The sequence below is a fragment of the Rhipicephalus microplus genome, chromosome 6 (assembly GCF_043290135.1).
Source record: "Rhipicephalus microplus isolate Deutch F79 chromosome 6, USDA_Rmic, whole genome shotgun sequence".
Classification (NCBI taxonomy): Eukaryota; Metazoa; Arthropoda; class Arachnida; order Ixodida; family Ixodidae; genus Rhipicephalus; species Rhipicephalus microplus.
In genome coordinates, this window is record NC_134705.1 from 34,834,508 (window position 1) to 34,978,235 (window position 143,728).

Here is a 143,728-nt window from a genome sequence, read left to right on the forward strand (position 1 = left end):
TCTTTTGTGTGGTGTAGAAGAGTCTGGCGGTCCAGATTTTCCGCTTTTTGATGGCGTCATCAATGATAGCTGACAGGCATTCTTGACGAAGGAGTACTTCGTGCATATGTGTGCTGTTTTTGTGGAAGTCCTTGGTGCGGGAGCAGATTCGTCGGAACCTGTGCGCTTGGGAATAGGGAATGCTGGTCTTGCAGTGTCGCGGGTGGCAGCTTTTGAAGTGCAGGTATAGGTTTTCTGCATACGCTAGTTACTAACGCAGCATCGTTTATTCGAATAAGTACATCAAGAAAGCTTAATTCTCTGCTAGAGTAGGAGTGTGTAAAATAAATGATAGGGTGCACTTGGTTAAATGCCTTTATGAATTTGAGCAGCTCGTTTTCCGAATGTGTTCAAATCATGAATATATCGTCTAGGTACCTTTTAGAGAATAAAGGTTTGATATCACAAGATAAAAAAAAATTGGACGCTATATGGTGCATGAATATGTTAGTGTAGTTTGGGGCCATTCTTGCACCCATTGCCGTGCCGATGATTTGAAGGTAGTAGTCATTGTTAAGTTCAGAGCACTTCAATTCGAGTACAAGTCTCGTTAAAATTTCAATTACTTTTTTTGCTTGGATATGCGATGGGGTTGTGGGTGCCATACGATTCAACAAGTGCTCTTATGCCATCGTCATGTGGGATATTTGCGTAGAGTGAATTAACATCCGATGTTACGAGGAATGCACCTTCTGGAATTTTCACGTCCGACATTTCCCGAAGAAAATGATTTGTGGCATGCAAGAAAAACTCATGTTTGGGCAATATGTCTTCGAATAAAGAGTCAATATATCTGGAAATAAGTTCCGTTAACGTTCGCGTGCCGGATATAATAGATCTGCCAGGGTTTCCCTCCTAATGAATCTTCGGCAGCATGTAAAAACGACAAGGCACCGAATGTATGGTAGTAAGTGCCTTTTGAAGCTTTGAATCAATGGCGCCTTCACGTGTGAGATTCTCTAGGGTTGTTACAATGATCTTTTTGTGCTCGGTGGTAGCGTCCGAGTCGGGGTGTTTGTAGAATCGTTTGTCATTTAGGTGTCGCCTGCCTTCCTCTATGTATAGTCGGATCTATTCACAACAACAATCGCGCCTCCTTTATCTGCTGGTTTACTGACGAGATCTTCGTGTTTGCTCAACGCGAGTAGTGCCTCTGTTCCTTTCCTTGATATGTTATTCATACTTGGTCTGTGCACCTTGTATGCATGTATGACATCTTTCTGAACCGCGTCTATATATAGATCTAGATGTCGATCTCTGTTGGCGTCTGGGGTCCATTGCCGTCCGATTACCCCACAAAATAGCGGGTCGTTTTTTTTTTGGGGGGGGGGGGGGGTGGGAGGGGTTACCGAAGAAATATTCCTTGAATTGTAAGTTTCGTGCGAAACCGTCTAGGTCTTTCAGCAGCATGAATTCATCGTACTTTCCATTGCCAGGGCTGAATGTAAGTCCACGTGATAGTACACTCAGTTCTTCGTTGCTTGACCACAGCTCATGCTTACACTATTGGAAAGCAATTTTTGAACAGTCAGACAACGGAAACAACGGGAATCTTGCTTTATCTACAAATTCAACGCGATCAGAAATGGTACAAACGAACACCCAGGCACTCTTGTCAGCGTTACGATCACTGAAAGACGCAAACGCTCCTCTCTAATCAGTAAACTGCCTTTACCCTTCTATTACAACAATAATGTTGATTGATTGATTGATTGATTGATTGATATGCGGGGTTGAAAGTCCCAAAACCACCATATGATTATGAGAGACACCGCAGTGGAGGGCTCCGAAAATTTCGACCTCATGGGGTTCTTTAACGTGCACCCAAATCTGAGCACACGGGCCTACAACATTTTCACCTCCATCGGAAATGCAGCCGCCGAAGCCGGGATTCAAACCCGTGACCTGCGAGTAAGCAGCCGAGTACCTTTGCCACTTGATCATCGCGGCGTTAGCGCGTTACCGCCTAACAAAGCTTTTAGCGTATACATCTATACAGAAATCGTTTGCCGCTTCAAGCACAACCAGAACGCACAGATTAGTGGTCCCGGATGTTATACAGTTCCCTCCCCCTCTTTACTTCTCTTTTTCCTTTTCCTGTTTTTTCTCTTTTTTTTTCTTCTTCTTCTGTTCCTTCATTGACAGGAGCCAATGCATATAATGAATATTGATGGCGGTGCCAGAATGACCGGCTCTTTTATATCTTCTGACGTTACCAACATGCACTTCAAGTGCTTAAACTCTCCCCACCAATATGTCGTAAACTTCAAAGGAGGGCCAGCCGCCAGCTGATTGCACTGAAGGGTGAAATACAGAAACAGTGGGCACAATGTCCACTCTGGGGAAGGGTGGGTTCTTGGGAGGTATTGTTGACAACGATGCCACTGCTCGTTTACGGTCACTAGAGTCACTGGAAAAACTTTCGGAGTATCACAAAGGTAGGCTGCATGCGGGCAACATTGAGCGGCGGCGGCCATTTCTTTTCCGGGCCGTTCGACGCATTGATAGCAATCGTTCAGAAGACACGAGTTCTCCGCTTGAATATTGTGTTCCGTTCGACGCAACTCAAATTTTTTCGTGTGTTTCTGTTAGGGGATACCACAAGTGATTCAGGAGTATCGATTGTTATGGACGTAACGATTGTTATGAGCAGTAAGCTCCGTAGCTGTATATTACATCTGCGGCGATGGTTGCGATGCTGTCAAACGCTCTTCGTGGCATATTACAAGGCTTGTTTTGCGTCAACTGCTCTGTTCGCAAGGTCCCGGGCTGATCACAATCGTACACCCACTCGGTGCATTCATACTAAATGCTATGTATTTGCGCATTGGGTGAACTTTGAGGTTATGTTTGCGCGATAGTAACGTGTTTGCGGTTTGCGCGGTCGGTGTTCGCGTACTCGTTGGCGTACTGAGATTGATTGTCTAAGTGTACAAGAAAGCAGATATATGGAATGTTAGCTTGTTGGCAGGTTGATTTTGGTCATATTGAAGTATTATTACGACACGGCTTCTCGTATTTACGTATCGGGGATGTACGACAGCAACCGCGTATGTGGGCAGCTCGGAGTGTTGCGGTTACAGGCTCTATGGCTCTATGGGGCCGTAGTCGTGCGACTGTAGGTGCTAAACACTAGTGTCCTGCGAATTTGTCGTTCTCTTTAAAACGTGTCGCACGATCACATTCAATCCCGATCAATGTCGAAGTTATTTACTGCGATCAGCTCCCCTATGCGTCTCAGTGCGGATCAAGAAACCTGACTCCGATCGGAATCTAAAAGGCGCCGTGCAAGGCTCGTATTATTTGCAAACACGCAGTTGCCATTTTTTAAGTTCTGTCAAAAAAAAAGTTCATTCCTGAGAGATCTGAAATGTTTGTGGGCGGACATGCGTAAACTGTGTGTGCAGCTGAGTGCCTTTATGACCAATGTATGCTGCTGATAATATAAAAGTTGCAGTGTATTTGTAGCTATATAAATCTGTCCCTCATTATTGTTTTGTCTCCATTCCAGGTGCGTGAACAGGAGTGCAGTTATTTTCAAGTCGCATAGTATTTCTGTAGATGACTCACCTTTGCCGGAGGAGACAGGTTACCTGAATTACATAATTAACAATACAGCATTTCAGATATTAAGGTGATTTCAGGCTGTAAGGTAATTGGAATTAGAGATCTTAAAAGTGTAACCAAAGGAAGACGCCAATTGGGATCACGTTTTTTGGAGTTCACTCTCCACTTACTGTACCATTGGTAGAAAATGGCAGACGAGAAAAATTACAGACATAATGGCTAATGGGATCTTCAGGCTTTCTATACCTTGCTGGACCAGGCGTGGAAAAACAGCTACTTTCTTCTAGTACTTTTTACCGCTTTCTATTGCTGGGAGGGCACCTTAATATTCCTCTCTATTGCTTTTTGCAGCGGCCAAAATTAGCATCTTCAAAAGTATACAAACTGTGCGTGCAGTTGTGTGCCTTGGCTTCATTATCTGCTGGTTTTCTTTGAGGATGCAATCACAAAGACATACACAAACGTAAACAGTCAATATTTATTTATTGATACACCAAGTACTCACATGATTGCGAGAGCACCTGAGAAAAGCAGATATCTGTACTTTCTCTCATATCCGCAGGCAACAAGGGTGCAAGAGCGAAAGTAAGATTGTGGGCAATTCACATGCACAGCGCAGTGAAGCTACATTGACACAAATAACAACAGAATTTTAGCACAATGTCGAGACATTTGTTGACAGCTACAGCTGTAGTGGGGGATCGAAGCTGCAGAAATTATGGCCGAAGTTTCTACATGGTAGCAAGCAACTGACATGAACATTATCAGACGTGCTGGCAGCAGCGTTTAACTTCATAACATTACTACTGGAGAATTCTGGGCAAAAAAAGGAAAGTAATTTCCTGGAGTTAGCATCTCAACAGGAGGAATATCTTGTTGAAATTTGGGCTCAGTGCTCTGGCTGCTCATACTCGCCAGTTGTTATCCAAGTAAATCTTCTATGGAACTGTGCGTTTTCTAAAGTGCAGAATCATATTTAAGAACACTGGCACAGTACGAGGTTCTAACTTCTCATTGGCCACATATATCCTACCTATAGAGCTCACTGTTAAGACCGGTGCAATGAATAACTTCTCATGCTTCAGCGATCATGCACATGCGTAAGAAACTCTTAAGACTGAATATGTACCCTAATATATTTTGCCCAGTACTATGCAGTTGCGAGTGCTCAACAGTTCGCATTTGCACATGTTACTGATTTGTAAAGCACTGCCGGCTTGTGTGCTCTCTCGTTCCTTAGCTCAAGAGAGAGTTTTCAATCATTAGGCTTGACAAAAAATTAAATATCCAAAACATCTGCCCCAAGCTGTGCAAATGCTTTTAAAGGTGCAGTGTTACTGTAGACCTTCTATTCTCAGTCTAAGATTGTAACAAAGTAGAGAGCCCAGTTTGATTATGCACAAACAATTCTGGACTCTAAGCTTACATATTATGAAATTTCAAAACACTGCTGTAACTCTCTTCTCAAAAGCAGCACCTTCCATTTTAGCATGAAGCATCAAGAGTGTCTCCCCTAAATTGTGTTGGCAATTCACTCAAGCGCGTAGTTGAAGGCATAGCAAGTCACTAAGAAAATACATTAAAAAACAAAGACGCATCATAGACAAGCCATTTACAGCTCTTGCAATCGCTTCCTTTATGTACAGTGTGTAAAAGCATGGCCTTCAAGAAAGGCTTGTGGTACCTGAGTTGCTTCCAATGATTTTATTTATTTAGTTATTTTTATTTATTTATTCATACTGTCAGCCCAAGGGCCAAGACAAGAGTTGGGGTTACATATCTGGCACGTACAAAGAACATATGTGGAAACAAGTTTCACGTTGTACGCTCAAAACGCACACTATATGGAAATAACAAAAACAAAAACGCAAAACTATATCAGAATACATCCCGCATAGGTCACGGATAAAAGAAACATGTTCGAATACATCTCGTACACGTCACCAAAAAGAGAAAAGAGATTTGAAGTAATATAGTACATATTGAACATATTGATATAGTACATTGAACATATTCAATCGACAAGGAACAAGCAATTTGGTTACAAATATTCTGACAAAGCCTTTTCGAACCTTTGTAAATCGCAATGTTCGACTATGTATTGAGGTAATTGATTCCAGTCATCGATGCTCCGAACCAAAAACAAATACTTGAATAAATCTGTTCTGTAGCTAAGTGGTGTGATATGTTTCGAGTGTTTTGTTCTCGATGTGGTAAATGGTTGTAGTGCGATGTGTTCCTTTAGGTGAACTTTGTAGTCTCCATTGAGTATCTGAAAAAAGAATATCAGTCAATTATACTGCATTTTTCGTTTCACCGTCATTAAACCGGCTCTGTCTCTAAGCTCACTAATAGACTGAGTTCTGGAATAGGAGTTGAAGATGAACCGTAAGGCTTTGTTTTGTACACGCTCACATTTTAGTGCATTTGTTTTGGTGTATGGTTCCCATTGATGACTTGCGTAGGTCAGTACTGGAAGAATAGTCATTTTATACGCCATTGTTTTAGCTTCCGGGATGGCATCGTGAAGTTTTTGTCGTAACGACCAAAGTTTACGCATGGCTTTATTGCAAACACTGTCAACATGCATGGACCAGTTCAAGTCATGTGTAAGATGAACACCAAGATACTTAACATTCTTTACTTCAGTCAGAGATTTCCCAGAGTATTCGCTTCGTCACCACGCAGTGGTATCACCTCATTGTATGGTTAAATTGAAAAATCAAATAAAAATTTGCTGTCACGGCAAACTATGCTAATATTTTTTTGCTTGCTCTCAGATGTGTTGTTTAACGTGCATTGCCTGGATGGAGTTTGCGAATTTGATGCCATGACCTCGTTAAACTAGGTTATGAATCTGGTTTTAAAATAGCACATGAAGATGTAAGGTCACGCCATTAATACTATATGCAAATGACACAGTTCTAAATAATCCTGTTACGCAGAAGTAAATACTAACAAAATGTCGTGTATGACGTACAAATAAAGAAGTGAAAACTGAAACTGCAATAGTAATTGGCAGTTTACAATAAGTCAATTAAACGCGCAATAAATGTGAAGGCTTCAGCTTTCTTCTAAAAACTAAAGTGGCCACATTAGTTTGAGAAACCAGCTTATACACACAAGAATACACAGAACATTGTATACCAAGCAATTCGCACAGCTCTAAATAATGCTGTCAGCAGCAAGTAATACTGATAGCTCTCACATGACTACTGTGCCAATGGAACTAGACACACAGATAAAAAACACAGATAAAAACTTTACAAAACACTAGAAAAAATTATCTTAACATTACTAACAGCTACACGCATTCCCACACTTTTTGATGCACATTTTATTGTATTGCTTTCTTCTGCATTGGTTCGTTCCTTTTACGCAAACTAAACCTCAGTCAACACAAGAACTGCTGCACAACCTTATCAGCAATGTTATGGCATGCGGGTAGGGATGAAAATGCAGGTTCTATTGCCGGAATCACGTCAGCAACGTACTTGAGTGGAAGTTTTCCTGCTACTAGTGACTCTTCATTTTCTTTAAGTAATTCTCCGTGCATTCCATGAGGGACATGACTGATGCTGATGGTATGCATAACGATTGCTTGTCTGGTGCATAATTATTTAACTGCAAAAGCCAGCCAGCCCGAGTAGCGTCAGTTCAAGTCAACGTGCTTTTGCAAAAGTCACAAAGCCCATACTTCTTACCAACACTTCGAGTAATGTACTCTGCCAGGTACTCTAGCGATTCCTGCTCTTCTGTCTCAAGATTTTCAAGTATGGCAGGCATTTTCACATCATCTACCTCAGCCCTCAAGTCTCGTCTTGACCTCAAAAAATCTGTTATGTGAACAGAGTCATCTGTGTCATAGCTGCCATGCTTGCTTGACTTAAAAAACTGTGCAAGCACAATGAGTCTCAGCGTGTACTTGAATTCACTAGCTCTGGAGACAGGGGACTTGGCTCTTATGGCACTAAAAGGTTCTCTAGGGCGTCCTACGAGAAGCGACTCAGGAGAAGGAACTTCAAGCCTTTGGACTTGACATACCACTGGCGAAGAGTTAATGCTGTAGTAGTCGTTATTAACATGCCCATCTGCACTGGCTTCCACGATGCCTTAGGCCGGCTTTGTCAAAAATGTTAAGTTTCCTGAACATCTCAATAAAATTGTGAAGAAATATTTCCACCTCCTTGCCCTTTTGTGAGCACAAATCACTCAAAGCCAAGGTCGGTGTCTCTGGCGTCATTAGCGAAAACCACCTAAACACCTGATCCAAAAACTCCCAAGCATTTCGCCCCGCCGTGGTGGTCTAGTGGCTAAGGTACTCGGCTGCTGACCCGCAGGGCGCGGGTTCGAATCCCGGCTGCGGCGGCTGCATTTCCGATGGAGGCGGAAATGTTGTAGGCCCGTGTGCTCAGATTTGGGTGCACGTTAAAGAACCCCAGGTGGTCTAAATTTCCGGAGCCCTCCACTACGGCATCTCTCATAATCATATAGTGGTTTTGGGACGTTAAACCCCACATATCAATCCCAAGCATTTCCCCGAGGGTGAACATGGTTAAGTGCGAATGTATGGGGTGATGCTATGAGGGGTATTTATTAATTCGCACTATTATATTTATTAATCACACTATGGTGTCTTTATGGTGTAATGGTTCCTGGGAATCGCAATTCGATCACACGGGGGAGTTTACGTTAACTCACTGGCGAATGCCAACGAATTTTCACTTTACTCCCCCTCATAGCATCACCCCGTGCATTCGCACTTAACCATGTTCACCCTCGGGAAAATGCTTGGGAGTTTTATTACTGATGATGATGATTAAAGTGCAATTAATGAATTTAAGTATTGTTTGTCATGAAGCATTTGTACACAGATACATTATATACGAAGTATTATTTACACGATTTTCGTACGATGCATTAAATGCACAAATCGCGAGCGCGTCACACACACACAAACTACACTACAGATTAGCACCTATTCGTGTTATCGTTGTTGCTCACGGTTAGTACCAGCGGCGGAACCCGCCCGGCCAGCAGGGACTCTCGGCAAGACGCACACACCCGGAACGCACCGAAGGGAGCCAGCCGCGGTTCTTGCGCATCCATGTCGTCGCATCGGTGTTTGCCCGACCGTCTTTCGAACTTGTTCCAAAGAACCCGCAACGCGTTCAACCTGTTGGTCTCGTTCCTCACGCCGGAAATGCAGCTCAGGTTGTTATCGAACCACAGCCGGTCACACACGGCGCAGCTGTGACCGAAGCTGTGATCCACAAAGTCGCGTTTGAAACGCACGTCCGGACAAGCAAAGTCCAGGGCTCGCCCCCTCTCCCGCGCGGCGCGTTCACTGGCTCGAACGGCTTCGGGAACGTTCACTCGCCGTTGACGATTGTGAGCGGCGTCTTGACGCCGGCCTTCATCGCCCTTCTCCGCTGACGCTTGCGTTGTCGTTCCGCTTCTTAGGCCGCGTTCGCGGCTCGATGCTGACGCCTCATCTCGGCCTCGCGAGCGCGCAGTTCCCCATCCGCTGCACGCTTCGCCCGCTTGTCCTGGGCCTCGCGAGCGCGAAGTTCGGCATCCTCTGCACGCTTCGCCCGCTTGTCCTCGGCCTCGCGAGTGCGCAGTTCGGCATCCGCTGCACGCTTCGCCCGCTTGCACTCGGCCTCGCGAGCACGCAGTTCGGCATCCGCTGCACGCTTCGCCCGCTTACGTTCGGTCTCACGAGCCCTTCGCAGCGCCGCCTTGTCTTCCAACGTCGGCGAAACCACCGCGGTACCGTCACCTCTAACGACGGGTGCAATGCTGGCATTCGGTTGTACTGCATTCGTTGTTGATGGTAGCGTTGCCTCCGGGACATCTATCGCACGACCCGCTCTCGACGGGTAACTGACAGAAAAGGCGCCCCGCCGTGGTGGTCAAGTGGCTAAGGTACTCGGCTGCTGACCCGCAGGTCGCGGGTTCGAATCCCGGCTGCGGCGGCTGCATTTCCGGTGGAGGCGGAAATGTTGTAGGCCCGTGTGCTCAGATTTGGGTGCACGTTAAAGAACCCCAGGTGGTCAAAATTTCCGGAGCCCTCCACTACGGCGTCTCTCATAATCATATGGTGGTTTTGGGACGTTAAACCCCACATATCAATCAATCAATGACAGAAAAGGCGGGCGCGCGAGAGAGAGGGGTGCGCGCGCAGCTGCAGCGAGCGAGGAAAGCGGAGGAGCGAGCGAAGGGGGAGGAGGTATAAGGCGCGTTACTGACACCGATATCAGCGTCGCGTCCGTGGCTTATTCGGTAGAGCGTCGCGCTGCGGCCCGCCAAGTCCTCTTTCTTTTAAAAATAGAGAGAAGACTGCGGACGCCGCCGACGGCGGTGGATGGTTTGGGGTCGCTTATAAAGTGTATTCACACTTAAAACCAAGCCATTGTTACAGCTTTCTCATCAATTTTTTTCCTGCTCAACCAGAAGCCACAGAGCAGCAGAGATACTGTGGTCGAACAAGGTACAATCTGTGCCAACATTCATTTTGTCGAAGTGGCTTGGGTTTAGATGTTTCTGCTTTAAACCCGGGGCAAGCTTGAGGCTGTGCTGTTGGTCAATTTCGCACAGCTGTTCCACATACTTTAAGCTGACCTGAAAGGAAAACAGGTCATTATGGTCAAATTAGCTGTTTATGTAATCATAATCACACATGAATTTGTCGTATTATAAAAATTCAGGAAAACTGTACATAACAATCTGTAGCTCATTTGAAACATAGTAAAAAAATGCATATACGAAACCATTTTTCTGCCCATCTTTACGATGTGTTTTCAGGTTTTTGCCATTTCAAACTAACCAGCAAAGTTCACAAGTATGTTTGGAAATGCATGTGACATGTAAATCCTTATATTGTAGGCTCTTCCGAGTTGTGGCTGGCAGCTTACTAGTATCCCTTGGGACTGAAAGTGCTGTATTTACCCTACTTTTATTTACCTATCATGCAATTATTTTAAGCAAAGAAGCTCATGAAGAAGCTAAGGACTGCATGAAGGATAGAAAAAAAGTATATAAGGAACGTTTTTAAATGCGAAGAGTAGTGCGAGTAGTAACCACTAACTGAAGAGAGTAAATGCTTGTGAATCAGATAAAAGAGGCAGTTGAGCAAGTTATGCCTGCAGTAGATAACAGGTCATCGATCAGTATAACAGAAGGGGTGCAGTCAGCAGCAGAGGAATAGAGGCGATGAAAAGAGGAAATATGCCGGTATAAGAGCCTTATAATGCAACCTGGGCTATCAGAATGTGCTGATCCATTTGGTGTGTCTTGTTGACAGTTTGAAAGGCATAAACCATCAAATCTGCACAAATGTGGAAGTGTGTGCTTTGTTTGGCTTTCACATTTGTCTTTCATGTACTTTAAGTTGTATTTGAACGTGGTATAGCCTCTGGTGCAGGCATTCTGGCAGGGTTAATTTGCAATTGCAAGCAGGAGAATTCATACAGCAGTACACGTTGGAGACATCAGAGGGAAACAGCTTGAAAGATGGAAGACCAGGCAGAGAAGAAAACATACAACAACCTGGTCTCTGCCTGGTCTTCCGTCTTTCGCACTGTTTCTCTCCAATATGTCATACCAACACGCTCAAGACGCTCAAGCAACCAGTTTAGCCCATAGGAGGCTGTTTATTTGCATTTGTCTTGAAGTGTTATAACGCGTGGTCATTCAAAGAAAGCACTCAAAGAAATTAGTTTCTCTTGGCGACTACGTGACCACAAGATGCCATGCACTGACTGATTACATAGCAACATAGTACTTTACCTCGTTCGTTGGCAACTTGTTCTTAACCACAGTCTCATCATCCAGAACTATTGTATGCTGTCTCACCAGATGACCACGCAAGTTTTTCAGAAGTTGGGGTGCATCCGCAAGGAAGTGCAGTTATCGGCCTTCATCACAGGGTTGAACACACGCGGTCCAAGGGCGCCCGTACTTGGTGGCCACTATACTGCACAGTCTCCGAATGGCCTGGTTTGCACTCCCCATGTCAGAAGTTACAGTCTACAGACAAGCCACCTGCTTCACATTTCTTGATGGTGTCAAAGAGTATGGCCAATACCTGCTTTGCATCAAAGGAGTCAGCTGAAAAATAAATAAACATGTTATAATTTCTGGTGTTTAATTCGCCAAAACCACGATATGATTACGAGTCATGGCCCAGCAGAGGACTCTGAATAATTATGACCACCTGGGGTACTTTAGAGTGCACCGACATTGAACAATACATGGGCCTTTAGTATTGCACCTCCATCCAAACGCAACCGCCGCGGCTGGGATCAAACCTGCATCATTTGGGCCAGCAGTCGAGTACCATAATGATTGCTTCACTGCGGCGGCAAGGCCTAAAGCTTTATGATAAGCTTGCTTATTAACTCTTGAAGTCTACTGAGATTCACTTAAATGGAAAGTGTACAACGAGAGAGAACAATGTGTCACTGTTGGCTAGATAAACTGCTTTTGTCCTTTAGAAGTTACAGAGCAATGCATTATTTACCTGAAAAGTGGTATGCTACTGTCTTTTTCCACCTGGACGTAACTCCTCCAAGCATGAACACCAGGGCGTGTATTGCGAGACCGGCTGGCGCATTTGGGTCTGATGATGCTAAAGTAGAATGTTCTGAAAAGTAGCGGACATGCATATATTTGTAAACCGCATTATAATTTTCAGTAGTCACTTAATAGATTAAATAATAAATAGAGAATGCAGAAATGCTTTGTTGATGCAGGTGACGCCTAAATAGAACTAATAATTACTGATAAGGTGCTATTTAGCTGTCATTTAGTACCAAACAGTAGGCATTATCTGAAGGGTGCAGGTTCAGCCCCTACCAGTGGCAAGTTGTCTTTTGCACTTGAAAACAAAATAATCTACATGCGTTTTAGCGGAAATTTTCATATTCATATTACCATGTGGCATTATGAATAGAAAGTGAGCTATTGACTTCACAGCTTACAAAAGAAGCCAGCTTCAGAGCACATTGTATGCCGAGCCGAAAAAATGTTGTTCATTATCTTTAGCTTAAGTTTCACACATTGTAAGCATTGCGCCTTGACACCAAGGTCAGACTGCAAGAAACAGAACTCGTATGAACACTTACCTATGACAGAACTTGTAGTACAGTCATAATCGAGGCCTGGAGTGAGCTGTATTTCATCAAGCATTTTGACAGCGTACCGATCCTCTGCCTTCAATGTTGCAACTTTTGCCACAAGTGCAGAAAAGACATCCTCAAAGATTCCTAGAATTATGCAGACTGTTGTCAACTTGCCATACAGATTTATTGAGAGGCATGCATGAAGAGCTTTGGGACCAAATGAAACTGAACTGTGCTAAAAGCAAGTCCAATAATAATAATAGTAATAATAATAATATTAATAATAATAATAATAACTGCCAGGGTTTTACATGCCAAAACCATGATATGATGAGGCATGCCATAGTAGAGTGCTCTGGAAACTTTGACAACCTAGGGTTCTTTGACATGCTGAATCCAATCGAATGAACATGAACACTCAGACAGCGCTGCCTTGTAATCACTAGTACAAAACTAGTACAAAACTAGTTTTTCATCTTGGTATTTGCAACAACAAAAAGTTCACGATTGCACAGCACTAAAAACTTCCATTCTCCTTCACCAATTTTGATCATTATTTATGCGCTCATCTCAAGATTCAGCACGACCAACACTCCAGCGCTGCAAGATGCATATGAAAAGCATCTCAGGGCCCCTTTAGGGGAATGAAGAAGTCTTGTAAAAATGTGGCTTGATATAGCCACTTCTTACATTTGTCGTACTGAGCTACGTATCATGTTTCGCCCTAATTCCCAGTAGTGTATTATTCGCATCTGACGGTTACTTAAAGAAGGCGTACCGTAAATTGCTGTAATGATGCTTGACTATTTCTTTTATACTGTTCCTCGTACGAAAAATAAGGCACGTACCTGGCGAAAACTTGATGGGCAATGTTCTTCTGGAGCGTTCTTTTCGCGGGCAGTGGTCATCCATTGTCACAGAGGTATTAGTATCTTCTCGATCCACAAGCAAGTCGCACTTTTAATGATTCTTGCACTGCACTGTCACTCCGTGCAGATCCCCTCATAGTTCATTTACCTAGATAACGCAGTTGATCATCGGCAAAGATCTTCCTAAATGACTCTTTCAGACTTCTGCACTCTTTTTCGGCCTTTGCTCGTTTCTCCTACTCCAAATTGAGCTGCCGCTTTAAGACCAAAAGCTCATGAAATTGGTGGTCCCTCCCGTCATTTCGCCTTCTTGCACTGATGACGACTCGTTCATTCGGTCATCTTCTGCTGCAAAATACGATTCCATTCATGACATTATATAGTCATTCGTTCTAACACTAAAAACTTTCAGGAATCTAAAATTAGGAAACAGGCAGCATTAAGAAGAACACTTAAAGGATATTCGAGGCTACGTGCACCATGACTAATGCGATAGCTTTACAAATCTAAAAGAAAGTGTTTCAACAAGCATATTTAACTGAACCAATTGATTCGTTTGTGGACGTAACGAAAACCGTGCAAACGTTGGATAAAACAGTTACAACCAATTTCTATTTGTAACTTTACATTGACAATAGAGAGAACCAATACACAAAAAATAGAGCAGTTAGCACACACAAATGCTATAGGTGTTGTTCAATCCACTGGTTGAATGACTCTCTACATTGTTGTGCTAGCTGGAAAATTGTTGGCGCAAACCAAGAACGTGGATGAAGAAGTAACACGGATCGGGCTAACATTGCTGCTTTAGAAAAGAAAGCTAGCACAAATAACACCTTAGAGCGTGACAAAGGCTTCAGAACCTGGAAGCTGTGGGAACTCTTGCACAAGGAATGCCCCATAGCCGTTTGGCTGATTGCACAAAACAACCTGAAAACCAATTACTGAATGCACATTTTAAGCATGCAGTGAGCAGGGCAAACTAGAGTTTTTGAAAATGTGAGACTCAGACTTCATTCGATTTCTCCGTCTTAACAACTATAGCGCACAGCAGGGACAGGAACACAAATATACAACATGGACATAATGTGCATCTTTGTGTTCCTGTCCCTGCGGTGCGCTATTGTTGTTAAGATGGATTACCAACATGCCCAAGCTCACGTTTCTTCAATTTCTCCAGTTTCCTTGGTGTATTACCATGAAAATGAAAACAAAAATGTCAAGATTGAATATTGCCAACAAATGCAGAGGACGTGCATATTTTTCATCTGGCAAATCTTTAGAGTAGCCTGGTTTTGCAGCAGAGGACTTGCATCTTTATACGCACGTGCAGCCTTCACTGGTAACTCTAGTTCTATAAAATCAAAACCACAGATACCCCCTGAACAAGACTCAGATACTATTCAGAAGGATTTCACTTCGTTAATGTTTTCATGCATCGAATTAGACTCCAACTGCGTAATTACATAGGGTACCTGCTACAGAGCATTCCACTGGTGTGCCTCCATCCACAAAAGACTCGTCATTGCTTTCCGAGCTCGCAGGTGCTCCCTCGCAATGCGTGGTTTCCTCTGGGTTCTCAGGTGCACCTTGCTTGTCCGTAAATTGTGGTGCTTCAAGTGATTTGCCTGGGTTATCTGGCATTGGCTTCTGGCATCCTGGTGTGAGACCCGACGAGAAAATGGAGGCTTTGTGGGGTTTTACTGTGGTCTATGCTGGAAAATGCTTGGCACTGCGATCCACTTCAACTTCCTTTGCCATCCACTCTTGGTTTCTCAAAATCATCCGGAAGGAAGTGGTGCAGTTGATTGTCCATCAGGGAAAAAAATATTATTGACGTTACTTTGGCCTATTGTTTCAAAATGCTTTAGTAGTCATTAGAAATCATTGAATAGGGCACATAATTGCTGCCAACATCTTGAACATATCACTTTTTGTTGTTGGGGCCATAACCACGTTCCTAAATTATCAGAGGCGTTTTCATGAATGCTTGCCCACTGTTTCCTAGTTTCAAATGCAAAACAGGATAAAAGGGTGCTATCTCAGATGAAAAGGCAGGCATGGAAAAGGTGGGCCCCGAGTTGTGTAGTACACCAGTGAGAGAAACAAGAGCACAGTTGAAGCAACACTATAAAAATGTACTAGGCACCTTCATTCAAAATAAATTTATGCTAACGGCCGTCCACAATTATTTAGTCTTATAAGTTGTAATATAAGGGCGAAAACATGTTGACGAAAAAGGAGGAAACCACAAGCACCTTTCCGTTCAAACTTTATATGTACAACTAAACCAACTTTTCCGAAACGCATTCTGCAGACACACTAATATTAGTGGCACTTTTTCGCCATTCTCGGCCAGCTAACCATCCTCACAAAGTTATGGAATAAATACCTGCAATACGATCGTGTAAATCGCAAATCACTCATATTTCATGCTCACTCTGAGTTGCGTTTCTGTCCCGTTAATAAGAGGCTTGTCATGCCGTCAATGCCGACTGGTTAAATGCTCCGCACAATAAATCTCTGTTCGTATGAGCGTAGCACGCAATTGGTCGAACAAGCGCGCAAACAGAACGGGTAAATATTTAAACCGCACTAGAGCATGCCCAGCAAATTGCCGCATCTGTCATGGAACAGGGCTAAGACGCAATTGCACAAGCGAACACGCACGAGCTGTTGTACCATTTATATCACCTATCTGTTATTCTAATCTGGAGAGCAAAATTAATTATCACCAACTCGTCCAACTTGTAACGCTACTTTTATTGCACTTGGAGACTTCACCAACTTACCTCGCACAAGCGGGTGTTTTTCGAAGACGCGAAGTTCTTGTGGCCGAATCTGTGCAGCCATGCCGAACGTCATTGCTGATTGGTTTTTTCGATCGGAATGCAAAAAAAAAAAAAGCCCTCTCAGACTCCGTTCGGTTGCTACACCCGAAGGCGCAGCAGCCAAGCATGGTTCTGGCACGTACGCTTGCTGATAATTCCTCCAAAATACGTAGCTGGCACGTTGAAATCCGTCCGTAATGCTCGTTCAACAGCGAAAGAAACGTCTCTGTGCAGGGGCGCCCAACGTGCTTGGAAGGGATATGGCGAGGGAAGGTCACGTGACACAAATAACCCAATCACCAACGGCGGCGTCGGCGCGCGGAAAACAGATGCGATACTCTGAATTTTTTTCCAGTGACTATACCGGTCACCTTAATGTGTTGAGCTCCTTTTCCTTCCTAATACCGCCGTGTCGCTCTTGCTTCTTTCTAACGTTTCCTCCTCCTTTTCTTCTTTTTTTTGTTGTTCACATTTTTCTTCCTTATCTCCTGTCTCCAGAAGCTATAAGAAGACATAAAAATGTGTAAATATTATCATGCCTTGAAAAAGACGGGGCTCCCGTCGAAACGTCGGCTGAATAAACAAGTTGTTATGTGAAAGCGCATCTACTTTTATACTTACACACACACACACACACACACACACACACACACACACACACACACACACACACACACACACATATATATATATATATATATATATATATATATATATATATATATATATATATATATATATATATATATATATATATATATATATCACAGCTGGTAATTTTTTCATCCACTTTTCTTTCTTCTTTCTTCTTATTTACGTCCCATTGGTTCTAATAACTTCCCCTGTACATTCCTTGGCATTACTGTCTGTTATATCTCATTAATATTGTGTTAAAACACGGAAATACGAGCCCTTAGGTATACACTTCTCTCCCTCATTTTATATATATATATATATATATATATATATATATATATATATATATATATATATATATGAATTCGCATGCTCAGAGGTCACAATTATTAAATTAATAAATGCCACGAGGTTCAATGACACTTTAAAAAGCCGAGGCCGAAGAATGGCGTCCTCCTTAGCCTAATTTCCGCGTCCAGTATGTGACGTTCAACTTGCTATCACGCCTCTCTCTTTCTCTTATTATGCTTTGGCGATTAACATCTATAGATACCACAATATGTTATGTAATGAATTTATCAGGAATGTTAGTCGTCGGGGTGGAGATGTACCAAGCGTGGCAACGAGGATACATATATGATTGTTAAACGGGGCTATAGCTGCCACACACCAAAACATACATTCAGCAAACCCTCGATTATCAATGCACTGTAAATAATATTCAATTACCTTTGTAAAGGTGCATTTCACTTTCGCGTTTCACTGCCTGTATAGCTCCAACTTCCAAGTTACCATAAGCAATGCTGATCAGGTTTATCAGACACTAAAGCGGCAGTAACTTTTGCTGTTTCGGAGCGGAAGAACTTAAACATCAAAAACGATTCGTCACACTCATCGGCTCGCAACAGCTTCGACAGAGCAGTAGCGGCGATGATATACCTTTTTCGATGAAAATTATTTCCCAGTCCATAAAAGGTTTGCTTGTTTTCATCCGCAACTACATCGACAAGTCGTAGCAGAATAAAAGCATGAAAAAGTTATGTAATATTATAGGGCCCCTGTTCAGCGCTTGCCTCCTCTGCAATACTACAGTGCAAGACGCGAAAACGTCGCATAGGCGACCTACAGCACAAAGACCTACAAGAAAAATCAACAAGAAAAATCATCATAGCAGAAATGTTAGCACAATTTCATTTAGTTGTAACATTGCCTCGTAACATTTGCTTTCACCCGTTAGAACATAACTGAGTTATTACTGTTGTTATTTAAAACTTCGCCTTACTTGTTGGTTCCCCAGTCTGCAGCCAAGAGCAAGCACTGTCAAAAGGGGGGGGGGGGGCTCAGCCCCCCCCCCCCAACTTTTTTAGTAGGGGGCTTGTACCCCCCTTGCCCCCCCCCCCTCCCGGCAAGGCAGCAACGGGGGTATAGGGGTTGCTCCTTTCAGGGAGCAATTGCATTGCTGCTCCTTTTACTCCCCTAAAAAGAGTAACTGCAGAGCGACGAACCATTGCTCTCCTTTCAGTTCCCCTTTCGGGGGATGAACAGTTACTCCCTCCAGTTGCTCCTTGCGGACCAACGGTTACTCCCACTAGTTGCTCCCTGCGGACCAACTAATACTCCCAATAGTTGCTTCCATAAGACCTACGGTTACTCTTTACCGTTCTTCCCACGTGTTCGCAGTTACTCTCTGAGGACCAACTGCACATGCTTCCAGTTACTTGTTGTGGAAATGAAGATTTATCTCGAGTATGCTTGTCCCACGCTTAACACATGGCGAAAGCTCCTTGGAAGAGTACTGCTTGGGTGCTTCTAACACAAAAAGTGGACAATATTGAAAGGAAAAGAAATGCTTTATTGTTTTTCTTTTTTTCTTAATATTGAGGCGACGTGTGAGCCCACGTAGTAGTAGACTTCACCACACCACAGCCAGCACTAACCAAGCGCCATATTACATCAAAGGTTTTCTGCATCTTCCGTGGAAAAACAATTTTCAATTTCTAGCATAGGGCAGTCTCCGTCATCATTGGAGAGAGAAGGGCAACTTCTCCAATTCTGAATGACTCGAGTTTTTCAGGACTGGTGTTTCCATCAGGCTAGCGCAGCGGAATGTCACCACAGGCATATGTGAAGCATCTCATAACTGCAAGAAAGAAAATAGAAGTGTGAGGTTTAACATACCAGAATCAATCCATAACAATAAGTCACACACACTGCAGCAGCGCTTACATACTAAAACGTCTACTGCAAAACGAAATATGAAAAAAAAATTGTAGGTTCGGCCAAACGTTACTTGGCAAGCCATATAAATGCTGATGTGGTAGACGCTCTTCACATGATGTCCCAGATAGCAATATTCTGAAAGAAAATGTGCAGCACCTCAATAAGGCATATTTGTAGCAGGTAAAGATACCCTTAGGTTCAGTTAACTTGTTTCGTATGCTAAGCTGAGTGACATTTTTATGAGCCCATTCACCAATGGGCATTCTAAGCGAGATCATGTGTGTGGCAAATAACACGTACCGTCCACTCATGTTGAAAATACATCTTTAGCTCGTGCACATAGTTGCTCTCGATTCTACTGTTCTATCATACGCTGCTGGGTCATGAATTGTGCAATACCTGTAGGTACAATCCAAGCATGCAAAGCCTGCTTGAAAGCAACCATTTGCAGAGGCTACATGATAACTTTCAGTATATTTCCTTGTACCTGATGTAAGCGACTGCACAAAACTATAGACACAAATAAATGTAGGCCGTGCTATCTTCAAAAAATGCTATAAATTTAGGAAACTAGGGTGCACTTGTTCACTCGGTGGACTAGTCACAGCCACGAGAACTGTGAATGAAGCAATATATCTTAAGACATGCACAGATATTCTGATTCTATGTTTGACAGTGTCCCAGATAGCTTGCCGAATCACATATATCCGAGCGCAACAATATGTGAAGCTTTTATTCGTTCAACGTCTTGTTGGTTCACAGCCAAACAGGTTACTGCTTTGTTAGACAAATTGGAATAAGCGCACCGTGGTTTCCAAAAAAAAAAGCATTATAGAAGTTAGCGCCCGGTGTGAATGTCTGCCTATTTATTTTGTACTGCCGTGTACATGTGCCACAAAGACATTTGTTGAGGATGTGCTACCATTCAAGCCAACATTAGAGCCGCTTCTTCATCGGAACACAAGCATTAAACTTCCCAATAAATAGCGCTGGTGTCAAAGCTATGACACTGTGCAATTCCCTGCACTCGGATGTTGCAGGTTCTATCAGCGCGATCAAAACAAGGACATTGACACGCGTACGCTTTCCACAACGTCAACATTGCGAAAATTTGTTGAACAACAACGTCGTTCGGACGGGACCGGTGAGGTACAGGAGAATTTAGCGTGGACTGTAGTCGTAACTGCATATTTCATTGCTCTAACCATTTCGCTTCGCCGTTCGAGCTCTTGCGTGTTGACGGCATGCGGCGCTTTGTAATATACATAACTTGCGCGTGCGTCACATCCGGCGGCTTCCGGTTCAACATTCGCCATCGCCAGGTACCACAGTCGTGCGTTCCTGTATCTTTCACAATCATACCCATATGTGCATATATTTGGTTGCCGAACTAGAAGCAAGAGTGCTGAGAGGGCCAGCTGCGATGAAGCAGGTGTACGATTGCACTGTTTGCCTAAAATAATAACTCGGCAGTGCCAAAGGACGAGGATTCTCTCCGAGAAACGAAGGGGCCTGTGGCTTTCACGTAATAATAGAAAAGACCTAAATAATCTGGAAGATGTCCACATCTGCGGTTGCCACTTCATCAAAGGTAAGAAAAATGTTCACCAGCATGCAATTCAAATCGATATCGGCAAGGCATGCCACTGATTACGATGCGCGCACGCGGGAAATCTCGTGCTGTGTCTTTGTCTGCGGCTTCGCCTCTCAATTCTATTACTTACACGTTTTCCTCCAGTCCTCAATTGCTCTTTACGTGCGTTTTTCGCTCTTTTCCGCAGAACGACAACGGTTTTCCTCTGAAGTTTGTTTACAGGTGCCGCTCGCTCTTTCTGCTCCTGCTTCGCCTGTTCAACCCTCGCACCTTGTACCGCTAGAAAACGAAGGTGCATAGCTCTAAGTGTTGCAATCGCATGTATTCATCACACAGGGGGACTTCTAGATATCCCTTATTTTCAGGCAGGCCTCGCAAGTTGATGGATGATGCAAACCCTGACTGGGCGCTGACGCAGCATCTTGGCTACGGTAATGGCAGACCTGTGACAACCGAAGCGACGTTCGAGCGCTCGAAGGAGCTCAGCCAAAAGGAAGACAAAGCCACTGCCGCAGCCAGCGTAGCTACGCAGCAGTCTTCTCCGGTGACTGAGTCTCCGCCATAAAACTGTGCAAGCCCGGAAAATCAGCCGCAATGCGTAATGAAGCTTCCAGTTTCCACTTTCGACTCGGAGCCAAGCAAAAGTAGGTTTGAAAAAAAAACTCATAGAACTGCCTACTGTGAATTTCCTCAAGTTCACCAAGTTGCTAGCTCTGCATATACCAAATTTTGTGTTACGTGACGTTATTGGCTGACTTAATATATTACTGCTAAAAACAAGATAATCCTGACACGAGTGTTATGGAAGAACATGACAACATACCACGCTCATGGCGTGCTAGCGGTCGTTTCTCTAGCTCTACATATGCTAAATTTGGTATCACATGACGTGAATAGATAACGAGGGTAAACGACACATCCAAACATGATAATCATGACACGGAAATCATGTACGGCATCATTTACCTCTTCCTCGAAACGTTGTGCTGATATTAAAGTGGCGTCTTAACCTATCTCATTCGTGCATCACATATCATCGATATCGATTCCCACTGTACGTGGAATCTGCCAATTTCGTTTTTTTTTTTTTCGTTAGGAAAGGGAACGCTATTTCGTTCCTAGGAGTTAATTGCTGAAGCACTGTCATGCAAAGTCAAGCGCATGCACTGAGCAGCATTTACTTTCCTATGTTCCTGGAGGCATCCGCGTCCCGCCGCCGAAGATTTCACGCATACTGGTGAGTGCATTTTATTTCCTGACGCATTGCCAGTTTCAAATGAGAAGCATTTCTTAGCGAACTTCAGCGACCTTAAGCGTATCTATCTATCTATCTATCTATCTATCTATCTATCTATCTATCTATCTATCTATCTATCTATCTATCTATCTATCTATCTATCTATCTATCTATCTATCCACTTACGACTTTTAGCTCTCCTGGCCGTTTCGATAATGGTATCGGTACCCAACTTGGTACGGCATAACATGACTGTATGAAGAACGTACTTGACTAGTCATAACATGAAAATCATGACATGTATGTCATGAATGTTATGATTTACATTTCATGGTCCTGCAGCTCTTGCTGTGCTTTCGTTCACTTGGCATGTTGCAAAACTGGTATGGTATGGCACGATTGCATGGCTTAGGTGCAGCCAGAATTTTTTTGGGGGAGGGGGGGAGGGCTCATACCAACTCGACGAGGGGAGGGGGGGCAGACATCAGCTTTCTTCTGTGACGTCACTCTTGGCGGTATTTTTAAACAGAATGTGTGCATGTATATCAAGCCCTGAGATTCTCCCTCTACCCATGCGTATGTTTCTGAAGAGAGTAAGCAGAAGTACTGTAAGAGTGATTGATCGATATGTTGGGTTTAACGTCCCGAAATCACCATATGATTATGATATACGTCGTAGTGGAAGGCTGCGGAAATTTCGACCACCTGGGGTTCTTTAACGTGCACCGAAATCTGAGCACACATGCGTGCAGCATTTTCGCCTCCATAAAAAATGCAGCCGCGATTCGATACCGAGACCTGCGAGTTAGTAGCCTAGTACCTTCGCCATTAGAGCACGGAGGCGCGGCAGTACTGTAACAAGTACTCTAAGTACAGTGAACGACACGTACAGTGGCCGTTTGGAGCAACGGCCTCTCGTCGAACCATTGAATGGACTAGTCTTCGAAAACGCATTATTATGCAGCTGAAGTGGTTGTTTCGGCGTGTTCGTAGGACATAGTGAAAAAACAAACAGCGCGAAAAACGAGAGACCAGATGAAGAAGCACACATACAGAGCGCTGACTCACAACATAAACTTTATTCTTCAAACTATGACTATATACATATGCTGTTTGAACGAAAAAAAAGAAACAAAAATGATAGTCAACGAAAAACTATAAATTCATTTTCATAGCTTGTACAATAACCGAGATAAATAGACATCTTCATTTTAAATGCGAAGTATTTCTTAGCGAACTTCGGCGACTTTGAGCGTGTCAATCTGTCTATCTATCTAGCCGCCTACGAAATTTAGCTCTCCTGGCCGTTTCAATAATGGTATCGATACCAAGCTTGGTATGGCACAACACGACTGTGTGAAGAACATATTTAACTAGTCATAACATGAAACTCATAATATGTATATCATGAATGTCATGATTTACTTTTCATGGTCCTGCAGCTCTTGCGGTGGTTTGGTTCACATGGCATGTTGTAAAACTGGCATGGTATGACATGATTGCATAGCGAACACATGCTAGAGACCCTAACGTGAAAATCATGGCACGCGTGTCATGCAACAACATGACTACATGCCACGCTTTTGATGCGCTCGCGGCCGTTTCGGTAGCGTCACATATGCCAAATTTGGCAATACGTGACGTCATTGGATGACGAAGGTATGTGACTGGTGCAAAGATGGTAATCATGAGATGCGCGTCATGTGAGAACATGACTACATGTCACAGTCAAGGCGCCAATTCATTTCGACGTGACGAGGTGCACGTGCTCGCCGGCGTTCATTTCCGTGAAATACTGGAGGCCCGGTGTCGACGGGCGCACGCGTGAGTAGGCCTTCGGTTGCCGTCTCGAAAAAGAAAGTTTATCCAGCTGGGTGAGCTACATAAAAGTTGTTCTATGGTTTTTCTTTGACTATCATTTTTGTTTTTGTTTTTCACGCCCCACCGCGGTGGTCTAGTGGCTAAGATATTCAGCTGCTGACCCGCAGGTCGCGGGATCGAATCCCGGCTGCGGTGGCTGCATTTCCGATGGAGGCGGAAATGTTGTAGGCCCGTGTACTCAGATTTGGGTGCACGTTAAAGAACCCCAGGTGGTCGAAATTTCCGGAGCCCTCCACTACGGCGTCTCCCATAATCATATGGTGGTTTTGGGACGTTCAATCCTACATAACAATCAATCTTTTTTTTCGTTCCACAGCATAGGTACACATGCGTGGTTCGAAGAATAAAGTTTTTGTTGTGAGTCAGCGCTCTGTATGTGTACACTTTCGTCTAGTCTCTCGTTTTTCGCACCATGTGTTTTTTTTTTTCGCAGTATTATGCCTATGGGCATAAAGAGAAAGAACACAAGGAAAAAGGCAGGGAGGTTCACCAGGACTGAGCCCTGGTAGGCTACCCTACACTGGGGAAGGGGAAAGGGGGAAGCAAAGTTATAGAGGATGAGAGAAAAGGTCACTGACTGGGCCGACACGTAACAATTTCACCATCACAAACGATGAAACATGCCGGTGTCTTTGAGAAAATGCAACAGTGCTTCCATTGCCTTACGGAAATTGGATGGGCATTGCCATGGTCCCAATACTTTCTCGACAGTGAAATCACTTCTGCCCAATTGATTTAAAACACTGCGCAGGTGAAGCCTCTCGTTTGTGTATGCCAGGCAGTAACATAAGATGTGTTCTATGGTCTCATCGGCGGCGCAATCTTTGCACTCTGCACTGTCGGTCATCCCTATCTTAAGTGAGTAGGCATTGGTGAAGGCTACGCCCAGACGCAGACAGCACAACACTGTACCTTCGTTGCTAGAAAGACCAGAGAGTAGCCGCAGTCGCAGAGATGGGTCGAGAGAAAGATAGTCGATGATGTGCGAACTGTGATGACTGCCACTTCTGGAGTGTCATGTTCTGCGCCAGCTTACTTAGGTATCTAGCCGAGTCAATCCTAGATAAAGGTACGGACACGGGGTTTGTTTGTACGTGTGCATTTCTGGCTGCTTCATCGGCGAGTTCATTGCCGGAGATACCGCAATGACTTGGTATCCACTGGAACATAACGTTGTGTCCTTGTTCGGTCGCATAGTGAAGCATTTCTCTGATCTCCCATACCAGTTAGTTGTTCGTACGACCCATGACGATGTGCCGACGAAAGACATTGTAGAGCCGCCTTGAAATCGTAGAATACTGCCCATCGGTTAGCCGGTTGTTGCTTGATGTAAGCGATGGCACCTCGCAGGGCAAACAATTTCCGAACCAGTCAATGTGCTCACGTGACAGAGTTTGTACGTGATGTTGATGTGTCACGATGGGATGACGGTGGCGCCGGTGGAGCTAGTTTGGGTGGTAGATCTATCCGTGTATACGTGGATTCTGTCAGCGTAGAAAGTGTATAAACAGTGCAGAGTTGCTTTCCTAAATGCCAAGGCAGAAATGACTTTTATATTTCTTATTCCTGGGACTGAAAGGCGCACTTGTCGTAGGCTCCACAAGATGGATGGTGAACGCGCCAAGGGTATAAAACCGGATGGTAGCAAAGCGCGGTGGGAGCTGACGACCTTAGAGAACGAAACCTGAGGTCGTTGTTCTGGCAGAAATGTCAAATGGCTCGATACCATCTGTGATATGTACTGAATATGTGCTCTCAGCACGTCGTTTGTGACGTAGGTCGTAACCGGGTGATCCCGAGCCAATATAACTGTTCCAGCAGTTGAGGTAGTTCGTGGTAGGCCGAGACAAACACGAAGTGCCTTTGCTTGCACGCTCTGAAGTGCTCGAATGTTTGTCTTTCAAGTTTTAGTAAGCAGAGGAGAACTGTAGCGCAGTACACCAATAAAAAGTGCTTGTAAAACCTGTAGCATGGAACTCAATGACGCAGCCTGTCTTTTTCCAGCGATGACTTTCAGGACGTGGGCAATATATACCAGTTTCGCTTTCAAGCTAGTCACGCGAGGGCTCCAGGAGAGGTCGCGGTCAACAATGATACATAGAAAACGATGGCTACGCTTTTAAGAGATGGGCTGGCCATTAATGCTTATCGGGTAACTTGTCATCGCCTTGTGCATGAACGTCACTAGAGCGCATTTTTTCTGTTGAGATTGTTAGACCTTGCGTGCGAAGATAGTCAGATGCTTGCGACGCTGCCCTCTGTATCCTGTCTCGGACTTGTATGCGTGTCAATGCGGATGCACAGACACAGATGTCATCAGCTTTTATTAAAACACTGACTGTTTCCGGGAGAGCTTCCGCCAGGCCAAGCAAGACAATATTGAATAGAACTGGGCTTAAAACACCACCTTGCGGGACGCCACTGCATGTGTAGTGAGTGGTCTGAGGTCGGGCCATCTTCAGTATATACAAAAAAGGATCTTCGTGCCAGGTAGGTTCGGATCCATCGAAACATTCGCCCTCCCAGTTCAATTAACAGCAGTGTGTCTAGTATAGCTTGATGGGAAACGTTGCCATATGCACCTTTCACATTAAGAAAGAGCGCAAGTGCTAGTCGTTTCCTAAATTTCTGCTGTTCTACTGATGGCACCAAATCGACGACGTTGTCAATCGATGAACGCCTCGTTGAAATCCCACCATTGAGTCAGGGTAAATGTTGGGCCGTTGAAGGAACCATTCCAGGCGCGGGAGAATCATGCGCTCCATGAGTTTTCCAACGCAGCTGGCGAGAGCTACAGGCCGGTATGATGTCAGCACCAGAGGGGATTTCCCTGCTTTTAGAAGCGGCACAAGACGGCTCCGTTTCCATTCTTGAGGTACGATGCCATCTTCCCATGACCGATTAAATGAATTTAGCAGTTGTCGTCTAGCTGCTTGGCCTAAGTGACGGAGAGGGCATAAAACACAATATTATGCCTATGGGAATGATTTTTATGTTGAATGTGTTTTATGTTTTATCTCTGTACGCCAAGCAGCCCTGACGCTATGGTAGCATTTAGTCAACATTTTTTTTATTTACTGATTGCGTCCAAGCATGCTTGCGATACGCAATTAGTAATTTTTTATATTATATGCTGCACGTTGGCTGCATGATTTCACACACGTTCTTTTTCGGGCAGACTTTCAGTTGCACATTGACTTGATGGCAATGAAGTACTCCCATCGAAGAGGTTTTATTGCGCAATCTACGAGGGCAAAGTAATCATTGATGATAAATGTTCACTTGGTATCAATCAAAAGTATGCTTGCGACCATGCTATACCTACTCACATAAAGGTAGCTTTGTCGCTGCGTATTTGTGGTAAAACACTTGAATGCGTGCAAGAAACGCGGAATTTTCTCTTTTTTTTTTCTTGTAGCTTTCGTCACTCGGCTCCCTGAAACAATTGCATTGTGGCAAAGTGTCATCCATTGTTTGTAAGCATGCAGCAGACTTTTTCCTTTACGTCAAAAGATTCAGATTTGTATCGAATATGAAGTGACATTCAAAAGCGGAAAAGGAAAAAATAAGCGCCGTTCCGTTACTGCCTCTCTCAATGAAGGGCACCTCCACAGTTCTGCGCTGGGAATGGGGTAATGGAAGTTGAAGAGATAGAAGAAAAGGGGTAAGAGAAGGGTAGTGAAAAGAACTCGATCAGTCGCCACATGCACACGCGCAAGAAACCGCACGCGGAACACGTAATCCACCGAAAGACGCAGAATATTTCACCGCGCAGCATGCGTGCATTCATGTTTCCAGCACTTGCACCGGCGTGAACAGGAGCATCCTCAAGCCACACAAAATCTTCAGTGATCGGTTCAATAGTGAAGAAGGAATAAACTCCGCAGTTATTCAGAGCATAGTCCATTTTTCAGAACGCGTGAACTCTGACGAGAACTGCCAGCGCATGCAACACGAGTTTACTTACGCTCTACTGTGCACCGTCCAAGCCTGTTAGTTGTCTCTTACGGGCATTCTCTTGCGAGACGATGTTCAATGCGGCTATCAACTCATTCACGTTCATTCACGTTTGTGATATTTGATTACGATGCGGCAGATATTACCAGCCTTCTGTATGAGTGCAATCACAAACGTCACCTCGCGCACATAGTAAGATACTGGGCGAGCGTGACCTTACCGCCACCTGAAGGGAAGCAGAGAAAATGTATACCCGCAAATCCTTCCGCCAGGCGATAAACGCGTGCTACAGATTAAGGCGAAACTTTACCAGCTGACATGTACCGTCGCTAAAGTTCTCGTTTCTCTCGTTCAGGGTCACTGCCCGAACTTTGCTGGACGCGCTGCTTCCTAGCAATACGAAGTCACCGCCTTGAAATACACTGCCTACACGTATTACATGGTAGTTCGTGTCCTGGGTCGATCAGCGCCCTTCTATGGCACTCGATAATCGCACCGAAACGCCGTACGGTATAACGCTTGATTATTATTTCCCAAAAGGCGACCATGCTCTCAGTGCACACTTGACAACTGACGAAATTCACGATGCTGCTTGTCACAGGTAGGCAGCTTCATCGGAGTATACGTGCCAGTGGCTAGCTTTGAAGGGCACTTTAGGCTTTCAGTATTACTGGACTTTTCTCGACTATTTAATATACCAGCAAAATGAACGCTTTAAAAGGCACCAGCACACCTTGAAGATGCTTTCTTCGCTTCTGCCACAGAATATTCTCAAATCTGCCACTCTTCCTACTGCAGAGAAGTTAGCTGACGTGTACTCTAACACTATCTCAACTTCGGCATTGCAAGGGAAGTTATAGCTGTATGGGCTGCGAAATGGAAGCGAGAAACGCTCAGCAGGTATGAGATGCAAGCGGTTGGCAATTCTTTCCAAACGGGCATCATCTTCTTATTCTGGGAACTGTGCCGGTGAGCATAGCTGAAGCAAAACTCTTTTTTTTTTTTCGTCGCTGAGACGCCTGAAGTACCTGAGAGCTACAACAACAAATGAAAGATTGTTTGGCATCGCTCTCTGAGCATCCGCCGTGAAATACAGGTCCACCCGGAAGACATTTTCTCTCTTCTTTACCGGGAACGTAGACGGCTTCAGCTGAATTTGTGTGTAAAATCAACCATAGGCGCCTGCTAAAATTCAAGAAGAAAAGTTAACTGAAGTTATTCTTGGATTAAGTTTCATTGAAAAACAGAAGTAAAAACATAATTGTTAATGATCAATTGACGGCGTTTAACAACTCAAAACCACGATATGATTACGAGGCGCTGTAGTGGGGCGCTCCCGAAATTTAATCACTTTGGTTCTTTCTAATGGATTCAAACCAAAGTGCACGGGCCTCAAGAATTTTCGCCCACAAGAAAAGTACGACAAGAATTCGACCCTGCTACCTACGGGTCAGCAATGGAGCACCATAACCACTGGACCACCGTGAAGAGTAGTAAAAAAAAAAAAAATAGACTGTTTCGGTAAATTCAGTATACCCGACTTTTCGTTCTGATGTAAGGAAGCAAGTTCAACTGTATGAGACATATTGCTGGAAATCTCTTTGACAGCATGGCAGAGTGATTCTGTTCTCTCCCTTGGCCTACTCATTGATTTTCAGTGGCACCTTCCACTTGCAGACGCAAATACAAAAGGTGTGAACAGCAGTGCAACTACCCAAATTTGCATGTGGCGATTCTCGCAAATTTTGGGTAACATATGGGGCGTATAATATGACATATCATACGCAGGATAATCTTCGTTTCAATTGAAAAATATAATCACCAGTATTCCGCTTTGTGATGTGTCTACATGTTTGCTGCGTGAGACATTGCTTGCACAGAGTTTCTTTCATTTATTGTAAAATATATAGTTACTATGTATATTGCTAAAATTTTAAACATGTTCACCCATGTTTTTCCATTCTGAGGATTTCTTGTGGAACACCATGTCGCTAGTTGCAGAAATTGCTCGGTGTGCCGTTCTAGTCATGTAAAGAAACTAACAGATGAAGCCGAATCAATATATATGACTTGTCGGATATTTTTCCAGTTTAATCTTCCTTATTCTTGCGATGTTTGCCACAGTGCTGAACAATAAAGCATGCGCTCACTACAGCTGCCCACACGGCATTTTTATTACGCTTCTTTATGTTTATGACCACCATATTTTTATTTATGAGCCTAAGTTACATTACGAGTATATTAGTAGGCGTTTCTAAGGCTGTGATTGGCCTGCACGTTTGCCTGTATCGCACCTTCGTCACTGGACAACACTTTAGAGTGCCTATATATAGAGTGCCTATATAGAAGGCTCGTGCTCTGCTAACGTAGCATCGCTGTTCACAGCGTGCGCTCGCGTCAACGCTACATTAGAGTATAATGGGCCCTTCACGATGAGCTCGACGCCGTTTTGCTAGCTCCACATATACCAAATTTGGTGTTACGTGACGTCAGTGGATGAGGAAATATGTGACTGGTGCAAACATGATAATCGTTAAACGTGTGTCATGTAAGAACATGACAACTGTCATGTAAGAACATGACAACATATCACGCTTATAGCGTGCTCACGGCCATTTCGCTACCTCAACATATACTAAATTCGGTATATCACGTGACGTGAATAGATTGCGGAGGTAAACGACACACCCAAACATAATAATCACGACACGGAAGTCGTGTATGGCATCATTTACCTCCACCTCGTAAAGTTGTGCTGATTTTAAAGTGATAATCAACATTTCTCATTCGTGCTTCGCATATATCACCGATTTCCCCTGTACGAGGGATTCGCCAACTTTTCTGTCTAGACAAAAATCACTTGGATCTGCGCAACTGATGTGTCAATTCGCTTGTCTCTTTTAGCTGATCAATAAGAATGGTTCAGGTGAACGGCTCTTGTATAAGCCGTCTTTGATCGTTTACGGGTAAATATTTGCCTTTCATGTTTTTTTGTTTTGGTTTGCTTTTATTTAAAGAGCGTGACAAATTTTGCTATTTTTCTTTCCTTTAGGGAGCACTGCTACAAGAAAAGAAAATGAGAGGGAAAGAACGGCAGGGAGGTTAACCAATCTACAAGCAGCCAGTTTATTACCCTGTGCATGGGAAGGGGATGGGGGAGATGAAAGATAGAGATGAGAGAGGAAAGAGAGATAAACAGAGCACATTAAGCAGCACACGCGTGCACTCTCAGTCATAGTCCAGTCTTGTCTTTCGTGGTGTGTGACATTGCTGTTACAGCCGCTTGTTCAAGTCCGTGTCGCGTAGGAATTTCAACAGCGCTTTTGTCGCTTTCTGTTTCATTGTCTTCTCTCGGGCACTTGAAAAAATAGTGTCCACAGACATTTGACTGTTGTCTATGCGTGCAAGAAAGGACGCCAGTGACTGTCTCACCAAGCAACCAGACCACCCAAACGGTTCGTCAACACCACCTGTCTTCTTTGATGGCTCTCCGCATACCCACTGCGCTCGACCGAGTAGAAGCCACACTTCTTCATCACTTAAGGCTAGGGGTGGCATTTACAAAATCTTATTAATTTATCATAGCAATGGCCGACAACGCTCTGTGCGATGCCTGTCGTTACGAAGAGACGCTACACCACATCCTGTCGACTGTCCGTTGTATGACACTGCAATTAGGACTACGAGAAGTGTGGATGCGTGATGCACTGGTCTCGTGGTACTGAAAAGAAGTCTGGTAAAATGCATGCTTCGTTGCTAAAGTCCTACGCAACATTTTTCACGATACATTAGGTCGCAAACTGGCTGTAAACGCCGACTGAAAAATTTCTGCCTGGCCCGCCTTGAAGGCAAGATGTGTTGTCCTTAATTTATTTGTTGTACTGTTTGTTTTCCAGCGACATCCCAGACAACACAAACACAACCTCAGGACGTCCTCACTATGCCTCCGTGAGGACAATATGACGCCCTCAGAATGTCATCTTATGGTACTATAGTAGCACTGATCCCGTCCACTTGTCCATACACATAACAATCTCAACACATCCTCAAAACAGCACTTCAGAACTTTCTCAGCTAGTATCTTTTCAGAACAATGATTGTGTGGCCGTTTCGGTACTGTGGGCAGTGATACTACTTAGGATTTACTTGTTTTCGTGATATTAATTTTTCCATACGTCAAAAGAAAAACACCTGCGAGGTCTCATGTATATATACTGTATCAATCAAGAGAGGTGACAAAACAAGCAAAGGTTGTTGACTGAAATTCATTAACAGTAATTAATCACAACTAACAGCTTTGTCAGGCATTCGAGTCCACATATAGTCTGAAAAAAGAAAAGCAGTATCAAGGCAGTCAACACAGCCCAATCAACCACGTTTGTAACCTTCCTCAAAAGTTTGACACAGTGTCCTCATCACCACGTGTATCATGCCCAATGCACTCACTATATATTACGAGTAAACTCTGTGCTCTTGGGCTTCAAAAACGTTTTATAATCTCAATGCACTGACATAATTATTGTAAGTGCACATTTTTTTTCTTATTTGAGTATATACCCACAATATTGTTTTGCCGAATTGTGCGAATAGAACTTATAAACGCATGTGACTGTGCAACTAGGCATGTAAGTAGTCTGCCTTTCTTTGAGTGTTAATTGTTCTTTTTCTTCTTTTCAGCTCTTCCAACAGAACGATACAGTTAAGCCTCACACCTCGGTGTTGAAACGTCGCACACGGAATACGTATTCACGGCCAAGAGCACGAAAATTGACCAAAAGAACTGATGTAGCAGGACTACCACTACATCCACTGTATAGTTGGCTTGCATGAAAACATATATTGCATACAACTGCGGAATAAACATATAAAGTGAGGAAGCTTACGTCGCCTTTGTTTTATTGCGTGTTACGTATTTACACGCTAACAAGTTCAGACTTTAAAGGCATTTAATTTTGTCTTACATGTGTACTGAGGCAGTATATGTGCACAAAATGCAAAAAAAAAAAAAGGAAAGCAGAGCAAGGAACGTTGGCAACCGACCTGCAGCCGTCAGTGAATTGACGGTTATGTAAGGTCGGGCCATGATAAATTCACGTGTGGCACGCACTCGGGCTCGTCGGCCAACGAGGTCAACCTACGTAGTGTGCCGACGCCGGACGGCATGAGGCCAATGTCAATCCCCAAGACCGGCTGTACGTTGGTGCCCAAGGTCGGCCATCCTTTTCACAGTCAGTCACAGACCCATTTTATAAGGTAAACAGCGCGAAAAACGAAGACAGAGATGTAGGAAGACACATGACAGCGCTTGTCTGGTGTCTTCCTACTTCTCTGTCTTCGTTTTTCGCGCTGTTTACCTTAAAAAAATGAATAGTTACCAACTTGCCAGACTTTCAATACTACCCGGTCACAGACCTCTTGCCGAGGACAAATTGTTGCTCGGGTACATACATCGTGGACGCCATATCCACGGCTTAAGGAGCTTCACCCCTAAAAACTGATTCTAGCCGGCGGTCGTGGCGTCGTTTATACGTGATCTTTTTCAGCAAGCTGTACTCCAAGCAAAAAATATGTTTTTCAGCCGTCCTTTTCATTTTCTTTTTTAAATTTCGACAGGCGAGGCCCATTGGCTGCTTAGGGTCTGCATGACGGCCGTGTTGGACCATTTAGGGATCAGATACATGAAGGGACAAAGAAAACATTCCAATGACAATGCCTTTTTTTTTGATGTTCGAAACTGAATATCTCGAAACTGGCGACATCAGAGTGATTTGTCCCAGCTAGGTGGATCCACCTTGCAAAATCCTCGGCTATACTTTTCAAATTAAATTGGTGGGGATAACACATCAGTTTGCAACAAAATTAGTGAACTTTTGTTAGTTATTTTAACTGACTATGCTTTTCCATTTCTTGTGTTAACAACAATTTCCACGTATACCAGTTCATGAGCTGGGATTGTACATTATGCCGCTGCATTGGCGGATCAGCCGGGGTGGCAAGGGTCCCCCCACCAAGATGAGGTAGGGGGGCTGAGCCCCCCCAATCCCGACAGTGGTCAATGTTGGCTGCACGATGGGGAAACAAACATTTAATGCGATGTTTTCTTTGACCACAGTAATCACTCAGTTATATTGCTCCGAGGGGATCAATATATTACGAGAAAATGTTCCATATAATGAAACATTTCCAAGAATTCTGCTGTGAAGATTTTTTAGTAGACTCTTTGCAGTGCGGACCACTGTACAGCGCTTTGGTGCCTTGTGCTGTAGCATTGAATAGCAGGCCAGCCCTGAACAGGGCCCTATAAGATTACATCACTGGCTCATGCTTTTATTCTGCTGTGCATGGCTGGCTGATGCAGCTACAGATGGGAACGAGCAAAGTTTTCATGGAATAATAAAAGCACTTAATTTTCTGCTTCAAGAAAATAATTTTCTTCCGTGGAAAAGGAATAGCATCACCGCTGCTCTGTCGAAGCTTCTGTAAGCCTATGAGTGTGATAAATTGTTTTCAATTTGGAAGCTTTGCCGTACTAAAAGAGGAATAAAAAAGTTTGCTGCGTCAGTGTCCGGTCAAATCTGTGATCAGTTTTGCTTATAGTACCTTGTAACGGTGGCAGCAGCTTTCAAGGTGGCGACGAATTAAACAGTAAAATCGAGCAGTGGGAAACTCCGCTTATAATTTTTCTCTGATACTTGATCCCACGAACCAGGGAGATAGTTAAAGTCCGTGGTTTTTCGCACTAAGTAGACCTAAAGAAGCACACACTTGCAGCGCTGCTTATTCCTCTCTCTTCCTCGACAAGGATCAACTAATTGTATATATGCGGAGAGTTGTGAGGTGATGCATAGAAATCGCCACCATACCCAGGTACAAAGTGAGGTGATGTAAGAGGCGCTTGCTCGGAGATGATCGCGCAACCCATGAATCTTCCGTGTACATCTCCCAGCACCATATATAGATGTGACAACGTTAGTATATATCCTAGCACTGTCTGTTGCATATTTCTGTGCATACCCCATACTTTGTAGTACAGATCTGTCTAATTTGCAATGTTTTCAAGCAGTCATAATCATATCACAGAAGTACCTATGTTTATTGATAGTAACACAATATATGCCATATCGATGACCATAATAGTCAAGCACGTGTTGGGGGAGCCCACCGTACTTCACCGTACTATGATCTATTGAAAAAGTGTGTTTTTGCATGTACCCTGTATTCCTTGACGAAGGCAGGCTCCCCTGCGGAAACTTTGGAAGAAATAAACATTTTTGTTCGTCATCGTTTCTCCCCCCCTCCCGCAAATTATATATATATATATATATATATATATATATATATATATATATATATATATATATATATATATATGAGATATGGCACAACATATCTCATACCTTCACGAAGACTAACTGGCCCATTGAATTACTACTCCCACTATATATATATATATATATATATATATATATATATATATATATATATATATAGAGAGAGAGAGAGAGAGAGAGAGAACAAATTGGGTAAGCTTGCCCCCCCCCCCCCCCCCCACTTATCAAAAAGTTGGTACACCACTGTACGTGCCGCTGCCAACTTTTGTTATTGAAAGTGTTTGCCAAAACATTATTATTCTCGTTATTGCTTCACACATGTACCCCACTCCCCTCTCAAGAATTCAATTGGGTGCATGCGAGAGAAATGAAAAATTTGGCAGATGAATAAAAAATTCGGCAAATTCCACGTACATTGGGAATCTATGTTATGCGAAGTGAGAGAATAGAAGGTTATTGCATTGTAACTTTTTTTTTAGGTAAACGTTACGAAGTGGCACGAAAGATATTGTTACACAACATCGTTCCCAGTGGATGGATGGATGAACAAGCTTTATTTGGTCCTTGAGAATGTGCTTTAGCGCGTTGCGGGCCGCTCCCGTGTTGAAACAGAAAGACCAAGTCTCTCTGCTGCGTCGCGGGCTTGGTGGACTGCCCATAACTGTTGTTCGAGTCCGGAGTTTGTAATAGCACCCTCCTATTTGGACGATGTGATGACTTCCCCACAGCGAAACGCGGTGCACCACCAAAGATGTCGCATAAGAATATGAACAATGCCTGCACAAAGATACGTTAAACAGCCCCATCGAGTTTGCATAACCAACTGTTAACAGTTACGTAACGATACCAACATCAACACGGATATTAGCAACACCAGAAGCGGTAATCAGATACGAAGCGCTGGTGGTGCTTGCGAGGATGGTAGCTCAGGACTCTGCTAATCAACTTCAGAGGATGTGACCCGACCTGACGGCGGTATCAAATGAGCACATGTTGTTTATAAAACTGGATAGCCAGCAGCGCAACAACAATTGACGTTTCATGAACATTACGGTTCAATTGAAAAAGTAGTTCCGAGTTTGAATACCTGATTGCCACGCAAAATGCTGGGTTCGATTCCTGCTGGGACGCTGACATTTATTTTTTGCATTCGTCGGGCCAACGCTGCCGATTTCTGCTTTTTCTTAGCGCTCACGTGTTAAAATTACGCTCCTCAGTTCTCGCCGTTTTCGGATTGATATAAAATGTGAATCATCAGTGGCCGCGGATATGTGCAATACGTCTGGTGGAAAGGGTTTGACGGCACACGCAACAAGATTGTGACATTATTCATACCACGAACCGCGAGCCACATTCGTCGAGATATCTTACCCTCGCACACTCAGTTTAGTTTACAGCAATTAAAGTGAAGGGTGTGATCACGAGCGCACCCAGACATAAGCGGCTAGACAGACAGACAGACACAGACAGACAGACGGACAGCAGAATAATTTTGCATTGCAAAAGAGAGATGCTACATTCCAGTCAGTGACACGCCGTCTTGGCCTCAAAGGTGCAGCACCTTTTCTGAGCGGCTTGCATGCGAGCCTTACCACACGCTGCATAGTTGCATTGACGTTGTCCAGTTGGCTAGCAGTGGTCAAAGTAGCCGTTACGTTACAGACATGGTTCATGAGCTGAGGGCTGCCAAAACCACACCATAGTTCAGGGTAAGTTAATAAACTGTGGGAGCAGTGCTGAGTGAAGTTGTTTACACATATTTCCACTTCTCCACTTAAATGTGCTTCATCTCTTTTTTGACAAACCCGGACTTTTTTTTTGCATTCTATGTGCACAGAGAAACGGAGCAGTTTTTGAGCGTGCTGCCACCTTAACTACGCAGATGACCTACATTAGAGTTAGCAGGAGGCACAACACATGACTATTGTTGCAATTCTGTAGCCTCACTCCGCTGTGCGAAGAAAAAAGGTTGTTAGGTTGTTACAAGCCTGCAACCTCACTTCACAATGTAAAAACAAAATGTGTGCGATATAGTTTGGAATAGCCATAAAACTCAATCCCATACACATAGTTAAAAAAAAGCTTTTACCGACACTGACCGAGGCCATTAACACCCTGCCAGACGTCCCTAATTCTCTTCTCGTGCTTGCTGGTGCTTTTTCTTCTTGTGGCCCACTAGTGATCGTGATGAAATTGACATTCCTATACTCGCACTAAAGTTGGTCACACAGTTCCAGGTGCTAAAATTTTTTGGAAGGTCTTGTTACAAAAACCCGTCCTTGATTGCTTGTCTCACCGTGAAAGAACATACGTTATCACCAGAATTTCTCAACCGAATGATCTCTGCGAGATTCCTATTGTCCATGCTGCCTTGCCTGGTCATACTCCCTTTTCACTTTGCAAAGCTTCTCCGTCCATTTGGCAAGCAGACTAAGGCCCTCCTTTGTAGCCAGATAGAAGAAGTAGGCAATTTGGTCACGAGGCCTCTCTGCTGTTGCAACTCTTCCATCTGCAGGTGTGTTTTGCCAAAGGAGTCCAGCAATGCCTTAATGTAGCAGTTGCTGTCATAGTAAGAGAGCTCTGTTGCCTTGTCACTGACGCCTGCAGTATTATAAAAGGGTGTGCCTACCTTGGTGCAATTGCTTGTTGGTTCCCACTGTCGAGGTCAGCTCCTGTAGACAGCTGTCCAAGCTAAATAATTGTGCATCACATTTAATTGTGTGCTAATTTATACGCATCTCCACATTTCCTTGCCGCTTTTCAATGTCCACATATTTAGCCTGGTGTTCCTCCTCATCCAACTTTTATACTCTGTGTATTAGGGGTGACGATGATCAAACTTTATTCTCTAATCCTTGCAGTCACTTCCGCACCTCGTCAGTCAGTTTCTGCACTTTCGCCTCGTACTCCATAACCAAGACCGCTTGAGCAGCTTTTCTCAGAACTTCAACTTTATGTTTCAGTTTCATGCGATGCTGTCACTCTTCGGAAAGCAAGCATTGAAGTTCACTTAGCTTGGTCGCTTTTATACTCTGTCCCATTCATGCTCTATTTTCTCCTCGCGCACCTTTGAACGTCGATCAGCCATCATGGTTTTTAGCAAAGCTGCCTGCTCCATGTTGCTCTCAACAACTTGTCATGGTGCAGCGTCCTGCTAAATGAGTAGCTAATGGTTAACGTGTGATGCAGCAGTCTCAGTATGGGTTCGAAATGATATTAATGGCATTCAAACAAGCGCTGTCGCGTCATGATCTTCCAATGTTTCAATTAATGAAAGCTTGTATCTTTTTGACCAACAACCAGTGATGTCTTCCTTGGTTCCGATTTCCTTGTGCTTTTCTTTTTAGTTGTGTATTCATTTGGTTTGCTCACATGGCTTCTTGTGACATCTTTGAGCCACCTTTGAGTAGTTCTCTGTGAATCACACATACTTGAAGCATGGCACCCTTTGCACTTCAATTTAAAGACTTTTAGTTTGCAGTCCCGTGTCCCGTGACTTTTTGTTGTGCACCGAAACACCATTTATTCTTGAACAGCACTTGCTTCTTCTGCAATTGGACATACTGGTTTGACACCGTTCTTTCAAATGTTGTCTTGATATGCAGAATGTACAAATATCTCAGGCATCTTGAAAATCATAAGAGGAGTTCATCACGAAAATAGATGAAGTAGGCCGGTTGCAATTGGAACTTCGGGATGACTGATTTGACCCATGCTGACCTCCACTGTCTCGTAAGCTGTTGTCCTTCTAGTCACTCTTCTTAGGGTCTCTCCTTTGATAGAAAGGAGCACCACGAGGCTGTCTAGCCCCGAAGAATGAACAGCATAGTCCACATCGTTAATCCCAACTGGTGCAACACAGGTTCAATGATAGAGAACTACAATGTTTCGAGGTAATGCTCTAGGCATGATACCGCAGAGCATCGATGAAAATGACGACCACTGCACACCCAGCACCCAGCAGTTTCCGGAGAGCTCCTGTGTCACCAGGTGCTTGAACAAGAGTAAGCTGACGCAACATTGCGAAGTATTCCTGCTCCTGGCGAGTCTTCTCCTTGAAGCGCTTTCGTAGCATGTCTAAAGGATCCTTGTAATACTCCGGCCACCGCTGAAGCAGCATCTCTTTTCAAAAACTGCTGCAAATAATGGAATTTCTCTATCGTAGTCATGCTGCTGTTGTTTTTACAATATAGAAAAAGTGCTCCCAGAACTACGTCCATTTGCACACATCCCCAGAAATGGGTGCAATGTTCAGTTTCAGTAGCTTAGCTCCTGTCCTCTCAGATAGTGTAGCAGTAGCATAAGTAACTGACCACAATCTCCCTTCTGCTTGTGTGCTTTAAATGTGCTTCCACCTGCCTTGGAGCGTGGCAAGGATTCGCGTTGCTTTGTCCTCATACTTCAAGACTGCGTCATACTCAGCTTAGAAGTCTTTGTCTGAGATGAGACAGTCTTATTCCATGTCGATTATGTTCCTATCAATATTATTGGTTTGCAGCCTCTCCTATGAAATCGAGCTGCTCACGTGTCTCATTGCGAAATATGGCACTTGCCTTATTAATGATTAGGCTGTTCTGAGACTGACGTGAAGTCCGCTTTGCTGGCTGTTCTGAGACTGACGTGAAGTCCGCTTTGCTTAAGCTTCTTCATTTCACCCAGGCAACTCGCAGCCATCGGCTGGTCTTTCCGAGGTCGATCGGCAACGAAATGCACGGGATATGGCATGGAGCAGCCATAAAAAAACTTGATCCCATTGAGGCAGTTAAAAAAAGGCTTTCACTGGCACTGACCGAGGCCATTAAGGCCCTGCTAGTAGTCCGACGCCCCTGTTTCTCCCTCCGTGCTTGCTGGTACTTGTCATCTTCTGGTGGCCCGTCAATGCTCGTAATGAAATGAACAAAAAGAGAGGCACACTCTCATTAGTGCTCCTTGTCGGAAGTTACCCCACTACTGGAGCCCCCTTTGAATGTTGAGACTGGAACTGTCAACAGTGTCCTCCCTCGCTCGCCAACGCACGACAGCTCCACGGAACAGGCTGCACCGTGTGCACTTTGATGCAGTGATCCTGCCATCACACTATCTTGATAACTCGCCATGTATTCTTAAAAAAAAACAAAAAAAAACTATTAAACAATGCCCAGTCAGAGTGAAATAGAACTCAGCCTTATGGCAGTTGCACAATGTTTTTATTCATATGAATCATCTACTTCTTAAAATATACCTAAGGCAGCATTATTAAAAATAAATCATGATCACTGGTATTATATAGTCAAACATACTTATAGCAATCCCAGATATAATGATATACCCGTTATAACTACCATATTTTAGTGCACTAACAATTTTTCTATGCTGGTCTACTTACAGTGAACATTTTACAAAGCCTCCTACTTTAAAACGAACACTACAGACAGGGTTGCGGTAAAAATATGGTGCATATAAAGGTTAATAAAAGCAATCAAATAACAGGCACTCGCTTGCGTGTGCCCCACTGCAGTTTACTTGCATCGAAGCTATAGTCGTTTGTACCGAGCACAGAGTTTATATGCCAACTCTAGAGGAAAAGCTGTACCGATCAAGCTATAACCAAGGAAAAGCATGTTTGTTGTCACTGTGGCCATCACATTTATTTACAGGAGTGCCAAATATGGCATTTGAATATGAGCAAATTCTTGGAATATATATAGTAAACAAGATTTTTTGTATTACAAATGAATGGAAATTGTTTGATGTTAACATCAACAGTACTTTTAACAAATACACTGACCCTATATGAAATTTATTGCCCTTCCCCCAAAAAAACTGTGTTTCCAGGTTTGTTCACTAGACAATGTCATCATTCTCGTACCGTATAAGCACTTGAGAGCATGGTTATGCGGCCGATTGCACTGGCTTGCTTCCAGGTCAGCCATGTCGTATACAGCATTTCGTCGTCCGTATTATTTGTTGTCAAGAGCGAACAACTCGACTTTACCCGACAGTCTCTTACTGCGATGCCAATGAGAGCCATGAAGTACAAAAAATACCAGGGGTCATATCAGCACGCAGTGGTGAGCGTGAGTGCACTAAAGCCAAATGCCGAGTACTGTTTCATCATGATGGCAGCCGAGTGGTCATAGGTTTTAATGCATGGGCCCTATAGTGAGCTTTTACTTAAGAGTATGCTATATTAACTCCATGGCAGCGAGCACCACATGCACATTTCAGACACTGAGCATGAGCTCGCTTACTTTTAGGCATTCCTTCAATGGCAAAACGGTAGAGAAAAAAAAAAAAGTAAGAGGTAGCAAGAAGGCTTACAGTCGCATTTCATGTGGCAAACTTTTCTGGCGCCGTTTTCTGCATCTATGACCGCCAAATACTAACCGAACAATGCCTTCATATGCAAGAAGCCACAAATGCAAGAAGCAGAGACTTTCTATCACATCAACGTTCACTGTGACACAACTCGCCCATACCTCAAAGTGCCCCAAAAGGTCTTCTGCAGAGGTTACTACAGAGACTGCTCGATCAATAATAATGACTTCCGCGGTTACGGTGATGTCTTAATAGATAAGCATTAGAAAAGAGCGAAGACGATCGTGGCCGGTGACAACGAACGTGCTACTGTTACTCATCGTCAACAATGTGCGCCATGCTGCCGTTCGCAAGTTCGCCACTGTCACTTTGTGCGAGGCTGCTTACACAATGCTTGCTAAATGCATGTCTTCATAGAGTTGAACTAACAGGCTATTTGCTGTACCCGAGCACGATTAAGAATGAAGCGTGCACAAAGAATGCAAAACAGTGCACATACATTAAACTGCAAATGGAAATGGCCCGGCATGCAACCAGAGCCGAGATGACAAACTGAATCTAGATTTGTCATGGACGCGGACTGCTTATCTCAAATGGATTGACACGACAGAAATGAGAACAGATAGATTTCTCTCCACCACAGCCTCTGCACTCCCCTGCACCAACTACCAACAGACCAGTTGGAGAGTATTCAAGAACATGTGAGCCAAGCCAAGAGAATATCAAGCTCGCTTAGCTTTGTTGAGCATTCTCGAGGACTGTAAATTGTTTCATTGAAAACAGTGTTGTTGGTGGAATGGCTGTATGGGAATAAAAATTTGCTTCACTGCTGCTGTAGGTTAACCATGCGCTGTTGTTGCATGTGGGGCCACACATAGAAAGGGAGAGTATAGTGATGAGAGATGATATCGGCACTTCTTTTTTTCTTTGCGAATAAATAACAGGTACCAGAGTACACATTGCACTGCTGCACATTATTTTCTCTTGTCTTGGTTCGCATCTTGACCTTAATATAAGTGTTCAAACAAGGGCCGAGTTCCGAGAATACCTCTTTGGCAACATCGCCACTTTGCCTGCCGCAGAATCCCGTGTCTGCAATGATTACAGCAACAACTTACCTGCTACCCTCCAACCTGCCAATTAACGCTCATTAAAAGTGTAGATATGTCAAGGTGATCGTCTTAGACTATGAAGCCAGAAATAAAGTGAACTAAGTGCCAACAGGCCTGAAATTCACTGCGAAGACAGCAGACCTGAAATTCACTACAAAGACAGCCGTACGGCTCGAGCAGATGAAAAGTGTACTGGCTGCCAGCCCACTGGTTGGTTAAAAGCTGTGGCGTTCTGTCGTCGGAATCTTGATGGGAAGAACAGCTTGGGCTGATCTGTTCGCGAGACACGTGGACGACGGGAATCAATGAGGTGAACCCATATGGCGTCCGTGCCTCCAAATGCAGATTTGGTCCGTCACCTGAATGGTGCTGCATGCGATCGGTTCTGACCTGTGGTAGTACCGCGCTTTAGTGGAACGCCACGAGTTCATTGTAAACGAGGTTCCATGCACTAGTGAATGCATCGGACGTGGCTGAACACACAAAAAGGCCTATCTTGTCACCAGAGAGTTTGTTAGCACTTTTTAATAAACATGCACAGAAAAAAAACAGCTTGGGCGCTAAGTGCATGTTTTTAAGGGAGAGTCCATCAACAACGAACTACTGATACGACAACCAGTTATCGTGGCCCCTTGGAGTTTGCTATAAATGGGTTCCACTATACCTAGTCCAACAGTCCATACTATATGCAATAGCAAAGAGATGAAAGAAAAAACTCAGTATTAGTGACATCAATTGTTACCCACACAAACATAGCACACTACATATTTGGTCACTTAATGGCACAAAGATCTAAATATAATATTAGAAATTGTCCAACACCACAGGTGCCTCATAATTAGAACATTTCGAAAAACATAAATATACTCAACGGTTCTATACAATTAAATAGGGTGAAGGAAAATAACTATGCCCCCATTAAGATAAATAGTCACCGGATGCTTTGTGCATGGAGCAACCTTCATTGTTCTTTCAAGATGAGCCTCTAAATTTATAGACGGCAGCCAAAAATAGCTGCACTAGTTTAGGTTCTGACATGCACCACACAGAAACATGGCACCAATACCTATGACGCTTATCAAGAAATTTGTAGAGACCACTTGCAGCTGACTGTAAGAAAGTAAAACTGTCAGAAGGCTGCACACACCTCAGACTCTGCACCAGCAAAGTTTGTCTGCAACCCATTAGATCAAACAACACGCACATATGGTCCGAACTGTCTGCTAATCACACTTTCAATCAGAGAGACAATTTCAGATGATAGAGAGTCTATCGCTGAGTTGTAGTGGCAGGCCTACACTTATACACTGGCACACGCTGCGTCCAAATGAATCACATCTCTTCAGTAAGTTACGGACAGTGATGCTAGATGTTTGAAGAATCCCAGAACTGTCTGCAAATGACACCACTCTTCCGTTACCAACTGTGCACTCGCACAGAAAACGTCCAGTAGTGTTGAGATTCTAGCAGAGGGCCTCGGTGTTCTTGAAGAACTGCTGCATGAGGTCGTTGACCCGTTCGGCTCGCTCCCTGTGCACCCAGTGTCCCGCATCGGCCAAGTACTCGACACGGCCGAAAGCCTGTAGGATACTGAGTTGGGCAAGCTTGAGCGTCAGGTAGGGGTCCCGCTGGCCCCACACGATGAGCGTCGGAGTGTTGAGGTAGCGGAAGTGCAGATCTCGGAGGCGCTCGTCTTTTCGCCACAGGGCACGATAGTAGTTTATGGCCGCAGTCACGGCCCCTGAACAAAGAAAAAGAAATTACTCACATCACTGGAGAGAAGGATGTCTTTACTCGAACACCCCAATAATACGAACGCCAGTCTGGAATCACATCCGAATCGTTGGTTGCTTAAAAAACGGCAAACTTGGTTACTTAGCAAGCACATCCTAGTTGCAATTAATAGTGCTCCTAAATATGCTAGCCTTGCTTCGTAAAACATTCGAATATTCGAGTTTCTATCGCATTCATTGCTTCGTCCTTTCGGCGAAACTATGACTTTTTTTTCCCTTGACGGTGGGGTTAGGTTTAGGGCCCAACGTCTCGGCTCGCTTGCAAGGTGCGTTCGACCAGATAAAGTAACAAAGGCGCGCCCGTTGACCCAGTGATGAATATCTATCGCCAGGATGACGCAACATCAAGCGGTGGGTGGCAATGACAGGGTTCGCAAAACTTCAACCCTGTGCGCGAGCAGAAAACGCGGCATACATTCTTTACATGCCGTACCCGCGTTTGCTGACTGGGAAACTTATATTTCTTGCGAATCTTTGAAGTCTGCGGCAACGCTTTTTTTTTTTTTTTTGGCTTGATGTTTTGTTTACCCGCCAATAGGTATCCTCCATGGTCCGCGGACCAATGGACGCATCAGCGGGGCGTGCAGAATTATTACTTCATCTTTTACTTAACGAGCACATATCTTACACCGTGTTTTAAGGTTAGCGTCTGCTGCTTGGTTTGATTGACAACGCCAAGTGCAGGTGGCCAATGTGGCCTCCATTTCGTGCTAAAACTAATTCAAGTGAGATAATTTTGAGGCTGGTCGGGCATTTTAAGGCAGTGCGGCGCAATTTTAATAAATTTCATAGTTTTGGCCTAGCTTGGCACAATGAAGGAGAATTGTATCAAATTGGTGCAATTGGCACAGCTGTTGCACCTCTTCTAGACCAGAACCTTGCTTCAGCGGGAAAAGAGAAAAAAACTATACTTGACACCCCAGGTGGAAATTTCCTGCTGGCTTTCTGCTGGGAGCTGCTGTTTTCTGGTGGAACCAGAAACTTGCAGCACACAGGTACATGCAACACACAGGTGCTCGTACCAACAGAAACCTGGTTTATACCGAATGTAACGGATGACGAGCATTTTTCTTCGGCTAATAATTTTTCTGTGCATCGTCATGATCGGGGACCACGGATAGGTGTTGGTGTATTGCTTGACATTTTCAAGCAAATTCGTCTTGCCGCAATAACATTGCAAGTGAGTTGGAAACCATTTGGGCTGTTGTTCAGTTTCCTAAATATAAAATAATTATTGGTGTCTGCTATCGACCTCCCCCTTACAGTCATACTTTTGTTAATGACTTACACGATGTGATCAACTCTGTAGTGTCACAATACCCGAGGTTACCACTTTTCCTGATCGGCGATTTCAACATTCCCAATATTTTGTGGATGTCAAAGCCACCTATGCTGAATCCATCCTTTTATTTGCAAAAGAATTTCTGGATCTGCGCACATTATTTTCTCTCTCTAACACAATTGGTGAAACAACCAACTAGAATAGTCAAGTCAACAGCCAACATCATTTGCTAACAACACACTCTGAATACGTTTCTGATGTTACACACATACCAGGTATGAGCGAGAATTGCATTGTGTCATTTCACTTTAATATTTCACTCTCAATATGCAAGAACACAAATAAAGTTATTCACGATTATGAAAATGCCCATTTTGAAATGATCAACGAACAACTTTTGTCTTTTACTTGATGGCTATCTAGATGGTTTCGAAGATCGAACCGGACAATCTAACTGGGACTTATTTTTGTGCAAGGTTAAAGAACTAACAAAAAAGTACATACCCACTTGTACGATAATCTCAAATGGTAATGTGCCGTAGTATAACCGTTCTATAGAACGTTTGTCAAATAAGAGAAATAGCGCATACCGTTCACGATGTTGGGCAGCCTACGAGTAAGCTTTCACCAGATATATTGCAGCCATAAAGGATGCTAAAGATAATTTTTTTTTAATAACATGCTACCATCGATACTAATGTAGGATCAGAAAAAATTCTGGCGCTCATGATCACTTCCAAGCTCGATAACACAATCACTCTTGTTGATTCCATAGGAAATGCCTCACCTGATGTGAAGTGCACAAGTGCGCTAAGGAAGTCTTTATGCAAAACTTTAAGAAACTACTGACAAACCTACTCTTTACATTAAACCTTTTGATTTTATTCTGATGTCTCCTATAGCTACTGATTACGGTAGCGTGGTCAAAACTATTAAAATCCTAAAAGTATCCTCCTCCACTGGGTGCCACTTCAGTACTCTGCGGTTATTCATAAACACATCATGCTATTCATCAATCATTTTAACAAAACGTTTTCAGCAATCCATTGACAAAAGCTCTCTTCCCACTGACTGGACGACTGCGAGGGTGGTTCCTTTTTATTTACAAGTCTGTTAACAAGCACTCACCTCTAAATTATCGCCCCATTTTCCTTACTAGTATTCCAGGTAAAGTCATAGAGCATATTTTCTTTTCGAATCTTGTATCCTTTCTTGAATCAAATTCCTTTTTTTTCATCTTCAAAACATGGTTTTCGCAAGACGTTCTCATGTGAAACGCAATTTGTGTGTTTTACTCATCATCTTCATGCAGTCCTCCATCGTTAATTTCTAGCTGACTGTATATTTTTAGGTTTTTCGAAAGCCTTTGAGTAGGTGTCCCATAACCAGCTTTTTGTATAAATTACAGTTACTAAATTTGGATCCTAAATTTCTTGTATGGCTTGAATGTTTTTTGACAAATCATTCTCACTTCGCCTCTGCTAACAATACTGACTCTCCTCCGAGTCCTGTTTCCCCAGGTGTGCCACAAGGAGCGGCCCTCTCCTTTTTTTAATTTACATTAATGATTTACCTTCTTGTGTCTCACCCCGTATTAACTTGTTGGTAGGTGACTGTGTATTATTTCAAGAAATAACCAGCCCTCATGACATCACTATATTACAATCAAATTTGGACGCAGCATCCCAATGGTGCAAAAATTGGTGCATGGAATTAAACACTAAAAAATGCAAGGTCATGCACATAACTCGATCTACTAACACGGCAGTTTCATACATCCTTTACAACTTTCCCCTGCAAATAGTATCTTACAGGTATCTCGGTGTAACTATATCATTAAAATTAACGTGGAAAAAACACATTGAATCTATAATGCATAGCGCTAACAAAGCACTTGATTAACTTAGAAAATACTTTTCCCGTGCTCCTCCAGCATTTAAACTTTTGTTGTACAAAACAATAATTCGCTCGAAGCTTGAATACGCCGCCTCAGTTTGGGACCCATTTCACGATAACCTTATTTACTCACTTGGAAATAATTCAAAACACAAAACAATTCAACACGATCCATTATGTCTAAGTATGCACGAACCGCAAGTGTTACCAACATGAAGGGGAACTTTGAACTATGATCATTATAATCCCGCCGTAAAATGTTCCATTTGTGTCTCTTCCTTCGCATATTACATCATCGTTCATTACACAATGACTTTATCTCACCTCCTCAGTATGTATCATCATGCATTGATCACCGACATAAGGTTGCTGTTCTTTTTTCGAGGACATCCACTTTTTGTAATTCATTTTTCCTAGGACTTGCGAGGACTGGAACCACCTTCCCGCTCTAACCGCAGACATTACTAACCATCAAATTTTTCGGACAGTTTTAACTAATAGTAATTAATCAGTTTTGGTTGATGTATATTGTATTGTTCTTTTCATAATTTTTGGTATACTGTTTGTAACACATTTTTTGTTGTTTATTATTATTTTTTTTTGTATAATACTGTTTTCAACTACTTCCCTCTGTAATTCTTCAGCCGTGATGGTACAATAAATGAAATGAAACTAAACTGCTCGTTAATTGCTGCACTCTGCTTGTGCAACCTGCTGGTTAGAACCAGCACTCTCCTGGCCAGTCCACCAAGTTTGTGTGATCCTTATCACGTAGTAGAGGGTCGCTCTAATATAACATATGTGATCGAGCCAGTCAACCCATCCACAGACAGGCGCCGCATTGGTCGCGAGACATTCACGTCAGTCGCCTTAAGGAAGGATGTGGGGATCGTTTGCAACCTTTTTGTGATAATTTCCAGGGGAATGTATACAATGAGCTTTTTTTAGTTTTTGGTAGCCACAATGTGCTCTTTAAAAAAGAGTTTAACCTCCTTCGAGTTTAATTACAAGCGACAGCTTTTTTTTTTTTTTTTTTTGTGGTGAAAGTAGACAAACTGAACTTGTGAAAGCAAATTAAAAAAATGTACTTTTCGAAAAAAGCCTGCTGTTCTTTAATAGCATATCCCCTTAACGGGTTAGTGAATGCATTAGATACTACGAGACACGCGCGGGGATTTGTCACATCTAGGTTTTAACTATTAGTACATGCTGAAAGGGCATGCACTAACAAAGTGTGACTGTATATGATGAGCTCAAACTGTCAAATTTAAATTTAAGCGTGACTAGATGTGCAGTACCTGGTTGTGAGAAAGAATGCTTTACAACTTCCTTGACATCCGCCTGTGATGGTCCAAGAGCTTTGTCGATGAGCTCAAAGTCGTTTGCCTTGAGCACTGCTTCGGGCAGTTTGGGGCTCTGGAAGCTCACCATGTACCTGCAAGAATAGTTTCCTTAGAGAACCAGCATCCCCGTTCTCTCTGCCAAAGATTCAACATGGACTGTCTAACCAGTGATCGCACAGGTCACCTCATCTTGCCCCATAGTCCCAAGTGATAACTAATAAATAATACAATAAAGAGGAACATGAAGTTTTACACAAGTGAATGAGTGACAGCAAGTGCAAGAGCCAGCGACGCAAATGTGTATTATTTGTGGAGAACAAAAATTACATGCAAAATGGTGAGCTTCTTCTACACGCAGATTGGCCAGACCACGTCAACTAGTCGAAAAATTTCCAATGAATGAGTTAACAATACACCGACTTTTACTGTGTCTTTCTTTCTGGTGTGATGCCTTGATTCTTGTTGTGAATGTTCTCTCTTTAGAATTCATTTCATTCACACACTAGCTGTCAATCTCAGCCATTCACTTGCTAGCCACATGATTAGAATATAACATTTGGCAGGTTGCACATCACCTACAGGAAATTGTGCAACATGAAAACATTGAAGTAGCAATTTATGTGCAAAGCAGGTTGCGCAGTCCATGCTGAAAAGCCAAGCCAGAGTGCACAATAAAAAATACTAATAATAAACTGCGAAAAGGAACACAGGGTAAACATGTGCCGGGTGCAACATTATCTGCTGAATCTCAATGACATGCAGGGCAAACTATCCATGCAGTGGACAATAAATAGTTGTACAGCAACCTTTACCTGCATTTCCTACCGAGTGCTCTATCAATAAACTGGCACCTGCATGATGCTACAGGTGCTGCAGCATCGTGCTACTTCTCATGTCTGGGCGCATCTGTTCCTACAGCATGGCTCAGGCCCCAGTGTTGGTTACATGGTGTCGGAAGTGCACGGTCTATAAATACTTCTTCAAGCCATGAAAGAACTAAGCCCATTGGACCACCTCTTATTTTGATGGAATATCACTGAGAGGTGGCATAAGTTTCGTAAGCGTTTGGACTCTACCTCGAAGCCATCGAAAGCGAGAAGGAACGCAGTCAAAAGCAAATAACAACGTTACCACCACTCTATGTAGCAGGTCCACAAGCTATCAAAGTATTTGACACTTTCGGTTGCACGACGACAGAAAGGATGAGATATGAATGACATGTTTCTTCAGAAGTATAAAACCCACTTCCAGCCTCGCACGAATGAGACTTTTGAATGATATTTGTTTTGATAATGCATGCAGGCGGATGGCGAACCTTTTCAAAGCTTCTTAAAAAGCATGCAGTTGAAAGCAGAGTTACAAGTCCAGAACTTTGTGTGAATTTGTGATAGGAGATCAAATTGTGTTCGGAATGGCTGATGACCAGCTTTGAGAGCACCAACTCAGAGAAGACTCGCTATCAGTGGAAAGTGCCATTAAAGCAATACAATTTGCAGAAATGGCAGCAAACCAGTTCTATCAGATCTTCGAGATGCAGTCTTGACTAATGTATCTTCACCAAACAATTCTGGAGGTGCAGCAGGCATTGCCTACTTGTCCGGCAACTTTACAGACATGATACAGTAGTCCGGCTCTGTCCCTTTCCAAGTTCTCCAAGAATAAACCGGCATTTGTATGAGACGTTGCAGTTGCTGCAGTGTTGGGTGGTTTCTTGTGTCTGGGTGCGTCTGTTCCTACATCATGGCTTAGGCCCCAGCAATGTGGAGCAAACTGGCAGATGCTTTCAAGGCCAACTCCGGCAATATTTCGAGCTCAATGTTTTTCAATGGAATTCTCTGGGTACGTACCTTTGTGCGCTTCCATCATTTGTCCCCAATTAGAGGCTGGAGAAATACGCATAACCTTTGCAAATGAATATCGTAACTTGCTCTGACTCTCTTTCTACTGGCTTCCCACAATTATTGGTAATATTGTGTGTGTGTGCCAACATTTACATCAAAGTCACGAAACCGAGGTGCCACTACATTGTCTACTGTTTATAAGACAACAAACGTGAGTGTTGTTTAGTCAACGTTTTGATGGCTCGGCGCGCGAATTTCAGTTTGTTGTGCGCCTGCCTGCGAAGGGTGGCAAGTGGTGTCACGTTGTGGTTGCACACTATTTCCAATGAGATAACCTAAACATTCACATAATTCTCAGAGGTAACATTTACCCTTTGTTTTTAAATTTTAATGTTTTGGCTAGTAGTATCGGCTCATTTCATGGAAACTGTGACTGTACCAGTTTAAGAGGTTCCATGCCTAAACATTACGGTAGTGTACAAAGCGAGCACATCATTGTATAAAAACACTTTTTTATACCATATGCAGGGCGCACTGTGACCGAATGTAGTACGTCGTACGAAAGGTGGCACATACTTGGCTTAAAGGGGTCGTGAAACTACATATGTCTTCAGAATCCTGACAGTTCATTCAATACTATATCTCAAGTCGTTTATTTGTCTGTGCTCAACGAACGCATAAAAGAGCACAATTTCGGTTTCGCCACTCACGTTCCCGTCAACTGTGCAGCCGACACCACTCTAAAGCAGCCAATGAAGTCTTTCTGTCGTCGACAAAACATGGCGGCGCAGTGATGCTTTTGAGCCTTAGTTGACCGTGGTTCGTAGCATCATACTGTCTGGTGCTGTCACCGCTATCTGACTTTCCTGAACTACAGCGTCGTCTGCTTGAGTCGTGTTGGCTTTTGGGCTTTGAGCCGTACGCCGACGCACCCATGCGAGTTCGAGATCGGCCATCGTCAGAGCAAGGCAGTGATGGCAGCAACTACGGCGAAGAAGCCTGCGCCCTGAAAGCACTCGTATCAAGACCTTGCAACAGAATCTCTGCCTGCGGAAGGCCCGACCATGACCCTCCACTCTGTTTGCCGATGCCATCGGAGGCCATCACAGTTGACAGCTCGAATACTGCTCCGCGCTGTAGCTGGCAGGGCAGCTTGTGAGAGCGAACGTTGTTTGCACTTTGATAAGTTGTGCATGCGGTACTGTCCAACAATGCACACCGTTGACGTAGCGAGGACTAAGCGCTGGACACATCATGCGACTCAGCATCCGATCCAACGCCATGCGCAGCAGCACACAACAATTCACGACACATGGGGTGAACGAGCCATCAGCGCTCAGGCTGTGCCCACTTACGGTACCTCAGCTTGCATCTTCGGAAGACATCGTATCCTCTTTATCAAGTACAAAATAAATATCCTCACACAGCCATGTTTCATTGTCCACTCATTATCGACTTCGAGCATATAGGCATAGCAAGGCCGGCATTCTCACTAGCCCGGCTTGCTTTCCAATGTGAGCTCATTGTCGAGCGCTTATATTTGCTAACACGATAAAAACTTGTACACTTATATGATGCTTTGCCCGTGCAACTAGTTTTGTCAACCGCCTCGATCTAAACAGCAAAGGTAGAAACGAAGCCGGCCAGTTCGTCAAGATGGCCGACGCCACTGTTTGTGTACCTACGAAATGGCCTTCCATCAAGGTTCGATATCTCATTGATGGTTCGGAGACGGACGTTGCAGTGCAGAAATGGCGTACTTCAAGCATCACTTTATTCAATTATGAGTTATTTCCCATCAGAAAAAGTTTATCCAACGTTTTCCATGCCGCCGGCAATGACGACATCTACAAATACCAGGGTGACCGGGCTATCGGAGCAACGAGGAAAAAACTTGCGACGGGCACCCACCAGTGGCGCACCTTGTCACACTCCCCTGCTGCCATTAGATGCGGCGGCTAGCCGCTAGACCGGTGTGGTTGCTGCGCGACTGCTTTCAACAAGTTGGATGCTTGCTCGGCAGATCACTCGTCGTAATTGTGTAGCATGCAACTCAAAGTGCAAAAACTATTGCTTGGTATGTCTATTCTTTATTGAATCAGAGAAAATTGCAATCGGGAAGTTTAAATTTTAGTTTCACGACCCCTTTAAACTAAATTCCTTCAGCCCTGCCAAAGCAATGTTAAACTCCGCTATTGCCAAACATATGCATTCTTCCTATAGTGAAATTAAAAAGCTTCAGTTAGTAAACGAACTTTTCAGCAGTAGCATTTTATCGATCAGGGCCCCACAAACTTGAGCAGCCTGGAAAGATGGCGCCACTTGACAGTGAAATGCACAACCAGCAATCGCAATTCTTTTTCGGCGATTTTACTTGGCCTCCAGATGCGTCCGAATCTCAGCTGTCATTCTCCGACAGCTCTGAGGAGCTTGTGCGCATAGCACGGTCAGTAACAGACATGGTGCAGCTGTTGCGATGGCGTCACCTTTCCCTTAGTACAGTGTACTGTGACGTCTGCTCTTCACCACTTTCCCAGCTTTCATATTCGACACTGGCGAGATCAGCATGTGTTGGCGGTTTCCGCTTTTGCGTAGTATTTGCCAACATCTACGTCGCACAACGACACCAGTTAGGTTTCAATTTCAGTGTTGTGCTTTCCTGCTTACTTAAAATTATCCTCAGCTTTGCTGAGTATCTCTGTTATCAGGCTCATGACAGGAGCGTCTCAGAAACATAAAAGCACCATTATTTACACGATCACAAAATTGCCGGAGTTAGCTTTTAAAAGGACTACTAAATTGAAACACCAAACAGGTTTAGATTGATAAATTTTACTCTGAGAATGAGAACTCTGTGAATATCAAAATATCACCTGCCGAGCGAATTCAAATGTTAAAGAGTGAGTGTGAATCATATTGAATATTGTTCATATAATTCTCGACTGTTTTACCATATTTTTCTAATACTACTTGGAAGCGAAATTTCAGAAGAGTTGCACAATATTTCTAAACCTTTTGTCACATGATCATGACGTGTACGAAGGCATCAGCCGGCGACTTCGTAAGATGTAGCTTTTTATTTGGTTAAACTTGTGGCCACGAAACAGAAACTCCAATAGCAGCAAGCAATGCATGCTGTACAACGATATCAGCGCAGGAAGAGTGAGTCGTCAAAAAACTGATTGTTGATGGGAAGCACCATCCTTTATACATCATCCGTGGAGCTTTTCAGCTTTATCACTGGTCATCACACAAGCTCTGGAATAAGCTCCAGTATGTGCATCTCGCATAATATTAACAAGACGATCTACTACAATCGTGAAGCTTCTCGAACACAGAAGTGCGGTCTGCACCGAGCATTTCTGAAACTTTGCGGGCATAAACCAGATACAGTAAAATTGAAAAAATGAACACGTGTGGCAATTTTTTTATGAAATAACAACATGAAAGTGGTTTTTTTTTTGCTAGGCAATGAGGAGGCAAAATTGAACTTATATGCATGATTTGGTGTAACCGAAATGTTGCCAACAACACTTTACACGCAAAAGGCAGAGATGCTACTATATTCACTTGTGTAATTAACACACTTTCTCTAAAAAAATCGGAGCAAAATGGAGGGTGCATTTATCATGCTGGGGCAAATTTTATGAAAACTTTTTCGAGATGAGCGAAAAATGCAGCAATGAAAAAAAAAGTTAGGTCACTTAGCCTTTCACAACTTACATATGTGTACGACGTTTGGAAACTGCTTCTTTGTCGTACCTCAGTCATCTTCAGTGATTGATGGGACTATCTTCTGCAAGCTGTCCCTGCACCGCCCACGCGCTCCATAAAAGCATTTTGCTGCTTTTTTTTTCTCACAATCCTTGAGCCGCAACAGTGGCACCTGCTGCGATCACCAGGGATGCCCAGAAGTGTGCATAAGGACGCCGCAGTGCATTTTGCTAACTTTGAGGCAACCTCGCACGATGACCGCGACGGCGCCATTTACACTGCACCATGCTACCACTGAAGCATCTAAAACAAATCGTTGATAACAAAATTAACTACAAAATACAGCTGCCATCTCGCTGATCACATGAGAACTTATTGTAGAAAAATTAGCCTACATTTTGGGTTTCTTAAAGTACGTGCAGATAACACGCATGAAGAGCAAATTTCAACCGAAGCAAGATTTGGAGTGCTATCATATGTTGCGGAAATCGCCACAATCTTTTCTAGGCAACAAGCGATTTTTTCTGGTTTTCCAAAAACCTGTGACGTGGCAGCAACGAATGGCTTTTCGCGACAGCCATGGTGACAGCAAATTTTGTCATCGTCCCTTGAAAATCTCGGGCATATTGGTGGGCATCAACTGTTTCGTTACCGTGCAACAAATGGTTATTGTTCATTTCTCGGGAAGACACCTTTTGCCAGTTTGAAAAGTACTCCCACACGCATTTCATCATACCAAATTTTGTACTATGAAATGCTCTTTCCAGAAAATGTATGCCATAAAGCAAAAAAAAATATTTTCAAAAAAAAAAAAACCAAAATGTAACAAATGTGTGCAATTTTTGTTGCCAGCTAGTAAACAGTGCGATAAAAAACACTATACAGTCGAGCCTCCTTATAACAAACTTGAGCGTGACCCGGCCCCCGTTCACTGCAGCCTGAGTAGTATATAAAAAAAAACTTGCAGTGAAAATACATTTTTTCTTAAAAAAGTAAGTGATAGACGTATTTTGATGGACAGATGCGATAAGAATGGCCTCGAGTTTATTTAAAGGAGCACTGACATCAAATTTCAAGATCGAGATGTGTCCATCATTCGATCGCTTGGTATGCATAGGTCTTCTTGGCCAAATTTGAACGGCATCCGCGAGAGGCTGGACAGGCGGGGCCATCTGGAGGCGAGAAAAAGAACCTGACAAGCAGGAAACGTATTCTATTTCTCTGCTGATGCTCATTCGCGATAGCCATATTGCATTGACTCCTCTGCGTATACCTGAATGCTTTGCACGCCAAAACACACCAATATAGATAACTGAGACACACGAGCCAACATGGATGACGCGTGCATCCTCGGGCACCTCTGCAGTGCTGCTTGGAACGGCGCCATTTTGGAATCACTGTTCTGCAAAACGCCAATCAAAGCAAAAATAATTTGCGACGTCACGAATCGCGGGGATTCCAAACTTCAGACTATCGCAGTGAACCCAAGTCGACACTTTGTACGGCGACGACAGCAATGCACGTGACAAGGCATGACTGAATGTGTCCGTCTAGCAGACGAAACGTTTGCGGAGCAGCTGAGCCTGACGTCACTTTTTTCTGTGAAGAAGTGGTCAGCTGTGGCGTGATCTGGAGGTGACCGCGAGGTAGCGCCACTGCTGGTGCTCCCAGAGCTAAAAATGGCGGGACTGCCGGCCGTTTTTGAATAGTACTAGATCATAGTAATATAAATCAATAAAAGTGATAGTTATTCATCCCTACGTTGCGTTTTAGGTCGCGAATCACTGCTACAAGATCTATAGCTACTCGCTGACGCAAAAACTTGGAATGAGTAAATTTGATGTCAGTGCTCCTTTAGAGTGGTGGAGTACTTTTCTCCAAAGCATATACAAGCTGCCTGAAGCTATTAATGTAGCCAATTGCTACAAGCACGTCTCTGGGCACTGGTTCCAAAGTTTCGTCTTCACCATCAGATTCCTCGAAATCGCTTTTGCTGCATACTTCATTCACAATGCCCCCATCCATGCACAGTTCAGCGGTGTTGGCATCACATTGGCTGTAATAAAATCATCGGAACAAATGTCCCGCATGCCCTCCCATCTCAGAGTCCATGTCGCGCTGCCACAATGTGCTGCCGGAGTGCACCTGTTCGGAAGCTTCAGGTTCACCATCGGGCTCGACGACAACGTTGGCCTCGCGAAAACAGTTTCGCAGGCATGTAGCTGTCACCGCTGCCCACGAAGCCTTCACCCTCTCCACAGCTGAATACCGGGACGCCCAAAGCGGCAAGTTGGCTGCTAGGTGGTCAACAGCTATGAGCAAGCACTCTGCAACATGACACCTAACGCGTGGATTACTCCCAAGCCAAACGGTCACATTTTCAGCAGTTGAGCGGCAGAAAAAAAAGCACGGAGGCCTCCAATCCGCCATCTCGAGCACACACGCACACCAACAACGAGCAAGACGTGCCCTCTGGACACACAAGCGAGAATGCAAGGAACAGCTCTGGGCCCGTTTCTAGTCAGTAAACTAAACTCTTTAATTCGAGCTAGTGCGGCTGACGTCATGGAGCAGAGGAGATCAGCAAAGGAGTTGTGATACAGGGGAGAGCGGACTTGTGAGAAAAGAGCAAGGAGTTTCAATAGGGTGAAAAGAGGGAGGGTATGGTGGGAAGGTGACCTTGAAAACCAAAACACGCGGGAAGAAGGCAGGTCGGGTAGCTTGCTTGAAAGGTCCGCAAAACGCGCAACTCAAGAGTATAAAAACTTGAAAGAGTGCCTGCACACGCAGAGGTCAAAGAATAATTTTGTGGCACCGATGGGTTTGCGTGGCCTCACCAACTTCGATAATTCGCAATTCGTTCCACGCAACAGCAGTTTTTTACGCTTCCACAAGCGTGCGGAGGGCATGCTGAGACGAGTGCGAAGTGACGGAGAACAGGTCCTAAACACAGAACGAATCGCGAATTATCAGGGTCGATGGGTTAGCATACACGTGTACACTAGAACGATATGACACCCACCCAGACTAGACACAGACAATCGGATATAGTCGATAGCTGACGATGCTGGCAAATGATCTTGTCACTCCAGGCCGGCGACGCCAATAACAAAACCAGCGAACATAAACTGAGGGGAGACTAATTAGCCGACCGGTCACTGAAAAATCGGTGGCAGTGTGAAAACACGGGCCTCGTCTGACAATGCAGGGTGCTCAGAGTAGCGGGGATGGGGGGGACAAAGGCCGTACAGAGGGGTGCGTGACAAAAGACGGTCAGGGAGAACGACAAGAAAATGGGGTGCGGAGGCAGGGTCGGTGTTTAACAATAAGAATTTGTAGGCACCTTGGTCAAAAGTGATTTTTCAGGAAGTCGCCAGAGTGGAGACTCTGTTTGCTGTAACCGATCGACGGCGCTCAGGGCCGTTTCGTTCTAAGTGCCATTTTGCGCCATCGAAACAATGTATTCACAGTTACACAGGTGTCGTTCATTTTAAGCGAAAGTTCATTTCAAGTGGGGCCATTATATGTGGGCTTGACTGTACTTTCAGAATTATTTGGAACAGAAAAAATTTAAAACATAAATTTTGATGTAAATGACCCTGAAATAGTATAAAAAATATTAAATTTTGTACATGTTTTTATTCACAGAGACAAAAAAGAAAAATTGGAACAGAGATGCTGCTTCGTTGCTCATGCCATGCGGTGAAGCATGGCTTGGTTCTTCATGTGACACTAGTGAACTTGTACATTATTTTCGGTATATTTGTTTTGCTTTGCTTTAAGAGCTCCCATGTGTTCCCACATAAATAGATGCCCATTATGGGAATAATCTCTCAATAAATCAGATGTCTGATGAGCTTTGCTATTCATCTAGCGTCACCTCTCTCCATGAGCCAGCTTACTGCACATATGTTGGTGCCCCGCCGCGGTGGTCTAGTGGCTAAGGTACTTGGCTGCTAACCCGCAGGTCGCGGGTTCAAATCCTGGCTGTGGCGGCTGCATTTCCGATGGAGGCGGAAATGTTGTAGGCCCGTGTACTCAGATTTGGGTGCACGTTAAAAAAACCCAGGCGGTCAAAATTTTCCGGAGCCCTCCACTACGGCGTCTCTCATAATCATATGGTGGTTTTGGGACGTTAAACCCCACAAATCTAGTCTGCACATATGTTGGTGTTGCAATATATGCATCCAAGCATATTTTCTTTAGTTCTTGCACATCGTATTAAAAGGTAACAATAGCGCTTCAGTTCTAAAACCTTTCGAGCTGCTCCATAGTGAGTGTCAAGATGTGCTCCAGCGGCCTTTTTCTCGTGAAGAGAAACGCAGTCGTCGCCAGCACACCATGCCCCAGCGACGTGTGAACCTGCCACGTAACCAGAGTAGCTATAACATTGTGAACAGAAGTCAGCAGCTACAGATTTGTAGCGGAAGAGACAACTTTAGGCCATAAACAAACCTATGGACAGCTGCGCATGTCACAGGCTGACATGAAACATTGTCGATTTAAAACTTGAACTTGAGATGCTGTCATCCTTGAGCTCTACGCTCGTCCACACTCAATTCAGGTGAGGTTGCAAGTCAGTTTCGAGTGGCGCGAGCGCCTTGCAGCGCAGGTGAGAGCCCGGACGCGCGTGGCGATCCCACGTCATAGAAGCAACTAGTGACACTACATGTGACCCTGCACTTGATAGAACGATACAAGCGAAACCAAGGCTCCTGGGAACTGGCTGAGTAAGTCACATCTATACTTTATAGATGCAGAGGACCTTTGGAAATAATTTCTTGTAGAATGAATTTTCCCTGATTCTTAGCAACACCTCTCTATTGAATAGCTGCCATAAATTCCTGGCATTTATTACTACTCAACACTGTCAGATTGCCAAGTTGACACTTTAATTTGATATTTGACTTGCAAGGGTTCTTTTAATTACAGAACCTTTTAGAGTACTGTCGCATAACCATGAGGGGCACAGACTTTTGTCAAGTTTTCCAGCCAAATGATGTTTGCCTACAATACGCATTCAAGGATGGAAGTGTTTTAGAGCAACTCAGGGAGCAGGACTAATGTTGTTTTGGAGCAGCTTTAGCGAGTAAAATGGGAGTTTTGAAGCAGGTTCAGAGCACCAGAAGGTGTGTTTTCGAGCAATCAGTGATGCTAATGAGGTCTTATGACTTGGAGCAACTATTGGAGCCGCAAAGTTTTCATTTTGGAGCACTTTGGAGCAGCAAAATTTTATATTTTGAGCACTATGGAGCAGCTAACTTCAAATGCTGAAGGAGAAGCAAGTTGCATATACATTGAAGGACATGAAAAATTATTCCGAGGCTCTTGTGAAGAGTTAGAAATATTTAGATTCATTGCAAATTTCATGTAGGCAATCTGCAAATTTCCTGTAGCCAATCATCTTAGAAACACTCCCTATTTCAGTTGATGATGCAAGAATTATGGCATCATGCTGTTGAGCATTCTGGAAAAACTTGTACAGTGATTATTTCTGTAGCAAATAAACAGAATACTCACTGAATTAAAATTTTGTACTTTATAACATAACAATGTAAATATGGTCATCAGCAGATATGGTAGACAAATGTGTGACGTGCTACGCTAGGGACTCACAAAGTCCCAAGTGCATTTTCGTAACATGACTTGAAGAATAAAAAAAAAGTTCTTTTTCTTCATGACTGATCAGACTGCTGGGCGTAACATGACATCGTTCAGCTAGTCTCCAAAAGCCAACCTCCTCGGGCCCTCATCTTTGTGCTAAATACATAATTTAACAGACTTCACTTCCTTTTGCAGCAATATTTTGTGGCTATGGCATTCTTTCTATACTTTATAAACCCCCTACCGGCTCCTCTAAAAAGCAGCGCATAAAAGAAAAAAAAAACTCACTGGGTACTTTATGCATACGCCTAAGACAACTCAAAAGCAAGATCCATTTTGTTTTTAATGGGATAGAAGTTACATGGACATCCATGACTGGTTCTTGCGGTTGCATGGGGTGTAGCCAGAAATTAAAAAAAAATTGAGGGGGGGTTGCACCTATATCTTAGGACGGAGCAGGCAAAAGGTCACTTTGAGCAATATATATGCCATGGAGAAAAAAATTTCTGAGAGGGGGGGCGGGCACATTCCTGATGTCCCACCCCCTGGCTACGCCACTGGCTATTATGTTTTGTGTAATGCCCCAATCAATAACATCCCTTGGCACATTGTGTTTTACACGCTAGTAAAAGCGTGCGAGTGGGGAAGACAAACACAGCTAAAGCAGAGATAAGAAGAGCCAACCTATCTCCTTTGCGCTGAGGACCGATGCGATAACATCACCCTGCGTGCTAGGCCTCCCATTGATTGTTACTGCAGCAGAGAGGAATACGCCACCCGTGTCCAAGAGACAAGAAGGATTGAGCTAGGAACGTGAGGGGGGGGGGGGGTGTTATGAACTTTAAGGGTGCACCTTCTGGCTACACGTTAGTGAAACACTGGATATGTTAAAAAATCAAAATGAAATTGCTAGGCTAATCACTGGAAAAAAAAAAGCAGCTTTCCTTTTTCAAGGGGCTTGTGTTTTAAACAACACCAACAACGACATTAGGCCATGGAAAGCATGCAAAACACTAGTTGTCATTTTGAGCATCACTAAATTGTGATGTAAATTAGGATTTGTTGAGGTGAATAAAAAATCCCTCTTTTGTCGGTGCCCCCCCCCCCCCCGAATTTAACTGTCTGCGGAGAGTGTGTGTCTTTTATCCTTATAGCTGGAATCTCTACCAGACAGTGAAAATAAACCATCAAACTCTCAGACGGATGTTCAAGAAGCTTTTCAATATGTGCTGAGATTAGGCCACTGCCACTGATAATCACGAAAACTTCCTAGAATGCTGACTTCAAGCTAAGGCGTCACAGTTACCGACCACGACTTGAGCATCTGTGCAAAGCTGTTCTCCAGCTGGTAGCGGAAGGCCAGTGGATGAGGGCCGTTGATGACCACCAGGCGGTCAACCATGTCCTCGTGCTTAGTGGCCAGCACCCAGGCTATCATGCCGCCTAGGTCGTGGCCCACCACAATCGCCTTCTTCCGGCCTGCACCACATGACGCGGCTAAAGTGAGCCATTATAAGCAATCATCTTTCGAGAATGATAGCCCATCAACACAGTGAAGTTGGACCCCTTTTTAATAGGCAAGCACTGGGGATCCCTTCTTATACATTACATGATATGTCTCTTATAAGCAGGATACTATGTTATTTTCTGCCATATTTTGATTCAGGCATACTGGTATCTCTTAGAGCCACATGTCTCTTATAACTGTCTCTGATAAAAGTATTTCTCTTTCTGTAAAGTTCTCTCTCTCTCTTAAAAAGGGTTTCAACTATACAAGTAACAGTGTCTGGGCTGATCTTCCTGAGTGTGAACAAGCAGCACTTTTTGAGAGAGCAACTGACACCTGAAAATATTTCACGCTCCACACTGCATGCACCCACATTACATATGAGATGCCAAGGCCAGCCCGCTTCCAACACGGTCAGCACAGCCATGCTGCTTCATGCCAGCTATGCCAGCAGATATCCTACTGTCATCATAATAGGCAATGCTTTGCCATACTTGATTGCAGCTGCTTTCTAGTAGCACTCAGTAGCGTTCTCTAGTTCCATAACAGTGCTATGGCTGATGTAGAGCCACCATGCCTTCGAAGGCTTCTCCGAAGGCATGTTACAAAGCAGAGTACAGTAAAACTTCCATTATAAGTCTCCCAGTAATGGGATGAACCGCTTTTCAAGGCGGATCAGTCTAGTCCCAGCAAAATCCTCATAGAGATTATGTATTAAAAATGTAGGTTATACGACGCAGTTTTATGGTGAATTTGAATCTTGCGACGACCTTCCGATTCTGTCCAAAGTAAAAAATAAAAAAACACCTTTACTCCCACTAAATGTTGACCAAATATTCACGAGTGCACAATATGAACATGCGTTCCCCTAGCTAGATTGATTATTAGAAAAGCAAAGGTTGAGGCAGGATGTCTTAGAGAATTTATTCTCCTGGCAGTTCATGCACTTTTGCATACGCCTCGATCGCATGCATACGCGGGGTCTTTACCTAGAGAAGCTCCGTCTACAGCAGCTTTAGCTGGCCAAAAAGCTCACTACTGACATCTTGATATTTCCATGTCTTCGGTCTGTTGAAACATTTCCTGGTCAGCAAACAGCTAATCTCCTGCTTTGGTTTGTGGCACTCGCAGTCATAGGTTTGAACACGTAAAAGGGCCTGATCCAGCTATTTTCACCATGCAAAATAACTTTCACTTGACATCAACAAGCAGGACATCACTAGTTGCGCTTTATAAGGCAACAAATTAGAATAGCTCAGTTGAGCATGAAGGCATTCTACACAAACTCAATAACTCGTGGTCCGCCGCCATTACATATGATGGCGATGACACTATGTGTAACTCTTCTGACTGGAAGCAGTTGGCAACAAGGTTTCAGTTTCGATTTCAGGCGCAGGCAACTTTCGGACTCAATTTATCGAGAGAAATCTGCGCATTGAATTCAATTTTTCGAAGCTGAGAATAAAAATTATTGCACATTTGCCTCAGCTAAGTATTCAATTGGCAAGAATAATTTAATCTACCCTCCTTGGAGAAGCACAAGGTCGTATCGTGAGCTTATTTAGGTGGTCTCTACCCGTTTTTTGTGCACGCATGTGTGCCACTGCCTGTATTCTTAGTTTTTCGATTATACAAAGGCGGGAACGACCTTCAGTCTTTTGGAGCAGCTCAGGAAGCAGGAATAATGTGGTTTTGGAGCAGCTTCAGAGCAGTTTAAAGGAATTCTGGAGCACCAACAGGTGTGTTCGAAGCAGATTGCTGTCTGGGGTCACACACCACCGTTCAATGAAATTTTTCCTTTCTCGTAAGTACAAAAACTAACGCGATAGCATAGTGGTTAAAGTAGCAGCCTCGTGTGCAAGCGTGTGCAAGAAGACCGTGGATCGAATCTAGATGCTGGCAAGTTTCGAACCGGATTTTTAAAAAATATATAAGCGTGATGATGGAAGTGCATTAAAAGGCCCAGGGTGTGGCCTCACCAGTGACAACCACCAGTAAGGCACTCTCTCACCAGAGAAGGATTGGTCACTTAGGTGCAGTAACTAGCCACTACCTCCCACATGCCTATGTCAATCAACACACGGCCCTCAGTCCTCAGCGGCTGCGAAGCCGCTGACCACGGCGGCGGTCAAATCTGCAATGCAGCAGAGGGTGCTAAGAATCTCTGGGTCCGGACAGGCCGCCATTGGAACCTGAACTTGGCAACATTGGACCCTAAAACCTTATCTAGCGAGGCAAGTCTAGCTTTACTATTCGAAGAGCTAGGGGGTGTTAAATGGGATGCAATAAGGCTCAGTGAGGTTAGGAGGACAGATGAGGCCTATAATGTGCTACAGATTTGGCACGTCCTTTGCTATCGTGGGCTGGCTGACAGAGGCGAACTGGGCGTGGGGTTGCTAATCCACAGAACTATAGCTCGTAACATAGAGGAATACTATAGCATTAATGAAATGGCAGGTATCGTAATACAAGTCAATAAGCGCTACAAAATGAAGGTGGTACTGGCTTACGTGCCTACATCCAGCCATCATGACGCGCTAGTTGAAAGCTTCTATGAGGACGTAGAATCGCCAGGGAGTAAGGTAAAAACACAGTATACTATACTGATGGGAGACTTCAATGCTGAGGTAGGGTAGAAGCAAGATGGAGACCAGGCAGTAGGAGATTATGGCATTGGTACTAAAAATGCCATAGGGGAGTTATTAGTGGAATTCGCAGAACGCAATATTTTATGAATTTTGAATACCTTCTATGAATGATAATCTGACGAGTATCATTACGGAGTGTGCAGTGGAAGTTGTAGGTACGGTAGTTAGACAGGACACTGGCAATCTGCCCCGTAGATGAAGTATCTCATTAAGACACGTCAAAGCATGAAAGCCTCAAACACAACAGACAAAATAGAACTGGCAGAGCGTTCGAAGTTGAATAAAAAGCGTAAGGTATCCGATGTAAAACGGTATAACATGGAGAGAATTTAACTTGTTCTAAAGAACGGATGAAGCGTCAAAGCGGTGAAGAGGAAATTTGAGATAGTCAAAAACCAGATGTATGCAATAAGGGACAAGGAAGGTGAAGTGACAACGAATAAGGATAGGATAGCTAACATAGTACAGGAGTTTTACAGAGATCTGCACAGTAGCCGTCACAACCACGACCATATTGTAAGAACTTGCAGTAACCCAGATGACATCCCACCAGTAATTATGGAAGAAGTCAGAAAAGTCTTGGAGGGAATGCAGAGAGGCAAAGCTGCTGGTGAGGGTCGAGCAACATCAGATCTGCTGAAAAATGGAAGACAGATTTTGTTAGAAAAACTAGCCACCCTGCTTACGAAGTGTCTCCTGATGGGGAGGGTACCAGAATCTTGGAGGAATACTAACACCACCTGAATTAATAAGAAAAAAGATGACAAGGACTTGAAGAATTGCAGGCCGTTCAGCTTGCTCTCTGTTGTATACAATTGTATAAAAGCTATTTACAAATGTAATTGCTAACAGAATTAAGACGACATTTGAATTCAATCAACCAAAGGAGCAAGCAGGATTTTGAACAGGCTACTCAACAATCGACCACATTCATACTATTATTCAGGCAATAGAGAAATGCTCAAACTACAGCCAACCACTATACATAGCCTTCATAGATTACGAGAAGGCATTGGATTCAGTACAAATATCAGCTGTTATGCAGACACTTCAAAATTGGGGTATCAACAAAGCATATATAAACATCTTGGAAGAAATCTACAAAGGATCAACTGCCACCATAGTGCTCCATAAAGAAAGCGATAGAATACCAATCAAAAAGGGTGTAAGGCAGGGGGACACAGTCTCCCCAATGCTATTTACCGCATGCTTACAGGAGGTTTTCAGAGGCCTAGAATGGGAAGAGCTAGGTATGAAAGTTAATGAAGAGTACCTCAGTAACCTGCACTTCGTCGATGACATTGCATTGCTGAGTAACTCAAGGGAAGAATTGCAACTCATGATTACGGAGTTAGACAAGGAGAGCAGGAAGGTAGGTCTTAAAATTAATCTGCAGATAAAGTAATGCACAACAACCTCAGAAGAAAACAGGGCTTCGAGATAGGTAGTAGTGCACTTAAGTTGTAAAAGACTACGCCTACTTAGGACAGGTAATAAACGCAGAGCCGAACCACGAGATTGAAGTAACTAGAAGAATAAGAATGGGGTGGAGCACATTCGGCAAGCACTCTCAAATTATGACAGGTAGATTACCACTATCCCTCAAGAGGAAGATATATAACAGCCGTATCTTGCCGGTACTTAGCTACGGAGCAGAAACCTGGAGACTTACAAAGGGGGTTCAGCTTAAATTGAGGACGACGCAGCGAGCAATGGAAAGAAAAATGGTAGGTGTAACCTTAAGAGACAAGAAGAGAGCAGAGTGGATTAGGGAACAAACGGGGGTTAAGGATATCATAGCTGAAATCAAGAAGAAGAAATTGACATGGGCTGGGCATGTAGCACAAAGGCAGAATAACCACTGGTCATTAAGGATGACTGACTGGATCTCAGAAAAGGCAAGCAGCTTAGGTGGAGACAGAAGGTTAAGTGGGCAGATGAGATTAGGAAGTTTGCTGGTATAAAGTGGCAGCAGCAAGCACAGGACTGAGTTGACTGGCGGATCATGGGAGAGGCCTTTGTCCTGCAGTGGACGTAGTCAGGCTAATGATGATGATGAAACACAAAAAAATTGATGGCGATGGTCGCTTGATGGTGATCAAGCGGCCAGACTTACCACTAATCGATATATATATATATATTGTAATGTAACCAGAGAGAACTAAGAGTCAACGCCCTTTTTTAAGCATCAAAGCTGAAAGCACAGCAACTCAAAGAAACAACATAAGCGATTCTTGGATAGCTATTAGTGGTCAGACAAATAAAGAATGGTGATGTTAAAATGTTATATTAGCAAAAATATAACTAAAACAGTGCATCCCAGATGAACAGCAACTCAAAAGTAGAGATGAGCTAATCACAGTTAACCTTATTTTAAACCCAATAAGACTAAAAATGAATTTGAAAAATTTATGTTCGGGTCATTGAAGCAGCAGAGCTGACATGAGAACTGCGAGGAAAGTTAGATGCGCTCGCCGCGCCATTCTTAAGTGATGGCACAGGAAGTATTCTACTTCAATAGAAATTATATGGGCACTTAATGGGTTTTTGCCGTCGCCCCCACGTTCCGCATCAACTTCAAGTTGGTAACATCCCCCGCGCCCCGTATGTTCGACCAGCGAATGAATCGACGAGCGCTGCTGAAGCGGAGATTAAACGAGCCGGCCGACCTCCGACGCTTGGGGGCGCACCCGATAGCATATCGCCACGTGTTATGCATGCTGTCGAATGCTCAGCTGTGAGAGCTGGGAAATTTGATTCTAAGGTCGCGATCACTGGTGCGCACACTCTTTTACGTAGTGCGCTCTCAATGTGAACGTATTGCGTGAAATGCATGCTTGTACACTGGAAGCAGAGAACATATAGCGTCGGGCGTCAAAATCTGCCTAGCAGTGAAGCCTGTAGGCATGTGATCAAAGATTCCAGCACTTGCAGCTACGGAACAATTCCAGCTACAGGACAAGCTCTAATGTATGCACTGTGCATGTAATGTCACCAGAAGGTTTTAAGGTTATCTAGATGGTTTTCAGTAATTCGGGCGCAGTTTGCACAAGGCAGCATCACACGTACAATGGTGGGGTAATAAAAACAGAAAGAAGCAAGCGTATGCGGCAATATAATACTACAACATTACAATTTCTTACTATTGCATCAACGGTGAAGCTTTTATTTTTATTTAGTTTTTTTGTTTATGTGGCTCGGCGGTCTCCATCGAAGAGTGTGCGCTCTGCTCGGCCATTGTGCGGCAACAGTGCTGCTGGTTTTCTGCCACCACAGCCGCCTTTATAGTTTGACTCTGCTGGTTTTCTGCCCCCACTGCCGTCTTTATAGTTCGACATATAGCAGACCTATAGTTCGACATATAGTTTGACATATAGCAGACCTCATTATGCGACATATTTAGCAGCTTCGCTGCTAAATATGTCGCATAATGAGGTCTGCACACAAATGTCACTTTAACAAGATTCATGTTTTGTTCACCTGGCTCAAGATTTATGCATGGTGTTAAGTTATCTAACTAGAGTTGCTTGGTCGCTGATAAGACTCAGCTAAACTTGACGTCACACGCTCAAATTGCCGTTAGGAGCAGCTTGGCGCAGCAAGTTAGATTGACGCAGAATGACGCAATTGGCACAGCACTTCCACCCCCGATTATACGACGCTCGGATTATACGACAGTTTTGAGTGGTCTTCTGAAAGTCGTATAAACAAGGTTCCGGTGTACACTATATTTTAGATTCTCAGGGAACTGAAATTTCCTGGCTAGCCAACCTACGTTTATGTGCACTCGCCAAAGAGTCCAGAGCGTGTCGAAAATTTGCTTACTAGCCTCCAAGAATCATTTGTGCTTCTGATAAAAATAACACCTCATAGCATGCGTTGTAATGACAAAATGCGGATAACACTGCCAACATACCATGAAGTGAAGAGTGTGTTTTTTTTAATAACAGATAAGAGCTACTCTTTCTGAAAACAACTTGAAAAAATTGGCAGATCTAACGTACAGAGGGATTTAAGGATATGTGAAGCATGAACGAGGAATGTCGATATGTCACTTTAAAATCCGCACAATGTTACCAGGCGGTTGTAAATTATGTTGTACATGACATCCATGTCATGAATATCATGTTTGGACGTGTCATTTACCTTCGTCGTCCATTCACATCACGTCATACCAAATTCGGTATATGTGAGGCTAGCGAAACGGCCGCAAGCGCGCAATGAGCAAAGCATGCAGTTATGTTTTACAGGCCATGCATATCATAATTATCATGTTCGGACCTGTAATTTACCTTCGTCGTCAACTCACGTCAAGTAATACCAAATTTGATATATGTGAAGCTTGTGAAATGACTGCGAGCACGCTATCACCTTAGCATGTAGTCACGTTTTACATGACACGCGTGTCATGATTATCATGTTTGAACGTGTAATTTACTTTTGTCGTCTATTGACGTTACGTAATACCAAATTTGGATGTGAAGCTAGCGAAATGGCCGCAAGCTAATCAGAGCGTGGCATGAAATGATGTTCTTACATGACACGCATCTCACGATTATCATGTTTGCATCAGTCATGTACCTTCGTTATCCATTCACGTCCCGTAATACCAAATATGGTATATGTGAAAATAGCGAAACGACCACGAGTGCACCTTGACTGTGGCGTGTAGTCCTGACAAGTCATAACATGAAAATCGTGACGTGCATGTCATGTTTTCTACGTTAGGGTCTGTCACTTATGTTCGCTATGCAGTCATGTCATACCATGCCAGTTTTGCAACTTGTCATGTGAACGAAATCATCGCAAGAGCAACTACACTATGAAATACGAACCATCACATTCATGACATACATGTCATGATTTTCATGTTATGACTAGGCTCCTCATACAGTCGTGTTATGCCATACCAAATATGGCATTGATACCACTATAAAAAAGGCCAGGAGAACTAAAAGTCCTAGGCAGCTTAAAGTCGCCAAAATTCACTAAAACATGCTTTGCATTTAATATGTATTTCCTATTCAATCTGAAGATAGCTGTATGTACACACTTGGTACACAAGAAGTAATTATTGTTATATCACATTATTTCTCATAACAATATAATCCATGGCATTTCACTTTAAACTAATCAGCCAACATGCCATCTGTGCTGCAGAGGTTGTGGAGATGCTCACCCAATGACAAAATGAGCTCCTTGACATCGTCGACTAATCGAGACAAGAGGTAGTCCTCGACATGCTGGGGCCTGCTGGACAGCCCACAGCCTCGCATGTCCACAGCAACCACCCTGCAATATAGATCGGAAGACAAACACGCTGCATCACTTAACACCACACAATGGGCCACAGATACTCAGTACAAGCATTTCTGAATAAGCTAGCAGAGAATAGCAAAAGAACTGTCTGTCCCACTTCTTTTTTATGTACAATCGCTGCATCAGCTGATGAATGCTGAATTTCTTTGTTCCCCAATCAAACATGCGTTCTTTCAAGAAGCTCTTACATAGCTTACGTAGAAATCACGGCTAACGAAATCATGTGTTATCCTTGACACATTAGTCATCCAGCCTTGTCAAGTGCCTTAGTGAAGAGTGTGTAAAGCACTCTCATGAATTTACTAAAGTTTTCAATCAATGATTCACACACCACTTTGAGGATTTAGGTAATTGCTAGCTCAATCATATTTTCTGTTATAAGAGATTATTATCACTGTAAGCCAACCTCTCTAAAAAAAAAAAACAGACGAGTGTGTAAAGTACTCTCATGAATTTACTAAAGTTCTCAATCAATGATTCACACACCACTTTGAAGATATAGGTAATTGCTAGCTCAATCACATTTTCTGTGGTTATCAGAGATTATTATGACTGTAAGTCAACCTCTCTAAACAAAAACAGACAGAAAAAAAAAGAAAACATACAAGTGTGTTTCTGTCTGCACAGCCAATATTATGGCGTATTCGGTTGGACATTTTTGAGGGCTCTGGATGTGAAACTCACGTGACACAAGCTGGCAAATCACGTGCCTACCGGCAGGTGAACTGCGCCAACAGCCGAGCATTTCGGAGGAGGACATCGCCGGGTGCGTAATACTTCGTGCACGTGCCTCGATAGTCGTGCTTTGGAGTGTGTGTGGAAAGTTTACATCTATGACGCGATGAATGCACCTAGTCAAAATAGAGGTGGCTGGCGGAAGTGGAGAAAACCTGTAGTTACAGCAGCTCGCACACACCCATGTGACTTGCGTTGGAGATAGCAGCTCAGACTACGATGACTACCATATTCATGTTCTGAGCTCAGAAGGCTGTCCCTTTGTCCAGGCATGTCTGAGCACAGGAGTGTTTACATGGCAGCTTTCTGCGCTGGCTGCATGGTGCGCTATTGGCCCGCTGCTCTGAGATCACCGACGTATTCGGTTGGTACGCTGCCTCTTGAGCTCTGACAGCGAGCTGCCTCGGCATCTGGAGACTCAGAGCCAGTGGACCAGAGCAGCCAACCGAATACATCTTAATGGAAATTTAGAAACAACAGGTCAGTCATCTACATATGTTTCCTCATTTTGACTTCCATGGTTTTTTTCCGGATGCGAAGCACATAAAATCAGATCGCGATGTCCAGAAATAGACGTGACAGACATTCTGGCGGCACGCGTGCAGCTATTGCTTTATTAAATGCCGCAGAACTCTTCAAACAAGCTATCAGCAGTCTTCCTGAAACGAACAACGTCCACCTATCAATCACCATCACAGTTTCATGCTACCGATTGGACTAGACGTCATGGTCCCCTGTAAAAAGCGCGTTTCACTGTTAAGCAGACTTGCACAACACAGTTGCGTCGCCACCAAACACAGCATCGTGAATTATAGGACGCACGCACGATAGACCGTTTTCGTAAGTACGCCACTTGACAGTAAGCTTTTCGTCAGTTTAGATTTTGCAAAGGGTTCTGGGATAGAAGCCGCCATGTATAAGGCAGGTGGTGTGTGCGCGCATTTCGTACGTGCATCCTACTGCTAGTGAAAGTAGTTTCACAATAGCGCCTGTATTTTCAACGTAAAATACAAAAATTCCTCCGTTATTTTTTTTGTGAAGCTATTTGAGACAGAACGCAGCTCACACCAGTGAGATATTTGTATTTCTTTTAATTTACTCGATGTGACTTTACGTTTCTGAGCGCGGAAAACGTCCCACCTTCATCGTGTACCTCAAACGCTGAGTGGCATCTGCATCCACATGAAACGCTGTTGGTGTCATCTGCTCCGTCGTCCTATACATAGCGGCAAGGAGCAGTTCGCGAAATGGGCACTTAGGGCGTCTTTTTATGAAAAGGGCCTATTGCTGTTTATTCAGCGTAATAAAATAGGTACGTGATTGAGACTTCGGTGGCCCTGAGAACAGGGTGCACATGTATTGACTTGCCGGCATGGCTATTACCGGTGATAGAAGCTCCCAAATCCAACTTTGGTGCAGTTTCGCACAATTTCCGTCGATATTATGAGGATGGCGCAGTAAATCTAATTTGGTGCATTTTGGCACAGATGGCACAGGAGTGAGATCACTGTCCCCCCCACCCATTTACACATTTCTATTTTCATCAAGCAGGAAAGGGTTAACCCTATCCACCAGCACCTTTTTATTTCCACCATATTTTCCACCACATATATCCACCAGCACATATTTTATTTGTGTCTATTGAGCTTGCCATATTCCCGGAAAAAAATCACTGATTCGGCAACTTTATTCAATATTACTCGTGAGAAAAGCGCTCGAAGAATTTTATACGAGTCATTACATTTACTGTTAAGTCACTTCATTAAAGGAGCATGACATCGAATTTGCTCATGTCAAGATTTTCGTGTCAGCGAGCAGCAATTGACCCCCTGGTAGCGATTCACGAACTATAACGCAACTAAGGAACGAATAATTATAAATTTTTTTTATTTATACGGCACGTCTCTAGAACAATTCAAAACCGCCGGCAATCCCGCCATTTTAAACACTGGGAGCTCTCTAAGTGGCACTACCATGTGGTCACCTCCAAACTGCGCCACACTGCTTGGCAAACATTTCGTATTCTATAGGCGCACACATTCAGTCATGCCTTCTCACCTGCATTGCCGTAGTCGTCGTACAAAGTGTCGACTAGGGTCGATTACGAGAGCCTGGAGCTTCGAATCCCCACCATTGGCGTCCTCGCAAATCATTTTTGCTTCGATCGGCTTTTTTCAGAACAGGGATTCTAAAATGGACGCGGTTCTAACCAGCAATGAGGGGGTGCCTGAGGATACATGGTTCGGCAACGCTCGCTCACGTATCTCAATTAGCTTGCCATATTCCATGTGTGTGGCGTGCACAGCATTCAGGTATACACAAAGGGGTCAATGAAATAACGGTTTAGGCGAAGCGCACCAGCGGCGAAATTGAATACATTTCCTGCTGCCCAAATTCTTCTTTGCGCCTTCAGATGGCCCCCCCTATCCGGCCTCTCACGGGGGCGGCGGCAGTAACCTGGCATTACGTGGACGCAAAGAAGTCTACAGATGAACTAAAATTTACTACTAACAAAACCTGCATGTCACTTGTTAGTGATAATATCTGCCTCCACCCTACTCCACTTTGATAGCTTGTGGTCGTGTTGGCGTGTAACATATGCATAATGAAAAGACCTACTGATTGCGCTTTTCCCGCTCTTCAAACAAGACGACTGCAATCGCAACGGTTCCCCAACCCCCTGACCGAGCACACATTAAATTACGCTTTCTTTTATCGTTATTTTATGGGCGCTTTAAATCTTGGTGATTTCACGAAAAGAGTCAAAGCGGTGCGACAAAGGTGAGACATGACGAGTGAATGCATTTCCAGGCTTCAGAGCCAGTTGGCGCCAGGATAAAAACACTCGAATCGTAGACGTGACCACTACTAGCGCATCGTCACTCAGGATGGTATGTGTGGAATGTATCACACTGAACACGTAGCACTAGTGTCGATATTGCAGGGGCCCTAAATTTTTAATTAAGCTCTTGTTAGTATGAAGTAATCAATAGGGCAGACGCCTGAGGCTGCAATAAAGTGTCTCTTTACCGGACTACAGCTCTTCCTTCGCGCTGCCACCGTGCACTCGAGCCATCGAGGGGACCCATTCCGAACCTCAAACATCTTCCCTCCTTAGCTAGTGTAGAAGCTAGTCGAGGAGGAGGAAATTAACTGCTCTGTACGTTGTTTGCCGTCGAAATTAAATAACTTCGACGCAATGAATGCGATTGAAATTTGGCCAAGCTATCGCACACTGAGCAATCGAATGAAGGGCATATCTCGATTTTTGAAATTTGATGTCAGTGCCCCTTTAACTTGCCGCAAATACTATTTTATAGAGTGCATTAAAAACTTCTTTTGAAAAAAAAAAATTGTTATTTAATGCCCTCCAGCTCAGTCGGCGCAAAACTACAGACTCACATAAGTAGGCAGGAAAATTTTTGGAAATGGAAATAAATTAGCAGGGCGAGTTTCGAACTTCGAGAAACGTGAAAATTTTTTCAGTCATATTCGCGATGGTCGAAAATGCTGGATAATTTAGCATGAAATGACGCAGTTGCAACTCACAAAATGAGCTGCGTGGTTCTGTACGATGTCGAGCATATTTGACAAAGTTTTCGTTTGTGGGTCCCAGCCACACAGGCATAGTCTAAGATAAGTCGGACATTCGAAAAGTAGAGTTTTGTAAGCACAGTGGCTAACCTCAGCTGCGGCCATGACTGCTTCGCTGGCCCAATGTGTCGGCTGGGGCAACTGGTTGGGAGAAGGCCAGTTACATTTACGCCGTCAAACATGGCAGCACCCATGTGCCGCAGCGAAAAATCAATATATTCTTCAGAAATCTTCCTGCTCTCATTCGTGGCATAGTGAATTACGATTCCAGAAAATAAGAAAACTAATGACAACTTGATTAGACCACGGTAACCTTGGAATTAACGAACTCGTGACGATAATCGAATGCAGCATCTCTCAGCAAAAATCACACATCTCGAAAGCCTTACCCTAGCTGACTATGTTGTCATAGGTTCCACCTTTGAAGACAAATCTTTGAATACAATCTTTGAACAATATCTTTAAAGACAGATAGAAAATTCCTCATGTGTTATCCGCAGTCTGTGTGTGCGAATTACAAGTGTTTTTTTTCCTCGTACCATGTGTGAAGCCCGTTCAGTGTGCAGACATGAAAGTAAAATTTTGACAAGTCGTTTCAGGTGCCAGCACTTTAAGATAGGGCTGCTAAGCAGGATTGGGTGGATTTCAAGCAGGGGCCAGTGTTTCATGGATGCAGTGCACGAACAGTGGGTGGGGAGACGGGCCACATTCACACATCAGCATCGATATTTGAAATTAGCCATGAAATCGATGAAGATGCTTGCTCCCAATTTTAAAGATATTCTCTTCCACCACAGAGTGTAGGCATGAGGCTGAAACATGCGAAATTAACTGTTCAACAGCTTTTATTCACTCCAGGGCTCCATCTTTCCCAGAACAGTTTGACCCTAAGGACCTTTCTACTGAGGAAGCAGAAAGGTGGAAGTAGCTAGCTTGGTGGCACTAGCTCTCACCTCACTTCAAATGAATGAGACAACGAAACCACTAGCTTTTCATGGCCTGCCTTTATTTACTTATTTTTCCACCAATCTGCAAGCATCTTGTCTTTGTGTGCAAAGTACCACGGCACAGAATTCCAGCATTTCTAACTAATACAATAACAGGCTTGCTGCGGCTAAGACCAGAATCTCATTGCAAAGGGGGCAGTTGTAAACCTTTAGCACTTTTCTCTTCTTCGATGTCTCAGTGACATGACTGTCTGACACCCACACCATTCACGGACTCACTTTCATTCTTGCAATCACAATAAGCCACCAATATATTCTGAGTGGTAGAATCGACAGTCTATTCATTTAGTCTATTTTGGCAAGATCATCTTTAGCTTAGCTGTCACTCTCTTCGACACCTTAAAAAAGTGTTCACCAGGCACACAGGTCTGAAGAGCATAGAATCATCTGCAGAATAAAATGTCACTTTAATGCATAGATTGCCAAACTCACTTATGAGTCAAAGCACTCACTCGGACTCAGATAGGGCCGGGTGTCTGAATCTAAGTGAGTCTGGTTGAGGTAACTATTGGCGAGCTTGAGTTCGAGTGGGCCCAAGTGCAAAATATATCTCGCGAGTGAGTTCGAGGGAGCTTCACTATTAATTACCGACTGTGGCCCTCTACTCGTATTTAAAATAACTATCAGTGTTACATCGGCTTAGTTTATCTCAACAATGCACTACCTCATATTTTTTATTCGAGGCACGAGCTTGAGAGGAGGGGTGGCACCATGACCTTGCTTATTTAGAAACGAGAGCGCACTACTAAAACGCGGACAGAAAGACAGGGACAAGCGCTTGTACCTGTTTTTCTGTACGCGTCTAAGTAGTGCGCTCTCATTTTAAAACAATCATGTATCACCAACTCGCCTAATCAACCATAATGACCTTGCACTGCAAACTCTTTCAGGTGAATTTCTTGATAAAGGTATCTTGGGCGAGTAGCCTGCTACAGAAAATGTCGTCACTAAATTTAAACTACTTATATACTCATGTCTGAAGGTACAAGATATAAAGGTGATTATGTGAGACATTGACAGAATTGAAAAAGCTATTTTTACGTTAACAGACTCATGAGTTGATTCATTCAGGCTTAGTCATACTCAGGTGAGGCTGCGAATCTGACTCTGAGTGAGTCAAGCTGAGTAATATGTTGGCGATTTTGAGTCCGAGTGAATCCGGCCAAGAAAATGTATTGTGAGAGAGTCTGAGTAACTCCTCAAAGCAAAGTATACTCCTTGAGTTGGTCTGAGTGAGCTCCAATTTTTTCGCCGATCAATGTTTTACTGCACCTCTCAGTTGAATAGCATTCATGGGAACCAGTGTGTTGCATGGTCATGGCGCTTGATTAGGTGCGAAATTCGAAAATGGGGGGTGGGGGAGAGGAGGACTTTCTAAGGACAGTGGAAAAATTTAAGATTAGCTGTGAGGCTGTGAAATCGAGAGACAGAAGACAGAGTTAATACAGAGTGTCATTAAATGGAATGCTCAATCACTCTCTGTAGCTTATAAAAAGACCAACTTAATCTTTATGTAGTATCCGCTGCATGCGCTGCCTTCTGTAGGCCCCCAGGTCCCGTCAAGCTGTTTGCACAGCTATTTGCCTGGGGGACTCCCAACTAATCTGTTGGAAATAAGGTGGATTCTGATTATGTGAGACCGAACGGACACAGGCGTTGCTATTCCATCTACCATGCTCGAGAGTTGTTAGCACAAAAGACACTGCTCCTCACCAGTAATCCTTCTGGAAGTGCCGTATCTGCTTCTCCCAGGTGTACCACGTGTCTGGAAAGCCATGCAGGAACACCATTAGCGGGCTGTCACGGCTGCCAGCTGACACATAGTGCAATGTCACATCCTGCACCGCAAAGGAGGTGTACACTTTATAAGGAGCGTTGCACACTGAATAGGAGGCTTTCTGCAGTTGAACGTTCCAAAACAATGTTCCAACTATGAGGCATGCTGATAAAAAAGATTGAGGTTGAGCAACTGGCTTTGTTTTTACATGCAAAAGTGTCTTGCCCCCATCGAAATGCAGCCGCAGTGGCTTGGAAATGATCCTTTAACTTAGTGCAGCGATATCATGGCAGTTCTCACATTTTACAAAGCACATTTTCATTCCTTTATAGAGTGTCAATATCGAGCAGCATGATGAGGTGATAGAAACCACCATCGTTTACATCAGTCCCCAGCAACGTGAAGGCTTCTTTTAATAATCTATTGTATTTACTCTATCGTAATGCAACAATTTAAACTAATCAAAATGGATGATGATTCAAGTTGGCCATTCATAATTACTCAAAATATGAGAGCATAACATAGACAAGGATCAAGTATGACAAGGACAAGCCCTTACTACAAACTGAAAGTTTAATCGGAAAGCTGTGACATATTTATACCCACAGATAAAAGTTTTTTAAGCACATACAATGAAAGCAAACCACAAAAAAACCCCATAAAAACGGTAAGAAAATATAACTGCCCTATTTTACCCGAACCTGCTTTGCCTTGCAGAAGTCTTTGATGCCTACGGCATCTACTACTGCCCAAATCGCAAGCTTCTTATTCAACAGAGCTACGGACAGTGGCAGATACCGTAGATGTTAAGGAATTTTGCAAGCAAAGTGGGTTTGGGCAAGGTGGGGCAGCTACTTATTTTAATTTTTATGTTATGTTTTTTATGGTGTGCTTTTATCACACGTGCTTATGAAACTTTCATCTGTTACTATATATATGTTACAGATTTCCAATTAAACTTTCAGGACTTCGCCAACCTTACGTGCTCTTATTTCAAGTAATCACAATTCTAATGCCAGGAGTTACTTTTCATTGCATCCAGGAACAAGAAAGAAAAGGCACTTCGGTATTCGAGTATAAAGCGAGGGTCAACTTTGAATAACAGAAATCTGGGAAAAAAAAATTCCCGTTATATTCCAGTAAGTTGCATTTCAGCCTCCTCTGCTCTCTAGCCAATTACATTTCACACTTTTAAACTTGTTAATTTCATAATCCCCCATCACCATTTGCCACCCACCAATACATTTTTCTGTAGGTGAACCTACATTCTATTGCTCTAAATGTGGAATGGTTAACTAAACTGCCCAGGTCTGTTACTTCCTCTTAATATCAAGTACATTAACAGCTAGAAGATCAATTGGCATACTGGAAGAAATGCACACATCAATCAATGAAAAGACATCCCCAAGCTTTTAGATTTTTATTACAAGTGCACGACGTAGATATTCAAGTGGACACATGCCTCTGTGTATATCAAGACCACAAAGTATAAAAAAAAATGAAAAGACACAAAAAGGAGTTTGAGAGCATTTCAATGCTCTCAAACTCAAGCTCAGCATTTGGCAATACAAATAGCTCGAATGCACCGAGATTACAGTGTGTTCAGTGCAACAATGTGTTCTGGTTAAAAAAAGAATGAAACAAGAGGACCCAGAAAGAAAGACTGTGTCCAAGGTGTCACACCAAACAGACAATGGGAAAAAAAGAAGCAGCACACAATGTGGTCGGCCATGTAAATTGCCTTTCAGTTTTTTTGTTGCTTTTATACTTCAATGGTTGTATTGTTTCCCACAGCCCAAGGAAAATAGTCCAATGTACCATGAAGACTATTGTTCTGTCGTATGCTTTGTTTCCTTCAAAGAGGCCTCGTATGCGTGTCAAGAAAATGTTGTACTTTTTTTTTAAATTAAGACGAACAGCCAATTTTATAAAGTAAAATTACTTGGCAGGAACTTCTTTATTTATTAGGTTTCCAATTAGGTACTACTGAGACACCTGCCACTAATTATTGCAGCTCTGAAGTCGTATTTAAATTAATTTAAATGCTCTTCTTATTTCTGGGTGTTCTGCATTACTTACTGCAAGACAAGTGTGGAAGTTGTATTCACACTGTATGATTGCTTATTTCTCCTTATTTTATACTACATAAAGCATAGCATGAAGCTAGCTTTTTTTCCGTTAAAAGGTCAAGTGCTAAATGCGAAACGAACAAGACAAATCGTGTGCCTGTCCATTCATCAATCAGAGGAGTTGAACTGCTACAGAGCAATAAATGAATCAAAATAACAATTTTTTTTGCAATGTTTGCTTTTGAATTTAGGGCCCTACACTTGCAGGCCCTGACCAGACCTTTCTTTCTCTTTATTAGCCCATCACTGGCATAGCGCATAAATTAAAGGGGAGTCAGCTTAGGTTATGTAGGCTTAGCAGCACTAAAATCGTTTTGGCTTGTGGAGAAGCACCTGTGCCACTGGTTCCTTCCCCTTTTACGGCAGCCTAGTTGCGAAGACATGTCTGTCCCCTTCAAGAAACAAGTCAATGAAGCCCCTTTCAAAGGGACCAGTCACCGCACGGCCGGCGAATGCTATCCTCCTTTCTCGGCTCAAGAAACGGGTTACCCTCCCTGAGCGAGAGAACCAACCCTCATTGGGGAGAGGAGAACTGGGAGGTTGGCCAAAATGAGGTTGTCGACAGCAACAAACTCTCACTTGCACTGCCCACCAGACTGAGGACCTCGACGACCAAAGGCGTAAGCTTATACTTTTTGTTATCTGCCTAGAGTGGACAGTCTCTCTACGCAACATTTATGTGTTATTGCTAACAAAGCAATAGTGTGTTTTGTTGACCTAGCCTGTTGCCTTATTCCCCCAAACAAGTGTAGCTGTGATGATTCGAGCTACGAAAAGGGGACGTTAATTGTGCACGGTACAACTGTGTGTGGCTGAAACATTAACTAGGCTTTTGCGTCAGCAGTACATAGAGCGGACCCCCTTCAGGTTTAATCAGTACAGCCAAGGCCTTGGGTGGTTGTCTAGATATGGTACAATAATAATGAAGTTTTCTCGAGCATATTTACATTAAAGTGACACACCTATGCTTACAGAATAAGGTCAGATCTGAACAATGTGAACACCTTGTACTATCAGTACAAAACAAATGCAGAACAAAAGCCCCGTTCCATGAAAGACTGGATGTGGTATTTCACAGCGGTGGAATAAAATATCCTTCTAGGACGACATGAGTATCAACATGAAAAACTGTCTTATCACAATAATAATGGTCTGTCACTCATTATTGAGTGCAATAATTGTTTGTCACTCATTCCGATCAGACAATGCATTCATTATTTTGGATAGGAATTAGTGTGTTGAATTGTTTTTACAGGAGTAATGCTCACTCAATTAAAAGCTTAATTCTTTTAGTGACATAATGCTCCCCGCTTTCTCTTCCTCCTTCCTGCAAGGCGTGTCTGTTATGTGCTGGCAGTGATGATGACACTGATGACGATGCAAGAAACCCACTATAGACCGTGACGTTGATGTTCACAAAGAATTGGCACATTCCAGACTCCACATTGTCTTCCTGCCATGAATGAAAAGGTGAACGTGAACCAGACAAAAAAAGTGAATCGGTCCAACTGGTCATACCAGTTCCTAGGCATTTTTCCTGAATAGAATGAATCGGAAACCAATTGATGATGACTGATTTGTGGAGTTTAACATTCCAAAGCCACAATATGATTATGAGAGATGCCGTAGTGGAGGCCTCTGAAAATTTTGACCACCAGGGGTTCTTTAACGTGCACCCAAATCTGAGCACACAGGCCTGCAGCATTTTCACCTCCATCAAAGATGCAGCCGCAGCAGCTGGAATGGTGTCTTTACGATGCCGCAAGGATGGTGGTAGGTTTTCGATGAACACGTTTTGCTATCGACCACAAGAACGATAACTGCTGTGACTGCTTATTGCTGTCATGAACCGGTACGATGGCCCTGTATATATATATATATATATATTGAATGACTGTACATGTTTAACTGGTTGACCTGATGGAAACCTGTTCATTTTAACTGGCTGACCAATGGGCTTTAATTAGATGACCATATGTTCAAATGGTTAACGATTTGAGAACTTTCCAGCAGCCACGACTGCATTTTCGATGGAAGGAAAGGTACTCGAGGCCCATGTGCCGAGATTTAAGTGCAAGTTAACGAACCCTAGGTGGTCGAAATTTCTAAGCTCTCCACTACGACATCTTTCATAATCATATAGTGGTTTTGAAGCGTTATACCCCAACAATTATTATTATCAACAGCTTGGGAACTCATTAGCTTCAGTTGGATGACCACATCTATTCAAGAGAATAAAAATGAATCTCATTTATCTTCAACTGCTAACGCATATACAATTTGCCAGAGAAAAATAAGACACAACGCCCGTATGATAGGTCGGCTGTTCTTATTCTGCTTTGTGCCCAAGCCCCAGCAACGCTGTCATCCTTACTTTCGACCATGACTTGGACGTTTGATGACCAGCTGTCGAAACTGTCTCTGGCAAGCAGCACTGACTGTGCCGCGGTGGTCTATCTTGCGTACTCCACGACTGGACTTGCCGAGCTGCCGAACTTTCTGAGGGACAGCACTGGCTTTGTCGGGGTGGTCCCTGCAGGTTTCCGTTGCGCTGTGACTTTTTTCCATCAATACCGAACAATCTGGGAGACAACATTGACTGTGTGGCGGCGATCGACCTCGGCCACGCAAGGACGTCCTGTCAGCTGGAAACCATGGATCTTGCAGCAGGCACTGACTTGGTTTTGGAGAAAATGGGGCTTGTGGCATATCGAAATGAGGATGCCACGACAACACCTGAGAGACTAGCGGCATCGGCGCGTTTCCTCAGTACGTCTTTTATCCATCTGTGAGCCCAGTTCAAGTAGTAGCTTGTGAGGCAGTTCATGCTGTTCCAGCACTGTCTTTATCAGGCTGATGTTCAAGCGGCTGATTCCTATAGCTTCACTTGCAGTACAACCTTTTTTGTCCAATGCCATGTCAATGACTGGAGGTATTGCCTGCACGGGTAGGTCTTTACTGACGGTGACTTCATTCAGAATAGACACCTCAGCTTCTTTGAAGGAGGCGACACTAAACGCTTGGCAGACGTTTGCACACTCGGCTAATGACTGCAGTGACTTCCAGGGATGTGGCTTCATAGTGAGGGTCGAAACTGCAGTGGTGCTTGTTTCTTCACTTTCAACTTGTAAGGAAACTGACGCTGTCACACAGTCGGCCGGCGCCTTCATACGCTTTCGCGTTGGCGAGCGTGGAGGTCGTGTCGGCGGCTGTGGTGATTGCGATGTGGACTCGGCTTCTCCGAAATGTTGAGGTGTGACATGCTGACGCAAAGTCTGCAGACTTTGCCTCTCACTGTTCACATGTTCCACCATGAACGGAGGGACATGCGAACTGTTCAAACATGTGAACAAAATCCCACGGTTCACATGTTCTTCTGTGGACGCAAAGCACAGAAAATTAGACAGCGATATGCAGAAGTAAACCTGACAGACATTCTGGAGGCACGCGTTACGTTGTTAGTAAACATCACTTCAATTACGTGTCGCGCAACTCTACAGACATTCTGGCGGCAAGCATTAAGTTATTAGTAAACATCACTTAAATTACGTGCTGTGCAACTCTTCAAACAAGCTATCAGCAGCGTTCCTGGAACGGACGACGCCCGCCGATGAATCACCGCCACAGTTTCATGCTATTAATTAGACTATACATCACCAGCCCCCGCAGAGAGCACATTTCGCCATTAAGTATACCTGTACAATGATGTTTCGTCAGCACCAAACATATAGCATCGTGGATTATTTAGAACACATGCACAATCGCTGTTGATTAATCGGAATGACTCTGAGTACTTGATTGCGACTTTGGTGGACCCTAGAAAAAGGTGCACATGCTTTGACATGCCGGCGTGGATATTGCCGGTGACAGCCACTTCCAAGTCCAACTTTGGCGCAATTTCTGTGGATATCAGGATGACACAGTAAGTTTGATTTGGCACACTTTGGCACAGTTGGCACAGGAGTGGGATCACTGATCACCAGATCCACCATATCCTGCCCTCTTGTTCAAATCATGGCAGGACAAAGGCCAGGATCACACGATGCCGATGCAGTGAGAGCCGCTTGCCAGAACCATCACCGAAAAACTTCCCCGTGAAGCCGCCTCATAACACGAAACATAAACCACCGCAAAGCTGCTAGCTTCCTCCACAAGAAAAAATTGAGACAGCTTTTCTTGCAATGCCGCAGCAAGACAGAGGCAGTAAGCAACCGCGACACAGTCAATGTCACCTTCTAACGGCGTCATCACAAAGGTTCCAGCTAAGCTTCAGTGTCTTCCGCGACATACTGAGCGACCCAAGTGACATCAAATTGGATTTAATTCTTAAAAATACTCAGCTTCTACATTGGACTTCCACTTATTTTTCAAAGTGGAAACAATACGTCTTCTTCAATGATCATTGTTCCCTTACAGTACCAGTTGATTTGGTGACTTGCAAGGCTCAGTGCTCGGGCCACTCCTAATATTGTTATTTATCAACGATATTTCACATGGTTTACCGGTAAGTGTTAAGTTATAGACTGATGTTAAGTTATAGACTGCATCGTGTACACAGAGATAGAAAACCAGACAGACCAAATCCTTTTGAATGATGGATTTAATAGGGTCATTCGTTGGTGCAATAAGTGGCAGATGTCAGTTATTTTAAAGAGACTCTTTTTATGAAGATTTCTCACGAATATAACCCCCTTCATTTCACATATTCAGCGAATAATATTATCTTGGAGGAAGTACAACACTACAAGTACCTTGGTCTTTGGATTTTGCATGACCTAAACTGAACCAAACATATAAAAACTCTAATAAGCAGATGCAATACAAACTATTTTATCTTAAGGGGAGATACGAGTCGAAAAACGCGAGTTTTTTTCCAAAATTACCGATTTTTCACTTTCGCCTGTTTTGATAAGATTAATACTGTTATGAAAAAAATAATACCGGTCGAGATTTAACTAGAAATGCTTTAAAATTGCATATTAGGAGCACAAGGTGCCTGTTAAAAGGTCGAAAGTGTGCAGTCTTCGAGCACTTTCGACCACCTTGCCGCTGATAATGTGCCACCGATAGCCATTGTTGATCGCATGAGTCGAAGAGTAGAGCCTCACTCTTCAAATAAACAACAGTTTCTCTTGCTGATGCAGTGCAAGAAATAATAAAAAGAATCACTCTTCTGTGCGTTTTAATGTGCCGTAACTGCGCCGTAACTGGTTTATCACATAATACGCCGTAACTGGTTTATCACAAGCGCCGTAACTGGTTTATCACATAATACGAATCAGGGATCGCCACTGGCCGCTGCGCGCCTGTATATGCTGTAAAGCCTATTTGCGGGGTTCATGTCTTGTCGAGCAACGCAGCTGAACAATGCTTTTCTCATGTAATTATCTCCGTTATGAATGAAAAAAGCATCGCTCGTAAGTGAAAGCCGTTGTGCGGCATGATCTGTAGAAATAGGCTACGAGCAGCTGGTCCAATTTGCGGCAGTTGGCTTGCAAAAGCCAATGCATCAAAGTCATTCCCACCCCTCAGCCGGAAAGTTGGTGATGTGGCAATGGATGACGTCAGCGCCAATCTTGAGAGGTCGAAAGAGCTCGCAGTGAGAGAACTTAGCAGGGGCGACATTGCCATTATGTACGACGGTATGTGGCACAAACATGGCTGCAAAATGGCGTGACACTGGACTTAGTTTCGATTTCGCAGTCCTGTCGAACTTCTTCCTAGCTTGCAGTTGGCACAAAGCTCTGTCAGATGGAGCGGAAGCTTGGCAAGCGTTTCATGGCCCTGTCTGTGAGCAAAATGTCTGTGAGGAGTCGGCTCGAAAATGCTGAGAGGGACAAACTCATGGTGCTGGCGTATTTTAGTCGCAGTGGCCACTACAAGAAAGATTGTTCTTTTTGGTCTGCAAATTTCACCTAATTTAATAATATCTGTCATAAATAAAACTTCAATTTTAACTTTAAAACTCGTTTTTCTCAAAACGCAAATTTTGCCATTTTTTCCAATGTGCCCCTCCTTTTTCGGGCCCTTCTAGTGCTCGGACCTGCATAAAATTTTGCCCAAATTTTTTCCAAAGAATTACAAATGCAATTATCTGATTTAAATTTCAATATTTTATTGTACAATAAAAAAATTGTATGTATACCTTTACTAGGGTCGGTGAAATATGGACTTTTTACGTCTATTATTTTTCACGCGTATTACATATTTTGTATGTGCTTCCTAATTAGTTATTTGCACTCTAGACTTTATTTGAAGCATAAACAATGAATGGTAAAAAACTACAGAACTTTAGGGATAAAAAGAGGGGAAGCAAAAGGGTTAAGGTTTTCACTTTGTCATGTTCCAGAGCTAAAAGTGTGCAACTTGCAAGAAAACTAATTATATATTTGAAATCAGCATAAAAAGTCCCATAAGTAGCTCAAGTTTCATTGCTCTAGGGTGAATATTAAAGAAAAGGTGTCTTCGAGTAGCATCTCTCCTTAAACGAGCTCTCAAGCTTCCCACTACAGCCGTTCGCCTTACTGAATTCAAGGCAATTGCTCAACCTACTCTAGATTAGCATCAATAATGTGGTACGTTCACACTAAAACCATCATCAACGAAATGGAAAAAATTCGTAAGAGAGCTGTTAGATTTATTTACAACAGTTCCGGCCATACTTCAATAACAAGTCTATTAGCAAAGCCAACCTCCCAGCTCCAACACAGAGAAACACTGTATTGAGATTGAAATTTTTGTTTCAGTTAGTTAAAAGTTACTTTAAGCTAGACTTATCACGCACACTTCATTTTTCGCATGGATATGCCCCAAGGCGAAGGCACGCGTTCACATCGACTCCATTCACCACCTGTAATAACACATTCAAATATTCGTTTTTCCCCAGGACAATTACCAAATGGCATAATCTTAAAAACGATGTTGTTTTGCAGTTATCTTTGAGTCTCTTTAATACGCAGCTTCAGCAACAATTGTGGGTGCTCTATTAAAGTAGTGCTGTGTATTTTAATCACTGCAGTATTTACGCTATGCTGGTGGCCATCTTGAATACAGTGCTTATTTAATTTTATTGGATGCCCTTGTGCCTGTTAATTGCAAATTGACAAGGTTTCTTTTGCCTTTTCTTTATCTTTGAAAGCCTGTACATACTTTGTTTTATTTATATTCTGTTGCCAATTTATAAATTTAACATATGTATACCCACTCTGCTGAAACCCTCTTTGAGGGTTGCAGCATTGATAAAAAAAAAAATAACCAGTGCCGGCCGCCACAGAAAACTTGGACAAATTTCCACGTGAATTTTAAGCATGGCTGAGTCGGACCACTGCCAAACAGCCAGTGTGGCCCACCAAAAGCATTGTCGACAGCCGGCGTGCGCGCAGTTGTCGCGGAGTGATATGATTGGAAGCCAGATTTTTAGGCACTAATTAAGTGTGTGTTAGGCGCCAAAGACCGGCAGGTAAAATGCCGTTTTAGGCCCTCAAAGTTATACTCATAGACACAATAAATTTCTACAAAATTTGAAATATCCTAAAACAATGACGTCGGTGACTTGTATCTAGGGCGAGAAGCAAAAAAATGATACTGTTTAAGATACCAGAAAGGTACTAATGGCTGAACATCGGCACGCATTTCCCGCGTGATACGCAGTATGTGGTCTTTCGTTTTATTGATTACCATCGTGCGTTAAGTATCCACCATTCAATCAACACTTTACTGGGTCTCTTTTGTTTCATTGTGGCTAGGAAGGGGAGCGCAGGAGCAAATAACCAGACCACTCATACCCCAGAAGAAAGAGATACTAGGTCTTATCGCTTAGGACCTATTTCTCCCCTATTGGTGAACACCTTAAAAGAGCCCCTCACTGGGTTTGGGTATTTCGAGCTGACAAGCGTAATGGTGCACTGGGCACTCCGGATCATACCTGTTAAAATTTGCAAAATTACATGTCGCGGGCGTGCACCCCAAGACTAGGAAGTGACGTACAGCGAGGAATAGTCCTGTTTTTCCGTCACTCCTTTACGTTCACATTGGTGGGCTGATGTTGCATTCCGTATGCTCTTTATCAGAGCTTCGTTAAATGCTACCTATATCTAGAAAAACAGATGTAAAATGTCCCGCCTCCTGATTACATTTTGCATTTTAAATGGTACCTCATTAGGAGCGTCACAGGTGACATTACTTGGCATGTGGAATTTGTGTGTTCTGTTGTGCAGCATAAATGAGGAGTACTTTGGTTTGGTCTAGCTGCTTCATACCACTTTGAAAAGGAAGTGCAACGACAAAAAAATAAAAATAAAAATAAAGACAGCACTCTATGCCTCTGTCTTTCTTTTCCCTCTGTCTTAGCACTGCCCTATCAGAATCAGTATAATGAATGAAAGCTGAGAAAAATAATATAACTTGCAAACATAATCTCAGCTTGTTATTATTTTTATTTTGAATAGCCTCGAGATGCTATTCGCTAATTGGCCCTCGTTTTGCGTCCGCCTAGGTGGACCAGTCGCTATAGGGTGCTCCGCAGCTGACCCGAATGCCGCGGGTTCGATTGTGGACGCGGCCATCACATCTAGATGGAGGCGGAAAAGTAAATGCCCGTGTACTGCGCGATGTCAGAGCAGGTTAAAGAACACCAGATGGTCTAAATTTGCGGATACCTCCACTATACGGCATCCCTTATATTCATATTGTGGTTTCTTTACGTAAAACCACACATGCTACTCCTAGTACTACTACTACCACTACCACTACCACTACTACTACTACTACTACTACTACGTTCTTCCACATAGGGCTGTGGAAATAGCATTGTTTTGCACTAATCGTGCTCCTCTTCCAATCGCTCGCAGCATATCAGCTTTGTCTTCATTGAATCTTATAGTGTTTGCAAATATCATCATCATCAGCCTGACTACGTCCCCTGCAGGACAAAGGCCTCTCCCGTGTTCCGCCAGTTAACTCAATCCTGTACTTGCTGCTGCCAATCTATACCTGCAAACTTCTTAATCTCATCTGCCCACCTAACCTTCTGTCTCCCCCTAACCCTCTTGCCTTCTCTGGGACTCCAGTTAGTCATCCTTAATGACCAACGATTGTCCCGTTTTCGCACTACATGCCTGGCCCATGTCCATTTCCTCTTCTTGATTTCAACTATTATATCATTATCCCCCATTTGTTCCCTAATCCACTCTGCTCTCTTCTTGTCTCTTAAGGTTACACCTACCATTTTTCTTTCCATTGCTCGCTGCCTCGTCCTCACTTTAAGCTGAACCCTCTTTGTAATCCTCCATCCATGTTTCTGCTCCGTAGCTAAGTACTGGCAGGATACAACTGTTATATACCTTCTCTGCTCTGTAGCTAAATACTGGCAGGATACAACTGTTATATACCTTCCTCTTGAGGGATAGTGGCATTCTACCTGTTATAATTTGAGAGCGCTTGCCAAATGTGCTTCACCCTATTCTTATTCTTCTAGTTACTTCAATCTCGTGGCTCGGCTCCGCAGTTATTACCTGCCCTAAGTAGACATAACAACTTCAAGTGGACTATTACTATCTCAAAGCGCTGCTCTCTTCCGAGGTTGTTGTACATTACTTTCCATTTCTGCAGATTAATTTTATGGCCCACCTTTCAGCTCTCCTCGTCTCACTCCGTAATCATGAGTTGCAATTAGTACCCCGAGTTACTCAGCAATGCAATGTCATCGGCAAAGCGCAGGTTACTAAGGAACTCTCCATTAACTCTTATCTCTAACTGTTCCCATTCTAGGCTTCTGAAAACCTCCTGTAAGCATGCGGTAAATAGCATTGGGGAGATTGTGTCCCCCTGCCTTACACCCTTCTTGATTGGTATTCTGTTGCTTTCTTTATGAAGCACTATGGCAACGATTGATCCCCTGTAGATTTCTTCCAGGATGTTTATATATGCTTCATCGATGCCTTAATTCCGCAGTGTCTGCATGACTGCTGATATTTTTACTGAATCAAACGCCTTCTCGTAATCTATGAAGGCTATGTATCTCTGCGTAATCTATGAAGGCTATGTATGAAGGCTATGTTGGTTATATTGTGAGCATCTCTCTATTACCTGATTGATAGTATGAATGCGGCCAATTGTTGAGTAGCCTGTTCGAAATCCTGCTTGTTCCCTTGGGTAATAGAATTCTAATGTTTTTTTTAATTCTGTTAGCAATTACTTTTGTAAATAGCTTGTTTACTATCGAGAGGAAGCTGATCAGCCTGTAATTCTTCAAGCCCTTGTCATCTCCTTTCTTAGGTATTAAGGTGGTAGGCCACCTTCAAAAGTCATGTTTTTTCGCGAAATAAATTTTTAGGGTTTTCTTTTTTTTTTTGCACGCCCAAACATTCACATGCAACAAAAATTATCCTCCTAGCGTCATTAGTTCGCGAGTTACAGCAAGTTTTCTATAACCTATGCTCCTATAGCAAAACTGAAACCACATTTCCAACTGTGGTTTCGATTTCGAAAAATTGCTTTCAAAAGCAAGTGTTGTTTCGTCTATAATATTGCTATTCAAAATACTCAATGCATTTTATTGTGACTATTATATAAGATGATGTCATTAAATACAACTTTGTGTTTAAAAGTCTTTGTTAATCTCTAACAACAGCCACAAGGAGGACGCACGATGCTCGTCGGAATTTTTGTTGTTTGCCTTGGTCAGGCTACATCAGGCTCCGTTCTGCATGTTCCACGTGTCAACGCTACTAGGGCTGTATCCTTAGGCCACCAGGACCATATTACGACCAGCATGGGGAAGTGCAGAACACAGAAGACGAGGAAGCGCAAGTTTGCTGGAAATCGCTACACGACGAAGAGGCTGCCTACTGACACAGACGCCGGTATTTCTACGACCACGAAGAAGCTTGGGGACATAAACAAGGCGTACCAGGCTCCACTAGAGAATTTTCCGCTCCAAGGGAACAGGATAATGGACATTGGTATTCTTTTGTCAGTGTTTTCAGCGCTGGCATGTTTCGAATGCATGAACACAACACTGTAGCTCGAGGAACGCTCTCAGCAAGGGATATGCTTGGCTTGTGCGGTCGTGTGTACTGACTGTGGGTTCAAGCGCCCATTTCATACGTCGAGAAAAGTGGGTCGTGCCAATGAGAACAATTTACGTCTGGTTTACGCAATGTGCCAGTTAGGAAAAGGGCACGCTGGTGGGAAAACTTTTTCCAAAGTGATGAACATGCCTGCTCCTCCACGACACTCCGCCTACGACAAATTGTCATCTCGGCTTTCTGCAGCGGCAGGAGAAGTGGCGTCGAAGTCGATGACTGATGCTGCTGTGGAAGTTCGTCGTGTTGTGGGGAGTGCCGAGTGTGGTGTTTCAGGTGATGACACGTGGCAGAAGCGTGGCCATTTATCTTAGAACGGTTGTGTGTCTGTGATTTCTGTTGACACGGGAAAGGTTACTGATGTTGAGGCCCTTTCTAGTTCGTGTAAGTCTTGTAAAACCAAAAGCAAGTTGAGGCAAGATAGTGCTTTGTACCAGGAATGAAAGGCAAACCACACTTCCTGTCAAGCAAACCATGAAGGAAGTGCTGGCAGTATGGAGACGGTTGGTCTATACCAAAATATTTGAAAGGTCGAAAGGCAAAAGAGATCTGAAGTACCTGCAGTACTACAGCGATGGTGATTCCAAGAGCTATGCCGCTGTCAAAGACATGTATGGAAAGGACAGTGTGCAGAAACTGGAATGTATTGGGCATGTCTAGAAGCATGTTGGCTGCCCCCTCAGAAAACTGAAAAAGACAGTGCGTGGACTCGGTGGTAAGGGAAAGCTCACTGATGCCCTCATTGACCGCCTGCAAAACTACTATGGCATCGCCATAAGGGCTAATGTGGGCAACCTTTCTGCAATGAAAAAGGCTACCCTTGCCAGTCTTTTTCATTGCAGCTCCAACGACAAGCCGCCGAGACATGGCCTGTGTCCACTTGGACTGAAAAGCTGGTGCGGATACCAAAGGGTCGAAGCACTCGGCCAAGAGAAATATGTACACAAAGGAGGACTTCCAAATGATGTGCTCAACAAGGTTAAAACTGTCTACAGTGATCTGTGCTCTGATGAACTTCTAATGAAATGCCTTCATGAAAAGACTCAAAATGCTAATGAGTGTTTCAATGGTCTAATATGGCAGTGGGCACCCAAAGAGGTCTAACGTAAGCTTGCCTACAGTAATGTTTGCCTTGCATGATCCTGTGGCACACTTTAATAATGGCAGTGTAAGCACCCTATATATCCTGAAGCAAGCTAGCATATAACCAGGGTACCACACGACGAAAGCTTGCATCGCCATAGATGACCTGCGCATGCAGAATGCTAAACGCAAGTCAGCGGATGGGACAAAACAGGCCAGGAAGATAACATGAGCAGCCACCCGAACAAAAGGAGACAATAATGCTTCCGCAGAAGGGCCCAGCTATGAATCTGGTGCATTTTAGGCCTGCATGCGAAGACTGTGACCCTTTTTTCAAGCTCGGAAATTTTTGTTTACGTTTTCCTGGAGAGAGAAGTAAACGTTTATTTTGAAACAGTGCCCCGAGCAATGCCCGGTGTCACCCTGAGGTGGGAGGGCTCTTTAGTCCAGGAACCCTCTAAAAAAACAATTTTTTCCAAATGTTGCGATGCAAACTTTGATAATGTATTTCTCAGCGTATACTTTGAACTGAAATTTTGCACAATGATTTACAACATATATATCTGTGCAGTGAACTAGAATAAAAGAAATCCAACGAATATTTTTCAGTTCACAGCTGAATTCTCCAACAGGATCAGTCTAAACTGACATTTTTTTACCGTTTTTTTGTTTTTTTAGCAATACTTCCTTGATATTCACTGCATAACATTTATTCTAGTTCACTGCATAGCACCAGTCTTTAGTTACACAAATGTCAAAGCTTTACTGAATAAAGCCACCCATTAGTCGCTTATCACAGCTGGCGTGGCTAGCACTTCTAATGCTATTTTTGACAAAGATTACCTCCCAATAAATAAATATTCAATACTTTGCACTGTAAATAGCTGGGTAAATTAAATAAGACATACTGGTTTTGAGAAAAAAGTTATTTCAACGCTGCCTGCCCTTAAAAAAATTTTTGTTTTTGAGTGGCCTACCATCTTAAGATGATGTTAGCATTCTTCCAAGTCTCTGGTACTCTTCCCGTCAGGAGACACCTCGTAAACAGGGTGGCTAGTTTTTCTAACACAATCTGTCCTCCATCTTTCATCAGATCTGATGTTACCTGGTCCTCGCCAGTAGCTTTGCCTCTTTGCATGCTTTCCAAGGCTTTTCTGACTTTTATCATTACTGGTGGGGTGTCATTTGGGTAACTGCTAGTTTTTATAGTATTAAGGTCGTGGTTGCCTTGACTACTGTACAGATCTCTGTAAAACTCCTTCGCTATTTTAACTATCCTATCCATATTGGCAGTTATTTTGCCTTCTTTGTCCTTTAGTGCATACCTCCCGATTTTTTCTTATTCCAAGTATCCTCTTCACTGCTTTGACGCTTCCTCCATTTTTTCAGAGTGTGTTCAATTCTCTCCATGTTATACCTTCTTACATCAGACACCTTACGCTTATTAATCAACTTCGAAAGCTCGGACAGTTCTATTTTGTTCGTTGTACTTGAGACTTTCATGCTTTGACGCTTCTTAATGAGATTCTTCGTTTCCTGGGAAATCTTGCCAGTGTTTTGCCTAACTACCCTTCCTCCAACTTCCACTGCACACTCCCTAATGATACTCGTCAGATTATCATTCATTGTATCTATGCTAAGGTTGGTTTCCTCATTAAGAGCCGAGTACCTGTTCCGAAACGAGGCTCTAAATTCCTGTACTTTCCATCTCAGTGCTAGCTCATTGATTGACTTCTTGCGTATCAGTTTCTGTCGTTCCTTCTTCAAGTCTAGGCGAATTTAAGACCGTACCATTCTATGGTCACTGCACCTTGCCAACCGTACCTTGCCAACCGTTTCCACATCCTGTAGGATGCCTGGGTGTGCACTCATTATAAAGTCTATTTCGTTCTTATTTTCACCATTACGGCTCCTCCATGTCCACTTAATGTTTCCTCGTTTTCGATAGAAGGTATTCAAAAACCGTAAATTATTGCGCTCTGCAAATTCTACTAGTACCTCTTCTCTGGGATTTATAGTACCGATGCCATCATCTCCTACTGCCTGGTTCTTCCCTACCTTTGCATTGAAGTCACCCATCAATATAGTATACTGTGTTTTCACCTTGCTCATTGTAGGTTCCACGTCTTCATAGAAGCTTTCAACTGCAGTGTCATCATGGCTGGTTGTATGCGCGTAAGCCTGTACCACCTTCATCTTGTATCTCTTATTGAGTTTAATTACGATACCTACCACCCTTTCATTAATGCTATAGTATTCCTCTATATTGCCAGCTATGTTCCTGTGAATTAGGAACACCGCTCCCAGTTCTCTTCTGTCAGCCAAGCCTTGATAGCAAAGGACGTGCCCATTCTGTAGCACCGTATAGGCCTCATCCGTCCTCCTAACCTCGCTAAGCCCTATTATATCTCATTTAACATCTTCTAGCTCCTCATTGCAAAATATCAATGTTGCCTTTTTTTACATGAATAATGGTTTCACACCACACGCGAAAACAAAATTTGGGCTTGATTAGCACTCATTGAAAAAATGGGCATTTATAGGCATTTAGGCACGAACACCTAAAATAGGCATTTATAGCCATTATAAAAACATCATAAAAGCCCTTCTTAACCTCTAATTCAAGCTCATTATGAAAAAATTGGCAGGATAGGAACGCAAGGAACAAAATAGGCATCTGCCTATAATCCGGTCTCTAGTTATGATGAATGACACCGCCACACGGGCATCTAGAAAGAAGCAGTAACGGAAGAAGACGATAATAAAAACAGCTGGCCCTGGATTGTGTGCTGTCTCTCTGTTCATTATTCGTTACAATATATATATATAGCCATAGTAGAATGAGTAACAGTTTGACTATAAATACCTTTGGTCGTGGAAATAGAGAGCTGTATTACGAAGCTATATCTGTAGGAGACGTTTTCACCAAACTACTGTTCTGCTGCAGAGGCTCTACGTGTTGAGCACCAGTTAGTTTTAATTGGATGGCCATTTGTGTTTAGCCAGTTGACCAGCTGGGAATCAGTTTAATTTAAGTGGTTGAACAGTTGAGCACCAGTTACTTTCACTTGGATGACCAGATCTATTCAATTAGTCAACTAATTAAATACCACATACTTTCGACTGGCAGTCGGACACCAGTTCTCTTCAACTGATCAGCTATTTTAGCTTCAGGTGAATGACCAATTAGATCCCATACGACATCAACTGACCAACTATTTAACCACTAGCACAGTCCAAATGGCTATAATCAATTGGATATGAACTGCTTTACCAATTGGGTGTAATTTGTACTGTCCCAATGGGTAGCGAAATTCCAATTGGTTGAAAGCCAATGGGTGCCAATTTGTATTTTTCCAATTGAACCACTTCAACATTTTTAACTAGACATGCTCTCGCCCGTGAAAGGCAACGCCGACAATCTCACCCGGAGACAAGCGTTCGGGAAGCAGCGGCAAAACGGCAACGCCGACAATAAGCTGCTGTCCTGGACGTTAAGAACGCGGGAAGAGGCTCAGCGGCAAACACATCGTGTATACTGTGCACGCGGGTTGCCATTCATTTACATGCGCGAGTGGGCGATGTCACGGGTGATTAATGGTAAGATCGATTTCCAGTGTTTCGCCCACTCGCCACACGTTCGTTATTCACTCCACGCGAATGCCGTTCTAGCAGCGTACTCAAGTTTCCCGCGCGCACCACACGGCTCTCCGACCGTGACGGTTACGGCAAGCAGAGCGAAATAAATACACACAACAAAAACAAGACGCGACGGCAGCGTCGATGCCGCGAACGAACGAGCAGAGAACGACTTGACAGGTCGTGACAGCGCACTCACACACGCCTACGTTGACTCCTCCAAGGCGGGCACACCGCATGTACAAACGACCCAAGGGCGGCATAGCGGAAGAAACGAAAACATCACAGCCCAGCGAAAATCCAGTTTGCGGTCGCAGTTTTTATTTCTTGCTCAGTTTGCGTGTGCCGCTCGTCACCCACTCGAGCAACTGAACACGCGCGTCATCGAAAGAATCAACAAATAAAACTGTGACAGGTGAGGAAAAGGACCCCCCGCTGGCTCGGAACCGGCAGCGCATCAATAACTTCATCGGACATGGCTCGTCAGAGCAGTGACAGCTGTAAAGCGGTCGAGTTACGGGAGCATCGGCTCGCATCTCGGATGCGAGAGTTGAGATAAGGGCATTACCAATCAGCAGGCGATAGAGGGGTTACTTGATAACCGCGCGTACGTGCGACGTTAAAAACAACCGCTTCGCTTAGAGATTAGAACCCTTTGGGGCCGACAGAGCAAGCAATTTTTGAGGAAGGGAATAAGTGCGAAGAGCGACGCGTTCTCTCTAGACGTTACGTAATAGCAAACGTCGGGACCTAAAGCCATCGCAGCCCCGTAAAAAGCGCCACGAGCGCCGGTTTTGATTACGATTGATTGCACGCTCACCGTCGCGAACAGAGAGATAAACAAAGCTTGAAGTTATCCACTGACAAGCGATTGACAAAAGTACAATTTTCAGTGAGAGTAGTTTCACATTCGACTGATGTGAAACAACCAAATGTTTAGTCTAGCTCAACTTGTCCAGCCCAAAACACACTCACCTACGTGCATAGTCTGCAACGATGGTGAAAAACGCGCTTAGTTCATTCACGTACGAACTGATCACGGCCACTGAGGCAGCAGTGCGATAGAAAATGACATTACCGACCTCCTCCAACGAGACGAATTCGTGTGATCCCAAGGCAGGATCGCGTAGACAGATCGGCTCTTCAGGACGCTGTTTGGGCGTCAGTATAGATTTCCCTTTGAACAGAAGCTGCACGCCGATCTTCAGGCACATCCAGAGGCCCAGGCATGTGCCGATCGTCACCAGCAACAGCTGGCTCAGGGCCCGACGCAGAGTTTTGAACGCCATCGTTGAGCACCAAGTGGCGAGCTTTGAAAGGGGCCTTCTGCACTACGAGCTACGCTTCACCGCAATGCTCCATTATTAATGTACCCAAAGGCGCCGGCGACTCACGTGGAGCTCAGAACGCAATCTGCGCATGCGCACAATTAGTTCTTTTGTCAGTACCTATCATTGGATTTGTTTGAAAGTAGAATTGTGGGAATTGGTGGAAAGCTCTTTTTAACCTTCCGAAACAGTGAAAAAAACCACTACTGCACCAAACAAAAGTGACGTCATGATTTTTTTAGTTAGGCGCGTTATTTGAATATGGCTTGACTCCGCCGAATCGGCACGATGCGCTATCACGATGCACGCGACTTTCAGAGTGCCTCCAAGGTTAGCTTGGTGCCTCCTCGTCGGCCTCCCGTCAGTCGGTCCAGCTACACTGCTGGTTGAAACGTTACTAAAACAAGGTAAGTTTCGCAGCTCCGTGCGTGCGACGGCACAAGCGGCTGACGCGTGAACTAATGGCGCTGCTCTTTCGTTTTGCTTAGAGTTATTGTATATGCTACCTTTAAATAGCATAAAGGTAGCATATACAGTAACTCTAGTTTTGCTCGGTAGTTTTGCTTCACATGCTACGTCGCGCGTCACGACGCGTGTGTTGCTGCTCAGACACGACATCACGTTTTCGGCACTCGCTTGCTTCTTCGCGCCCTTATTTCGTGAACTGTCGTCTCTTACCTTTCTTTCCTCCATGTCTCTTACGATAGAGTTCGAACATGTGACAAAGGACGCCAATAAACAGTGCTTTCTTGTTTTGCGCTGGGCTGCAAAAGCGTCGACAGAAATGACACCGAACACGCTTTCTTTGAACCAACCGAAATCCCGATGAGTTTAAATAAATTGGGGGAAAGATTCACCTTTAAAGGTTGAACGTGATAGCGATGTTCTGTACCAAGGGTGTACTTTAAACATTTAGTGCATGAAATATTTTTGTACTTTCTATGCACCCAATATATGGCCTTAAGGAAATGGGCGCAGTAACGTGTGTGCCTCTTATAGTAGGTGACCGGCTTTAAACCATCAAGACATTATGATAATCGCATGATCTGGCACCCGATGGCAGTGTATACTTGCACCATGCATTATTACTGCAACAATTCATGTTGTAATGTGAAGCACCTATACAGGCCGCGTGTATTTGTAAAGCATGAAAATTACTTTCACTGCATTTCTAAGCAGAAGAGATTATTTTCAGTGCATTCACAAGCGGACGTGTGCCTTGTACCAAGACTGTACAAAGACCTGATTGCTGTAATGATGCCCACAGCAGTACAAAAATAACTAAAGAATAACGCCCCTGGGCAAGACGTGCAAAAGCGAGTGAAGAGACTGACAGCGGATCGATAGAATCGTTTTTCTTCAAGTTGCACATGAGCACATTGCCTGTGGAAACGTGGCTGAAATACAAAGGCATATTTGTACCATGAGCGCATGAAGCTCTTTCATTTCGGGGAGGGCACACACTTGAAATGGTCATTTCTTGCTCTCTATGCCACGGTGAAAAAAATTTGGGAAGGGGGTGGAGCGAGGAACCCTGGGTACGGCCCTGCATAGACGCAAACTGCACTCTGTGTAACAAACCGGAGACGATTGAACATGCCGTCATTGATTTCTGGGATCCAATATTTTTTTTACGTTGTATTACAAGGAACTTTAAAGAAAGATTTTCCGATAACATCTCATAGAATACGTTATCTATAAATACAAACGGAGGGTGGTGTTCCATACGATATGATATGATTACTGGGCCTTTACAGTCTCTCGATAACACACATGGCTATGAGGCTCATAAATCCTAAAGAACAATCGGCATGGGAACTTTCCTGAATGTGTAACACATGTGTGCGAGATATATTGAACGTTGAATGAACCTCCAGATTGTATGGAGGTGTTTGATGAAAAGGTGAAATGAAGTATTTTTAAACGATCACAATGGTGGAGTGAACCAAAGTGGTTTTTATGAAGACAAATTTCTTAATTTTGAAATAAAATGTTATAAAAATGCAGGCACGTGCCTGTGTAATAGAACACCCGCTTTCTGCACAAACGCCCTGTGTTGGATCCCCACTGTGACCAACAGTGTTTAACTTTTATTTCATTTCAATATTTCTCAATTTTGGGTCACGTCCAAGATCATAATTTTTTACTCACAACCAAGTAAGCTCACGCCAAAATTTCTGCGAAATGAGCTCTCTAACGCTGACGCATTAAGAGTGGGAACAGATGCTGAGCCGCAAGAATAGGCGGCTCACTCACAAGTCCAAGATATGTGAGGAACATTTTAAGGTGGACGATATTATAAAATATTATAAGCACATTGTAAATGGAAATGAAATATTTCTACCTTGAGGAAAAGGGGTGCCAGGGGCATTGCCTTGCCTTTCTTCCGGTCTGCCGGAGCACATATTCAAGCCACAAGTGATGACAAGGACAAGCAGGTTGCAAGAAAAGAACACGTGTGGCGATGACTTCATACCAGAAAATGAAACAGGGGTGTCATGGAGTCGGTTGAGTGATTCTTGCTACGACACATCTCGGGGCATTTCACATGTCACGTCAGCTACACCGTTTGCGTTCAGTGAAGTGAAAAACGTCTCATGGCTTTCCGTGTCTCGGCGTCAAGAATTAATCGATGAAGCTGTGTCAGGGATAACGTGCGGTGTTTTATACTGCAGAACTGTTGTTCCGGAATAGCTGCTAGTACAAAAATCGTCATTTTTGAATGAGGTGGCAGCTGCACTATTAACTGCTACAACAAAGTGCACAAGCAGCCGTTGCGCACTCTACCACTGTTGGCCATTTGGGAAGTTTAGGTAGACAGCCTGAACATCTGTAGAAGCATACCACCAGCCGATAATGTGCCAACAACTGATACTGTTCATCGAGTGTTTACAATGTGTTCACTTGCTTTCTCTGCCTGGGCCTACGGAGACCACTGCGAACATGCAAAGGTGGTGAAAACAAGAATACAAAGGTTCGCAACCTCTCAAAGAGGTTTGCTCATGTGGCTGCCCCAAAAAGGAACAAAATGAGGAGATCTTGCCTCTTGAGCGACAGCTTTCCACAGTTTCGAATGAGGGAATCAAAGGTGCCCTGGCTGAGCTACCTCCTTTGCTAAAGCTGTCATTTATGACATCGCAGAAGTAATGAGTGCTTGTTAATAACCAATTGAAAGATCTCTCTCATGAGAGATGACAGATAACTGCACTCTCTAACTGCACTCACGAGAAAATTCTCTCATGAAAAAGATGGCTAATATAATCTATGCGTTAAAAAATGCGAATACGAGCAAACTGCATTTATAAAGTGTTTGCATGATAGCACAGCAGCCATTTAGTTGAGAAATCTTTCACCCCGATGAACACCGGAAAGTACATGAAAGATGCCCAGCTGATTGGAAAAATAAACTGCGCTTAAGACGAGTCACCAGAACAGAGAGACAACCGCGGACTAACAACTCGTCCTGAGTACCTCTATTCTTGTGTCTCGTCTTTAGCGCAGTTTATTTTTCTAATCATGTCTTACTAAGTAGCACCTAACACTAGCTTCTCGAGCCCAGCCGATTCCACCCGATAACAGCGTTCCGGGAACTGTAAAAAATAAATAAGCAAAAAATAAATAAAAATAGGTTACCTGATAAAAAAATGGTCCACAATTTTAGTGGTGATTATGGAGCAAATGTTTTATAAATTTTGGTTTTTGAAGCAGTTGAGTTTACTTCACAAGTGTCAGTGGCAAATCTTGGCTCTCAGGACTGGCTAGAGCTGCGACGACAATGCGGATCATTCGCGCTGCAGCAGACGATGCACGCGGCTTGAAGCAAAATAGCACAGCAGCGCCAATAGTTCTCGCGTGGCCACTTCAGAGAGCGCGCACAGTGCGGAAAGCTGCGAAACTGACCTGGGGTGCTATTCTGGACACTGTCGAATTCTGACATATTGTCAAATTTCATAATGATGACATTATAAGCCAATGAGAGAGGTCGTAGCAGCTCACTTGACCAATTAGCATTGATCAATGGCGGAATCTGACAACATGGCAGAATTCGACAATGTCCAGAATAGTGCCCCTGGTTCTAGTAACGTTGGTCCTGTCCACGGTTTTAGAAGTATTTGTGTGGTCATGTCTACAAGCTCCTTGATGATAAATGTTCGATGGCCAGGCCTCACATAATTGGCTATATTTATTATAATATGCTGCTTTGAAAATTCATGCACTTCCTGGGTGAAACGCCCAAGCACACGCAAAATTCAGATGCGGCTGGCTGAGTCAGTTTTTCCAGCTACTCCATCACTGTTGATTTGCACGGATTATCAAGGTTCTAATGACAGGAAAGCGCACTGCAGCAGACAAGGTCTATGAACAGAGTAGCTGGGCACATAGATTTCACGAACGACTCGTATTTATGAGCTATCACGAAAAGCATGGCTTTTGGAACAGTCGAACATGCTTTGACTATCGCTGGGAGAATTTGTGATTTCGGCCACTGTTACTGTAGCGTTGAATTTTACTTCGGCTGGCGCATTGCGTCAGTGTTCGGAGTGCAGTCACAACTGGCAGATTAAAACCATAACAAGTAATGATGGACAAGTTGTCTGTCACAATCTTTATAGCAGCTAGCAGTCATTGTTTCTTTTTCTCTATTTTACCATGCCGAATATGCAACAAGAAACCTTCTTGTTCTTGTGTCTTGTACCACTTGAAGCGACGTACGAAATACCGCAAGAAGGCATAAGCCACTTTCTTGACCTTCGTATCTCTTGTTCGTTTGAACACATTTGCTGGTGCTGCATCAACCGTGGTCGGAAAAGCCTCTCTTGCAGTACAATTCGGCACGAGAGATTGCCAGGTTATATTTTAAAAATGCCCTTTTGAAGTCATCACACTATGGCCGCTAGTTTTGCAAGACAAAGCAAGTGATTATTCTTGGCAGGCTATCCAGTGCTGGTGCAGGTATCGGTAAGCTGAATGCTGCATGGTCCACGTATGCAGGGACGGCCGCAGACCAATGATGAGCCCGATGCTGGGAATACCAGTGTCATACTGTATGTACATAAAATTTCACACCATTTGAAAAAGATAGCCCTGAGAGGAAATGTCCGGGTAGTGTTCTCAGCACCAGACAAACTAAGTCGTCTATGTAAGCTTACGAACCCCAAGAAGGAGATGCTTACGAACCCAAAGAAGGAGGTGCAACACACCTGTAAAAATAAGCACGTAACTAAGTTTGTTAGATGTGCCCTTGCTGTTGTCTACATGTTCCTGCTGTCATGTGGTGCGGTTTACATATGACAGACTGGTAGGTGCGTTAATGACCCCTTGTGCAAGCACTCTTCCAATGTATAAAACAAGATGTTTTCTGGTGACTATGCATTGTAATATGTGTGGATGCACTCCATTCTTTGACCAGGGTGTCATCTTGGGTAGCAGTCGTAGCCAGTTGACACGGAAAATTATTGAAGCGAACGCTATCGAAAAATGTGCGAAGCTGTGTGTGGGTACGCCGTCTGTGGCCATATCTCAAAAAGAGTTCAATTTTCTGGAGCATGTGCTGTGAAGCGTTGACATAGGATTGTTAATTTGAGATTAGATCACAGTTAACTAGGTTTCCATGGTAGCGTGTGCTGTACCACACATGTACGGTTTTGTCGTGTGTGGTGTCACGAGCAATGAGCTACATAATCTGTTGTAAGGGTATTGGAAGTTAGCGCTCACACTGTCATATGTTTTTTCTCGTTCTTGACTGCATAGTATCTTTTTTTCATGCTCAAACTTAGCTGTGCAAAAGCAATATCATTTTATCATGCAACAACTTGCCCAGTCAGCAGTACTTCTTTAACGTGCAGTGACATCGCATAGTACATAAGCTTTATCCGCGTAGCTGCGATAGTCTTAATTTCTGTGTTCATCATACCGCTTGCAAAAATTTGTGTCACTATGTCATCGGCCACTAATCCAGCTAAATTAATGTGACCTGTTCATGTGAGCATGGCGAAGCACTGATCAGAAACATGTGAAACTACTGGCACAGATAGTTCATTGTAGCTGAAGGGTGCTTTGGGAGAAACACCTGTGTCACCGTAATGTCCCCGATAGCTAGCGCGCCACAGCCGATGCGGTAGGTGGAAAGGAAACTAGCGCTCTCCAGGAGAAGAGCAGCATTCGGCGGGCCGCACCAGAGGGTGAGATCGAGCAGCCGTGCGTGTGCGTTCGAACAGTTACACAAACTAAGCAAAACATTTCATCTGAAAAGATTTTATTTAGAGCGAAGTGAAACACGGACACAAGAGCACAAACAGATGCAACACAGAGCTACCAGCAAAAAGTTTATTTTAAAAAATGAGACCGCTTATATGCTATCATTGCCAGACGGCAGTGGCGCGCTAGCTATCGGGGACATTAAGGTGACACAGGTGTTTCGTTGGACGCATGGGGTTGCTAAAAACATGCTTGAAAAAACCACTCGCATTCAGCAAATTCACAAGAGTTAATTGTGTAAATTAGCATTTGCACAAGAGCTCCAACGCCTTAGGTGACACTGATAAAGACTGCTTGCTAACTGCTCTTCTTTATCTTGACCTACTGTGAAACAAAGCACGACAACCACACACATGAACGTGGAGTGCAAGAAACCCTTAAGGTGCCAGTTTATCTAACTTATTAATTATGCTCTCTCAATTGGTTATTTATGCACCTGCAAGTTTGACCGACATATTGTTGTCCACATAACAATGGAATGCCGATAAATCACAGAACTCTTGCAGTCAAAAAAATTTGTTAGCATGCTTTTTTTGAGCAGCCAACTTTTTTAGCTCAGGCCAGATTTGTAAAGGCACACAGTTTCCCGAGCTTATCAGGAACGGAAAAAAGTAGCTTAAAAACCCTTCAGTCACAAGTTAAGATGGACAGTCAAAAACGTGTGGAATTCCTGTCGCATAATTCCAAAGCACTCAGCGTTACATTCCAAAAAATAAAATGAAAAAATGTGTTGTTTTGTATGAGTTTCAGTATTTAAAGTTGATTAGTGTGTCACTAATTATATTACTACTCTGCCACCAGTCAGATTCAGTAATTGCATAAAAAGAGTCAATTACTATTTGAGCAAAAATGCATGTAAAGTTTCTTTTTTGGTTGTATTCATTGCGGGCGCAGAAAAAAAAAAAACGTTTCATGTTGGTCCTAGAATGCAGCACGTTGAACAATTGTCAAACATGATAGTGTCTCCAGAGAAGTCATCATCTGCAGCAATATGCAGCAAAATAAGAAGAAATTATTGATATTTATCCACTCGGCAAGCCTGCAGGAATGTGCACACCGAGTTTCAGGCCATTTGAAGAAACATGTGGTGTGTGATGCACCTTCGAAGTTCACGTACACAATTGTGTACGTCGTGACTGAAGGGGTTAATTGTGAAGTGCCACCATCTTGAGCTTGTGCAATAGCTGGTGCACATACGGAATCACAGCGGTACGTCTCCTTTATGCCGTTACGTGGTCAAGAGCGTTACTCTGGCTTGAACTTTCTTGAACTCTTTTTAACTGCTTCTTTGTCATAGACACCAACATATGGTCTGGAGAGCCACTTTCTTGTAAGGGTGAAATCTAGTTCTGAAACTTCTCCTTTGTTAGGTGGGCACCAGACCTTTTCAATGCATTGCATGCAAAAACACATTGCTGCGATTCCTCTTTTAGTTAGTTTTCAATGATACGAATGAAATGGAAGCAATGCTTTTTGAATACATGGTTCATAGCTCCAGCATAGTTGGTTGTGAAAAGAAACAAGTTTTCAGCCTAAAAACCTAATATGCCCCTCGCTCGGCCATTCAACTGTCAGTTTTAAGATAACAAGATCATCGTGAAAAACACTCATCATATTGGCACTGTCACTCTCAAAAGTTTCCCGTAATTCGTCAGTAAAAACAATAAAATCATAAACATAGCGAAAAGTTTTCTTTACATTTGTCCCCTCAAGACTATTTGCCACCTTTCTGCCAAGTACAGCTAGAAAAATACTGCTTAATACAGGAGCTAAACACGAGCTGATGCAGATACCCCTTTTTTTGTAAACGAGTATCATTATTTGATGAATGTTGAAGTCAGATAAAACTGCAACAAAGTAATAAACCATCAAAAAATACATCCAACACAGTAGAAGCTTGCCACACCAAAGTAATCAATGTAATTTTCAACGCATTTTAGCAATTGTGAATTGCAAAGAAAGCTGAATAAGTCAGTGACATCAATAAAAAAGGCTTTTAGCCCTTCATTTTCGTGTGCTTCCATAAAGTCTAAAATACTGTCTAAACTTTTTTACTAAAAACAGATCCCAAACCTCAAGAGTATTGAGCCTGCCCAAGAGAAATGTAGCAAGTTCTTTTTGCCAGGCACCTGTTTTTGACACCATTACTCGGAAAAGAATACACTCATACCTCACTATAACGAAGTCACATCTCATACTAAAATAAGTTTGTTATATCCGAAAATTCATGATAATGGTATATTTTTAACACTATGTCTATTGCAAGGCTATTTTTCATTTACTTTATCATAACACACAGTTTGTTATATCTGAGTTCGCTACATCAAGGGTTGGGTTGCGTTGAGTTTATTCAACCATGCCACAAGTACATGAAAACACATTGTACACGTGATTTGGTGCAAAGGAAAAAAAGTCGCATGTCACAGCTTGAATGACCCCTTCTTATTAAATATTCCTTGTATGCGCCTCGCAAGTTTGGCACTAGAAAATACTTCCAAGCTATTCTTCATACTAAGTTGAATACTTTTGAGAGTTCCTAACATTTTCATGTTCTTGCACAATGAATAGTCTTTGGTTTTACTTTGTTCAAAGACACGTCATTCTTTACATTGAATGATCCTGAAACAACCTCACCAGCAAGGCCGCAATGCAACTCTTGTTTATTTCATTGTCGGCTTTATCTTTTGAAACAAGCAAAATGAGGTACTTGTAAACAAGAAACCTCTCACCTTCAGCAGCCCCATGTTTCGACATTGCAATCTAGAAAATGCAACACATCCAACCGCAAGTCAGAAACTTGATGCCACACATGTATTTTCATGCAGCTACTACCTTGACCATGATGAATGAATGAACGGATGTACACTCAAATCTCATATAACAAAGTTGCATCTTACATGAAAATAAGTTTGTTATATCCAAAAATTTGTTATAAAGGTTTATTCATAACACTGTATCTGTTACAAGACTATTGTTCATTTACTTCGTTATAACCAATATTTCGTTATATTGAGGTTAGAGTTTACTACTATAAGGCTGCACTCTTTAGATTATCAGATATTAAGCCATTTACACCTCCTCCACATGCACTACGTATTGCGTCTACGCCTTTGTTTTTGGCTCAGTGTGTTTTGGTGTGCAGTATGCATGTTCTGGCCTCGAACAGCAGAGAACTACCCCGAGAATTATCATCACAGATCTTTTCTTTTGCGATTTCCTGCTTTAGAGTTCTGTAGGTCTCCAGTGATGATTTCATGAGCATCTCCACATTCTTTCCATCTAATTCACCTTCTTAATTGATGTTTCTTTTTGGCTAGGTATCCTGCTGTTGTCTAAATACTTGTTTGACCACTTTTGGGTTCACTTCTTCTATTTCATATCAACATTCTTAATGTACGAGTAGATGAAAACTTTCCTAGCCCAACTCTCCTCTCCCATTTCTCTTAATCGCTCCTCAAAGTCTATCATGCTGCTAGCTTCCCTGCCCTCGAATGATATCCATCCCATATCACCTTGTACTCCCTGATTTGGTGTATTCCCGTGAGCTCCTCAAGCAAGCCTACCTATTCCACGTTGCTTAAATTCTAATCTTGCTTGAACCTCTGAACTCGTGCACAAGACTGCATTGCCGCAGGTCAAACCCGGGACCATCACACCTTTCCAAATCCCCATCACAACGTCATACCTATTGAAGTTCCACAGTGCCCATTTTAAAGACGATAATCTTTCTTGGGGACCTTCGACACAAAAATTTTGGTCTGTCTATACATTTGTGTGTTTGTATGCACTTAACAGTGCCCTGAACGGCACCAAAGTGTCCAAACGATACTCCAAACGGCCGACCCCATTCGCAGCGCCCACCAATATTTCTCAAGGTTCAGCGTTCATACTTGTGCGACTGTGAATTAAAAAGCAAGTATTGCGCATATCTGAGGCACCATAACCACACGTCAATATTATATATATGTATTTTTACCGGAAAAGACCTACATAAGCAATTATGAGTACTGTGGAGGTCATCATGCTTCGCTGACCATGCAATGCTTGCATGAAAAGGCCAGTGTTTCTAACGCTTTGCTAACATGACATGGTGGCATTTACCCGTCGCCTTGCGTTCTACACCTTATCACGTCAGAGACGGGCGCGCACGCCGCGCGCCCCGTTTTCTAGGATAACTGCCAGATAGCGCTCATGTCTCACGTGTGACGTGACTTGATGTGCTCGTTCGCCTCCTCTGCACGCTCGAGGCACTCTAACACAGCGCCTCCAGAATACCATTCACCGATTTTCTTGCTCAGAACATCAAATAAATGCTTTGATCACTCTCTCCAGAGGCAAGACTATAGTTTTTCAACGATATTTGCAGTGTAACATGCAAATACAGAGCCAATTTTTTCATTACAGCTGCATTCCACTTGCATTTAGTCATTATATAATCTTACAAGGAAACGTATATTTACAGATATTTACAACGATTACACGCGATGACAATGCCTGGCACACTGGCGGGCTGGAACCAGTCTCTATCCACTTCGTAGTCTTTTCTTTCAGCCAGGGACCCTCTACCGCTTTATGCCCCAATCCCACTACTGCCTTGTGGCACTACCCTGCGTGGTTAAAGCGCCGACCCGGCGCTTGTCACGAAAGGGGAGTGTTGGGTGACACATAAGGCTTCAGTCTTACGACGTGCACAACAGTGGATGGTGGTGGCATTGAGTGCGCTTCGCCGACGACTCGCTGTATCTCGTAGGTGAGGTTGGTGATCTTGCGAAGGACTTTGTATGGTCCGTCATAGCGAAATAAAAGTTTTTCTGAGAGGCCGATGTGACGACATGGGGTCCACAAGAGTACGAGAGAACCTGGTGCATACGAAACTTCGCGGTGGTGACGATCGTATTGACCTTTCTGAGAGGCTTGAGAAAGCATGAGTCGTTCTCGGGCAATCTGTCGTGCTGTGTCGGCTTGCTCTATGGCATCGCGGACGTATGTGACAGGGGAGCTTGAACCAGCGGGAAGGAGTGTTTCAAGAGGCAGAGAGGGTTGCTGTCCATAAAGAAGGTTGAACGGGGAATAGCCTGCGGTGTCATGTCTGGAGGAGTTGTAAGCGAAGGTGACGTAGGGTAACGTTGCGTCCCAGTCACGGTGGTCTGGAGAAACATACATTGACATGTCCGTGATAGTGCGATTCAGGTGCTCTGTAAGTCCATTAGTTTGTGGATGGTATGCCGTTGTGAACTTGTGGTTCGTGGAACAGGAACGTACGATATCCTGGACGATGCGAGATAAAAAGTATCGGCCTTGGTCAGTAACGAGCTGTCAAGGAGCGCCGTGATGCAATATGATGTCATGTAGCAGAAAGTCTGCGACATCGGTAGCGCAGCTGGTTGGAAGAGCGCGGGTGATCGCGTAACGTGTCGCGTAGTCGGTCGCCACGGCAACCCATTTGTTCCCGAATGCAGAAGTGGGAAATGGCCCGAGAAGGTCGAGCCCTACGCGGTAGAATGGTTCAGCAGGGATCTCAATAGGGTTAAGAAGGCCAGCTGGAAGCGATGTTGGTCGTTTTCGACGTTGACAAAGGTCGCAGCTGGCGACATACTTTTGCACAGAGCGATATAGGCGTGGCCAGAAAAAACGGCGCCGGACGCGATCATAAGTGCGGGTGACTCCCAGGTGACCAGCGGCAGGTTCATCGTGAAGCTGTCGGAGAACATCTACACGCAAATGGGAAGGCACGACGAGAAGACGGTCAGGACCATTAGGGCGCATTATGTGGCGGTAGAGAACACCTTCATGAAGGAAATACAAGTTCAGAGAAGTGGGTGGAGTAGCGGAACTCAGGCTTTCTATGATGGGAAGTAAATCCGGGTCGCGGCGTTGCTCAGAAGCGATATCAAGAAAGTCTGATATTGATAAGACGCAAGCCTCCGTAGCTCTCTCTGTGGCGTCTGGTGGATCCACTGGATACCGTGACAGGCAGTCGGCGTCTTGATGGAGGTGACCAGATTTATACACGACCGAGAAGGTGTATTCTTGGAGGCGGAGAGACCAGCGACCGAGACGTGCCGTGGGATCCTTTAGCGAGGAAAGCCAGCAGAGTGCATGATGATCATTTAAAACAGTAAAACTGCGGCCGAAGAGGTACGGGCGAAATTTAGCGACAGCCCAAACAAGAGCAAGACACTCTCTTTCGGTGATGGAATAGTTCCTCTCGGCAGGGGATAAAAGGCGGCTGGCGTAGGCGATGACACAGTCACGTCCATGCTGACGCTGAGCTAAAACAGCACCAATTCCGTGGCCACTCGCGTCCGTACGAACTTCTGTCGGGGCAGTCTGATCAAAGTGGGCTAATATTGGCGTAGTCGTGAGGGCTGCAATGAGCCCCGAAAATGCAGCACTCTGAGGCGAATTCCTAGTAAATGGGACGTCTTTTTTAAGAAGCTTGGTGAGAGGCCGCGCAATATCGGCGAAATTTCGGATGAAGCGGCGAAAATAGGAGCACAAACCAAGGAAGCTCCGGACATCCTTATGAGAAGAGGGCACGGGAAATTGAGTCAATGCGCGAATTTTGTCCGGATCGGGCTGTACCCCAGATGCGTTAACGAGGTGGCCAAGTACAGTTATTTCGCGACGGCTGAAACGGCATTTGGAGGAGTTCAGCTGGAGACCAGCGTTGCGAAATACTTGGAGAATACTGGACAGTCGCTCTAGATGGCTTGTGAACGTCGGTGAAAAAACAATTATATCATCTAAGTAGCATAAGCAAGTGGACCATTTGAAGCCGAGCAGAAGGGAATCCATCATGCGCTCAAAGGTGGCCGGCGCATTACAAAGCCCAAACGGCATTACTTTAAATTGGTATAACCCATCGGGGGTTACAAATGCTGTTTTTTCTCGGTCCCGTGGGTCAACAGCGATCTGCCAATAACCAGATCGAAGGTCAATGGACGAGAAAAACTTTGCGCCTTGAAGGCAGTCAAGGGCGTCATCTATTCTTGGTACAGGATAAACGTCCTTCTTAGTGACCTTGTTGAGATGTCGACTATAGTCGACGCAAAACCGCCATGTATTGTCCTTCTTCTTGACAAGCACGACCGGGGATGCCCACGAACTAGATGAGTGTTCGACGACGCCTTTGGCGAGCATTTTCTCGACCTCTTTCTGGATGACAGAGCGTTCGGCAGCGGAGACGCGGTAAGGGCGGCGATGAATTGGGTTGGCATCGCCGATGTTGATGTGATGGGTCACAACTGATGTCTGGCCTAAAGGGCGGTTGTCAAGATCGAATATGTCCGCATAGGATGTCAACAGACGGTGGAGGTCTTGTGCTTCGGAGGGCGAAAGATCTGGCGCTATCATTTTGGCAATGTCAATGCTTGACAGGTTGGGCGCAGTGAGCAAGTTGACGTGCGGAGTAGGTTGCTGAGCCGACAGTTCAGAAATATCACACTCTTGCAACAACGACATGACGCCTAGTTTAATACCAGCAGGCAGCACATGCGTGGAGAAACCAAAGTTCAAAAGAGACAGATGGGTCTGCTTGTGGCATACTCTCACCACGATGTGCGGGACAGCAATGGAGTGCTTTAGCACAACGTCGGTAATAGGTGAAACGGCATATTCACCATCGCGCACAGGCGGATCACACACGAGCTGCACGTAAGTCGCGGCTTGCGGCGGAAGATGCAGGAACTCGGTGGCACAAAGGCGACTTTGAGCATCACGGGCAACAGCGGCGTCAAAAGGCAGTTCCAACTGAAGAAGACCCGTCGAGCAGTCGATAAGGGCGGAGTGCGCAGAGAGAAAGTCGAGGCCAAGAATCACGTCCTGTGGCACTGCTCAAGCACCGTGAACAATACGACGGTCTGGCGCCCAGCAATACACACGCGAGAGGTACACATGCCGAGAACGGCAGATGTGCTCCCATCGGCAAGCATTACTGCACACTTAATAGGAGGCGTGATCACTTTTCGCAGTTTAATACAGAGAGCAGCGCTCATGACTGAAATTTGTGCACCAGTGTCTATGAGGGCTGTAACGGTAACGTCATCCACCAAAAGGTCCAAAATATTGCGGCGTGTAGGAATCGTCAACAGAGGATTTGCAGAATGGGTCGTTAATGCAGCGTCACCTCCGGGAGCTGCAAGGTCTAGTTTCCCGAGTTGAGGGCCCAGGTCGTGCAGGGGACCTGGATCGAGAAATCATCGGCGAGAGAGATCGGCGGCCTTGGGGTGATGGTGACCGGCTGAACCTTCGGCCCTGAACGTTAGTAGGAGCAGGCTGTGGATCGTACGGAGTAGAAAAGCGGCGAGAACTGCCTTCGAAGCGACGCCATGTCCCAGTGTTCCAAGATGAATTGGATGACCAACGATTGCGACAGTAGCGTGCAATGTGGCCGGCGCGAGAGCAGTGAAAGCAGATCGGTCTATCATCCGACGTTCTCCATTCAGCAGGGTTCTGGTAGCGGGAAGGGTAGCGTGAAGGGTACACCGGAATCTGGTTAACAGAAGCCGAGCTCTCGGTGGTGCGAACAGCGCAAACAGGTGTGATGCCGAGATTTGCTATTTCTTGGTGAACGACGGCTTGGATGAGGGAGACGGTGGATGCGTTGTCTTGAGGACCGTCAGAGGCGATGGCTGCAGGAGCCATTGGTTCGAGTTCGCGGCGAACGATTCCGGTGACATTTTCGGACGATGTAGCTTGCGTGAACTTGGGGCTGTCTTCGCAGGTCGAAGTGGCTGCCGTATTAGGCAGACGCGCAAACTGGCGGGTTATGCGACGGTTCTTGGCGTGCTCGAAGCGCTGACACTCCTTCACAACCGCGTCGACGGTGGCGCAATCTTTAACGATCAACAGAATGAAGGCGTCATCGGCAATTCCCTTTAATATGTGAGCGATTTTGTCAGTTTCGCTCATGTTCTCGTCCACCTTTCGACAGAGGCCCAATACGTCCTGTATGTAAGGTACATATAATTCTGTCGATGTCTGCACGCGACATTCCAGGTCTTTCCTCGCAGCCTGCTGTCGCCTAAATGGCCTGCTGAATAACTCGAGAAGCTTCAGTTTGCAAACGTCCCAGCTGGTCAACTCCGACTCATGCGTCTCATACCAGGTAAGCGCCGTATCCCGCAAGTAAAATACAACGTTGGCCAGCATCAACGTAGGGTCCCACCTATAGTATTCGCTCACGCGCTCGTACAAAGCGACCCAATCTTCAACATTCACCTTGTCCTTGCCTGTGCCCGAGAAGGTTCCAGGGTCTCGTGGAGGCAAGAGAATCAGAGAAGGCAGCTGCTGGTGCTGGTGCTGCTGCTGCAGCTGCGGCTGCTGTTGCTCTTGTGGGTGGGCCTGTTGAGCCATTGCAGGAAAATGAAGGTGGCGACCACTCCGAAGTTCCGTGTTGGTTTGCCGGAAAAGCCAGGTAGGCGTACCCAGCACCTCTACCAATATTCTTACAAGGAAACGTATATTTACAGATATTTACAACGATTACATGCGATGACAATGCCTGGCGCACTGGAGGGCTGGAACCAGTCTCTATCCACTTCGTAGTCTTTTCTTTCAGCCAGGGACCCTCTATCCCTTTATGCCCCAATCCCACTACTGCCTTGTGGCAATATCTTTTGTGTTCCCTTAAACACTCTGCATGGTTGTGTATCCGTACGCCACGATATCTGTACTTATCCACTATCTCCAGCAAGACCTCCTATACATTACGCTGACTGCCTTCAATCGTTATCATTAAAAATCTAGTTGGCAAATTCTTCTTTGCTGAACTTCAAATCTAACTTATCCCCCTATTATGACAGATGTCTATCAATTCCTGCAGATGTTCCCTGTTGACGGTCATTAATACTACCTACATCATCTGCGTACATCAATGCTGGTAGCGACTTCTTGTTTTTCTCGCTTGAAAAAAGAAAGACTCCCTTTTAATTTCACTTCTAATCAATACGGGACAAGAGACACCCTTGTCTAAGTGTTGTATATTGAATAACTCTTTTTCCCGTTTTATAACAACTTTATTAGTTTTATAGATGTACATTAGGAGATTAAGTTCTCCATCTTCTACATCTACTAGTGTGTCCAGTAGCATTCAGCACAAGTCGTCTTGAATCACTCTATCGTATGCTCTCTTGATATCCAGATATGCCAGCCACAAAGGCCCATGTTCTTTTTCTGCTATTTCGATATACTGAATGAGTGAGAACAGATTGTCCTCAAACCTCCTTTGTTTACAGAACCTGCTTCGTTTTTATGGCGTCACTATATATCATTGCTCTGCTTATGGGCTCTCTTCATGTTTGCTTAGACTTTGGCCGTAATGTCATCATTAGCAGAATTAAGAAGCCGTCGGGGCCTGTCAATGAGCTATTAGAAACCATCTTCTGTACCCTTTCCCACTCCCGTTATCTCAGTAGAACCACTATACTAATTGATCTATCTTTGTCCCTTCAGACAAATGCAGCCCTTTCTTGTTTTTAAAATTTTCTGTCATCATTGTCCTTGTAGTATATTCCTTTGCTTCATCTCCTTCTGGCCTAACACTTCATCAACTGTAATCATAGACTCCACCTTGAGGCTTGTGTTATCAATCGAAGAATTTAGATGGTTCCAAAACTTCCCAGCTGCCTTTCTATACTTTTTGTTTATATCTGCGATCCTTTGGACCCTTTTTCTTTATATCTTTTTATTGATCAGACAAGATGCTTCCCTCATACAGCTCAAAAAGTTGTCCCATTTTCTTTCGACATCATCTTCCAGTTCACCTCTCTGCTCAGCTTATCTGTGTTGCCGAGAGGCTTCCCGACGTTTTACAGTGGCCCTCAAGGCTTCATCCCATCAATGCTTGGGTTTGTGTCTCCTTTGCAGGGGTGACTTGTTACGTACGTTAGCAAGCTCTAGCTGAAACAGTCTACTTAGATTTGTGTATGTCCACCCTGTTTTAGTATCCTTGGTGATTATTATCTCAATCTCTTTAGTTGCTATTGCTATTTGCCTTTCTGAATAAATGTTGCCACGTGGTTGCGCATAATGCCTCTTTCCCACTATCATTCCTGTTTCATAACTCAGCGTGATACGACTGGGATCACTACCTACACTTCTGGAACCATAATCATCCATCTTTATTACCCTTAGCCTATCATACATGCGACATCAGTGTGTGATCTATCGTTGACTGCAGCCTTCCCACCTCCCATGTTACCTGCCCTTCGCATTTCTCAGTACTGTTGGGAGCGATTAAATTACACCTTTCCCACATATCCATCACATGGGACAGTATATCCACCCATATATTTTATGCACGCATTTTAATCTACTAATATAATTACCTCACACTCTTCTCCTAGTTTATCAATGTCATTTTCTAAGCACTGCACCACTTATTGCTTTTTCTCTCTGGCTTGTGCTCCTATGCCCAAGAAGTATACAAAGTCCCGAAGTTACCTTTCACAGTTACTTTTCGCAGTGCCCCCTGGATTTAGGGTGCTTACAATATGTGCTTAGTCTCTCAATGAAATTGCTTCGTATACATCACAACATCTTCATAATCACCTTAGTTTCAGATGTGTATTTAGTCACACACAATCTTTCAATAATTCTGCTTTGCTGCATGCCATTTCACTTTGGAATAATCTTCCTGGTGAAATTTTTTCGTTAAGAGACTCTGTGAAATTTCGTGAGCATTTGCAAGTTTATATGTTCCATTGGTTTTGTATAAAGATGTGTTTTTCATTTTGTACTTTACTGCATTGTGTTATAGTGTTTGTTTTTTCCCTTTCATGCATAACTTTGTTTATTTCTTTTGCAATGTAGTTTCTTTCTATGCTTTGTTTATTGGGATTTTATTGTAACACCCCACCCATACTCAATGCTTTTCGGGGCCTGTAGGGTATCATGAATAAATAAATGATAATTCACCAACTGTATGCTAACTGACAGGTCAAACACTTTTCATTTAACATACTTGTAGGTTGTTTAGCCCATTATAAAGTAATCTATTATATTAGAATGGTCACCCTTATGAGTGTGACGTAACTTCTGTGCGATGCAAAAGTGGGTTCCGTGTGGGATTCTTTTGCTCACCACACGGCGCAGGTACAGTGTACTGTGCTTAGAATACCACTGTAGCACAGGAGACGCTATCTTTTTATTTTGTGATTGTGATAGCGCAGCATGTCGCACCACGTGTATATCTGGATGACAATCAGTATGCAATTGATGTGATGTCACATGTCTATATATATATGCACATCGGCGCCGAATAAAGGCATTCTATTCCTGCCAGGCTGACTATCATCGTTACTACAAATAGCGACGAGGGTCCCACATACCCACGTAGGCGGCAGTCAGGCGGCCGTTCGGACAGAACGGAAGCAAGCGAGCCGCGCATTCGTCCAGTGAACAACCAAATATGTGCTCCCGGAGTATACGGCACCATCTAGCCAACGCCCTACAGAGGTACTCGTCTAAGCAACGGCTACGAAACGTCGAGAGCAGCCAGTGAAAGCAAGGAAACGCGGAACCGATGAGTATAGCGTCTCTAATTTTCTCAAAATGCCGTAACTGAGGAAAATAGCGGAGTTCGACCTAAAGACGCAAAACTTCGAGTCGTACTTAGAGCGTTTTGAGCATTTCGTAACGGCTAAAGATATAGCCGAGGCCAAGCGCCTTCCCGTCTTTTTGACGGTAATAGGCCCAGAGGCTTACGAAGTGCTAAGAAGTCTTGTTGTGCCGGAGGCCCCGGGGCAGAAGTCATACAAAGGAGTAAAGCGCCCCCAGAAGTTCAGTAATAGCGGAACGGTGCAAGCTCAACCGGCGCGTACAGCAGGAGGAGGAAAGTGTCGAAGGGTTCATCATGGAACTCAAACACTTAGTGAGAAAGTGCAACTACGGTGACTTCTTGCAAGACGCCCTCCGAGATAGATTGGTTGCTGGTATACGGAACGAAGAAACCCACTGTGCTCTGTTTGCTGAACGAGAGCTGACATTTGATGGCGCTTGTAAAATTGCACTGGACAGGGAACTAGCGCACGAGACACTGAGCAAGTGCGGTCAAGAGAACGAGAAGCATCAGTGCACTTTGTCAAGGGCCGACCGTGCCAAGACCAGAGACCAGCTAAGCCCAAGGGAAGCAAAGTCTTCAAGAGCGAAAATTATGAGCGGTGCTGCAGGGGACTTTCGTCTAAAGTGTGTTGGTACAAAAACTGTCGGTCGGAAATGTTCAAAAGTAGGACATTTGAAAAAGATGTGCCCAAATCCTAAAGAAAGACCTAACAGCACGCATGTGCTTTCTTGTCGCCGTCGCACTGCCAGCCTATCCCTGTTTCACAAAATGTATTACAGTTCACTCAATCAGCCACCTTACATCTCACCGCCTGCTCGCATATCCCTTCGTACAGGCCTTTGCTTAAGTGTTGCTCGTCCTCAAACCCGTACTCTCACCTTCTCGTATTGTTTTTCCCACGCACCATTGTAGACTGGAACGGCCTTCCCTACGCCATCGTTGCCACCACCAACCCAGATGCTTTCATTGATACTGTAAAAGTGCACCTCTCATCCTGAATGGTCATGTATCATGTATTCTTACTGTACACCCACCCCTTATGTAATGCCCCTACTCAGGGCATTTAAGGTAATAAAGTGAAAGTGAAAGCATGTGCTCAAATGTTCTGACAAGGACTTTGAGCATGAACTGCACCACCTAGTTAATGCAACCCAATCCTCTTATGAAGTCCGCGCACAGGTTGAAGGGCGCGCACTGAATATGCAGATTGACACGAGAGCGGCAATCACTATTATTCCGGAGCAAGTTTACCGCTCTCAGTTTTCACACATGAAATGTGAACCGTGCAAAATATTACTTCGCACATACACTGGGGAGCAAATACAGCTGAAAGGGCAGTGTGAAGTGACTGTGAAGTACAAAGACCAAAGCATGATGTTACCCATGATTGTTGTTAGGAACAACAGCTCTGATCGGGAGAAATTGGCTAGAACGTCTAAAACTTGACTGGCTGAAAATTGGCCAGATTGCTGTCGAAGACAGAGTTGTGCGTCTAAAACAAAAGTACCCTGCCTGGTGCGCAACGAAATTGGGAACAACACAAAAGTTTCAAGCACAAATAGTGTTAAAACTGGGAACCACGCCGGTGTTATGCCGCGCTAAGGCAGTCCCAGTTGCACTGCAAGAAAAAGTTGAGCAGCAGCTGCGGGAACATGTGGACACAGGCATGCTGCGCCCGGTAATGCGCAATGACTGGGCTACGCCCCTAGTCACTGCTCTAAAGAAAGACGGAAGTGTCAGGTTATGTGGGGACTACAAAACAACAGTAAGCCCTTCTCTGAAGGCGGATCATTATCCACTTCCGAGACCAGAGGACTTGTACACGGCATTAGCAGGCGGAAGGGTGTTTAGTGTGCTAGACCTGTCGTCAACGCATCAACAGCTCTTACTTACTCTGGAGTCGCGACCATTGTTGACAGTCCAAACCAGTCTGGTGCTGTTTTAGTTTCAGCACCTTCCTTACGGGGTGGCTAATGCACCAGCAACCTTTCAGGCTATGATGGATGAGGTGCTTCACGACATCCCACACGTTGGATGTTATATCAATGATGTGATCATGACAGGATATGACATTGACAATTGCCAACAAACACTAGAACGTGTTTTGCAGAGATTGAGCGAATACAGCATAACGCTCAACACTGCTAAATGTTGGTTCCTTATAAAATCGGTTACATGTTTGGGTCACACGGTCACTAAACAGAGAATTTACCCTACAGACGCCAAAAAGAGGGCAATCTTAGAAGCACCTGAGCCTACTACAGTCACGGAGCTTAAGGCATATTTAGACATGTGGAACTTTTATACCGGGTTTCTTAAGAACGCCTCGACGGTTGCGGAACCACTCTATCAGCTTCTGAAAAAGGAAAAAAGAATGTAGGGACGCGCTTAAAGCTACGAAACACTTGCTGACAAGCAGTAAGGTGCTAACAATTTATGACATTAAGAAACCGCTCACGATGCTTTGCGATGAGTCGTCCTACGACTTAGGCGCTGTGACTTTTCACGAGACAGCCGAGGGTGATGAAAAGCCAATCGTCTTCGCGTCGCGTACACTAACACAAGCAGAAAAATAGTACGCGCAGTGCGAACGTGAAGCTTTAACTATAATCTATGGCCTAAAGAAATTTTACTGGTACCTGTATGGCCGAGAATTTACCATACACACAGATCATCAGCAACTACTAGGTGTACTAGGACACGATAAGCATATGCCAACTGTAGCTGCCGCACGCATGCAACGCTGGGCCCTAACGCTGGCAGCTTACAGGTACCGCCTGAAATTTAGAAAGGGTAAAAATCTAGAAGTAGCAGACGCCTTATCTAGGTTATCCCAACCAGTACGTGCTAAAGATGAGGCATCGAAGTGCTTATCAATCTTTCAGTGTCTCCCGCTGACCGCGGACAAGATTGCAAGGTTCTCAAGGCGAAGTTTAACACTCAGCCATTTGGCCCAATTCACGCTAAACGGGTGGCCTAGACAGCAAGCAAATGAGTTGAAATCATACTATGTTCACCGCGAGGAGCTATCACTGGAACAGGGGTATGTGACGTGGGGCGCAAAAGTCGTAATCCTGGAACAGCTGAGAGAGTGCGTGCTAAACATGCTACATGAGGAACCCTGGCAAAAGCCGCATGAAAATGCTGGCTAGAAGTTTCGTATGATGACCAGGAATAGATTTGGCCATTGAACAGTACTTGCAGAGGTGCAAGATTTGTCAAGCAGTGCAGCCAGCTGCCCGGCCTGTTCCGCTTCAGCCATGGCAATACCCTGCGCAGTGTTGGTCACGCGTGCATGTAGATTTTGCTCAGAAAGACGTGAACGTGTTTCTGATATTGGTCGACTCATTCTCAAAATGGATTGAAGTGTGGCTTATGTTGTCAACGTCGGCCCGAAAAACCCTGGAAGAACTTCGGGTCGCCTTTGCCACTTACGGCTTGCCAGAACTCCTCGTAAGTGACAACAGGCCACAGTTCACCTCAGCTGAGGTTGCTGATTTTCTAAGTACCAATGGCGTGAAACACGTTCGTATTCTACCTTATCACGCTGCATCCAATGATGGTGCTGAACGAACGATACAAACCGTAAAAAAGGCCTTGCTGAAATGGGTGCTTGAGAATAAGGCCTCGGGTAAGCAGCCGATGCTGCAAGAAAGTATTGATAGCTTTCTCATGGCCTACCAGAACACGCCAAGCAGTGTGACAGGCGAATCGCTCGCTGAACTTTTTTTGAAACACCAGCCACGCATGAAACTTTCACTGCTCAAACCAGATTTCACAAAAAGCATGCAAAGCAAACAAAAGAAATTAAAAGAACAACGCGATTTGTGTCGGGGGCAGGAGTGCAGGTTTGTTGTGGGAGACGGTGTTTTGGTAAAAACTGTGCGCGGTGAAAGCGTCTCCTGGGAAGAAGGTGCGGTGATCCAGGTTGTCAGTGCAGTGACATACATGGTGAAAGTGCGCTATGTTCAAAGCTTCACACACACCGACCATCTGTGCCTTCGACATGCGGGCCCTGCTCTAACGCTACCACCATTTCAAGTGCACGCAAAGCAACCCACAACACTAGAGGTGCCGCCGGACCCCACTTCGACAGAATTGCAGCAGCAGACCAACCAGGATGGCCCCTGTTTGCCGGAAACTCCGGCGGAACTCAAAATCATCGATGCGCTGGAGCACAATGAATTACAACCCTCAAAACATGCACAGAAGACAGAACTGAAGGACTTGACCGAGTCTTCCGCGCCAGCGCAGGCTTCCGATTCGCCGGAACCCCCTACTGCTACGTCGAAGTGTTCCTGCGCGCAAGCCACCAGATTGGTTTCAACATAACTTTAAGTGATTGCTTGTTTGATAATTATGTGTTATGTGCTACTTACGGTTACTATCTGTGGCCTAAAAGTTTGTTGTTGAATTGAGTGAGAAGAAGTTGTGATAGCGCAGCATGTTGCACCACGTGTATATCTGGATGACACTCAGTATGCAATTGATCTGACGTCACACGTCTGTATATATATGCACACCGGCGCTGAATAAAGACATTCTATTCCTGCGGGGCTGACTGATAACGTTATTACATTTATGTTTTCACTTGAGTTATAAAAACGAGAACAACCATATGAGTCTTTCGCTGGTCTTTCATTCTCTGCTACTGTGAAAGCAATGCCAATGAACTGGTGAGAGTTTAAAATGTGGCTGAAAAAATTAACTTTATGGTGTTCTGTAATGATGCAGTCTTTTGCTTTTTTGTAGGCCATGGCATCGGAAATATCTTGTCACTGGACGTGCAAACACCTGTTGCATCATAGTGAAGAGAGGGGCACAAGTGTGGCTTTACTGTGGGGGAGGAGTACTCATGCAACTTGAGGCATACAGTTTCTTATAAATACACTAGGGAGAACTATGGCGCTAGCATCTATGGGAGTTGCAACGGACACCGCTTCAGCCAGCGTGGGAATGATGGGTAGTGCAAAAATTTGCCTAGTTTTCGTTCTTTTGGCTCCATTTGGCTACGTGTGGCCTGAATGCGCTTTGCCGCAATATGAAGTTCAGCAAAGGTTGAGCAGTTACGCTTCACTAACCGGACTTTTGTAGACTGTTGAAGTAAAATCTGCACACAATTGTTCACAACGGTCTATTTTTTATTCAAAACAGAAGCAAACACAACATTAAACAGACAATAATGCCAGTTAAAGTATAAAGGTTAGTAGAATTATGAGGGTTATTAGATTATTTTATTATAAGTAATTGTTGTGTAAATGTGAAGAAGAAAAGTGGATGAAATAACGTGTTCCTAGCAGGTACCGAACCTGCGACCTTAGAGTAACCTGTCCGAAGCTCTGCCACTGAGGGCAGTCTTCTCCCATCCACTTTGTAGGGCATATACGTGCATTTAAACGTGGGAGTGTCCAGTCAACACTACCTGTTGCCGTTACGGCAAGTGTGAAACACTCCTTTTTTGCCTGTTTGGCGTCATGTAGTACGGGATCCTATAAGGTAATGGCAGACTGGGTGCCTTGAGGTGGTATGCGAGGGATTATTGGTAAGCTGCCATCATATAATAAGATCATGTACTACATGACTGACTGTTCTACATGTACTACATGATGCTGACTGATGCTTCCACATTTAAATGAATATATATGACCTATAAAGTGGACGCGGCATGACCGCTATTGTAGCTCAGTGATAGAGCATCGGAGACGTTATTTGAAGGTTGCACATTTGGTTCCAGCCGGTAACAAGTTATCTTTTCATCCATTTTTATTTCTTCTCATTCACGTTGCAATTACTTCTAATAACATCCTCTATACTTTCCCTTGCATTATTGTCTGTTAGATCTCATTAATACTGTGTCTAACAAGGAAGACAAGCCCTTAAATTTATACTTGCCTTCAGCAATAAACAAAGCCACAAATGCATTTGAAGCTGCAAGCTTGAAGATTAGGCAAATTTGTGAACTACCCATCATTCCCGTGGTGGCTGAATGATTACAGCACCAGAGTTTCCTCTAGTTAACTGCAGGAAACTATGACTTGAGGCGGGCTAATGCCCATTTTGCACCCCCTTGCCGACGCCCATGCTTTAAGATAAAACTGTGCTGTAGCAAGCTACGGAGGTGTAATTTTGTGGCTTGAAGCGTACTCTGGCCCTTTCCTTGGTTCCGCCAACCGACAGTGCCACAACCAAAACTCATTGCCCCCGTCATCGCAGCCCCTGTTGCCGCTGCGAAGGCACTCTTCAGTGTGATCTTTTTACACCTTCCTCCTTTACCAACATTAACTTTTACGGATAGGCCCTGGCAGTCAATAGTCATGCCTGACCACAAAGACTTTTGGCCGTATTGCCTGCGCAACTGCTAGATTATTACTTTCTTTTGCTGTGTAAAAATGCAGCTGTTTAAGCTGGCCGTAAGAACTTTCGAGTGCGCAGAGAACTACAGGCGGTTATTTGTGACAGAAACTGGGCAAGCCGCACTACCAAGTAAAAAAATGAAAATTCTGCTCGGCAATGTAGAGGTCGCGAAAGGAAGGAGAAAGAGATAAAGAGAGATATGTAAAGAAAATCAAGACAGATAAACATAGAAAGAAAACAGAGCAATTATCATCATCATCATAACCCCTACAACCTCCACTCCCATGATCTGCCAATCAACCCGGTCTTGTGCTTTCCGTTGCCACGTTATACTCGCAAACTTTTTAATCTTGTCGGCCCACCTAACTTTCTGTCTCCCCTTCGTGCATTTGCCATCTCTGAGAATCCAGTCAGTTGCCCTTAATGACCAGTGGTTATCCTGCCTATGCGCTATGTGCCTGGCCCATGTCTATTTGCTCTTCTTGATTTCAACTATAATATTTTTAACCGCAGATTGTTCCCTGACCCACTCTGCTCTCTTCTTGTCTCTTAAGGTTACACCTATCCTTTTCCTTTCCATCGCTCGCTCCGTCGTCCTCAATTTAAGCTAATCCCTTTTTGTAAGCCTCCAGGTTTCTACTCTGTAGGGAAGTACTGGCAAGATGCAGCTGTTATATATCTTCCTCTTACGGGTTAGTGGCAGATTACCATTCTTGATTTGAGAATGCTTGCCATATGTGATCAACCCCATCCTTATTCTCCTCGTTATTTCACTCTCATGGCTCGGCTCTGCGGTTAATACCTGTCCTAAGTAGCGATATTTCTTTACAACTTCCAGCGTCTCTCCACATATCGCAAAGTGCTGTTTTCTGCCGAGACTGTTGCACATTACTTTAGTTTTGTGCATATTATTTTCAGACCTACTTTTCTGCTTTCCATGTCCAGTTCAGTAATCATGACTTGTAATTTGTCTTCTGAGTTACTCGTCAAAGCAATGTCATCAGCGAATCGCAGGTTACTATGGTACTCTCCATTAACTCTTATCTCTAACTCTTTCCTGTCTAGGGTCCTGAATACCTCCTGTAAACATGCGGTGAATAGCATTGGAAAGATCGTGACTCCCTGCCTTACAGCCTTCTTTATTAGGATTTTGTCGCTTTCTTCATAGAAAACTATGGTGGCTGTGGATCCTCTGTAGATTTCTTCCAGTATGTTCATGTAGGCTTTTTTGATGCCCTGATTCCGTAGTGCCTGCATTACTGCTGATGTCTCGACTGAGTCAAACGCCTTCTCGTAATCTATAAAAGCTATGTATAGCGGTTCGTTGTTTTCCGTACATTTCTCTATTACCTAGCTGATTGATAGTATGAATATGGTCTATTGTGGATTAGCCTGTATGAAATCCTGCTTGGTCCTTTGGTTGGTTGAACTCTAATGTTGCCCTAATTCGATTAGGTATTATATTTGTAAAGAGTTTATAGAGAGCGGACAGCAAGCTGATTTGCCTGTAATTTTACAAGTCCTTGACGTCTCCTTTCTTATGAATTTAGACGATGTTGGCATTTTTCAAAGATTCTGGTACCCTTCCCATCAAAAGACAATTTGCACATAGGGTGGCCAGTTTTTCTAAAGAAATTTCTCCGACGTCTTTCAGAAGATCTGTCGTTACCTTATCCTCACTAGCGGCTTTGCCTCTTTGCATTCTCTCTGGGGCTTTCTGTACTTCCCCTGTCGTTACTGGTAGGATGTTGAATTCCCCTGGTTCATTATTGTTTTTCACAATATCATCCTGGTTGTTTTGGCTTCTGTACAGCTCGCTGTAGAACTCCTCAGCCATCTCGACTATCCTATTCATATTGGTTATCACACTGCCTTCCTCGTACCTCAATGCATAAGTCCGATTTCTGCCTATGCACAATTCTTCCTTCGCAGCTTTTCCACTTCTGCCGCTTTTTACAGCATGCTCAATTTTTTCTATGTTACAGTCGAGTCTCAATATTTCGAACACACTCAATTCGAACTTCCGGCTAATTCGAACTCGCGATGAGGTCCCGTCAAAACTATGTGTATTCCAATGGGCGAAAACGCCCGATAATTCGAACGCCCAAGCTCTTCTGACGATCAATTTGAACATACCACACTCTGAAAACGCTCTCAGCACCCCGCCCAATTCCGCGGCGGCACTTGCGACACCTCAACGCTGCCCGCGAAGAAAATGAAAAGGAAAGAAAAGGCTGTGGTGGAATGTTTGCTCTCCCTCAAATGCCAATCTGCGACGTGCCCGTGTCACACTTCTTTTCGTCCCTGCCATGTAAAGACCCTCCTATTTCCAATGCTGCGCACGAAGAGAGAGAGAGAAAAAAAAAGAAAGCTGGGGTTGGATTGAATGAATGTGTGGTTCAAGGAAAAGAAAAAGGCACTATCTTCTGCAGCTTTTGCCCCTTGCGGGAGCATGGCTCTGCGCCTTGAGGGGGAAGGGGTCTCTCACGCGCCGGTGCCACGCTTCCATTTTCTCCTTCCCTGCTACGTAACCCTTCTCCTTTCAACAACGCATGTGAACGGAGGAAAAAAAGAGAAAGCTGCTGTGGAGTGTTGGTTTTCACTCAAATACCGATCTGCTTCTCTCCGCGTGGAGACGCTCCTTCTTTCTCGTCATGTGCTGGCCATGCTGCGGCTGGGTAGCGGAGAGCGGGAGGCTGCGCTACGCATCAGTCGTTGTTGTCGTCTTTTTTAGAAAGTGTCGGCACTGGAATTTCCGCGTGCAACTTCCTTTGCCAGGAGAATACTAAAGCCGAAAAAGAAATGCTTTGCAAGCTGCGTGCGAAATTGATTGACTCGCTGCATGGCGAATCCCCGATTACTTCAATTAATAACAGATGTCCCGTAATTTGTGAATAAATGTAAGTTTTTCTAAACTTCCCTCTCGTGTGTTAGTTCAATGCACATGCGCCACTGCATGGAGAGCCCTCCGTTTATTTAGCTTTCATTATTTCAAACTTTTTTAATTTCGAACAAATTTTTGGGCTCCTTCAAGCTCGAATTATCGAGATTCGATTATATAGCCCCTGATGTCAGCTACCTTACGCCTATTGATTAACTTCAAAAGCTCCACTCGCTCTATTTCCTCAGTTGCATTTGAGGCTTTCATCATTCGTCGTGTTTTAATAAGATCTTTCATCTCCCGAGATAGTTTGCCGATTTCCTGTCAAGTGACGGTATCTCCAACTTCAATTGCTCATTCCATGATGATACCACTAAGATTATTGTTCATTGTGTCAATGCTAACGTCAGTAATCTCATTTAGTGTCTCGAATCGATTCTGAAGCGAAACTCTGAATTCCTGTATTTTTCCTCTCACTGCCAGTTCATTATTTGACTTTTTGCGTATCAGTTTTTGTCTTTGCTTGTATCCAAGATTCGCAAATTATTGTGTTCTGTGAAGTCTTCTAGTAACTCTCCTCTGGCATTTCTAGAGCTGATGCCATATTCCCCGTCTGTATGGTTTCCAAACTGTTTCTTGACTACTTTGGCATTAAAGTCGCCCAAAAGAATAGTATACTGTGTATTTACTTTATTAATGGTTAATTCTACGTCTTCATAGAAGTGTTTCAGCCAAATGATTATCATGGCTCAATGTCGGTGTATAGGCCAGTACCACCTTCATCTTGTACCTTTTGTTAAACTTAGTTACGATACCTGCCATCCTCTCACTGATACTACAGTATTCCTCTATGTTGCCAGAAATAATCTTGTGTATAAGAAACCCCACCCTTACTTCTTTTCTGTCGATTAATCCACGGTAGCATAGGATATTTTGTTCTACAGCACTTTATAAGCCTCACATGTCCTCCTAACTTCGCCGAGCCCTATTACATCCTATTTAACACCCTATAATTCCTCGAATAGCACAGCTAGACTAGCGTCACTAGATGGCGTTCTAGCATTGAAGGGAGCCAACTTCAGATTCTAATGGCGGCCTGTCCGTACCCAGGGATTCTTAGCACCCTCCGCTGCGTCGCAGGTCTGACTGCTGCCTTGGCCAGTTGCTTTGCAGCAACTGAGGACTGAGGGCCAAGCGCTAATAGTTGTGTTCATGGGACGTTGTGGCCAGGTATGCACTAGGGTGGCCAATCCTGCTCTGGTGAAGGAGTGCATTACCGGCAGCTGGTCGCCAGTGAGGCCGCACCCGAGACCTTCTTTTTTAATATTGGTTCCTCACGCATACAAGTAAATATACAATTGGGAATGGTCCGACATCTCCATTCAAACGGAATTTCGTCATAGCATGATAGGCTGCTGGGCTATCTCTAAGTAGGGGGCTTGGTTGCACTTTCTTAGCAATGTAGATTACCACATGACCGCCTACCAACTTCGAACTTCAATTGACTCGTAGCTCGCCTCACCTTCTTTAACTATTTTTTCCTGCAAAAAAAAAAAAAAGAAGAAAAAGCACCCGGCACGATTTCTGACTTCTGACCTTGCGAGCTTAGGCCGGATTAGTGCCTTGGATGACCCTTCTTTTCACGCGTTTGATCTCTTGTAACTTCTTCGTGTCTCTCTAGATTTTGACATTGTTGGCTTCAGAGTGTTCGCAATGTCAGAGTTTTGCTGATTTTGTGAGCTTGCACTCCTACCTTGACGTTTCCTGTCAAATGACGAGTTGCGCACACCTGTTTAGCGAACAATACTTTTATGTGATTCTTATGTTGAGCGTATGCGTTGCGGGGGGTTGGAGTGCATGAAAATTAACCGTGAAAAGTTTCGAACTGCTAAAGAATAGACAGACGCTACCTTTAAGAAAGTATCCTATTTTGTTGAAATTTGTGGTAATTAAAACTAGTAAATAAATATAAGAGTAGACAGTCCCTCAGTCGGTAGTCAGCTATACATATTAGTAATTGCATCGACGGTTAGCTTAATAACATAAAATAGTGAATGAGAAGGTAAGGAGGGAATCATTTCTAGTTCTAGAAAGCGGCGAAATGCAAAAAACATGGTACAGAAGCAATGCCGTGTTCGCATCACTCACCAAAAAGTGTCAGCTTGACTTGCTAGACTCTGACGACTCTTGGCATCTACTCTTGCACACAACGATAAGTCCACGTGACAGGTTCAGCTCACACGTGCATCTATGAATTGTCCTACGTTTGGAGAACTGATGAGCGCTAATGCTTTAGGATAAATATTTTGAATTTGCCTGTTTGTTTAGGCAGTGTACAATTATGTTAGGTGCCTGGGACTTTAATCAAATAAAAATACAAGCAATATTAGGGTAATTATGACTTGTGAAACAGGTGCATGGCAAAAAGCTGGTAAAAGTGCAAGTGTTTGCAAACTTGCATAGTAAAGCAATTACAAAGAGAAAAAATAAACCTAGAGGTAGAAAAAAAAGGAAAGAAAGAGAAGTGAAGAAAGAAATAGAAAAAAACGAGGAAGGCCATTTAGGTAGTTCTGCTCAACCTTCAGGTTAGGCGCCACTAGAACAAGGCAGCAATAATTTTTTTTTCTTTTTAATCAGCGTATGTATCATGCCCTGAATATGACCTCCTATGGTCCTGGCTACATTGATGAATACATCTCTTATTGCTGTGCAGTTCAGCATGAATTTGATTTCAAGTTGCCATGCCAGTGCAGGCAACTTGATAGCACACATCGTGCTGGACTTTCTAAGTGCCTATTCGCTTGCAGGTGAACATCCCACAAGCAGAGACAGACCTCGACGTTTTGTTCCATGATGTCGAGTGCGTGTCACTGCCGTTTCACTTATAGTTGGCTTAGACAAGCTGATGCTAGTGCTACTAGTGCCACTATAATCCATGCACAATGGAGCGAGATTTCCTGCAGACTGCATGCCTACAGTCTGCTAGAATATACCAGAGCGTATTCAAGTATATGTACGTATGTGTTCCAAACACCGTTATGTGCGGGGATTTTCGTTCACAGCCTTTGGGAGAGCAAGACCACTGACACTTGTGGCAAGGACCTCCTTGATGCCATCCGCAGTTCGAGTCTGCTTACTATCAACACAAGCATGCCAACTTCTGCAAGCCGAGGCATCATATGATGTGCCATTGATGGCACAGCCGAGTCCAGCAACTACGACTATGAATGGAACTGGGAACTTGACACTCGGGGCTTGGACTGTTGTGTGATCACCTTGCAGCTTCGTTTATCCTGCTGCCAATGCATCGAGACATACAGTGAGGTGAATTCACGTAATTTTGCGATGTTGTTTACATAGTATGAAAGGCTCACAAAAGAGAATGGTCGAGTGACAACGGATGAGTAACACATGCTTCATCGGTTGCCACTGAGTCCTTGTCTAGTGCTGTACACTAAGTACCCAAGTGGTAAAGTAGTGACATTTTAGGCAACTGCATGCTGCTGTGCTGGTCCCGATTGACATTTTTACCACATTTTCCAAGTGCAACAATGCTGCCCTTATTAACATGAAAAAGTTAAAGAGCCCGTTTTGCGAAAATTCTGGTATTGGTGTCTTTGGTTGCGAGCAGAAGTCATGAGTAGATGCACGGAAAAAATGCAAGAAGTGGAGAGTGGGCATGACGAAAATGCAAGAAGTGGAGCCCTAGCTATGTGTCTCGTCTTCTTGTTTCAAATGGCCCTACTACTGATTGTCATTGCCTCTTGGACACCGCCGAATTGTACCGGTGCTTAGTGTGCTTGGGGAACAAAAGACAGCTTCACCAATTTTTAAATTAACTGGACCTCATGTCTTCGACAAGACATTGGCAGCACATGCACGACATTGACCAACTCAACGCATATAAAAGAGCAACTGCAAGTTGTATTCTTCAGTAGGCACGGCAAAAACGCAAGAAGCGGAGCACTCACTATGGGTCCCGTATTCTTGTTTCAAGTTAGTTGTGTATGCTCATACCGTAGTGATGCGAGAGGTGTTGTACCGTGCCGACGAACTTGGCTTGCTTTAGGATGCGAGTGTTACAGTGTGTGCACACTGTTACTTTGTGGTGATGTGGAACTGAACCCTGGTACTACAAATACTGAAATCTTCCAGATGCTGACACAAGGCCAGCAGGCTATCAGGGATGATTTAGCAGAACTTAGAAAGCGGTTGGAGGCAGCCCAGAAAAGTGTTCACTCTGTCTTGACCACAATGGCCAAATTGGAACGAATGAAAAAAATTGCACGGAAAGTAGATAATTTTGAAACTCTTAATAATTCTATAAAAAAAAATCAAAGAAACAGTCGTTCAGCAGAAAAAAATTGCAGAGCTGGAAGACCGTAGTCAGATATCGAATCTGGTAGTGTTTGGCATAGATGAACGACTGAATGAAACAGAGGATGTTCTACGGCAGACAGTAATCAAGGAGGTGTTTGAGGATAAGCCGGGCGTAAAGTTCCTGTCTCTTGCTAGAATACATCCTGGGAAGTGACCTATAATCTTGTTTTTTCAAATTATATGAAAAAACAAGTACTACAGAACTGCAAAAAGCTGAAGGGGACCCAAATGTCCGTGCAAATGGACTTCTCTGCTGAAACACTAAGGAAACGAAAATTCCTATGGCAAAGCGAGAAAACCGAAAAAGAGGAAGGGAAGGAGGTTGTGCAGGTAAAAGATAAGCTGCATGTTGATTCACAGTTCCATGCATGGGAGGATGTTTCAAACACACGTGTTCTTGTTGGATTGGGGAAAGATCCTACACAAACAGCGGAGATTTCAGTCTGCCCCTAGGGACCTATGTGTGTTCACTTTCAATGCCAGAAGCATCGAGAATAATGTAGACAAATTAGAACAAATGCTTTCGACTTGCGCCTCTCGTGTGGTTGTTGTCACTGAGACTTGATTACATGATGGCGTACGTGATGACAAAATTATTCCCCCCTGGCTATCAGATGCACAGGCATAGTTGAGGCACGTGTGGGGGGGAGTTGCTGTTGTTTCTGAGCTCGGTATCGATGTATGTTTGATAAATTAGATTGCAGAAAACAAAGCCTGTTCTTAAATGTCACTGTAAACAATTCTACCTTTATGCTTTGTGTTGTTTATAAAGCCCCAGAAGTACCAGATTCTTTTCTTGAAGAACTGCATGACCATCTTATTTTGAACCGCACATGACACATCATTACAGGGGACTTCAACCTTCCAGCTATTAAATGAAACAGTTTAGCTGACGGCCAATGTAAATTGAGCGATATTATCTTAGATGCAATGTTTGCTTCAAACCTTGAACAAATTACCTGCGGACTTTCATGAAACAGTGCTGTATTGAACTTAACTTTTGTAAGCGATATCTTTTTAAGTGGTGTTGTTAATATTGCCACGTTCCATTTCCCAAGTTTTCGTTATCGTCCCAAAACACCACACGATTCTCAGCGCAAACCGCACCTGCAGTTTTCCAGAAGGTTCCAGACTGTAGTAGATCATTTCGATAAGATCACGCCCACTGTGCGAACGGTACAGATCGTTCTGGAACCTACGCCACCGCCAGCGATAACGCTAGAACATTCGATGGCAAGAGTATAAATGCCGACGCGCTTCGCCACTTGTCAGTAGTTGTTGATCGAAGGCCGACACTCTGTTCGCCGCTATCAGTCCGAGACTGCTATCTGTGCGAGACTGCTGCTGTAGTTGGACTTTCCTTTTACCGGGCACAGGTTCGCCCAAATAAACAGTTAAATCCCAACACAAAGTCTCCTGTCTTCGGCCACGTCACGACCCCGTGACATCTGGTGGAGGTGCTGCTTCGTTCATGTACCGGATGCCCCCGTCAAGCCGTGAACCCAGCCCACGTCGCGGAGAAGATACCGACGCCAACCAGGAGCAGCGAAAAAGCCGCCGACAGCAAGGGCTACCACCGAAGTACGGCTTCTGCAAGACAAGGTGCAGAAGACCAAGGCCATGACCGCGACTGCAGCGACAATGACAACCGCAGCGTCCCAGCCCACGATGGTCATGCATCAACCCAGGGAACCACCAATTTTCCATGGGTCATCATTCGAAGACCCGGAGTCCTGGCTAGAAACATACGACCGTGTGGCCGCCCTCAACCACTGGGACCATGACGAAAAGCTGCGTCGTGTGTTCTTTTATTTGGAAGACACCGCAAGGACCTGGCTCGAAAATCGGGAGTCCATGCTCCGAACGTGGGATGCTTTCTGCGGCGCATTCCTGCAAACGTTTGCGAGCGGCGCTCGCAAAGAGAGGGCCGCTGCTTTATTAGAGACCCGGGTTCAGCTACCAAATGAAAATGTCGCCATTTTCACAGAAAAAATGACCCGACTATTCCGTCACGCTGACCCAGACATGCCTGAGGAGAAAAAAGTTCGTTTCCTCATGCGAGGGGTCAAACAAGAGCTCTTTGCAGGACTGATGAGAAACCCACCGAAAACCGTCCAAGAATTTGTAGCCGAAGCGACCACCATCGAAAAAACCCTGGACATGCGCACCAGACAGTATAATCGTCGCCTGACTCCAGAATGCGCTGCTGCTCAAGCCAGTGACTCCGACAACCTGCGTGAAACGATCCGAGCGATCGTGCGGGAAGAGCTGCGCAAACTGTTGCCTTCGGCGCAACCTCAAGTGGATTTGATCGCCGACATTGTGCGAGAAGAAGTTCGGCAATCGCTTCGAATTCCCCAAACACCACTGCCCGAGCCAGAAACTATGAGCTACGCCGCTGCAGTGCGCCACAACGCTCCTCCTTGTCCACGCCGAAACGCCGCCCCGTCGCACTTCCGTCGCCAGACACAACCGCCGCCACCACCCCCACCGACGACCTACCATTCGCCAGCGGGCCAGCGCAGTGCGCCGAGGAAAACCGACGTCTGGCGCACCCCTGACCACCGCCCACTGTGCTACCACTGCGGCGAGGCCGGGCACACTTACCGCCGTTGCCAGTACCGACAGATAGGACTGCGTGGCTTCGCCGTCGATGCACCACGTCCGCAGCCAGGGGAACGGCCACGTGACATCGCCGACTACCTGACAGAAACTCAATGGAGACCACAAAGTCCTTCCCGTTCGCCGTCGCCCAGCCGCCGCGTGTCACCGCACCCCCGGCAGTACTCCGGCCCAGCGCGGGGCCGGTCTCCTAGCCCGTATCCAGGAAACTAAGGGCAGCAACCGGTGGAGGTGCGGTTGCTGTGCGACGAACTACCGAAGATCCTCCGACGACGATGACGCCACGACGGAGCTTTTCGAACACAACGCCAACCAGGCAAAGCCCTGACGGCGAAAGCTCACTTACCGAAGGTGGCCTGACGACGCAACATGGAAGCAGCGGAACAAGCCGACGCAGCCGTGACCCGACGCCACGCCCTAACTGTAATGCGAGACGGCGTACTAGCGACCTCGACGTTCTTATCGACGGCCACAGTGTGACTGCTCTCGTCGATACTGGAGCTGACTATTCTGTCATCAGTGGGTCGTTGCCGCGAAGTTAAAGAAAGTTAGGACAGCTTGGAAAGGCCCTGAAATCCGCACAGCTGGAGGTCATCTCGTAACGCCTGCAGGAATCTGCACAGCGAGAGTCACCATTAACGGCCATATTTATCCTACAGACTTCGTAGTCCTACAGCGTTGCTCGAGAGATGTCATCCTTGGCATGGACTTCTTATGCCTCCATGGTGCTGTCATCAACCTAAAAACTAAGTCGATAACGTTATCCACAGAAGAAGCACTACCGCCGCGCATGCCGTCAGGACACCATGCCTTGAATGTGCTGGAAGAACAAGTCACCATTCCGCCTCGCTCAAGCGTCATTATTTCAGTCGGCGCTCCTAAATCACCTGACTTGGAAGGCGTCGTTGAAGGCAGTCAGCATCTGTTGGTCACTCGAAATATTTGCGTCGCAAGTGGAATTGCAGAGCTGCGGGGAGGCAAAGCAACGGTTATGCTCACGAATTTCAGCAATGAGTACAAACATGTGAACAAAGGAACAACGGTCGCATACATCGAAGAAATTGTCGAAGCCACCAGGGCTTTCGCCCTCGCCGATTCTGCGGAACCTGCTCAGAGGAACCAAGCCCCTCCCATAGCTTTCGACGTCAATCCCAGACTTCCGAACGATAAGCAAGCACAGCTCAAGGCCCTGCTCCTGCAATACGAAGATTGCTTTTCGTCGTCATCGAAAATTCGGCAGACCCCAATCACGAAACATCGCATCATAACCGAAGAAAATGCCAGACCACTCCGTCAGAGTCAGTACAGGGTTTCGACGCGAGAACATGAGGCCATGAAGAGACAAGTTGATGAAATGCTGCGGGATGACATTATCCAGCCGTCCAAGAGCCCATGGGCGTCCCCCGTGGTGTTAGTGAAGAAAAAGGATGGGACCCCACGTTTCTGCATCGATTATCGCCGCCTGAACAAAATCACAAGAAAGGACGTGTATCCTCTCCCACGAATAGACGACGCACTTGATCGGCTCCATAACGCCAAGTACTTTTCGTCAATGGACCTCAAGACTGGCTATTGGCAAATCGAAGTCGACGAAAGAGACCGAGAGAAGACGGCGTTTATAACACCGGACGGCCTCTTCGAGTTTAAGGTGATGCCCTTCGGCCTTTGCTCAGCGCCTGCAACTTTTCAACGCGTTATGGATACAGTACTGGCAGGATTGAAGTGGCAGACTTGCCTTGTGTACTTGGACGACGTCGTCGTGTTTTTCTCGAGTTTCGACGAGCATCTTCGGCGCCTTGAAGCTGTACTTCAAGCCATCAAGACGTCCGGACTCACACTGAAGCCAGAAAAGTGCAGATTTGCGTATGAGGAGCTCTTGTTTCTGGGGCACGTTATCAGCAAGTCTGCAGTTCGTCCCGATCCGCGGAAAACAGCCGCCATCGCCAACTTCCCGCCGCCCACTGACAAGAAGGCCGTGCGCCGATTTCTGGGCCTGTGCGCCTATTATAGGCGGTTCGTGAAAAACTTCGCCCGCATCGCCGATCCTCTCACTAACCTTACCAAGGCCGACGTGGAATTCAAGTGGGAAACGCCACAGGAACACGCTTTCCAGGAGCTTAAACATCGCCTCCAGACGCCTCCGTTACTTGCCCATTTCGACGAATTCGCCGAGACAGAAATACATACTGACACAAGCAGCGTAGGTCTTGGCGCCGTTCTTGTGCAGAGCGCTGACGGACTTGAAAGGGTTATTGGTTACGCCAGCCGATCGCTATCCAAAGCAGAAGCAAATTATTCCACAACAGAAAAGGAGTGCCTCGCCATCATCTGGGCTACGTCGAAATTTCGCCCCTACCTCTACGGCAGGCCCTTTAAAGTTGTGAGCGAACACCACGCCTTGTGTTGGCTAGCCACCTTGAAGGACCCTTCAGGTCGCCTCGCACGATGGAGCCTGAGACTTCAAGAATATGACATTACTGTCATTTACAAGTCCGGCAAAAAACACTCCGACGCCGACTGTCTCTCTCGTGCGCCTGTCGACCAACCGCTACCTGACGACCCGGATGACGACTACTTCTTGGGAACGATAACTACAGACGACTTCGCTGAACGACAGCGGGCCGACCCGGAACTTAAGGCCCTAATAGAATACCTCGAAGGCAGGACCGCCGAAGTCCCGAAGGTATTCAAGCGCGCACTTGCGTCGTTCTTCCTACGAAACGGTCTTCTACAAAAGAAAAACTTTTCACCGCTTCGAGCTAAGTACCTCCTTGTGGTGCCTTCAGCTCTGCGACCAGAACTCCTGCAGGCTCTACACGACGATCCGACGGCAGGGCACCTCTGTGTTTCTCGCACGCTCGCGAGGATACAAGAAAGGTACTACTGGCCACGTCTTACCACCGACGTCACTCGTTATGTGAGGACATGCCGGGACTGTCAGCGACGCAAGACACCGCCGACAAGGCCAGCGGGACTTCTGCAGCCAATTGATCCACCTTGTTGACCTTTCCAGCAGATTGGTATGGACCTTCTAGGGCCGTTCCCGACGTCGGCTTTCGGAAACAAGTGGATCGTGGTAGCTACCGACTACCTCGCCCGCTACGCCGAGACAAAAGCCCTGCCAAAAGGCAGTGCATCCGAGGTAGCTAAGTTCTTCGTCGAAAATATCGTCCTACGTCACGGCGCTCCGGAGGTCCTTATCACCGACAGAGGAAGATCATTCACTGCCAACTTAACTCAAGCGATCTTGGCATACAGCCAAACAAACCACCGCCGGACGACAGCGTACCACCCACAGACCAACGGCCTCACCGAGCGGCTTAACAAGACGATCGCCGACATGTTGTCAATGTACGTCGATGTCGAACACAAGACATGGGACGCCATTCTTCCGTATGTGACCTTCGCATACAACACGGCGGTGCAGGAGACGACGCAGATATCTCCATACAAATTGGTCTATGGAAGGAGCCCGGCAACGACACTCGATGCCATGTTACCCAACGTCACCGACGAAGAAAGCCTCGATGTGAGCGAGTGCCTTCAACGTGCCGAAGAAGCCTGACAACTTGCGCGTCTCCGTATCAAGAATCAACAGACGATAGACAGCCACCGTTACAACCTTCGACGACGCTTCGTGGAATACCAGCCCGGTGAACGTGTTTGGGTGTGGACGCCGATACGCCGACGTGGACTAAGTGAAAAGCTTCTGCGACGCTACTTCGAACCGTACAGGGTGGTTCGACGTCTCGGCCCACTTGATTACGAGGTTGTCCCCGACGGCATCACGAACTCTCAACGACGCCGATCGCGACCTGAAGTCGTGAATGTCGCGCGCCTCAAGCCGTTTCTTGCGCGTTAACAAACTGAAACACTGTTTTTTTTTGTATTACTGTTTCATCGTAATTTATTCATTGTACTTTCTTGCATTATTATTGTACCTTCATCTTTAGTTAAAGCATCGGGACGATGCCTTTTTTTCAGAGGGGGGCAATGCCACGTTCCATTTCCCAAGTTTTCGTTATCGTCCCAAAACACCACACGATTCTCAGCGCAAACCGCGCCTGCAGTTTTCCAGAAGGTTCCGGACTGTAGTAGATCATTTCGATAAGATCACGCCCACTGTGCGAACGGTACAGATCGTTCTGGAACCTACGCCACCGCCAGCGATAACGCTAGAACATTCGATGGCAAGAGTATAAATGCCGACGCGCTTCGCCACTTGTCAGTAGATGTTGATCGAAGGCCGACGCTCTGTTCGCCGCTATCAGTCCGAGACTGCTATCTGTGCGAGACTGCTGCTGTAGTTGGACTTTCCTTTTACCGGGCACAGGTTCGCCCAAATAAACAGTTAAATCCCAACACGAAGTCTCCTGTCTTCGGCCACGTCACGACCCCGTGACAATATTGAAAATGGAGTGTCAGACCATAACTTATTGTTTTTTTCTTAGCCTGAGCAATGTCCTGTGGTCCATTCGCGTACAAATGAAGTGAGCATCAAAGATTTTGACCATGAGTAATCAATCACAGATTACTTGGAGAGTGCACTAAGCTGCAGCACACAACAACATAACAGGCAACAACAATGCAATTGGTAACAACTATCCAATAAATTAGCGCAGCACTGGATCGATCAGGGCAGACTGATATACTACTACTTGATTTTTCCAAGGCGTTTGGTAAGGTTCCGCATAGTAAATTACTTCTGAAATTACATAATATAGGGTTGCCGCTTTATAATATTAAATGGGTTGAAGCTTATTTGACTGATAGAAAGCAGTTGGTTGGATTTAAATCCAGTGCATTTAGGATGCTCAATGTTACTTCTGGTGTGCCGCAAGGAAGTGTGTTGGGGCTACTATTATTTCTTATATATGTAAATGACCAAGTGCAAAAAATCCCTGACTCAGTGTCTATTAAACTCTTTGCAGATGACTGTGTTGTATTTAAGAAAATAACTTGCTCTGAAGACCACAACCTTTTACAGCAAACTTTTTACGACATCAAATGTTTGTAGACAATGTGAGACATGGAATTAAATGTTGATAAAACAGTGCTCATGAATGTATCGTGAAAAACAAATTCCAGTGTATTCGCCTACGATATCCATGGTCTTCCCATTGAATCAGTGACCCAATAGTTATTTACTTTATTTACAGAATACTGTCAATCCCCCATGGGGATTATTACAGGGGTGAGCATCACCGTCACAACTTTCAATGTTTGAAACAAGAAAAATCTGAATAAATAAATAACACATAATCACGGAACACAGCAGAACGGCATAGAACAATCACACATAGTTATTTGAACGATAACCAAGTACAAAGTACACCAATGGTACACCAACAAAGAAACAGGAGTCGAGAAGAAACGAGGCACAGAAAGAAGAAAACACATATCCGGTGTTGTTATCAAGGAACCGTAATAAACAATAAATATATGCAGACAAGTGCTTTTGTATGACAATTGGAAACAGGAAGGACTGCGTGAAGAAAAACAGGTGATCACTGTACATGCAAACTAGGTTAGAATATATCAGTACTTTCAATTAGTTTCATAAAGTTCTCTTATGTTGGCTGCTGTGTAATGACTGGATTCAGTGTGTTCCATTCTCGAACTACACGCGGGAAGAACGAATAGGAAAAAGTATTATTACTAAATGAGTATTCTTCGAGTTCCCATGCATGCCTTCGCCTCGTAGGTCTGGTGCCTCGAAAGTTCAAGTAAAGATCTGGGTTTATGCGGAATGATCTGTGTAAAAGTAGATGAAGAAATTCAAGCCGCAAAACCTTTGCACGACTGTCAAGGGTGGCTAGACCAGCACGGTGTAATAGAGCAGTAGGTGAGTCGTTGCGCCCGTATCTGTTGAAGATAAAGCGCACTGCTTTCCGCTGAGCCCTTTCCAGTATAGCAATATTAGTCACAGTGTGAGGGAACCACACAATATTTGCATATTCTAAGACCGGATGGACAAATGTGACGTAAGCAAGAAGCTTCGTTTCATGTGTGGCGAATGACAGGGCCCGTTTAGTAAAAAAATAATTTGCTCATCGCTTTTTGGATACTTGACGCACGTGCTCTGTCCAACTAAGATCAGACGAAATTGTGATACCAAGGTATTTGTACTGGTTAACTCTTCGTAGTGGCACATTATTAAAATGATATTGAAAATCAAACTTAGACATCTTGTTGGTAATGGACATAAATACCGTTTTGTCAATGTTTACAGTATTATATTATAGTATAGGTATTTGGGTGTCACCATTTCACATGACATGATGTGGCGGGCACACAATTCATCAATCTGTAATACTGCATTTCGGTAACTGTGTTTTTTAAAAAGGAAGCTTGCAAAAGCTACTGTGAATGTTAAAATTCAAGAGAATATTGCTATTATCAAACCTAAATAGGAGTATGCATCTGTGGTGTGGGATCTGTACACAAAAAAGGATATACAAAGCTTAGAAGCACTACAAAAGAAAGCCATTAGATTTATATTTAATAAATACAAAAGGATAGATTCCCCAACTCCAACTCATGAAAGCTTACAATACTCCCCCTAGCTGTCTGCAGAAAAATAACTCGAATTAGGTTCTTGCGTAATATTTTAAACGGTAAGCTTGATACGTCTTCACCCTCATATTTGACGGCCACTACAGCCAGAACAATGCTCAATTCTCACAAACACACCCTTAAACACATTTTTGCCAAAACAGAGACATTTAAACAGAGTTTTTTCCCCTGCAGTGTTTCGGATTGGAAAGATCTGCCCGAGTTTATTTTCGAGACAGACAATTTTGATGAAGCCCTTGAGCAACACCTGTTATGTTGAATATTGAATCACTGAGACTGCTATATAATTCATTGTGAGAGTATTGCATTGTATTGACACTGTCTTGTTATCAATTATTTTTCTTCTGTTCTCCTTGATTTTGTAAACCCATTCCTGCCTGGGCCAACTTGGCCTCCAGTATCGTGAAATAAATAAATAAAAAAGTAAACATGGCAGCCAGAGGGCGTTTGCATTTTGGCTTGGCTGCTTAGGTCTCTGCTGACAAGCAAAAGCAGGCTAGTGATTGGGACTGTGATAATGACTGTGTGTGTGTGTGTGCCTGTTGATGTCGCTGTCGCATTGAGCTCTTAAAAGCAAACCTTAGAGGTTCCCTAATTTTTCACTGTTGCTGTGGGTAAGCTCTGGTATGCCAACTGCCTTGATGCTGTCTGCTGCAGATATGCTAAACATTGCCACAATGAAAGCTGAAGCAGCTTTTGCTTTTCTCTTGACAACCTCTGACAGGACTGGCAACCATGGCAGGTCTTCTCAGCAACTCTCCACTCAAGAGCCACCCACTGCCTTGCCCTCTCCATTGCAGTTGCTATGAGAATAGCTCCTCCTCCCCACCCACTTTGATACACCGGAATTCTGACCCTTCCCGCCCCTCACAGGCCAGAACTTCTCGCTCCTGATTAATGCTTTCCGATAATGGGTATCCCACTAGAAGTTTGCTTTTTTTTGTTCATGGCACGCACTCTACAGGCCACAAAGAACATTGAGTGGGGGGGGGGGGGTTATAGAAAAATCTAAACAACTATAGCATAAAAAAACTACATCAAGCAAAAACGAAGAAAATAATGCAATGGAGGGGAAAAGAACAAACGCTATAACACAATGCAGTAAAATACAAAATGAAAAACACAACTTTATACAAAAAACAAGGGACGAAATATACTTGCATATGCTCAGGAAGTTTCACACGGTGTCTTAATGAAACAATTTCACCAGGAAGACTATTCCAAAGTGTGATGGCGCACAGCAAAGCAGAATAACTGAATCACTGCACATGGCCGAAAAAGAGTCTGAAACTGAGATGATTATGAAGACAACGGCATGTACGCTAAGGAACTGAAATCGGGAGATGACTGTTCCACGAAAAGTAATGGTGCTTATGGAAGAGGCATAAAAGGGTGAGAGCAGTGGGAATTCAAGTTAGGAAGGGCAATATCATGTCTGATTTGGGTGATGCTGGAACACCAATTGTACTTTGAGGTTATGAAGCGGGCCGTGCAATTTTGAATGGATTCCATTTTATCTACTAGGTTTTGTTCGTGAGGAGACCAGATCGATGGAGCATATTCCAATTGAGGGTGCACAAAGGTTTGATAGGCTTGATGCCGAATGTAAGATGGGGAATGATGCCAAATTCAACGCGAAAATCCCAGAGTTCTGTTAGCTTTCGCACGTACCTTTACGTTGTGACTGCTTCACGCAAGATTGGAACAAAGAGAAATGCTGAGATATTTGTGAACGGGAATTTCAGCAAAACGGATAGCGTAAAGAAAAGAAAAAAGCTGATTTTTTACGGGTGAAAGAAAGTACGCAGGACTTCGATGTGTCAGGTCGTTTGCCAGCAATCATACCACAGAATAACTAGGTCGAGGTTCTGTTGTAAACTTACACGACATTCTTTAGAGTTAATAGCCCTATACACTAAGCAGTCATTCGCAAAATGACTAATTAAAGAAGAGCTGTGATGAGGCAAGTCATTAAAATAAATCTGAAAAAGAAGAGAGCCTAATACACTACCCTGGGGCATACCTAATTAGACAAATGAAGTAGATGAGCTGGATTTATTTACAAATGTGAACTGCTGTCAATTAGATGAAAAATTGTGGAGCCAAGATAATGCTGATGAGTCTAAGTGTCGATAGCTTAGCTATTAGGTGACAGTGAACAACTCTGTCGAATGTTTCTGGCGACCGTGGGAAACTCTGTCGAAGTATAGAAAGATGCAAGCAATATGTTTATTATTATTCGTACAGTGATATAAATCCACCGTAAATTCAAACAATTTGGTAGCATATGATAATGTTTTCCGAAATGTTGATTTACAAAGAAGTTATTAGACTCGAGATGACTGTAAATATGGGAGGCGATGATGTGTTCAAGTGGTAGCTGGCAAGAGATGCATGTTCTTGAGATGGGGGGACAGTTACTGGGGGAGTGTTTGTCGCAGTCTTTAAATATCGGAATGACCTTTGCAGTCTTCCAGTTGGCGGGAAGTTGACCAGTGAATAAAGGCTGTTGGAAAATGCGAAAAAAAATTTGACTGGATGAAGTGGATGTGTTTTTAAGTACCTTAGAATCAGTATTGTCGACACCACCCAATGTAGACAACTTTAGACCACTTATAAGTTTAGATATGCCTTGGACATTAACACTGATAGGAAGCAGGAAGCAGTGCTGAAGATAAGAGATGCAGGGAACCAATGAAAAGTCTTCATTTGTAAAGATGGAGCAAAAAAAATGAATAGAAGGTTGAAGCACATTCAGATGTAGACACAGAAACATTATCAGCGTTATATAATGCAACCATGTCACTGCCACAATCAGGCGAAATGGTACGCCAGCACTTTCTGGGGTCATTGTGCAAAAGTGTAGATAGACCAGCGGCAAAATATTTCTTTTTCACTTCACTAACTGCAATACAGTAAGATTTTAAGCAGTCTTTGTTTTTATATCACTGTCTAATTTGCCACAGTGAGTTCACCTGCATTGTTCTTAAAGAGTGGAATCGTTGATGGATCCTAGCAGTAGATAGTATCTATCAAGTGTTTCAAGAAAGTCTTTTCTTAACCCATATACCTGAGGCTTTCGGTATGTTATGGTGTTCAGGTAGAGCCTAGCCACTTGAAAAGAAGCCTTTGTCATTCCAATCATTAGGAGAGAAAAGTCCACATCTGATCCCTATTTCTATCAAGTGGATTCTTTCACATCTGCTGTAGGGAAAGCTATAAAGGTTATAACCGCTGCTCCTTACTATTTCATTCAAAAGACCTTTTTGGCAGGAGTAGAAACCAAGGCCCGCACCTCTATCTATGCTCTTCAAGAGGAAAATGCAGCGGTCCTGCATAAATATCTTCACTGTGGCCCCTTGGCCTCAACCAACTCTTAAGTGCGCAACATTGGCACTGCTGACACAGCTATTATTATCATCCACAAAAGTGCCAAGTCGCACGTTCGATCCCTGCCCTCGAAAAGTCATCTTTTCAACCACTTTTCTTTCGAGTAAGTAGAATTGAAGCACACCTATTGAATTGTGCCAAAGAAAGTATAGGAGATATAACTAATTGTATTGTGAATGTGAACAATTACTTATATCTCTTATTCACGGCGAAATCAGGCTATTGGTGGCAGCACCGTCCCCGCGCAAGTGTGAATAGGCGGTGCATATACAAATACAGGCAGCGGCGTTTCGTTGCGTGCGGTCCAAGCCGATTGTCGGCGGATAAAATGCGTTAACTACAGTTTCCTTTTAATATCTACACTCTTATCTAATGAATTGGTGCACAATGACTATGCAACGTTACCATCACGAGCGAGTAAAGCGCATTGTGCCTTTCAAAGGAATGCTCGCTTGAGGTGACTGTTGTGCGCTTTCGCACTAAATCATGTCTTTGCTGTGTTGTTTGTTCATGGTCAGCTTGTGTTCTGCCTGCAATGCACTGCTGTAGCGTGACTAAACTATTTATTTACATCTTTGTCATCTGCATACTACAAAAGAAGAGAGAAAGAAAGATCATAGAAAGCCCACATATCTGAGCGATTAGTTCAGTACCACGGCTCGCACCTTGAACGCATAACCTTTTTTTTTTCTCTCATTCTGTTCACCATGAAATGTGGGACAGTTGATAAGTCTAGTCAGGAAAGCTTAGTGGCTGATGGGGCTTTGCACCACATTGCGTGTACCGCATGTACACTCATGTTCTTGCACCAGTAAAAATATTAACACCTTATGTAAGAGTTCAGAAGAAAGCTTTCATCGATGGATTACGTGCATGACAGTGTTACAACAGAGGCCTGGTTAATGAGACAAACATGTCGTTTTTCTTTCAAACACGGCATAGACATCTCGAATCTCTGACTCCGTACAGCGCTCGAACTAATATTTTTAAGTTTTCCTTTTTTCCGCATACTATTACAGATTGGAATAAACTAACTGAATCGGCTGTGACCAATATTCACTCCTTTGAACAATTGGAATTCTGATTGCTTTGTTTTGCAACTTCGATGTACTCTTGTGTATGTGTACAATATATTTCCAACAGTGTACCACGTGTATTGCGGATTTTTGTAACTTTGATGCACTCCTGTATTTGTTCAAACTATTTTAATCAGTGTATCATGTGTATTGTGCCTAAATTTTCTTTTTCTCGTGATGCCCCTCCTGCTTGGGCCCTTCAATGGGCTTGCAGTATGTCTTAAATAAATAAATAAATAAATAAAATAAAGAAAAAATGACCACTGCCTTCAATCGGTCACTAACAATGCCACACAAGCGCTGAAAATGTAAAAAAGATGAAATTCTCAGTGAAGTTATACAACCTTTTATATAAAGCATGCTGTCTGAATTTTTTTTAACGTCTGGGCTCTTTAAAGTGTTCTTAAATCTAAGCACTTGGTTGTGCGTTACTCCGTTTTAAGTACTGTTTAAGTACCGTTGAGTCACAGTGTATGTGATAGTAATAATTTGATGTAGCAGTACCATGGTCAGATAAACACAACTAAGGCTCCTCGCATGATCGATAAACTACAATGCTGTAGTTGTACACTTACCAACAGCGTGCAAGTGCAGTTGCATTCGTCCACCGTTTATTAGTCCTCGTATTTAGGAACATGCCAAGAGCATTTTGCGATGTGCTTGAAACAGAAAGCGGCACCCACTCTGAAATTATTTTGGTGAATGAAGGGTACGACGACAATGAACAGCCCTCTAAAAAGTTGCACTCGCCGATCTTATTAAAATGCATTAGCAGCGGAGCATGACCAAGTGTTTTTGTACGTCATTTCAGGCATACGTAGAAGCGGTTACACTCGCGGAGACTCTGCTCGATCTCGCGGCCAATACTTTCTTTGGCATAACTGTCTGTTAGTTCTCATAATTACCAGTCCATTAGGATGCATCTTCATGCATCACTGGATTTACCACTGGAAGAATGCTCTCAAAGCTTTTGTGAAATGCAAAAGGGGCTACAGACCCTTTAATTCTCATCATGCTTAGAATGAGTGTTTGCCGAATTATGCCTGGCGCCATGCGTCTTCATGGAAGACGCGCCGATCCAGAGGCTTTAGGACACTTCCATAAGAAATATGTTTTCAATAATCATTTGTGCAAATATTGGCCCCATATCTGCATGTTTTACTGCAAATGTCATCGAATTACGATAGTCTTTCGTATGAAGAAAGTGAATAAGATTATAGAGACGCTGCGTTAAACTGCCCCTATGCGCGCAGAGGGTAGGTGTCGCCGTCTTAGCAAAATGCAGGAAACACCCACCTTTCCGCACATAGCGTTGCATTGTCAGCTTAGTGTAATAAGCGCTACGTTCCTTAAAATTACTTATGTATGACTATTATAGTATAAAGAAACACACCACAGTATATTGAAGTGTTGATGTCCTGTCTCAAATAAGTGCCACATTCACTTTTTGATCGATACTACGCACAAGTATGAACACAGAAGCCAGAGCAATATTGGTGGGCACTGCAAATGTGATTGGATTTTGAAATTAAAGGCAAACAGAATAAAAGGTAAAGAGAAAAAACATTCTAGGTGACAAATAGACAAGTCGACAGACAGATGAACAG

At 44.1% G+C, this 143,728-nt stretch overlaps 2 protein-coding genes and 1 pseudogene across 2 annotated transcripts; 1 reads left to right on the forward strand and 2 right to left on the reverse strand.

The window, feature by feature from the left end:
- Positions 1-13,589: 13,589 nt before the first annotated feature.
- LOC142764751 (uncharacterized) lies at positions 13,590-16,616 on the reverse strand. Its single transcript, XM_075865272.1, has 3 exons — positions 16,393-16,616; positions 15,076-15,258; positions 13,590-13,948 (listed from the first exon to the last, which is right to left on the reverse strand). Exons 1-3 carry the CDS (start codon positions 16,463-16,465, stop codon positions 13,860-13,862), a joined length of 345 nt encoding a protein of 114 aa, XP_075721387.1. The 5' UTR covers positions 16,466-16,616; the 3' UTR covers positions 13,590-13,859.
- Positions 16,617-40,451: 23,835 nt separating this feature from the next.
- Positions 40,452-96,343, reverse strand: LOC119167670 (epoxide hydrolase 4). The gene is made up of 6 exons (XM_037419190.2): positions 95,774-96,343; positions 76,693-76,817; positions 69,504-69,616; positions 61,480-61,648; positions 48,966-49,102; positions 40,452-44,437 (listed from the first exon to the last, which is right to left on the reverse strand). The coding sequence occupies exons 1-6, from the start codon at positions 95,978-95,980 to the stop codon at positions 44,160-44,162; spliced, it is 1,029 nt and encodes a 342-aa protein (XP_037275087.2). The 5' UTR covers positions 95,981-96,343; the 3' UTR covers positions 40,452-44,159.
- LOC142765229 (uncharacterized) lies at positions 88,514-92,585 on the forward strand (annotated as a pseudogene).
- Positions 96,344-143,728: the final 47,385 nt, after the last annotated feature.

Coding starts and splice junctions, on each gene's coding strand:
- LOC142764751 (XM_075865272.1), bottom strand. CDS start 16,465: ATGACGTTCGGCATGGCTGCACAGATTCGGCCACAAGAACTTCGCGTC. Junction 15,259..16,392: donor AAAACACCCGCTTGTGCGAG/GTAAGTTGGTGA, acceptor GTCTCACACCAG/GATGCCAGAAGCCAATGCCA. Junction 13,949..15,075: donor AGTGGAATGCTCTGTAGCAG/GTACCCTATGTA, acceptor CGTATTTTGCAG/CAGAAGATGACCGAATGAAC.
- LOC119167670 (XM_037419190.2), bottom strand. CDS start 95,980: ATGGCGTTCAAAACTCTGCGTCGGGCCCTGAGCCAGCTGTTGCTGGTG. Junction 76,818..95,773: donor AATTCGTCTCGTTGGAGGAG/GTCGGTAATGTC, acceptor TTTGCGGTGCAG/GATGTGACATTGCACTATGT. Junction 61,649..69,503: donor GGAGCTCATTTTGTCATTGG/GTGAGCATCTCC, acceptor CATGTGGTGCAG/GCCGGAAGAAGGCGATTGTG.